The following is a 144,179-nucleotide window of genomic DNA, read 5'->3' as shown; positions in this document are numbered from 1 at the left end:
GTAGAGATTCCAGTAAAGCGTATCTGGGACGTGATTTCAGGAAACGTGGATGCATCCCACAGACAAAGGTTGAGCAAAAAGGCATCTATCTACCTATCTCTATCTATCTATCTATTTTCTATCTATCTATCTGCTTGGTTATACATACATATATATTTACACTTATATAGTTATAATATAAATATAAATATATATTTATGCAAACTTTACAAGTAGGCAAGTTAGCACTATACATTACTTAGGGATACCTGTGTATATAGTAAGAATATAAAGCAAAGCAAGGGAATGATGCATATGAAGTTCAGAATAGTATTTATCTCTGACATTGGGTGCAGAGGAGATATCCTTGAGGAGGAGGTTCTGAACTCTATTAGTGAAATTCACTTTCTTAAGCTGGGTAGTGTTAAAAATGTGTGCATATTATTACTCTTTATGCTTTCCTAAACAATGCCTTAAAGAAGTAAACAAGGAAGAAAAATACACTACAGACACATGTCAATGTCAAGAAAATAGAGAACAGCCTATCAATAAAAACAGAGTAATATGTCTAATATTACCAAAAGATTACTGAAAGAAGCCAAACCTTGGCATGAGTGATTGAAGAAAAAAAAGACAGAATATGCTATTAAATAAGGACAAATAACTATAGATAAAATAAACATGAAAATATAACAAGAACTTATAAAAATTATGTGCTAATAAATTTGAAAAATTGTAGCAATATAAAACGTCAAAATTGACACTGGAAGAAATTTTTAAAGATTTGAGTACATAAATAACCATTAAAAAAATCAAAGTAGTAAAAAAATATCCAGCTCATCCACAATTATAAGCCCCAGACCCAGAAAGTTTCTAGTCGAGTTTTACTAAATTTCTCAAGTTGTTCCAGAAAACAGAAACACAATCGTTTGGCTTTTGAAATGAGATTATTATAAACTGACTTCAAAACTGGATTAGTAGGACAGTGTGGAAAAGGTAAATTATGGGCTTATAAATTTGTGAACATAGGTATAAAGCTGCTGATTAAAACATTAAGTAGCCAAATCCAAGGAAGTTTTAAAAATAATACACTGTAATCAAGTGGGGATTGTCACTGGAATACAAAAAGAATTTAATCTCAGCAAATCTATAATCTGCTCATCAGTCATTTGCATCAAAATTTAAAATTGCTTTAAGTCAAAAGATAAAGAGCCGCAGTAAGGGAAGATGTTTGTAATGTACATAGTAGACAAAGGATTCTTATTCAGACTATTATAAAGATTCTAAGGAAAAAAGTTAAAATAGAAAAACAGTAAATAATATGTACCAACAAACCATAAAATAGCATTTGTGAGTGGTTAATTAACATATAAAAAAATTCAGCCTCACTTGTAATCAGGGAAATGCAAATTAAAACAACAACGAACTAATATTTTCCAGTCATTACATTGACAATTTTAGAATTCTGACAATATCAAGGGTGGGTGAAGATATAGAGAAAACAGTATTGTCATGTATGGTGGTATACGTGACATTTGTCATTTGTGAAGTATACATTTGTGAAGCCACTTTGCAGATCAATTTGGCAGTTTATGGTAAAATTGAAACTATTTGTACCATATGACCAGCGATTTTACTTGTAGGTTTATTCGCTAGAAAGCCATTCACATCTGTGTGCAAGGCAATATGTAGAAAGATGTACACTGCAGCCCTGGTTGTAATAGGAAAAAAACTGGACACATCAACTAGGGATGATGATAATTAAAATGTGTTGAATTCAGGCACAATTTATTCATCAATTAAGATAGATTGCATTGATTTCTATATATTAATATGACTGGAACTCAAAACATGATATTGAATAACAAAGCAATTAGTCAAACGATAGTAGGTATATTACCAGTATGATAAAATAAGTCACAAGCATAAAACTCGTAAATGGACTGGAAGAGTACACTTTTAACTCATGATCATGAACTTTGCTGGCAGGGGAGACTGGGAGATGGGATAGAGATGGTGGTCAAATGGTCTTTAATTTTATTTATAATTATTTAATATTTCCTCCTCCTTTTTTCCGTCTTTCTTTTCTTTTCTTTTTCTTTTTTTTTTTTGCTCTACTTGGGCCTCTTACTGTTGTGGCCTCTCCCGTTGCGGAGCACAGGCTCCGGACGCGCAGGCTCAGCGGCCGTGGCTCACGGGCCCAGCCGCTCCGCGGCATGTGGGATCTTCCCAGACCAGGGCACAAACCCGTGTACCCTGCATCGGCAGGCGGACTCAACCACGGCGCCACCAGGGAAGCCCCCGTCTTTCTTTTCTTTCTTCAGCTCAACTTCCCTTCTTCCCTCTCTCCCTTGGTCCTGCTTTCCTTTCCTTCCTTCTTCTAATATAGGCTAATATTACTTGTATAATTTTTTCAAAGAACATATATAAAAAATTTCTTACAGTAAATGTAACCAAATATTAGCAGCTTTTAATTCTAGGTTGTGGGAATACGGGTGTTAGTTATATTATTCTTTGTACTCTTTGGTCTTTTAAATGTTATTTTTCAAAATAAAAATAGAATGAAATAAAGCCTAGATTTCACTGTTAGAGGATATTTTTGGTGAACTACTTTAATTTCTAGAATGAGTCTGCTTTCAGCTATCACCGCTAATTAGGAAAGTGTTTTATTGTGATTATCTATAATTTTTCAATCGTATCATAAGAACACTGGATTACTCAGCATGAGATTCAGTTATTACAAAAGAAAAGAAAACTAGACAAGAAAATATCTAGTTTGACATGGAAAGTTTCACTTTTTTTCTGAATACCAAAAATGAGTTCATATTCTCAGGGATAGAAGGAATAAATCCAGAATCCTTAAAAGGAATCTTTAACTTGCCTTGAAATAAATGTGTATACATCAGTTCCTTCACAAAAATTAATATCCCCAGAACCGACAACCTTTCCCACGGTCATGGATAACCCTGGTTATAGTCAAAGCCTGGAAGATTTCCTTGTGGCCTGTATCAGAAAACAATTCCACCAGGATAATTAATATCTTGAGGTAACAGTGACAACGTCATTTTCTTTTAAAGAAAGACAGCTGCTCTCGTATAGAGTTTTTTGCCTGTTACTGAAAAGAATATTCACGATGTGATGTGACTTGACAGGTGTCCAGTATTAGAACTGGTTTTATTTTTCCTAAGAGACATAAAATGCCCATCTGACTCTGATTTCCAAAATGCCTTGGCACTGTTTATTCCAGTGATTGTTGAAAAAAAAAAAAAAAACTGCTTCCACTGGAGAGTTGTAGTGGTATCCCTGTCATAAAAGGAAAAGTACTGGTGAGATTCTGAACACCTGAAGGCCAGGTGAATCAGATAAAATGTTTAAGATCTGGTTGTGCAACAGCTTGATTAACACTTAGAGGACTGAGTTTGGATCTAGAAGACCATCTATGTTGAGATTCTGGCAGTGCCACTTCATCACCTTCGAGCTTCTTTTATCTCATTTGTAGAGCATGGATAATGATAAGCTCTATCATGCTTGTGGCTCATGTGAAGATTAATGAAGTAATGAATGTAAAGTGCTAATTGTTATTATGGGGTGTTACTTGGCTCAATAGCTCAAAGGTATTCTGTCTTCTTCTAGTGCTAATATCTGTTCTTTTCATTTGAAATGTATAACATTTTCCCTTGTGTGATTTCTCATCTATACTATAACAATTTGCTGTACTATTAACTTTTCCTTTCTTAAATCTTTTGGGGAAAATTAAATATAAATAAAATTTTTATTTTTATTTATTAATAGCTAAATCTTCCTGTCTTGGATCTCCTGTGAACAAGAGTGAATATGGGCAAACTAAGTAGTTCAATTTATCATGAATATATGTGCTCCTTTCCCAACAGATGTAGAGTTTTTTGGAGGAAAGATTCATATCTTTCATGTCTTGCAGTTTCCCACAGTGCACATAGTAGTGGTTTGAAAAATTACAAATTTTGACATTCAGCAAACCACAAATTCTATTTAATTGCTTTAGTGAAAAATCATATTTGTCTTAAATCTAGTACTTCCCTGTATAATACCTCATAAAAAAGTATGATCTCTTTGTAAATATTTCTACCAGGCATTACTTTACTATTTTTTTCTTCTAGGTTTTTTTTTTTTCCATCAGGAGAAAAAAATTTATATCAGCTTTATTCCAATATAATTTGCACATCAGAAAATTCACCCATTTAAAGTGTGAAGTTCAATAGTTTTTAGTATAGTCACAGAATTAGGCACTCAGCACTACAATCAAATTTAGAACATTTTCTTTACAATAAGAAACTCCATACCCATTAACAGTCTCTTTCTATCACCTTCCTTCTCCCCTTCACTTATCTACTTTCTTTTTTCTTGTATTTCTTTTTTTTGTAATTTTTAATTTGAAGTATAGTTAATTTACAATGTTTTGTTAATTTCAAATGTACAGCAAAATGATTCAGTTATACATACATACATATATATATATATATATATATTCTTTTTCAGATTCTTTTCCATTACAGGGTATTACAAGATATTGAATACAGTTCCCTGTGCCACACAGTAGGTCCTTGTTGTTTACCTATTTTATATATAGTAGTGTGTATTTGTTCTAGGGTTTAAACTTGTTATCTTTATCCCCAACGAAGTCTTGCACTATTCTGGTCACAAGTTTCAGAACATTATACTACAGGTAAAAAGTACAGTAAAAATAAATGTTATAGTTATGTTATACTGTTTCCCTGCATTTGAGGTTGAGAAGCAGTGTCAAAAATCTAAACAACTTCTTTTATTGCTCAGTTTAAGTGGTATTGTTTAAACACTTAACTGTATAAATACGTGGCTGATATTACTGCAAACACCAGTCAGAGCTAATATAGATATTATTTTGAGACACTCCTCACTTGAATAATGTTCTTTATCTAGCTACATTTCACTCCATATTAGTAGAAAATGAATTATGAAGAAACTTGGGGTCAAATATACAACTCTATTTTAGCTTTAAAAAGGTGAAAATGTAACTTGTATATGACCCAATTTAATAGCTGAAAAAAGTAGTTTTATATTGGATATGAGCCCTAGAAATCTTCAGTATGCTTCTATCTTTATTTTTTAAATTTAAAAATAATTATTTATTTATTTATTTTATTTTTGGTTGCAGTGGGTCTTCATTGCTGCAGGCGGGCTTTCTCTAGTTGCGGTGAGCTGGGTTACTCTTCATTACGATGCAGTGGCTTCTCTTGTTGAGGAGCCCGCCCTCTAGGCACGGAGGCTTCAGTAGTGGCACGTCGGCCTCAGTAGTTATGGCACGTGGGCTCAGTAGTTGTGGCTCATGGGCTCTAGAGTGCAGGCTCAGTAGTTATGGTGCATGGGCTTAGCTACTCTGCAGCATGTGGGATGCTTCCTGGACCAGGGCTCAAACCTGTGTCCCCTGCATTGGCAGGCAGATTCTTAACCACTGCACCACCAGAGAAGCCCTATATTTTTAAATCAAATGTAAACCATTAGGATTTGCCAAGATCAAAAATTTAAGATACCTGTAAGGCCCTGGACATTTTGGACATTTTTCTCACCCTATCTGAGTCATGCTAGTTCACATGTCCAAGTTTGAAAGGACTTTGAATTACTGATTTTTTCCCACTCTCTTTCAGACTTTAGTTTGGTCCAAATTAGCTTGGGATCTAACTTGGTGCAGTTGAAAAATAGGCTTAAGAATAAACTCTACAGTGGTAAAAAATATTTTTCACATTCAATAATATTTTAAGCATCTGGAATTTCAAGTCTAAGGTTTGACTTTATTTGAATTTTGAGTTTAGACACTCAAATTTTGACATGAACTTATGTACAGTTTTGATTTTTTCATTGAAAATCCATAATTAAAAAGGAAAGAGAACTCATAATAAATGTTAAAAAGAAATTTTCAATAGAAAAAAATTGACCTAAATTTTCCATTAGAAATGCTTCCTAAGAGAGTTTGAGAGTGAAGAGAATATTACCCTTAAATAATAAGACATGATAGGTGATTTCAACACATATTTAAAGTGTATATGAAGAGCTTTCATTTTGATAAATGGTTTGACTTGATAGCAAGACCTCTTATTCCAAAGTTGAAAATCAAGGTGTGGCAATGGATGTGTCATTGAATACTGTCTGGACAGTAAAAACTATTAATCTCTTATTAATACAATTTCACTGCAAAGAACTTTTAAATTTTTATTGTTTAAGAGAAAGCAGGGTACTTCAGTTAAACCATTGGGAATGTTATTCCTGCTATGATTGTTTTTATTTTTTAAAATTATTTTAAAAGTTTTATAGTTTTCTAAAATAACAGAAATTTACTGTAAAAAACCCCAAATGATTCAGAATGAAATAAAGAACAAAAATTTGAGTTCCCTCACCTCTCATTAGTTTTCTAGGAGAGGCTTTATTAATTTACTGGCATGAGTTCTCACAGTTGTTGAATGCAGTTAACGCATAGTATAAAAATATGTGAAAATATGATCTTTCTCTGGTGGACTAGGAGAGGACAGACAGAATAATTAGATCTTCTCTGTCCAGGCTAACTGTGTCTCTGTTTGAATTAAATTTGCTGAAATTATTTGAAGAAGGTTTCCCTAATCAGTTTTGCCCTCCACCTTATTCCACCAAGTTTTAGTATCTCCTCTAGTGTAGAGAGGCAATTCTGAAATAATTTTCTGGATGATGCATATTACAGACACCTTGGGAAGAGAAATTTTTGATTGATTCAAGCTTTACTATACTTACAATTTCTACTTGAAGGACTAAGTAAATTCACATATGGACCAATAAATTCTTACTGGGATGTTCATGATTCCAAAATGAATTATATAATAAGTATAAATGTTCACTGTTATTTATCTCTAGAGAAGGAAACTCAAGCTGCCTAGAAAGCAGTGAGAACAGCTTAACCAAATTAGTTGTTGGGCAAAAATCAACATGAAATTTCCAAAGAAAAATAGTTAACGACCTCTCTCACTGCCAAATTTGTGAGCAGATGGGCAGAACCTAGCATGTGCCTCTGGAAAGACATTCAAAACTCTTCTAAAAGGTTTATAAATCTTAGAAAATGCTGCTTCTATTCATAGTAAGTCGCCTCACTCTAATAGTCTTTGAGTTTCTAGTTCCTAGGCTGGCCACTAATTAGACACAATTATACCATATAACCCTGCCTGCCCAAAGTAATCCACAAATAACCTGATCTGCAGGCTCGCAGCCCATGGCACTTCCTTCCCAGACTTCTTGCTTGCACTATGAATCTTTTTGTTTTGCCCTACTACTTCACCCTATCTTTTCTATTATTTTAGGTGTTCTTATTCCTATTCTCTGCCCTGCTTTCCCCCGATATTCCTATTGTTCTCCAGTATCTGTAGTCTTCTGATTCCCATTGCTTTTGTTTATTCAATTTGTTCTACTGTATCTATGCATTCCTCAATTCACCACCACTCCATTAGTATTTGTCACTTGGACTGTGGTTTCTCCTGGGTTTAGCCAGTTTCCCACCTGCAACTCTGTATCTACTTTGTTTTATCATGGCTATCCTTGCCCTATATGTTCCGCTCTTTTAATCTTGCTGACAGCCATTCATAATACCATCATCCATGGTCTATGGTCCCTGTGTCCCAATATAAAAAATGTCTGTATACATACACATACATGAATAGTTGAACTTTTATAAACACATATGTATTTTTCATAAATTCATAAATGTTCTTAATGCAGTCGGTCTTTTCTTTGTTTCCCCTTGGTTCCTTCTCTTTCCTTCCCTCTTCCGCCCATTAGACTTATTAAACTTTTGCCCACCATGTGCAGAGTAGCCATATTAACAAGCTGGTTCTATCTGTGCTTAACAATTACATGCATGCATACATATAATATACACACACATGCATACAGAAACCAGAAGTTGCATGGGATTTTCTGATCCAGACTTAGATGTTACACAGCATCACTTCTTTTGTACTCTATTGGTTGAAATAGTCATAAGTCCATCTATGTAGATCTCACCTCCTGATGGAAGAAATGTCAACAACCTTTGGAGCCATGTTTTAAACAACCACTGTTTGTACTCTGGCCACAAATTATTTTCATTCCTTCCACACACAAAATAATTCATCCCCTCTCAAGATCAATCCCTCTTTCCCCTGCTCATGTTTCATCCTATTATAACATCTAGTTCAGACTTGTTGATATCCAGAATCTCATTGTCTAAAGTAGCTCTAGAGAGAAGAGTTTCTTGAGATATAATTCCTTGGGTTCAGCTCTGTGAATACCATTCTTCTTGATCTGAAGATCTGTAACCTAAAGAAACAAGCTGTCTGCTCCCACACACCGATATAAAATGGTGGAATAGACTTTGGATAACTGCCAGACACTCCCATGCAAAAAGGGGAAACAAGGCATAGCAGTCATTGATCTATATATCTGAAATATGGCTGGGCAGTATTGCTGGTTTTCAAATTAGGGATCAATAGCGTTTCCTGGGACTAATTCTCCGTCGATCTGGAGTTGTCCTCAGAATCTTGGTTTTATACTGTGATTAATCCTTCCTTTCTCTAAGAAATGGCCCAAGATACAGCTGTAGTTTTCTCAGTCAAAGGCTTCCCTTCGTTTGGTACTGTTGATGTCCATTTCAGTCCAAGTTGATACACTTCATTTAAAAACCCTATAAGCGGGCTTCCCTGGTGGCACAGTGGTTTAGAGCATGCCTGCCGATGCAGGGGACACGGGTTCTGTTCCCCGGTCCAGGAAGATCCCACATGCCGCGGAGCAGCTGGGCCCGTGAGCCATGGCTGCTGAGCCTGCGCATCCGGAGCCTGTGCTCCGCAACGGGAGAGGACGCAACACTGAGAGGCCCGCGTATCGCAAAAAGAAAAACCTATAAGCTTCTTGTGTATCAATTTAAAATCTACTCCATTAGATAAAAGTGACACTCACAAATCTCTTCCGGGTAAGCCCTTAACTACCTTAGGCTCCCGACAAGGCTGCTATGAGATAACACTCTTATCATTCATTCTTTGAAGCCTTATTGTTTAACAGAGGGGATCACAAAGCATATATTAAGAGACTTAAAAGGTCTTTTGTTGTTGGAAAATGCCTCTGAGGCACCATCTGAAATAATTCTGAAGATTTAAAAATTATAGCTACACATTAGCTTTGTATTTACCATGAGACCACATTTTTGCTGATTTGACATGTATCCTAAGACTTTTCAGTTTGAGAATCTTCTACAGGAAGAGACTGGAAATAGTTTTATTTTGAAGCCCCTCAAGCCTTGGTTCTTTTATATTTTCTCTACATAATCTTGGAAATGGAAAATTTTCTTCTTTGGCTTATCTTGCTTTATCCATGCCATATAATATACGGCTAAAAGAAAACAGTGAGCATTTTCTTGCATTCTACCTGAAGATCTCCTTAGCCAGATCCATTATTTTATGAGGTACATTTCTATTTCCTTGTTACTGCAAGCAATAGTTTTGCTAAACTTTCCCACTACAGAACAAGGATCTCCTTTCCTACAGCTTTCAATAATGTTTTTCTCAATTACCTTTAAGCTCTCACTGACAATTTCTTCAAGGGCCATTGGACTTTTGACGGTGGTTTCCTCAAGGCCCTTCTAGCTTTTACTCACCATCTGGTTTGCAGGCCCAAAGTTAATGCACATGTTTTAGGGTTCGTTGTGGTTTTCAGCAGTATCCCACTTCCAGGTAACAAATTCTGTTTTAGTTGCTACTGCTGTATAACAAATTACCCCACAGATTTAGCAGCTTAAAAGAGTCCTTTTTGTCTTGCTTACAGTTTTGTGGCTCAGTAATTCAGAAGGGGCTTAGAGGGGCAGTTCTTGCTTGGGGTCTCTCATGCAGTTGTTGCCAGATATCAGCTGGGGATACAGTTGTCTGAAAGCCCAGTTGGGCCGGATGTCCAAGATGCCTCAGTTGTATGGCTAGCGATTGATGTCACTTGTTCACTGGTAGCTCAGCTGAGGCTTTTGACGTGCCTTTCCAGCATGATGGAAATAGACTGCTATAATGGCGTTTGGCATCTTCCGGAGAGTAGCCCTTTCAAGAGGGCTGGAAAGAAGCTCTATACCCTTTTCTCACTTGAAGGTCACATCACTTACACCTTATTCTATTGGCTGAAGCAATCATAAGCCTTTCTGGTTTCAAGGGGATGGAACATAGAGCCCACCTTTCGACAAGAGAAGTGTCGAGCAATGTGGGGACCGTGTGTTACATCTACCATACTAGGGTAAACATATCAACAAATAAACTTGACAGTCTGTTTATTTACTAATTTGATAGCAGAGTAAACTGCTCATCTGAACAATGTCCTACATGCCAGGATGATGAAATTATTTCTGCCCCTAATCCAAATGTGGTCAGTATAGCAGTCCATCTTTTCTTCTAACCACAGGACTACTGAAAAAAACTGGCTGCAAAATATTAGACTCAGCATCTTGGCAAAAGAAAACAGGGCTCTCAACAAGGCATATCTGGTGACAAAAACAATTTTCAGAACTTTATCTTTTGATTTAGACATGTGGTTTACCCAATCTTTTTTTTCTTAGTTTATTGAATAACTGCAAGGGGCACACCTAGACTCTGCCAGTTTTTCTTATGTGGTGATGATGGGGTTTCAGGCAGCTCCTGCAGGATAACGTCTTGGCTTGGCTAGTAAGTAAGTTATATATGTGTTTTACAGAGATAAACAGCTAAATCAGAAGAATGCAGATTTGAGTTTTCCTTTCTGGGAAAACGACTGGGGTCCACCATAAACAGCTATCTATGAAGCATATCAAGACTGTCATTAAATCCCAGAGGTGATGCTTGAGAAGTTTACAGGGGAACTAGTGGCTTTCAACCTGAATGGGAAAGGTTTATGCAACGTTGCAATGATACTGTACTTTCTCATTATGGTGGTTGGCATCACAGTTGCTTAGATTGGCATAGTGCCTTCATATACAGGTTAGAATTGCAGAACATGCAGAGTATCAAGTTATTAAGTTAATGTGATATCAGAAAGGAATTCGAAGTGCTGAAAATTATTTCACATAAGATAAAGATAAAAAGAAATCAGAGTCCCCTCATCATTAATCTTCTCATACTCTTATCTCCATTCAGGTTGGTCTTGTTCTCTCCTGGTGGTCTGGTAACTTCTCCCTCCTCTGCCTGCTGGCTCTCCTCCCAATCTCTTTATTGAAATACTGAATCTTCTAGTTCTTCCCCACATTGTTAAACTTTACAAAAGGTTACAGAGAGCGCTCCTTTCGCCTTCTCGACTCAGGACTGAAATATGAATTTCCTCTGATTACACTCCCTTCCTCAAACCCATCAGGCGGGGAGACTGTACGTTATCCCTCTCCCCCAGTCCTGAGGTTAGAAGATCGAGCCAGATTTCTCCTAGCTCTCTTACTTGACCTTTGTATGATATTGGCATGAATATTTAATTCCTCCTTTTTGAAACTCTCAGTTCTCTTGACTCCCAATGCATTATTCTCTTTTATTATACCCTTTCCCCGAGATTTTCTGTGTTGGTTCCTGCCCTTTGCCCTGCCCTCTTGAAGGGATTGGTATTCTCCTGAGTTTTTCCTTGTCTAAAACTATGTCCATAATCTTCAGCTTTCTATATCTCTTCACCTCTTGCTTCCCCAGTACACTTACTCCTTTCCTGCAGTCTTTATTCTAGTTAATGGTGTATCTATCCACTTGACTACAAAACTGAAAGTCTCTGGGTCAACCTTCTCCTCAATGTTCGGTTAGTGACCACATATAGCAGATGCTACCTCTAAAATATTTTCTTGATTAAACTTCCATCATTCAATAACTACCATTGTTTTAGTTCAGACAGCATCTTCTCTAATTTGATTTTAGGATTCCCTTACTTGATTTCACTCACTGCAGACTCTTTTACCACCAATCCATTCTCCAAACTGAAACCATAATGATTTTTCTGCTACATAGGTAGAACTGTTATTTTCTGTTTTTAAAAGTCCCTGCCAGTTCTCTGTCTTCTGCAGGATTTAATCCATTAAGCCTATCTTTCCAGTTTTGTATTCTGCTTTTTCTTCCTAGCTTAATAGACAGCTTTCCAGTTCTTTAATTTTTTTTGACAAAAGAACTATTTTTTAATTGAAATATGGTTGATATACAATATTATATAAGTTACAGGTGTACAACACAGTGATTCACAATTTTTAAAGGTTATACTCCATTTATAGTTATTGTAAAATATTGACTATATTCTCTGTGTTGTATAGTATAACCTTAGAGCTTATTTTATGCATAGTAGTTTGTACCTCTTAATCTCCTACCCCTATATTGCTCTCTCTCCTCCCCTCTCCCCACTGGTAACCATCACCTCACTCTCTATATACATGAGTCTGCTTCTTTGTGTTATATTAACTAGCTTGTATTTTTTTAGGTTCCACATATAAGTGATATCATATAGTATCTGCTTTTCTGTCTGACTTATTTCACTTAGCATAATGCCCTCCTAGTCCATCCATGTTGCTGCAAATGGCAACATTTCATTCTTTTTTATGGCTGAGTAATATTCCATTGTATATGTATACCACATCTCCTTTATCCATTCATCTGTTGATGAACACTTTGGTTCCTTCCATGTCTTGGCAATTGTAAATAATGCTTCTATGAACATTGGGGTGCATGTATCTTTTTGAATTAGTGTTTTGTTTTTGTATTTCTTGGATATATACCCAGGAATGGAATTGTTGGGTCATATGGTAGTTCTATTTTGAGTTTTTTGAGAAACCTCCATACCGTTTTCCACAGTGGCTGCACCAATTTACATTGCCACCAACAGTGCACAAGTGTTCCTTTTTCTCCATATCCTCGCCAATATTTGTTTTTTGGGGCCTTTTTGATGATAGCCATTCTGACAGGTGTAAGGTGTGACAGGTATCTCATTGTGGTTTTAATTTGCATTTCCCTGATGATTAGTGATGTTGAGCATCTTTTCATGTGTCTGTTGACCATCTGCATTTCCTCTTTGAAAAAGTGTCTAGTCCGTTCTGCCCATTTTTAAATTGGGTTGTTTTTTTGCTGTTGAGTTGTATGAGCTGTTTATATATTTTAGATATTAACACCTTATTGGTCATATTGTTTGCAAATATTTTCTTTAAATAGTTCTTTAAAACAGTTCTTTAAAATAGAACATGACAAGTTCTTTCAAACTTCTTGTATACAGACTGTATGTTCCTAATGTCTAAAATGTTTTCCATCTTCCTTCCTCTGAGAAACAATCCTTTTCAAGACATGGTTCAAACATTATCTCTTTTATTGAGTTTTTTCTACTATAGTACCTAGGGAATAGAATGGAATAAACAATATTTATTGAGTGTTAGGTATTCACCAAAGCATTTTGCCAAGTATTTAAAAATTGTTATTTCACTGAATCCTCTCAATAACTCACGCGTAATTACTGTTACCCCTTTGTAGATGAATAAACTAGGCATTAGAAGGAATGGATAACTTCATTAAAACATGCATTTACTGAGGGCAGGGATTGTGTCCATTTAGTTCTGTGGCCTTCAGCACTGGCCAAAAATAGTAAGCGTTGAGTAAGTATTCACTGAAGGAAGAAGAATGGAAGGCTATTCCATAGAACATGAACTACAAAGAGGCAAAATATCTGTAATAGAAGTTCTTAGAATAATGGGGGTTGTTGTAACATGGTATAGGAAATGGGAGGAGAGACCGAGGAGAGGAAATGTCTTTTTCTAAAAGGAAATTTAATATTTGAGCTCAAGGCAGTAGCACTTTAATGTTGATGTTCATGGGGATATATAGACACAAGGATTAGAAAAGGATTGCTCTATGCCTACAATAATTTGTGGAATGTGCCATCTGATAATGTACCACATGAGAACCAGATAACAATGACTACAATAAGACACTCAACCACTTATATTTTTCCAAGCCAACATTATTTCTTAGTATGTTAAAAAACAAAATTATACGATTTTGGTTTTTGCTTCTTTAGTTTATCTTATCACATTATTCACAATTCAGTCAAGCTCTTCAAAGCCTAATACGTAGGAATATTTATTCTGCTGTATTTCTGGAAATAGTTTAAAAATCCTTTAAAGCTTTTCTTTTTTGATTAGGTATTTATTAAAGTTGACTTAACTAATATTTGAGATTTATGTAACTTTGCTTTGGATTAAATTGTAACATTTAAAAAGTTCCAAGTGGATCAACATTTTAAAAGAATTAGAACATGCAAGTATTAAATCATAAGTGAACATTGAAAGGAAAAAAAAAGAAGTGCAAAGTAAACATGAAACTTGAAGGCAAACCAGTAGTATTTGTCATGTAAGACTTATTCCATATTTTTTTATAGAATACCTCAAAATAGGTCAAAAACTCTTGGAATTTTAGATTGGGATTTTGAGAATATTCTAGTCCAAACCTCTGATTGTAAAGTAAACAAATGAGGTACAGAAGGGTAAGTGACTTATTATAGTCAAGGACAAAGCAGAATTAGAGCCAGTGACTATCACCCAACATATTTCTAAGTCCTTGATTTCTCTTTATTTTCACCGTTGTCTATCAAATAAAGAAACTATCAATGGAGGAGTGAAACCATCTAGCAGATGACATCAGAGTGTTGGCAGCTAGTGTGGTTTGTTAAGGAAGGAGGGATTCACTTAAACTGTGTCTCCATCACCTTCCCTAGAATGGGCCCCTTGAGGTCTAACATTGCAGAGTTAGAAGCATAAAACGTGATAAATACCCTGAAAATATAATTTGAGCCTCTAACATGAGGAGTTACAAGAAACATAACTTAGAAAGAGGCAATTAGGAAGGATGTGCTTATCTTAGGTTTTCCCAGATTATATATAACCTTGCATTTTAGTATAAAACTGCCAAAGCCAGTAACAATTTGGTTTATTTTGTGGGGGAGGGAAGAGTGGACATTCAGACACATCAATTAAGGAAGAAATTCTTGCTTAAGAATTATCTTTATGGCTCATAATTGTAAACTGTTCTATATTCTCTATTTATTAAATAAAAATGATTATTCATGGACTATTCGGTCCTTTTCATGCTCCAGTCTTAAGTTTTACTCCAAAGGGTAGAAGGATCTGCTTTAACTCAGAAGGTTTTTGAAGATTTCCAGAACCGGGGTCCTTGCATTTCTCCCACTAGTACTTATCCAAAGCTGAGGTATCCGGCTCAGGGCTTTTTGAGAGAAAGCCCTTTGATTGTCCTGCATTTGGCCAGCTTCCAGCTTTGCTGCATGATGATTAAGTGTGCTTTTACCCAAAAAAGTTCAGAAAAGCTTAAATTATTCTTGAAAAACAGAAAGTCTTATCAGACTTTATACACAATTTAAAGCCCAGATAATGACCAGCTTTTCCTACCTCTAGACAGACACTGCTACAGAGACTAATCACCAACTGCAAGGAAGAGATACAGATCTAAAGCACAGAAGTACAACACACAGGGCTGATGCCTTCACCAGGTGCCATGGTACTTCTTTATCTAGTGACATCTCCTGTCCTCTCCTCCGACCTTTCCAAATAGGCAGATATTTATTTGATTTTTTATTAAGCCAAATCTGGGACCTTATACTTTCCTTATGCAGGAAAGTTAGCTGTGGTGCATTTGATTTTGCTCTCCACTTTGCTCAAACCCGTACAAGGACTCTGATAAACACCAGGAAAGATTAGTACAGTGATAGAATTAAATAAAGTTCAGGTACAAAGTAGAGGATTAGGGAAAAAGAGACTCAATTTAGGAGACGATGAAACTTGGTTCCTACATTTCTTTGAAGTACAAAGTACATATTGTTTTATGGAGTAAATTATAAGTCACTGTCGACTGCACTGCTTATAATAAAAAGCCCCATATTTTAGTTATTTTTTACAGTAGAGAACTAAAAACCACTTTCTGATATTCCTCCAGTCTGACAAATCAGATCATTTCCCTGCAGCTTTCTTTACTTTCTTACACCCAACTTGGTTCAACCTTCTTTTTTTTTCAATTTGTAGGACTGACATTCTGGACCCCAGCTGAGAAGAGAACTTTCCACAGCTCTGAATGGGCACTCAGTTTCTTGGCTTCCACTAAACTACTCAGTCAGTTGCAAGTAGACAAAACACCTTGGCAGCCCCAGGCTTGATTTTGCTTGGAACCTGCTTGATCAATGCTGGCTGAACCTGAGCTGCCCTCGTGGTTTACTCTTGGAGTTGGTAGCTGAACCTCAATTGACTCATCCACTGTTATATACCGATCCTTTATCCTCCCTCAGTATTGTCCCAGAGTCAGTAAGATTCATTTGGTTATTCATTTACTGGCCTAATATGCACCAGCTGCTAAGAGATATAAAACGAATGCGATGGATGTGGTCCTGCTCTTTGGAACTGAAGGTCTGTTTGGGAGTACAGATAACTAAACAGGCAATTACACAGCTCTGTGTGCTGGGAAAAAGGAAGAACAATGTGTTATGTAGTCACCGAGGGAGGATGCTTAATCCGACTACGAAGCTCACGGGAGGCTTTCCAGAAAAGGTAGTGTGTAATGTGAGAGCTATAGGATGAGTTGGAGTTAGTCAAGAGAAACCTGGAGACAATGCTTCGGGCAGAGAAACCAGCCTGAGTCAAAATCTCGAGAAGAGAGGGCATGATGTATCTCAGGAAAAGAAAGTAATTCAACATCAGTGGATCATAGAATGTGTGTGTTTTGTAGGAGGTGGAGGAGCTGGGAGACAGGGTGGGAAAGAGTTAAGTAGAGGCTGAAGGGGACTTTGTAAAGCAAGAGAAGGTTCCCTCAGGGGTGCTGAGAAACCCCTGGAAGAGCAACGTAAATGTATTTGTGCTGTTAGAAAGGTCATGCTGACTAAAGGAAGGCAAGTGCACTAGTAAGGAGGCTGCCGTGCTAGCCCAGGCAAGAGGATGCAGAGACCTGTCTTAGTTCAGTAGTGACGAGGGTGCAGAGAAGTGAGCGGATAGGAGGGAGGTGTAGGAGGCAGAGTTGATGCGCTTGGTGCCTGATGAGACATAGGGAATGACGGAGTGGAAGAAAGCAAGCATAATACCTTGGTTTCTGGGTTGAACAACTGGGTGAATTACGATGCCTTTTTCTGAGCTAGAAAAGGAGAAGTGTTTGGTTCTCCTAGTGCCCGATGATCAGCCGTAATTTCTTAACCATTCTGTCTTCTCTCTCTTCTCACTCCAACTGGTCTTGCCTTTTCCCCATTTCCCTATTTTCCTTCAGGCTGTGGCCAACCTCACCTTAAATAGCTCCTGGCTTTGTTCCACCTTAGAGGTGCTTTGTTTCCTCATATGGAAAACCTGGCCTCACAAAGTTCACGCATTTATACCTACTTTCTTCTCTGTCAGAAATGTCCCCTGCCCTTTATTTTTCAGGCTAACTTTGCCAATCTATTGAAGCCCAGATCAGCTATGACTTCCTCAGTGAAGTCATTCCCAGCTCCAAAATGCATACTGTGTGGGTCCACCCCTGTTCTACGTCCTTTGGTTCACATCTCCGTAATAGGATGTCCTACCCATTGCATTGTCTGTCTCTTTTGTCTTCACCTTCTCACCATCCCATCACCTCACAGAGGATTATTTTTAGCTTCTTGAAGGCAGCTAATTATATCTGTCATTCATATTTCTATTATCACCATCAAAAAGGGACTTGTAAATATTAGATGTTCAAGAAGAGTTTAATGATGAAATATGAATGAACTGTCTATATGCTTTTCCTTACAAATTTTTTCCAGGTTCATTTTCTTCAAAATTTTTTTCTCATTTAATCCCACTCATTAGCCAATTTGCCAATACATCCTTGAGTCTTCTTGTAATAATTGTTTTTTTATGTGAATAAATAAGACAACTTCACGGAACTTTTGAGTTTGTTATGAAACACTGAGTTCCCTAAGAATAGAGTCATGTTGTGTTTGTACAATGGAGAACACACTAATTGTGACATCTCAGACAAATTCCTTAAACCTTTCTAAGTCTTGGTTTCCTCAAATATTAAATGGTAATAATCTATATCACATTCATTTGTTGCAAGAATTAATTGAGCAAATGCATTTAGAACACTTAGCACAGTACCTGGAGCAGTAAAATTGTTCAGTAAATGCCATCTCTTCTGAATCTCTGCTCTCTCTGTAATTGTTTAAACTTTGTATATTTTTATAACTTCTGATTTTTAAAAAATTTTATTCTAACAGACTGGCAATTGTGCATGTGTATATATATGTGTGTGTGTGCTGCATGCATTTGACAGATGTTGATAGATCCACTTTTAAAGAAAGCAGTGCATATTTAATACATTGGTCAAGAGAGCTCTCATGTTGTGTACATTTGCCTTTAGCAATAACCTTGTGAAATCTCCTGTTTCGCGGCTAATTTGTCATCTACTTTTTGCTTACGTATATTTTTTCTTTCTCCAGTGGGAACCATATCTTTTATTTTTTGGACCTGTAGAGTGCCAAGTACTATGTTTTGTGCTTATTAGGCATTTAGTAAATATCTGAACAACTCTAGCCTTGCCCCCTTGACCTGGAAATATGGGAGAAGCTGTTCAATCTCTCTAGTTGTGTCTACAAAGAGCCATGAGCCTCTGGAGGGAGAGAGAACGAGGTCAAGAATGATTATTTCCCATCAGCACAGAAAGCTCTGAGAATCCTCTTGGCTGTTTTTCTGAAGCAGGAGGGAGTTATTTTCCCTCTTCAGTATTCTGTGTCAGAACCCAAAGTGAATTCTTGAGGAGCTATGAGGAAGATGGAAGCTGATCCAAAGTGCCTATATTAACTTCCATGGCTGCAAGATTCAGATATCAAGTGTCTGGGTTCAGAAATCATGATGTTTTAGAGGCATTGTGTTGTGCTCCTTAGTCTTGCCATCCACAGCCTCCTATGGGTATCAAGTTTTAAAAATTAAATCACATACCCTTCCTTCCTCCCTCCCCCCCTTCCCTTCTTCCCTTCCTCCCTTCCTTCCTTCCTTCCTTCCTTCCTTCCTCCCTTCTTTCCTTCCTTCTCTTCTTTTTCCTCTTTAGAAACGTTTTTACAAAATATACATGCTTATTACAAAAAATTCAAGCAAGTATATTTTATTTTTTAGATTGCGTTCCTGATTTTCATTAGGATTACTCTTTTAGCACAAGCATGTGCGGTCGTATTTTTGTGGTCCATGTGTGTCATATAATTGATAGCACTTCTAACAGACAAGGTGCTTCAGGCTAGTTTCAGAGACTTTTCCAAGCCACAGGGTTACCTGTACTGGATCTGCAAGGTACCCTGATGAGATCCTCATGGTAAGGTTTTGTTATCTCAAGGTCTTCCCCTTTCTTCATTGAAAGAAATTTACCTAGATGTGAGATGTTAATGTTAATAAAATTATTAAAGGATTAACTTAGGGACATTAAGCTATTAACCCCTGAGTTATACATTTTACTAGTACAGCCCCAGTGTCATTAGGAAATCGAGGAAATGAACCTCAGAAAAAGTCTGTCACAGAGCTTTGCTTATAGTATATGCTTACTAAACATTTGATGAATGAATAAGTAAATGGTTAGATGAATTGGCACCAACCTATATAGGTTGGTTGTATCTCCTAGGTTGTCTGTCAGTTTACTCCGAGGTTCCCTACATATTTTTCTCAGTGATTCCTCTGGTTTCTTTAGCTTTAGCTTTGAAAGTTAGATTAGAATGTATGTACTTCTGGGGAAAGTTATGGTAATCGTCACATTTTACCAATATAATTATTATATTTCAGAGCATCTAAAGAGCAATAGAGTTAAATCCTATGGTACCTGTAGTCAGGGAAGCATAGTTTGAAAATCATTAACTGTAAACACCAGTATTTTAAGATCTTTTTATTTTCTGCTAAAAAAATGGCATATGTGAAAGAGATATTTTTAAATGACTGACACATTTCACAGATTAAAAAATGAGTTTTGGGATTTTCCTTAAGTTTTGCATAGAAAATCAGTGGTATATGAAAGCTAGAAACTCAGGAATTTATTTCTTCATCTTGTGCTTAACCATTTGGAGTCAGGCCGTCTCCAGACTATATTTTCTTTTTAATGGCAATAAAGTGAATGAACTCAAAAGAACAGTCTAGCATCCTGCTGAGATTGATATGAAAAAGGACAGGGAAAGAAAAGATTCCTCATTAATGGATTTATATTCTAGTGATAGGACTAAGGGGTGGAAAGGTCATTTTGGAAAGTAAAGTGAAACATAGAGCATGCAGAAAAATTATCTCGTTATCTGACTTAGAGACATGAGGCTGCACGTTATCCTCTGTTCGTTTATTTTTTCTCCTAGTTTTCCTTTTATTTTTAGATAAATGTGAGTCAGACAGATGAGACAAGAGTAATTTTTAGAAACTCTCTTGCTTTGCAAGCTTTTGGGAGCAGAGTTTTTCTTGTTTTATATGGTCTGATTGGAAGTGCTATTTGACTGTAAAGGAAGAACAAGGCATTCAATCAGAATTTGGGGATAAGTGGGCAAAACAATGAAAATATTAAAAGTTGAGTGTATGAGGCCATAATCAGACAAAATTTAAAACTTAATTTGAAGATTGAAATTCTTTCTAGATTACCAGGAAAGGAAAGACATTTTACCTCTGAAAGGACTTTTTAGTTCAACAAGGAGAGTGGGATTAGAAGGTAACTATTTATTTTATTTTATTTTATTTTTATTTTTTTGCGGTACGCGGGCCTCTCACTGCTGTGGCCTCTCCCGTTGCGGAGCACAGGCTCCGGACGCACAGGCTCAGTGGCCATGGCTCACGAGCCCAGCTGCTCCGCGGCATGTGGGATCTTCCCGGACCGGGGCATGAACCCGTGTCCCCTGCATCGGCAGGCGGACTTTCAACCACTGTGCCACCAGGGAAGGCCTAGAAGGTAACTATTTAGATGACCCTATGCTTGGTGACAGGTCACTTATATATAAACACCTTCATTTAATTTTCAACAATTTCTTGGCCAGGGATGTGTTATTTTTTTTAAATGTAGATGAGAAATTTTAGACCCTGAGAGTAAATGTGTCATCCACAATCTCAGCTGCAGAGTGGCAGAGGCCAAGATTCAAACACAGTTTTCTTTGGCTCCAACCCTCTGCTCTTACTCCTACCCAGAAGCTCTCCTTCTATCTTCTAACACTGGGGATAGAGATGAGTAAAGCACCTTGTGTCCCAGAGACCCTACCACCAGACACACACAAATGTATCTGTGTATATGTATATACGTCTCTGGTGAGATATAGCTTGTGACTCAATAATACTCAAGACACAGTCTCAGCCCAAAGAAGGGGATGATCAACTCTGCTGAAGCTGGAATGGAGCAGGTCAGCTAAGATTTTATGGAAAAGGAGAAAAAGCCAGTTGAGCCATGTCTCCCATGTTGACAAGGCACAGTAGGTCATCTGAGATGGAACGGAAAATCTGCACAAAATGACTTGAAACAAAAACATAGAAGATGTGTTTGTAGGATTGCCAGATGAAATTCAGGGCATCCGGTTAGAGTCTCAGATAAACAACCAAGAGTGTTTTAGTATAAGTATATCCTATACAATATTTGGAACATACTTATACTAACACATTCTTGGTTGTTTATCTGAAACTCCAATTTGACTGGGCATTCTGTAAGTTTGTTTGCTAAATCTGGCCATGCTACGCATTTGAGTCTCGTTGGAGACTAGTGTGTAAAGCTGGGAGCACCGGGAGGGGTGCCGAGAGGGTTAGGCTAAGGATCCAGTCTTTGCTATACAGGGGATAAACAGGATTTAAAACAGGATTACCCTACAAATGAGTATCTGTTTATCCTGTGACTGGGTTAATTTATGCCACTTAGTTAAAAACAACAAGCAACTGAACAAAGAATTGTCTCTAATGAAAAGGACATTTCTGCTCAAAGAGTCATATAATAAAATGGCTTCCAACAAACTTTCAAATAAATTATTAGTTTCTGATGATTCTTTTCTGCAAAAATGAAAAGAGAAAAGGAGGCACGGTTTGGGTTAGAGAGGAGAAAATTAAATAAAACCAGATATATTTATATCACATATATAGTACATATGTGTTCCCTGTTTAATTTGTAAGTGGGGAAAAAAATGCAGATGGAATCGTATTATCCCCGTGCAAATCCCATCTAAACTAAACCAAAGATATTGAGCTCTGACTCAGCAGCATGGAATTCTTCCTGGAGTCACAGAAGAAGGCATATCCCGTGAAGACAATCAGGAATCACCCAGTAGATGGCAGGTGGCGTGTTTACATTCATTTAAAAACTTAAGGGTAATAGATCATTAAAAAAGCTATTTCGTTACAGTATTTCTGTTTAACAATGTTCTATGTATCTATGACATTGGAGATATAGCATGTCTCCTACATTGGGGTTGTTGGCTGAAAGGAGGCATCTAAACATTTCAGTATAACGTTTAGAAAATTAAATTGCTTGTGAGAGCAATGACTGCATACCAATTTAGACTTCTCTCTCCCTCCTCATTAAATATGTGACTGTGTCTTTTATTTACTTGTCTCTTCACTCCAGAAAGGATTTAAGGCGGCTCATAAATATGGGCAAGACCCATCACTCCTACACATGTGGCTGCTCAAGCATTTTGATGATGGTACACTTTAAAGTTAAACACCAAGACTTCTTTCTGTATGATTAGTGTGTGTCTGCTTCTGGGGTAGGTTATGGTAATCATTATGTTTTACCAACAGCATGATTTTTGTTATTTCACAGTGTCTACTGAACAATAACATAAATCCTAAGGGAACCATAGTCAAGCAAGTGTATTTTGAAAGCTGTTAGACAGAAAAATTCTATTTGACTTGGAGATTTTGCTTTGGTTTCATTTTTATTTAATAAGGGATTTCACTGTCCTTTGCTTAATCCTGTCCTCACTTTAGTTGAAGTTGAAGAAAGACAAAAATCTAACTCTGGTAAACACAATCTGAGTTTCATCATCAACACTTTTGTATAAAGACCAGATAAATAACCCAAAGGAGGTATAGGTCATAATAAATGACTTCGATTCATTGTGTTTCCCTGGATTATTTTTACTTTGCTAGGCATACTATTCTTGCTTAAAATAAAGTGCTATTGGTTATCAAGGATGTGACTTGATAAAGAGTAAGGCCAATTTTTAATCATGGCCTATTTGAGATCTTGCCTTACCTGGGAAAGGATTTAAACTTCAGCAAGAATGGATTAGGGCAGGGGTCCCATGAAACTGGTCCCTGGTGCCAAAAAGGTTGTGGACCGCTGGATTAGGGGCTAGAATTTAACATGTTGGAAGGCCATACCTTCCAGATACTGTTTTCGATGTTTTGGCAGGTATCTTGTCAAATATGCTGGGGTTTTACTGCATCTGACGATGGCAACCTCAGGCTCCAAATGAGCTTGACAAGCTGAACAAATTGGCTGAGTCTCACAGAATGAATTTTGATAGGAACAAACAATAAATACACATCCCTGTACCTGGGTTCAGAAAACCAACTGGGAAAATAGTTTGTATTGAAAATGCTGGGAAAAAAATGGCCTAGGGCTTTTAGGTAACAGTGAGTTCAATACAGGTCAACAGAGTGGCGAGGCTGTCATAAGTCTAATAGGGTTTAGGTCAATTTTGGAGCAAACTTTCCAGGCTAAGGAAGATGTGATAACCCCACTCAACATTCCACAGTGGTCAAAACTTCTTTTCAAATCCTGAGTTCATATCTAGGCACCCCACTTTAAGAAAGTATGCTTTCAGAAACAAAAGATGTGCTTGGTGAGAGGATATAAAATCATGTCAAAGGAAGAAAAACTACAGGGGCACAAGATGTTTTATCTGGAAGAAAGGAGAGTTTTATTATTGAAGAGGAAAAGGTTTATTCTCTCTGCTGTCATATGTATACAAAGACCAATCTATAGAAGCTTCCATATAAGAATGGACTTGTTTATATTTAATCCTGTTTAGATAGAATGGGCTGCTTTAGGAGGCCAGCACCTCTCACCTGTTGGAGAGGCTGGAGAGGTGATTTTCACATTGGATTTATATCTAGATCTTTGTGGTCCTGTCCGAATCTGGTATTCTACTATTCTAAGCATGTTTAGAATATTTAAATGTTTTTCTGGTATGAATATCTTCCAAAGCAATCAAGTATTTCAGAAAATTTAGTGATATTGCAAAAGAGAAAACAATGACACTGAACTAGCATTTGTCATCACATAGACAAAGTAGCTGGTTGATTGATTAGAAAATTAAATTTTGATGCGTAGGTATCTAAGAGACATGGCATGTTTTCTGGTTATTGGGCCATCTTGCCTACAGACATGCCATTTAAATATAATTCTCAATATAAACAGGCAAAATGAATGACAACAAATACACATAAAACCCTGATCAAAACAGTTTGAAATTACATTAGCTGTAAAATTCCATTATAATCAGAAATTTTGTGTTGGTCGCTTTTATGTATCATTGTCTCTTTTCAGTCTTTTAATGTACAATGAAAAATCTCCAGATAACAAATGCTTGTCAAGCCCCAGCCAATAGCTCCCTTGTTTCCAAGAATATTTGATATTTTAAGATACCCATATGACAAAATAAGTTAGTCCCTTGGAGTTTGTCTTCATAAGCTTCATAAAATCAATTCTATGATCCTTTTTTTGTTTTCCTATCAACACCCCCTCTACTTCATTTTTGCTAGCCACCAGCTGGCTGTTTTTCCCACCACAAAAGGACTCTAAACGGCAAGATAATTAAACAAAAAGAGATTTGCTCCAAAAGTTCCACGGAGCCAACTATGTCAGCGATGGAAAGAACTAGTACATTTTGTTCTGAATATAAAAAAAAATCCTACATCTGGCAATTTGCCTACTTAAGCCCCAAATATTCTTGACTCCAGAATTCTAAGTGAAGAAGCTCACCTTTTCTTCTTTAATTTATTTCTAAAACTATAAGGTAAAAATTTGCATCAGCTTTATAATATCCCTTGTGATGTCAAATCACATTAAAATGTACGAAGTAGACTGTTAAATTATAGTACAATAGTGTATATATTAGTCAGCTAAATTAGAAGGCTAGATGATGTTGAAATTCTCATAACCAGCAGTCCAAATCATGATAAAAGTTTTGGTATATTCCTTAGTTAAAAACTCCTGGTGTTATGTAATCATCCCAAAGTTAAGGGGTCAGGTTTGGATGACTGTGGAAGGGACACAATCCTTGAAAGTGAACAAAGAAGTGGGTATAGCCCATATTGCTATAGACAGCCATCTTGTAGCCATGAAGGAAGCCATCCAAGGATGAGGCAAGCAAAGTCAGAGGGGTTTAGGAGAGGAGCACTGAGTCCAGAGAACCACAAAGAAATGGAGCAAAAGCTCAGATCACATCTTTCATGAAATTTGTTCTCACTTGAAATATTGGAGATGTGAGTCAATAATAAATTATCTTTTAGATTAAAAAAGATCTTGGTGTTCAATTCCATTAGTATCTCACTTTCTTTCCTTTCCTGATATTTCAATATTAGTACAAGGTACTCTTAGTTCAAGGATTTAGAAATCAGTTACAAAAACTCAAAGCAGATTTGTCCAGCCAGGGTTGTCTCAAGTTTTCAGGAAATAAACATTTAGGCAGAAAAGCAGGTGGTATGCTGTCTGCACAGGCTTATTTTTCAATAAATACAAGCCAGTTCAATTCACTGCTTTCCAGGTAAAATACCTCATAAGAGATAAATGTCTGAGGGTACTCTGTACTAACATTTTGCCTTAATGTATAAATTCTCAGAGGTATGGAAAATGCATGAGGGTTAGAAAATCATACTGAAAAAACTTTAGATCTTTAGCTCTCCAGGAGACTAAATGAGAGGCCACCTTGTTATCCTGTGTTCTAACAAACCCCTACCATATTAAGAGCTCACTTGAAAGCATTTCAGTGTATACTGTGTCATGTAAGCAAAGGGCAAATTTGTACAGTCAAAGCATGCATTTTTGAAAAACAAAGCACTGCTCAAATATGAGGACTCGTAGTTACATATCATTTTAATAGAGCTACATACTAAACACCATAACTTGTAATTCATGAAAGAGCTTAGGGCCCATATGGTAAACAGGATTAAATTCTATCCTAATAACTTTCTCGGAAAAGCTAGTGGAAAATTAGCTGCATCCCACCAGGCAATAAATATATCACACTAAACAAAATTTAAACTAGAGAACAATCAACCCCTTTTCTTTGTTCTTTCAAAGGAAAAGCGGATTAGACCTCTGAAGAAAAGATCAAGAGCATTTTATGGGAAATTCAGGGAAAAAAAAAAAACTATTTGGACCGAAATCAAAATGTTATGAATAGTACTTTCTAAGTAATGACACATATCAGCAGCATTTGTAACCATAAGAACAATGTGATAAATTTTAATCACTTGGGACTCCAGCTCTGTGGGAAGTGCTCACTACACAGACATCATTTATAGGTTTCCAGTTATGACCTACGTCTAAAAGACATTTTAATGATAACCGGAGAAAGTAGATAGATTGTCTTCCTAGAGTGTTGAAGTTCCTGCTTGCTGTCATCCTCAGCTCTATTAAAGGGTAGAGGCTTACAAAGGTACTCTTCAGTCTAGCAATCAGGATGCAAGACCAAAGGGATGGAACTATCTACGATAAAATATGCCAGAAACATACACTCCTCAGGATTTCCTGTGGGAGTCTGACCAAAATAAAGCAATATTAATAAATATAAATTCTGGAACACTATTATCAACAGAAACAGAGTCTTGAAATGTACCCTTGAAATTCTTCTAGTTTCCTCAGGCAGGTCAACTATTTTAACGTTATTGTGCAAAATGTTAGACCTCCCTACAGGGACAATTGCTTTAAATTATATTAAAGACTCCAAGATTCTAATACACATGCTAAAGGAAGGAGTTTAATTTGTTGGATGCTCTAAATCTTTGAGCTCACTCAGGATCTCTCACTCAGGGTCCTTTAGCCTCTTGGCCTTGAAAATATTTGGGAACAAAAAAAAAAATGTAGTTTCAAAGCATCTCAACAACAAAAAATACGCAATTGGTGAATTTGCTTTTTATCCTTTCCCGTCTTTACTGCATATTTGGAGAGAAAGGAAGCTTAAGTGATGCAAGTGGAATAAGAGAAAGAGAAAAGAAACAACCAAGGAAAAGGTTTGTGTTCTTAAACCCTAAAGAATCATCACCCTCAGTCAGATTTCATCCCAGTAATTTGAAAAACATCCCTTCGAATGTAGCTCAAAGCCAAGCAAGATTTTTTGGTCCAAGTTTTCTCATGAGGCAAGACCTTTAGAGTCTTGAGTCTTCAGCCTCTCTGGGCTTCCATACCATCCTGAGCAAGTGAATCAATTCTCACAGTCAGGGAGACACTGCTTTTAACTATTCTCCCTTCAGAACATTTGGTCACCAGCAACATGGGGGAGTGAAATGACTGCTCGCATTTCTCCTTGCATTCTGGTTTCAAAGTACTTTTATTTTACCCCCCAGAATAATTTTCCTTAGTAGAGTTAAGGAGGCCAATATACATATAACATCCCACTCAAATCTAGCAAGTTTATAACCAACTGGAGTAAAATCTTTTGTTTTACAAGGTTATTTGCCCAGAAGAGCTAATTACAAATGTGCTTGACTTCTCCAGCTTTCAACAAAATCAGTAGCTACTAAAATCAGAGAGCGCTGAGAATAGAAGATGGGGCAGTAATTACTCATCTTGCCTTAAAGAGTAAATAAATACACATAAATCTGAAGAGACTTCTGTGTCCTAGTTGATAAAATTCTAAAGTTTGTTTCAAAAAATCACTTCATTAGGGCTTCCCTGGTGGCGCAGTGGTTGAGAGTCCGCCTGCTGATACAGGGGACACGGGTTCGTGCCCCAGTCTGGGAAGATCCCGCATGCCGCGGAGCAGATGAGGCCCGTGAGCCATGGCCGCTGAGCCTGCGCGTCCGGAGCCTGTGCTCCGCAACGGGAGAGGCCACAACAGTGAGAGGCCTGCGTACCGCAAAAAAAAAAAAAAAAAAAGATAATTACCAAATGGAGTCACCAAACATGTCACTGGAGGCCATATTTTAGACATCCAGGGACTCTCAATATTACTATCTTTTTAAATTGTTTACATATTAAAATGTAAGACCTGGTGTTAAGCTGACAAAATAAAGTACTCAGAATCAAAGTTTGTTAGTGGACACATGGAAGCAGCAGGATTCATGTTATTTGTTACTTGTTACTTCTAAGGATGAGGCTAGAGGGCAGCTGCTCTCGAGAAAACAGACCTTTCTCAACTAGACTGAGCTGCAAGCGCCAATGATGACCTGACCCCAAATGAAAGGGCTAAAGTTAATCTAAGATGTTTACGTCATAGAAGTTTCCAGTTTTGAATGACCTTAACAATCTAGACACTTCCCTCCTCCTCCCATCCTACCTATGAATGGTTCAATGACCCACCTAGTCTTTCAACCCAGGTCTCCAGATTGGTTTATTATGATTATTTTTTGGCTGCTAGAAACCCACAACTATGGTTGATTTTTGTTGTTGTTATTCCTTTCCTTTTGTATTTTTTTCTTTTACTTTTAAATTTTCTAAGGCAGACTCTTTATTTTCATGAAAGTCATGTCAGGGGAAATGTTTTTGCTAAATGCTTTGTATTTTCTCTCAATCTACTCTTTCAGGAATGCTTATCTTATGAGAAAAGACTGTGTCAGGAATGGAGTGTCTGTAGAGCTGTTGAAAATGCTGAATGATTACAATACCGCAGAAGTATGATATCCAACACCAACTTCTTGGTTAGGTTAACTGATTATGCTTTCTGTGATTAATAAACTATCCTACAGATTAGCAATGAGAACGAGTTATTTAACCATAGTTATGGCTTGGCATAGATATGATAGGCTATCTACTCAAGGAGCCTTTTGAACTGTAGAATATGTTTAGTATTTTGATTTCAGATGAAACACCATAGTTGCAACCCTTTCTCTGTTCCCTATTTTATGACTGTGGATGAAGTTTAGACAAAGGAGCGTTTCAATTATATGTTTAATTCCAAGACTCTGTGAACCAGGCAAATTCCAGAGCATGACAAATTGGGCTATTTCATTTCACAAGACCTTTCTTGCAGATCCTGGAGTTAAGGCTAACAAAGATATAATGATAACAATCAGCTAACATACAGGATAAGAGGAAATGAATAGAAGGAAGAAGTTACATTATAGTTGATGGATAAATGATATCTCATAAATGGCAGAGATTTGTATCCGATTCTTAGGACTAGCATTTTTATCAATCGTTTTTTGACTTTTTCATTCACAGGGATGTTTATTTGTTGAATAGTCAATCTAAACCGCACTGTACTTTTGAACTTCCCATTTTAATGGGAAGGTTTTGTCAGAGAGAAATCTGAATTCACACAGATTTGAGAAGTGATGTAAGATACTACATACTGTGTTTTACAGCCTTTGAAGCTCACACCTTCCCCGCATATAACACACACATCAGTCCAACACTCACAAAGTTCAGCTGGGATGAACAGCTCCACTGAGACTGAAATTATTCAACCAATGTCCTTGCCCCTGCCTCACTGAAAACCTCCACCAATACGCCCCTTTGAAGACCTCTGTGTTCAGGGGAGAGATGTGACCACATCAAGGGTCAGGAATCAGTCTAGTCTGATTATCTGTATAGTATCTATATATTATGATCTGGGAACTGGACTTAAAGTCCTTTTAAGCCCATTGGGACACAACGATCAGGTTTTATAATGTACATTCCTAATTGAGGGGCATCTTTGCTTTAGTTTTCTTTATATTGCAGCCAAATGAAAGCATCATCTGACTTGGTTAAGGTTCTGTGTATCAGAGATCCTCATGTGAAATGAAATTTCTGTTATTAAAAAACAGAAAGCGGAGAGGACTGGGGTTGGCTGTGTGAATACAGCCTGAAGGGGACTAGTGCATCACAGCTAGCCGGGAGGGAGTCGGCGGAAAAAGTCTGGACCTGCCTAAGAAGCAAGAGACCATTGTTTCAGGGTGCGCGAGGAGAGGGTATTCAGAGCACTGCCTAAATGAGCTCCAGAGACGGGTGTGAGCCGCAGCTATCAGCACGGACCCCAGAGACGGGCATGAGATGTTAAGGCCACTGCTGCAGCCACCAAGAAGCCTGTGTGCGAGCACAGGTCACTCTCCACACCCCCCCTCCCGGGAGCCTGTGCAGCCCGCCACTGCCAGGGTCCCGTGATCCAGGGACAACTTCCCCGGGAGAACGCACGGTGCGCCTCAGGCTGGTGCAACGTCACGCCAGCCTCTGCCGCCACAGGCTCGCCCCGCATCCGTACCCCTCCCTCCCCGCGGCCTGAGTGAGCCAGAGCCCCCGAAGCAGCTGCTCGTTTAACCCCGTTCTGTCTGAGCGAAGAACAGACGCCCTCCGGCGACCTACACGCAGAGGCGGGGCCAAATCCAAAGCTGAACCCCAGGAGCTGTGCGAACAAAGAAGAGAAAGGGAAATCTCTCCCAGCAGCCTCATGAGCAGCAGATTAAATCTCCACAATCAACTTGTACCCTGCAGCTGTGGAATACCTGAATAGGCAACAAATCATCCCAAATTGAGGAGGTGGACTTTGGAGGAACGATATACATATATATTTTTTCCTTTTTCTCATTTTGTCAGTGTGTATGTATATGCTTCTTTGTGTGATGTTGTCTCTATAGCTTTGCTTTTACCATTTGTCCTAGGGTTCTATTTTTTTTTTAGTATAGTTTTTAGCACTTGTTATAATTGGTGGATTAGTTTTTTGGTTTGGTTGCTCTCTTCTTTCTTTCTTTTTTTATTACTTTTTAATTTTCTTTATTTTTAATAATTTTTTTTATTTTTACTTTAATAAACTTTATTTTTTTTAAGCTTTTCTTTCTGTTTTTCTCCCTTTTCTTCTGAGCCGTGTGGCTGACAGGGTCTTGGTGTTCTGGCCAGGGGTCAGGCCCAAGCCTCTGAGGTGGGAGAGCCAAGTTCAGGACACTGGTCCACAAGAGACCTCCCAGCTCCACATAATATCAAACGGCAAAAATCTCCCAGAGATCTCCCTCAATGCAAAGACCCAACTCCACTCAACAACCACCAAGCTACACTGCTGGACACCCTATACCAAACAACTAGCAAGTCAGGAACATAACTCCACCCATTAGCAGAGAGGCTGCCTAAAATCATAAGATCACAGATATCCCAAAACACACCACCAGACACAGTCCTGCCCACCAGAAAGACAAGATCCAGCCTTATCCACCAGAACAGAGGCACCAGTCCCCTCCACCAGGAAGCCTACACAACCCACTGAATAAGCCTTGGTCTCTGGGGGCAGACACCAAAAACAACGGGAAATATGAACCTGCAGCCTGCAAAAAGGAGACCCCAAACACAGTAAGTAAAGTAAAATGAGAAGACAGAGAAATACACAGCAGATGAAGGAGCAAGTTAAAAACCCATCAGACCAAACAAATGAAGAGGAAATAGGCAGTCTACCTGAAAAAGAATTCAGAGTAATGATAGTAAAAATGATGCAAAATCTTGGAAATACAATGGAGAAAATACAAGAAACATTTTACAAGGACCTGGAAGAACTAAAGAGCAAACAAACAATGATGAACAACACAATAAATAAAATTAAAAATTCTCTAGAAGGAATCAATAGCAGAATAACTGAGGCAGAAGAACGGATAAGTGACCTGGAAGATAAATAGTGGAAATAAATACCACAGAGCAGAATAAAGGAAAAAGAATGAAAAGAATTGAGGACAGTCTCAGAGACCTCTGGGACAACATTAAACACACCAACATTCGAATTTTAGGGGTTCCAGAAGAAGAAGAGAAAAAGAAAGATACTGGGCTTCCCTGGTGGCGCAGTGGTTGGGAGTCCGCCTGCCGATGCAGGGGACACGGGTTCATGCCCCTGTCCGGGAAGATCCCACATGCCGCGGAGCGGCTGGGCCTGTGAGCCATGGCCACTGAGCCTGCGCGTCTGGAGCCTGTGCTCCGCAACGGGAGAGGCCACAACAGTGAGAGGCCCATGTACTGCAAAAAAAAAAAAAAAAAAAAAAAGAAAGGTACCTAGAAAATATTTGAAGAGATTGTAGTTGAAAACTTCCCTAATATGGGAAAGGAAATAGTTAATCAAGTCCAGGAAGTGCAGAGTCCCATACAGGATAAATCCAAGGAGAAACAGGCCAAGACACATATTAATCAAACTATCAAAAATTAAATACAAAGAAAAAATATTAAAAGCAACAATTAACATAAAAGGGAATCCCCATAAGGTTAACTGCTGATCTTTCAGCAGAAACTCTGCAAGCCAGAAGGGAGTGGCAAGACATATTTAAAGTGATGAAAGGAAAGAACCTACAACCAAGATTACTCTACCCAGCAAGGATCTCATTCAGATTCGATGGAGAAATTAAAACCTTTAAAGACAAGCAAAAGCTAAGAGAATTCAGCACCACCAAACCAGCTTTACAACAAATGCTAAAGGAACTTCTCTAGGCAGGAAACACAAAAGAAGGGAAAAACCTACAATAACAAACACAAAACAATTAAGAAAATGGTAACAGGAACATACATGTCAATAAGTAAATGGATTAAATGCTCCAACGAAAAGACATAGACTGGCTGATGGATACAAAAACAATACCTGTATATATGCTGTTTACAAGAGACCCACTTCAGACCTAGGGACATACACAGACTGAAAGTGAGGGGATGGAAAAAGATATTCCATGCAAATGGAAATCAAAAGAAAGCTGGAGTAGCAATTCTCATATCAGACAAAATAGAATTTAAAATAAAGACTATTACAAGAGACAAAGAAGGACACTACATAATGATCAAGGGATCAATCCAAGAAGAAGATAAAATAATTGTAAATATTTATGCACCCAACACAGGAGCACCTCAATACATAAGGCAAATGCTAACAGCCATAAAAGTGGAAATTGACAGTAACACAATCATAGTAGGGGACTTTAACACCCCACTTTCACCAATGGACGGATCATCCAAAATGAAAATAAATAAGGAAAAACAAGCTTTAAATGACACATTAAACAAAATGGACTTAATTGATATCTATAGGACATTCCATCCAAAAACAACAGAATACACTTTCTTCTTAAGTGCTCATGGAACATTCTCCAGGATAGATCATATCTTGGGTCACAAATCAAGCCTTGCTAAATTTAAGAAAACTGAAATTGTAGCAAGTATCTTTTCCAAACACAACGCTATGAGACTAGATATCAACTACAGGAAAAAAACTGTAAACAATACACTACTTAATAACCAAGAGACCACTGAAGAAATCAAAGAGGAAATCAAAAAATACCTAGAAACAAATGACAATGAAAACACGACGACCCAAAACCTATGGGATGCAGCAAAAGCAGTTCTAATAGGGAAGTTTATAGCAATACAATCCTACCTCAAGAAACAAGAAACATCTCAAATAAACAAACTAACCTTACACCTAAAGCAATTAGAGAAAGAAGAGCAAACCCCCCCCAGGTTAGCAGAAGGAAAGAAATCATAAAGATCAGATCAGAAATAAATGGAAAAGAAATGAAGGAATAAGTAGCAAAGATCAATAAAACTAAAAGCTGGTTCTTTGAGAACATAAACAAAATTGACAAACCATTAGCCAGACTCATCAAGAAAAAAAGGGAGAAGACTCAAATCAATAGAATTAGAAATGAAAAAGGAGAAGTAACAACTGACACTGCAGAAATACAAAGGATCATGAGAGATTACTACAAGCAACTATATGCCAATAAAATGGACAACCTGGAAGAAATGGACACATTCTTAGAAAAGCACAACCATCTGAGACTAATCCAGAAAGAAATAGAAAATATAAACAGACCAATCACAAGCACTGAAATTGAGACTGTGATTTAAAATCTTCCAACAGACAAAAGTCCAGGACCAGATGGCTTCACAGGTGAATTCTATCAAACATTTAGAGAGGAGCTATCACCCTTCCTTCTCAAACTCTTCCAAAACATAGCAGGGGGAGGAACACTCCCAAACTCATTCTATGAGGCCACCATCACCCTGATACCAAAACCAGACAAAGATGTCATAAAGAAAGAAAATTACAGGCCAATATCACTGATGAACATAGATGCAAAAATCCTCAAGAAAATACTAGTAAACAGAATCAAACAGCACATTAAAAGGATCATACATCATGATCAAGTGAGGCTTATCCCAGGAATGCAAGGATTCTTCAATGTACTCAAATCAATCAATGTGATACACCATATTAACAAACCAAAGAATAAAAACCATATGATCATCTCAATAGATGCAGGAAAAGCTTTTGACAAAATTCCACACCCATTTATGAAAATAACCCTCCAGAAAGTAGGCATACATGTAACTTACCTCAACATAACAAAGGCAATATATGACAAACCTACAGCCAACATCTTTCTCAATGGTGAAAAACAGAAACCATTTCCACTAAGATCAGGAACAAGACAAGGTTTCCCACTCTCACCATTATTATTCAATATAGTTTTGGAAGTTTTAGCCACAGCAATCAGAGAAGAAAAAGAAATAAAAGGAATCCAAATCAGAAAAGAAGAAGTAAAGCTGTCACTGTTTGCAGATGACATGATACTATACATAGAGAATCCTAAAGATGCTACCAGAAAATTACGAGGTCTAGTCAATGAATTTGGTAAAGTAACAGAATACAAAATTAATGCACAGAAATCTCTTGCATTCCTATACACTAATGATGAAAACTCTGAAAGAGTAATTAAGGATACCCTCACATTTACCATTGCAACAAAAAGAATAAAATACCTAGGGGTAAACCTACCTAAGGAGATGAAAGACCGGTATGCAGGAAACTATAAGACACTGATGAAAGAAATTAAAGATGATACAAACAGATGGAGAGATATACCATGTTCTTTGATTGGAAAAATCAACATTGTGAAAATGACTCTACTACCCAAAGCCATCTACAGATTAAATGCAATCCCTATCAAACTACCCATGGCGTTTTTTACAGAACTAGAAAAAAAAAAGTCACAATTTTTATGGAAACACAAAAGACCCCGAATAGCCAAAACAATCTTGAGAAGGAAAAATGGAGCTGGAGGAATCAGGGTCCCTGATTTCAGACTATACTACAGAGCTACAGTAATCAAGACAGTATGGTACTGGCACAAAAACAGAAATATAGATCAATGGAACATGATAGAAAGCCCAGAGATAAACCCACACACATATGGCCACCATATCTTTGATAAAGGAGGCAAGAATATACAATGGAGAAAGACAGCCTCTTCAATAAGTGGTGCTGGGAAAACTGTACAGCTACAGGTAAAAGAATGAAATTAGAACATTCCCTAACACCATACACAAAAACAAACTCAAAATGGATTAAAGACCTAAATGTAAGGCCAGACAGTATAAAACTCTTAGAGGAAAACATAGGCAGAACACTCTGACATAAATTACAGCAAGATTCTTTTTGACCCACCTCCTACAGAAATGGAAATAAAAACAAAAATAAACAAATGGGACCTAAGAAAACTTAAAAGCTTTTGCACAGCAAAGGAAACCATAAACAATCCAAAAAGACAACCATCAGAATGGGATAAAATATTTGCTAATGAAGCAACTGACAAAGGATTAATCTCCAAAGTATACAAGTAGCTCATGCAGCTCAATATCAAAAAACAAACAACCCAATCCAAAAATGGGCAGAAGACCTAAATAGACATTTATCCAAAGAAGATATACAGATAGCCAACAAACACATGAAAGAATGCTCAACATCACGAATCATTAGAGAAATGCAAATCAAAACTACAATGAGGTATCACCTCACACTGGTCAGAATGGCCATCGTCAAAAAATTACAAGCAATAAATGCTGGAGAGGGTGTGGAGAACCCTCCTACACTGTTGGTAGGAATGTAAATTGATACAGCCACTATGGAGAACAGTATGGATGTTCCTCAAAAAACTAAAAATAGAACTACCATATGACCCAGCAATCCCACTGCTGGGCATATACCCTGAGAAAATTATAATTCAAAAATAGTCATGTACCACAATGTTCATTGCAGCTGTATTTACAATAGCCAGGCCATGGAAGCAACCTAAGTGTCCATCGACAGATGAATCTATAAAGAAGGATGTGACACATATATACGATGGAATATTACTCAGCCATAAAAAGAAACGAAATTGAGGTATTTGTAGTGAGGTGGATGGACCTAGAATCTGCCATACAGAGTGAAGTAAGTCAGAAAGAGAAAAACAAATACAGTATGCTAACACATATATATGGAATCTAAAAAATAAAATAAAATAAAAAGTTTATGAAGAACCAGGTGCAGGAATAAAGACACAGACATAGAGAATAGACTTGAGGGCACCAGGAGGAGGAAGGGTAAGCTGAGATGAAATGTGAGAGTGGCGTAGACATATATACACTACCAAATGTAAAATAGATAGCTAGTGAGAAGCAGCCGCATAGCGCATGGACATCAGCTCGGTGCTTTCTATCCACCTAGAGGGGTGGGATAGGGAGGGTGGGAGGGAGACGCAAGAGGGAGGAGATATGGGGATATATGTATATGTATAGCTGATTCACTTTGTTATAAAGCAGAAAGTAACACACCATTGTAAAGCAATTATACTCCAATAACAATGTTTTTTTTTAAAAAAAAACAACAGAAAGCAACCAATAAAATTTCTATCCCCAAATTCCCTTTCCTTCAATTCGTTCAGTCTGTCCAAAACAAAGCATGGCTTACGTGAGGTCAACAGGATTCTGTTTTGGAAATAACATCTTTGGTTTTCTAACGTAAAGATATCTTACTGTTTAAGCTGCTATTCTGTTTGTTGACAGTCACCAAGGTCAGTTTTAAAAGAACATAGTACAATGTGTAAGATCTTCCTTATTGTCAGAGTGGAAAGATTGCTATATTCAAAGCAGACAACTTCATTTTCAAGTAAGTCAGTTTCAGCCCTCCATTATTAATGACTGGAATTTAAAAACAACAACAAACCACTCAGATATTTTTCCAAGACTACAATCTGATTCCTTCCCGTTTCGCCAAACCTCCCACTAGACAAGTAGGAAAGATAAACAAAGCAACAGACCCCTGGGTTGTACACACTGACAAGATTGCAGGCCCTAGGATTAGACTGTTTCATCCCCATATCCAATGTCTCCCAGAAGGACATCTAGTAGGAGGAAAGAGGAAGCATGAGGTTAGGAGCTTAGAAAGATTGGGCAGATAGTCAAAGCACTGGATAGATGAGGCAGCCTGTAACTCATTAGCCAAGCATCTCCCAGGGGCCCCTGCAAACATCCTACAGCCGGCAAAGGAAGCAGAAATCTTCTGACCGTCGAGGCTGGCGTTATGCCTACACCGTCTCCAGGTCAGGGCGTTGCTTGCTCAAGGTGTGTTGGGGAGAGTCCAGGACATGCTCCAAGTATAAAAGCCTTAAATCAACGTTTGCTGAACTGCAGACATGGTAAAAAATATCATGGCCACGACTGCTTTCACGCAAGAGGCAGAGTGACAATGGTAAGAGAAAAAGAGCATTGTGACATGTCAAATGCCATTGGAAATTGATCAGATGAGTGAGTGACTGCTTAGCAGGCATAGGGTACCAGAGGCATGCTGCTTCAGAACACTACAAAGAAAAACCCTTTGTTTTTGGTGAGGAATTTACTGAAAAATCCTAAGGATTTTCTGCTTATATTTACTCCCAGGGTAAATATTCGAAGGATAAATATCATTCTGTTAGTGAAAGATGGATTGTCTTGACGTTGCTCCTTCCGTCCATTAAGTAATCATTTACTAATCTATGGCTGTATTTGTTAAGAAATAGCACACTGAGCTTCTGAGAGTTCACTGGACACATCTGAGCCCTAGACTCTCTCACATCAGCAGGATAACAGAGGGTTTGCTCTGGAAGGAGCTTCCAGATCATCTCACTCAGTGGCCCCCAATCTCAGCAGATATAATACCTCTTTAACTTACAAATATTTTCTACAATCCTCTTGACTAGCTGAAATAAAATTCATAGGTAGATTGTCTACCTGTACACATCATTTAAAACCCTTAATAAATGCCCTAACTATAATAAGAAGGAGGAAGAAAAGAAAAAAACATTTGTAATAAATGAATGTGCCTTTCAAAATGTGACAACTTAGGTGCAACTACACTAGAAGATACTATGAAGTAACCTGAGGTTTTCCCCTACTTAGAATGAATGAGTTTGGATTTAAATGAAGACAATGCGACTTCCCTGGTGGCGCAGTGGTTAAGAATCCACCTGCCAATGCAGGGAACACGGGTTCGAGCCCTGGTGCGGGAAGATCCCACATGCCACGGAGCAACTAAGCCCGTGCGCCACAACTACTGAGCCTGAGCTCTAAAGCCCACGAGCCACAACTACTGAAGACCGCACCTGTAGAGCCCGTGCTCTGCAACAAGAGAAGCCACCGCAATGAGAAGCCCGTGCACCGCAATGAAGAGTAGCATCCGCTCACCACCACTAGAGAAAGCCCGCACACAGCAACAAAGACCCAACGCAGCCAAAAATAAATAAATTTATGAAAAAAATAAATGAAGACAATATTCAAGTGCATATTGTCAATACCTTCTTTTATATTGGCATTTTGAAATATGAGCTAAATAATTATATTCTTACAAATACTTAGATTTACCATGAAGGTGACAATTTTATTGGTAATCCAAATACCATAAGAGTGTTACATCTAGGGAAAGCAACTACATTAATATTTAATTAACATACTTTAAATTTTCAAACAAAACAGAATTGGCTTTTAGGCTCAGATAATAATAAATAAGTTATTCCCCCTATGCCTGGGGGACATTTGAAAACTGTGTGAACATTTTCTGGTGGGACCGTTCCATGTGTTGCAGAACATCAGGCATTTTTGGCTAAGTCCATTAGATGCTAATATCACCCCCCTTTCCCAAATCTTTAGTTGCTCCTTCATAATTTTCCAAATATTTCTGCACCTAGGTGTTGAGAACTATTTTTCTATTCTAGTCTTCTCAATCTACAGATTTAAAAATTGAGGCCCTGGTAGGTTAAATCCTTTGTTCAGTATTACACAATTAGTTTGTGCCAGAATGGGGACAAATCATGCTCATGGATTGACTGCTCCTTAATCTAATTATTTTCGAAGTTTCTATGACATGTCTATAATGGCTTTAACCCTTATGTCCAGGCTCCATCCTACTTCTTTCTTATATCCTGTAGTCTTGCCCTTGGGCCCAACCTGTATATTCACTATTTTCAAAATACATTGTCCATTTGCCAATTTGCTATAGTCTTTCACATTTCCCATGCTCAAAGTGTCCTCTCTGATCATCTTTCTTCAAATATACTCTATTCCAGGAAGAATTTCCTCACATCCAAACCTGAATGGTCTCTCCCTCTAGTTACATTTTATGGAAGTCCTTGTCCAGCCCTTGTCCTAATCACTCATTGACTTGCACCATTTTAAGAGTGTATCTACCTAGTAAACAACCCAATGGCAGAGCCTACGGCTCATACTGCTTTGTGTTCTGCCTACCATTTATCACAGCACTGTAATGCAGAGTAGGTGCTTAGAATCAGTTCTCAATTTTTATTGTTATTCACTGCAGTGCACACAATCTTCAACCAAAGGGATACTTGCCATTCAAGCTAACTTATCTTGTTCATCCCTGAATGAGGCAAAGCACAACTTCAAGTAACGTGGTCGTGCTGGAGAACATCTGGGAAAGAACAACAGAGACATCAGTCTGGCTTGCAGTGATCAGGAAATGGAGTGGTTCGTTCCTAGCAACGGCCCATTTTGTATTTTGGAGGCAGAGATATAAACAATGGCAGGCTCTGTTAAAAGCAGCTGCAGTCACAAATCTCCCAACAAGCTTCATATGTGCAAACTACAGGAAGGATTTCTGGTACCATATTGGGCTTCTCAGTCACACACGGGGCTGGAGCAATCACTGTCAGTCGTGTCATCTTTGAATACAACGCAGAACAACGCGTTCATATCCCACTTGCCATGTGAGTGAAGGTGGAAGAGAAATGGGGTAGGGTCACTGACACCAGCTGGTCATTTGTTAGACTGTTTATTAACCCTCTGCAAAATCGCAACAGAGATTTCATCCTTGAACAGAAAAAAAAAATTTTTAAGTGTAAGTAGAAAATAGCCCTCAAATTAAATCTGCACCAATTTTATAGATTATGTCTAACTTCAGGTTTTATTTTTTGCAAGTGTCTGCTGATTCATTGTCAGGTTGTTTGGGTTATCGCCTTCTCATCTGAACGTTTTATTGTGAAAGTGCAAGATGTGAGATCTAACATGATGTATTAGGCATAAAAGTAATCAGGGAAAAATGTAGTTAAGCCCATGTATGCTTTGGAAATGTGCATAAATATTTACAAATTATAGAGTTAAATCCAACTTTTTTTGGTAAATGAAATATATCCCAAATTTTTGTAAATGAGAAAATCAAACTCTGGAAAGCAGTAGGACAGCAAAGCAAAAACACTGGCAAATTGATTCACAACCCCAGCGAAGCCAGTGCATGTCAATTTCTCTTGCTCTAACACCTTTATAGATTTATGTGTTTGAAATGTATTTTTTTACACTCATACATAATTTTGGTAAGGATTTTGATGATTAGCTGTGCATCTGGACAGAGACCATCTAAAGTCAATGCTTTCTTAAATGTTAACGACACTATCCATCATATTTCTGTCTTGGGTTGTGTTTCATGGTTCATCAGACCAAATTTCCAAAAAGTGTAATTTTTGATCTATTTTCTTTCTCTTTCTAGATTCTGCCTTAATATATAGAAACGAAAAAGGATGTTGTCTGTATGTTGGCAGTGTGGGCAGTGACCGACCTGGCATAAGTGACCCTCTCTGTGCTAGCGCAGTGATCGTAACACTTTCATTTTTCACTGCTTTGTGTGGTTTGGTTAAATAGCAAATTCTATTTGGAAGAGACACTTTTAGCTTATATTCTTCTGTATTTTAAATAATTATCTGTGGCTATTAACATAAGCTTTAGTTAGTGTTTTACATTAACTGACCAATCATCTAAAACACTAGAGAAAATGACACAGAGGATGGGTAAGCTCAGGTTGCAGAGGTAGGAAGAAGAAGCATTATTTCAGGAGTACAGACCATGATCTACATCAGTAATAAAAAAAGATTATTTTGTGTTATTCATAATTAGAAGGTAAATGTTAACCATGATTGGTAATGGTGTTGTTTTCCATTTTTATCAGTGAACACACAGTAATTATTTTGGGGGGGTTCATTTTCACTCATAAGTTTCAGTTAGCTGCAGAGATACACAATTAACATTCAATGACAGTCCCTCGCAGTAATAAGAAACCACCATGCCTATCTTGTCATGCAGAGTTGCCTGTAAAGGGCAGGGAGGCATGCAGTGGTTTCCTTAACGAATGATTAAGAAAACTTTTCAAAGGTAGGTATAAATTGTTAGATGACTTTGATTGAATCAGCTGGCTCCATAGAAATGGGCAGACATTATGTGTAATTTTTTTTAAAAAAGCAAAATGAATTCTTTTTTGACCTGAAATAACTAGTCATTTTAGTCAAGACAGGCAAACCGTATGTATATTTAGATAGACTCATAGAAGTGGGAGGGTGGATACTGAAGGAGCACATGCAGAGATCGGTGGAGGTGGATTCTTGTGGATCTGGGGCTGCATGATGTGTCTCGTGGCAATTAGACCCATACTCCTGGGCTTATTTTCAAGAGTGACATGTTCATATTCCAGAAAAAAAGTATCTTATAAGAATATTATGTGGGATGAAAAAGAAAAAAGAGTGTCAGTTCTCACTTATTTACCAATAATGTTAGCCAGAGCAAAAGAATTTATTTCCTACTCCTTTGACCTAGGCTATCAATATCAATCTTCAAAAATGATTTTTATGGGTAGAACATATATTAAGAAGGCTTAATGATAATTTCTTTTGTATTCATAAACATTTCCCTGAGTCAGTCTCTGAGACCATCTAATGCCTGAATCCCAGGTTCAGAGTCCTTACAGGGCTCTGAGCATGTGACCCATAACTGAAGGTTAAAGGTATTTCCCAGGCTTTGCTCCACCTGAAATACCAATGTGCAAAGTATCTGTATTGCTAGATTCAGACTCCTCATTAGGATGGAGAAGTCTACTTATCTTCTTTATTCCGACCGACCTTTCAGCTTCATGTCTAACACACCTGCTACTCCTGCTGCTCCACAAACTGAACTCATCTCTTCTCCCACATACACTTCTTTTTTTTATTAATTTATTTTAGTTTTATTTATTTTTGGCTGCATTGGGTCTTCATTGCTGTGCGCAGGCTTTCTCTAGTTGTGGCGAGCGGGGGCTACTTTTTGTTGTGGCGCGTGGGGTTCTCATTGCGGTGGCTTCTCTTGTTGTGGAGCACGGGCTCTAGGCACGTGGGCTTCAGTAGCTGTGGCACGCGGGCTCAGTAGTTGTGGCTCACGGGCTCTAGAGCACAGGCTCAGTATTTGCTCCCCCATACACTTTGATGCCTCCTGTTTACTACAGCTCTTCCACTTAAAATTCTGCCCACCCTTTGAGACTTATCTCAAATGTCACCTCTTTTGGGAAGAGTTCCCTCATCCTTCTAATTAAATTCATCTTATTCTCTTTGATATCTTTATGTTTCATACACTCAATAAGAGTACAGACATTTAAGGGAGGGGAGAAGGGGAAAATAATAAAGTTTTTATCATGTAATCAAGCTTTTTAATAGTAGTTAAAATGACTTCTATCACTTCTTGTACTGTATTAATAATACATATTTACTGAAAATGAAAAGAACAGTAATTCTACTAATAATTTAGTATATATCCTTCCATTACTTTCATCCATGTGAATGACTATATATGTGTAGATATATAACATTTTTTACTCAAATGAGATCACATGATAAAACTTTTTAAACTGCTTATTTTATCATAAATGGTTCCACATTTTTAATCAAATGTTTTCAATGGCTACACAATATTTTATTGAAAGGAGATATCAAAGTCTATTTAACTAATATGTTATTATGGGACATTTCCATTTTTTGCTGTTTTAAATATCCTTAGAGCAAAAGAATTTTTACACATTCCTTCAAACATATTTATTAGGTGCTTATTTTATCTTGGGCATTTTGTGATATATTTTTTCTGAAAAAAATTAATAAAGTTTAAAAAATCTAGATCAAATTGTATGAATACATTAAAGAATTGATTCCCTAATACTTTCTTTATATTAGGATATATACTTATTTTTATACCTTTTGCCAACAGGTCGGTGAATACCAGTTTGCATTTATTTGATTTCCAATAGATTTTACATTTAAAAATGTGTTTTAGCCATTTTATTTTTTCTTCTTTTGTGAATTAAGTTACTACCTATTGTACATTTAAAATATCAGGTGTTCATCTCTTTTTTATTAATTTGGAAAGCTTCTTTATATATTAAACAGATTAAGAATTTGTCTATCACTACACTGAAAATATTTCCCTAATTTTTTCTTTCTTTAAATAAAATAATTACATTTGGTTTTTGTTTCTTTAAACAGACTTAAGAAAAACTTTTACGAAGTCATATCTTTCAGTTTTTTCTTTATGCTTTTTGCCTTTGATGTCATGTTTAGAAAATTCTTCTATACCCTCAAAGCTCTATAAGTCACTACTTTCAAAAAGTTTGTATGGTTGTGTTGAGTTTGTATTCTGTCAGCCTAACTAATTTGCCAGTACATTAAACAGAGTTCCATTCCCTGAATAGTTCCAAGTTTGGCTGGGCCAGAAGAGACATTTTGTGTGAGATTTGGAAGGCGGAAGTAAAGCAGGATTATATGCCTTTTACTCTCAGGAGGTTGGTGCAGGGTCACCAGGCACTGCTGCAGCTCAAGCATGTGGTCATATATCTGCTAGCTCATCTGGTTCTTCCCACCAGATCCTTCTTCACTTTTTCCAGCTCCTGGACCAGGTGCATATTTACATCTATTGGTAAGAGCCCCACTCCTGCAAGACACCCTGCAACACTGAGACTTGTAGTTGAGTTAAACTTGAAAAGCAATTACAGGAGAATATCTTTAAAATAAAGTCTATAATCAGTAACATGGGATATCATTTTATTTATTCAAGTCTTCTTGACATATTATTTTCTTAATATAGATTCTTCATATTTAAAAAATTAATACAAGTAATTTACATTTTTTCTTGGTGCCGCTTAGTGGGATCTATCTCTCTCAGTCTCTCCATATATTTAACTGTTAGTTCTAATAATTTTTCAAACCATGTTATTAGCTTCTCTGATAAGGGTGTGCATGCAAATAACAATACTTTATATTTTATTTTACAATGTTTGAAAATATCTTTATTTCCCCTACCTTAATGATAATTTAAAATATACAAACAATGTTAATCTGTTTAACTTTTTTGCAATGAATTTTTACTTAATTAGCTAGCATGGATAAACAAGCGCTTGGTCTGCTTTCAGGTAAAGTTATGTAACTGATGCCAACCAGTGTTTTTCTAGGACACTGGACAAATTAGTCGTTATAATTAAAGACAAATGTAATTACTTAGGTAGTATTTAGATTTTCTGATCATTTGCATTTAAGTTGTATGATGAAATCCATATCATGAAACAGATATCACAAAACAGTGATGGAAGAGGAATATGCATAAATGAAATCTCTAGCTGGCTTTCTTCCAGGAGAGTGAAGAACCTGGTGCTCTGGTCCATGAGGGTCTTGGGAGCCAAGTTTTCACACAGGAGAAGGTGAGGTTGTTCTAGTCTCTCCATGAGAGTGAGAGACAGAGGGGAAATTGATTTAGTGTTTCTGGATCCAGCCTCATATGTGTATGAGTGTGTCTGGTGTGTGCAGTGTGTGTGCTGACAGTGGACAGGGGCTAGTCTCAAGTTAATTGCAAAATAATAGATCATATTACATTTCTCTCCTTCCCCTTCCTTTTGCTCTTTCCATGTCACACTGCAGTCAGTGTAGGAGCAGCTTGGGTGGTAATGAGGCTGTCACTGCCCACAGTACAAACTGCTGCAGGGAGACCTAGCTAGCCTATAACCCTTGTTTAAATCTCCCCACTGTGGGATTTGATGCTAAGCCTTCTAATGGACAAGTAATAAACTCTCCTAGGAAGAGACCTTTTTCCTGCCACCACTACAGCCTGAAAAGTGGTTTTCATTTCATCCTCCAAAAATGACAACCTCTACATTCAAAGCCACAGCTCACTGGGCTAGGCCTTTTTTGTAAAAAAGATGGAAGTTTTTCATTGAAACATTTTTTATTACCTCCAAAGACATCGACCTGTGCCAAGTCACAGTCTCAATCTTTCCACTCTCAGCTTCCGATGATCTGGAGAGGAGAAGGGTCTGATTTCTTTGCATTTACTGCCCAAATGACTTAATGATAATTAAATTCCCTTAAGTACTTTGCCTGTACTCATTGGCTTGAAGAAAAAAATATGGGTAGAATTTTGTTTAAATGAGAGGTTTCAAAACAGACTGGAAAATTAAGCAAGAAAATTCTTCTGTGGGCTTATTTCATGTAAATTGTGAATGGCTTTGTCCTGAAGCATAATTACAAACTGGAAAAAGATTTTTTGGAGTTAACCAAGAGTTTGGTTGCAGGAGTCTGTCCATATTCATATGGCATACAATTCAGTTCTAACAACACCAACTTTAGATTTACAATTTTTCATCTGTTTTCTTTTCACTTTCAGGAATTTTATAGGAGCCCTCGGCTTCTTCTTATCATAAAAGAAAAGAATAGAAAAAGTGACAAAAAGGGTGCTGCTAGCCAGTAGGAATGCTTGACTGACAAATGTTGACACTCAGACCTTAGGGAGAGTTCAATGTGAGGCATGTTAGGAACCAGGGCTTTCTCAGTGCCACGAAATTTGACAGTGTGGATTTCTGCCCACATGGGGACTGTTAAGTATAGGAATAAGAAATGAGATTAGCATTTTCCTCCATAACCATAGCACAAAAATATCCTGGAGTTTTGACTTTTGATAGATCATAGAAATCAGTTCATTGTTATGGCTGTTTTGGTTGTAATAGGCATACTTGATTAAACTCTCCTGCTCTCTCAGTCAAGCTGAGGACGGGAATCACATCCCACGTGGAAAGCGCTGAATACCATGGGTAGATGAGAAGCTAGTGTGCACACCCACCATCATGCCTGCTCAAACTCACATATCTTCAAGAAGCATCTGTCAAGAAAGATTTCAGGAATAACTTGAATAGTGACCCTCAAGCAAGGGAGTCAGGGGCCCCAACCTAAAAGCAAGAAACATTGAAGAGTCCCTTAAACTGCATTTCCTGTGCTTTTATACCAGGGAAGTAGAATCCTTTAGAGAAGACAAAAATTGATACTTTATTTTCTTGCAGAGCAAGGATATAAGCTAATCAGACCTATTAAATTAGAATGGAAAACCCTAGTGTTCTTGCGAATGCTGGTGGGAAAGCATCAGTGATACCTCTTATTTCTTTGTGTTCTTCCTTCTTCTCTTACTTATCATTTGGATATTTCATAATACCTAATATATAACACCCAAACCATTCAATGTCTGTTGATTAAGTCATAACATACATATGCAGACAAATTAAACAAAACAGTCCAATAGAAGTACTGAATGTTTGGAGTAAAACTGAATTTTCAGCACAGTTTTCACAATCAGAAAATATTTTTCCCTTAAGAATAGTCACATAAATAACAAAATAAATTCATTATTTTTAACTTTAAACTGATGAATACTTTCATTAAAAATGGAACAATTATTGTTTTTCCTTTTCCATTTTGGTTTATCACAGGATATTGAATATAGTTTCCTGTGCTATACAGTAGGACCTTGTTGTTCATCCATTCTATATACAATAGTTTGCATCTGCTAATCCCAAACTCCCAATCCTTCCCTCCCCCTTGGCAACCACAAGCCTGTCCTCTATGTCTATGAGTCTGCTTCTGTTTCATAAATAAGTTCATTTGTGTCATAGTTTAGATTCCACATGTAAGTGATATCATATGGTATTTGTCTTTCTCTTTCTGACTGACTTCACTTAGTATGATAATCTCTAGGTTCATCCATGTTGCTACAAATGACATTATTTCATTCTCTTTTGTGACTGAGTAGTAGTATTCCATTGTATATGTACCACATTTTCTTTATCCATTCATCTGTCAAGGGACATTTAAGTTGTTTCCATGTCTTAGCTATTGTGAATAGTGCTACAATGAACATAGGGGTGCATGTATATTTTCAAATTACAGTTTTGTCTGGATATATGCCCAGGGGTGGGATTGCTAGCTCATATGGCAACTCTATTTTTAGTCTTTCAAGGAACCCCCATACTGTTTTCCATAGTGGCTGAAAAATGGAATAATTCTTCTTAATCTTCATATGAAGCCATTTTCACTCAAGGTAGAATACCTGTAGTCATGTTGATGAAGCAGAATTTATCTTTTCAGTGACATTTGGGCAGAGGTGTAAATACTATGCATGGTTATTATATCAGAAAAAATTCTAGAATACTTTTGGTTCATTTACAGTAAAGCATAAGAAAGTCAGTTTCCTTGGAAAGAAAGAATGCAAACACTAACAATTACCAAACACCGTTGTGAAGAACAGAATCAAAAGCAAGTTTTCTGGAAAAGGGGAAAAAGGGAGGAAGCTGGGTATTAGATAATGCAAAGGAAGATAACGTTAACCAGATGCAGGATGCGTTCACATTCTGAGTTTCATGGGAGACAGTAAAGAAAGGTTTAAGCAGGGGAAATGAGGTGGTAAAAGAGGAGGAGAAAGGAAGCTGCTGAGAAGTGTATCCACTGAAAAACACAGTTCAGTCAAATTAGTGACATTTGCAAAATAATATAAAATCTAAAGTCACTTCCAAGTGGGTGAAAAATAATTCAAGCAACCGAGGACCAGGAGACTAGATACCCAGTTGACACAGAGCCTAAAGTATTATGTAAAAAGAAAAAGAACACTGGTGTACTTATTCCCATTATTTTGCTTGTTTAGGGATGAGGATTAGAAAAACTAGAAATATGAAAATTGGTTAAAACTATGTACTATTTATTAACCAAAAAGAAATTCTATTCTTATTACACTTGATATCCTTAGAACTTAAGAAAGTAATATAATATATTAAAGATCTGGGTTAACAAGCATTAGTATACATTCAGATTGTTTATGGTCTTACTAAGTGTTGTTCATCCTAACATCTAGCAGAGGGGTTGTTACCAGATCCAACATAGTCTATTAGGTAACCACAGTAAATTTAATTTTTTTGATTGCTTGAGAGAAAGTTACAGAGATAAAGTGATTACTATATTATTGATTATATTACATGTTTGGAGAGAAAGTGAAAACATTTCTTGGAATTATGAAGGTGAAGAAACAAATAGCTTTAACTGAAAGCATTTAAATTAATAAAAGTTATGACTTAATTTAACAGAAACTTCAAAGTATAAAAATTTAAGGTGAGTCATTGCTTTACAAAAGGGTTTTTCTCGTAATGAAAAGTTTGATTATAGAACTTCTTAAAGTAGCCAGATTTCTTCTGGAGTATTTAAAGTGGCATTCAATTTTTAGAAGTTAACTTACTAATTATCAATAAAGTATAGCTGAAATTAAGGGAAAAAACAGTAAGAAAACAGATCATGTGTTGTGTGCCAGGTATTCAGGAACTGTCACATATATTATTTTATTTAATCTTCTTAATATACCTGTGACCTAGGCATTATTGGCATATTTCACAGATGAGAAATTGCAAATCAGTGATCTTAACTAACTTAAGCCCACCAAAACTAGTAAGTGGCTGAGTTGTGATTCAGACACAAGTCTTGCTGGCTCTGTTAGGTTACATTCATTAGACTATAATCTGTTGTCTACAACTACAATGGACAGGTTCACAAAAGAGTCAACAAAATCTCCTATAATGAAAGTACACCTGGTAATCTCTCTTTAATGTGTATTCCTTAAAAGCTCCAAAATTTAGAGGAGAGTCAAAAATAGTGAAGTGACATGAAATTTAACTGGCTTAAGTAATAATGAGCAGGGCCTTCCCTGGTGGTGCTGTGGTTAAGAATACGCCTGCCAATGCAGGGGACACGATCCCTAGGGGTTCGATCCCTAGTCTGGGAAGATCCCACATACCGCAGAGCAACTAAGCCCATGCGCCACAATTACTGAGCCCACGTGCCACAACTACTGAAGACTGTGAGCCTACAGCCTGTGCTCTGCAACAAAAAGAAACCACCACAATGAGAAGTCCATGCACAGCAACTAAGACCCAAAGCAGCCAAAAATAAATAAATAAATAATTTTTAAAAAAAACCCAACACAACAAAACCAAAAAGTAATAAGGAGCAAAACAAGACGTAGATTAGTATATATATATATTTTTTTTTTTTTTTTTTGCGGTACGCGGGCCTCTCACTGCTGCGGCCTCTCCCGCTGCGGAGCACAGGCTCCGGACGCGCAGACTCAGCGGCAACGGCTCACGAGCCCAGCCGCTCCGCAGCATGTGGGATTCTCCCGGACCGGGGCACGAACCCGTATCCCCTGCATCAGCAGGCAGACTCTCAACCACTGCGCCACCAGGGAAGCCGTAGATTAGTATCTTAATATGAAGAATGTATCCAAGTTGAAAAGAGCTTAAAACACAAGAGCTATAATTTTGGTGGTTAGTAAGCTAAAGAAAAAGAATCATTTAATTAAAACATATATTTCATCATGTCATATGGCTGTATGACTAATTCAATTACTTTAGCTGTCTTTATATATGATGCTTATTGGCTCAGTGTAAGTGATAAATCATAATGGCTGTTCAAATGAATGGATTTGCCATGCTGAAATCTAGATTTCATTAATTTAAACAGGCTGGAAACAAAAGTACTTGTGATATAAGAAATAATCAGAATAGATGGCCCAGATAAAATTCCCTCTCTCATGTAGAAGTTATTTCTCTCAATAATGTCAATTTATTTGTTCATGTAATGATTGAAAACCTGCCATACATGTGCATTCTTCTAGGTGCTGCCAATATCACACAACAATATAAAGTTCCTGTCCTAATGGAACTTATGCTCTAGGCAGAAGACAGACAATGAAAAGTAAATAGAGAGATAAAATATTTAATGTCAGGGAGTGCTATAAAGTTCTATGAAGACAAGGTAGAGAAAAGGGGATGGTGACTGATGAGAGATTATTTTAGAGAGTGTGGCCAGAGAAGTTCTCTTTCAGGTAAAAACTGAGGAGAGATTTAACAAAGGACAAACTTCATTAGAATATTCCTTGTAAAACCAAGATTTGTTATTAATTTGCAAGTATAAGACTATGATTCAGTAATATATGAATGTCAGATTAAAGACATGGGAGATACCTGTAATGTGATTGATCTTCTTAGCCTCTGACAAGAGTAATTTTTTTTTAATTGTGGTAAAAAATGATAAAATTTACCATTTTAACCATTTTTAGTGTATAGTTCAGGTGCATTAAGTTTGGTCATATTGCTGTTCAGCAGAACTCCAGAACTTTTTCATCTTGCAAAACTGAAACTCTATGCCCATTAAACACTAATTCCCTCTCCGCCATCCCTCGAGCTCTTGGCAACCACCTTTGTACTTTCTATTTCTGATTTTGACTACTTTAGACATTTCATGTGAGTGGGATCATACAGTACTTCCCTTTCTGTAACTGGCTTATTTCACTTAGCTTAATGTCCATGAGGTTCATCCATCTTGTATAGCATATGACAGGATTTCCTTCTTTTTTAAGGCTGCATAGTATTCCATTGTATGTATATACCATATTTTCTTTATCCATTTATTTGTCAATTGACATTTGGGTTGCTTCCACCTCGTGGCTATTGTGACCAATGCTGCAATAAACTTAGGTGTGCAAATATCTCTTTGAGATCCTGCTTTGAAGTCTTTTGGATATATAATCAGAAGTGGGATTGCTGAATCACATGGTAATTCTATTTTTAATTTTTCGAAGAACGTCCATACTGTTTTTTCATACAGTATGACGTATTAAGTGATGATGGCACCATTTACATTCCCACCATGGTGCACAAGGGTGCCAATTTCTCCACATCCTTGCCAACACTTTTATTGACAATAAGTTTTGTTATTATTATTATTTTCATAGTAGCCATCCTAACTACTAAGTTGTGAGGTTATATCTCATGTTGGTTTTGATTTACGTTCCTCTAATGACTAGATGGTGAGCATCTTTTTATATGTTCTTTGACAATTTATATATTATCTTTGGAGAAATGTCAGTTCAAATCCTTTGCACATTTTTTTAGTCAGGTTAGTTGACTTTTTGTTGTTGAGTTGTAGAAGTTCTTTATATATTCTGGATATTAATCCCTTATCAGATATATGATTTATAAATATTTTCTTCTACTCCATAGGTTGCATTTTCACTCTGTTGATGGTTGTCCTTTGATGCATAGAAGTTTATAAATTTGATGCCCATTTGTCTATTTTGCTTCTCTTGCCTGTGATTGTAGTGTCACATCTGAGAAATCATTCCCAAATCCAGTCCAATGCCATGAAGTTTTCCTCTATATTTTTTTCTGAGAACTTTAGTTTTGAATCTTACATTTAGGTCTTTAATCCGTTCTAAGTTAGTTGTTTTATAAAAGTTAAGATAAGAATTCAACTTCGTTTTTTGCATGTAGTTATCCAGTTTTCCCAACTTTATCTATTGAAGAGACTGTCCTTTTCTCATTTTGGGTTTTTGGCATTCTTTTTTAAACATAAATAAATTTATTTATTTATTTATTTTTGGCTGTGCTGTACCTTCGTTGCTGTGCGTGGGCTTTCTCTAGTTGTGGCGAGCAGGGGCTATTCTTTGTTGCAGTGTGCGGTCTTCTCATTGCAGTGGCTTCTCTTGTTGTGGAGCATGGGTTCTAGGCACACGGGCTTCAGTAGTTGTGGCTTGTGGGCTCTAGAGCACAGGCTCAGTAGTTATGGTGCACGGGTTTAGTTGCCCCATGGCATGTGTGATCTTCTGGTACCAGTGTCCCCTGCATTGGCAGACAGATTCTCAACCACTGCGCCACCAAGGAAGTCCAGGTTTTTGGCACTCTTATCAAAGATCATTTGACCATGTATGGGAGAGTTTGTTTCTGGGCTCTCTGTTCCATTACATTGGTACTGGTTTGTGTTTATGATTGTACCGCACTTTTGGTTACTGTAGTTTTGCAATATGTTTTGAGATCAGGAAGTGTGACTCTTCCAACTTTGTTCTTCTTTTTCAAAATTGTTTTGGCTATTTGGTGTCTCTTGAGATTCCATACCAATTTTGGGATGGATGTTTGCATTTTTGTAAAGAATTGGTGTTGATCTTTTCATTGAGATTTTATTTGATCTGTAGATAGCTTTGGATAGTACTGGCACCTTAAGGATATTAAGTCTTTCAATCCATGAAGTTGAGATGCATTTCCATTTATTTGTGTCTTTTAAAATTTCCTTCAGCAAAGTTTTGTAGTTTCTAGTGTACAATACTTTCAGTTCCTTGGTTAAGTTTATTCCTAAGTATCTTATTCTGTTTGTAGCTATTGCAAATGGAATTGTTTTCCTAACTTTTTTCGGCAGAAGTGTTCATTGTTAGTATATAGAAATAGAGCTGAATTTTGTATGTTGACTTTGTGTCCTGAAACTCTGTTGAATTTATTTCTAAAAGAATTTTTGTGGAATCTTTAGGATTTTTATACATATGAGATCATGTCATTTGCAAAGATATTTTTGTTTCTTTTCCAATTTGGATTATGGTTTTTTTGTTTTTTTTTTTGCCTAATTGTTCTGGCTAGGACTTCCAATACTGTCTTGAATAGAAGTAATGAGAGCAGGCAAACTTGTTTTTTCCCCGATCTTAAAAGAAAACTTTTAGTCTTTCACCATTGAGTATGTTGTTAGCTGTGGGCTTTTAATATATGGCTTTATTAAGTTGAGGTACATTCCTTTTATTTCTAATTTGTTGAGTGTTTTTTTTTACCATGAAAATGTGTTAAGTATTATAAAATGACTGTTCTACATCAGTTGTTATAATCATGTGTTTTTTTGTCCTTCATTCTGTTAACATGGAGTATTACATCAATAGATTTTCATATGTTGACCCATTCTTGCATTACAGAAATATAACCCACTTGGTCAAGGTGTGTTTAATCCTTTTAAAGTACTACTGATTTCTGTTTGCTAGTGTTTCGTTGAGGATTTTTGCATCAATATTCATTGGAGATATTGGTCTATAGTTTTTTTTTTTCTCTTGTAGCATCCTTGTCTGGCATTGGTATCAGGGTAATGCTGGCCTCATAGAATGAGTTTGGAAGTGCTCCCTCCTATTCAATATTTTGGAAGAGTTTAAGGAGTTTTGGTGTTAACTCTTCTTTAAATGTTTGGTAGAATTCTCCAGTGAAGCCGTCTGGTCCCAGGCTTTTCTCTGTTGGTAAGTTTTGGATTACTGATTCAATCTCCTTACTAATTATTGGTTTGTTCAAGAGTAATTTTTAAAATACACTTTAGGGAGATATAATTAATGTGCAATAAAATGTAGCCAAAGTTCAGTGAATTTCCCAACGCTAGTGTTCTAACAGTTCGGTATTGTATTTTTGAAAACTTTTCTCTATATTAAGAGCATCTTATAACATAAGACAGTCAGAGTCTTAAGAGTCAATCAGCAGAATGAATATAACCTCATGATGTAAACCACAAAATAAGTTAGGCCATTAAATTATGTCCACGAAATAGAGAGTTTACCTTAGAAATTGAAAAATAACTATAATGCTTTCCAACTTTTGTAAAGAGCTAAGAACTGAAAGAACCCTGATAAGCTCTTAATTTAATTAAATAAGTTCAAATTTGACAACTATTTGTCAATTATTCGCTATGTCTGAGGCATGATGTTAGGTGTTGGCAGGATGAAAGTACAAGAGACTCTGTTTTGAAGAAATTTAAATAGAAAGTGAGAGACAAGAAAATGGTCAACTATAATTCAAGGGAGAATATTCACTAAAGAGGAAATAGTGAGCAATGGTGTAGAAGAGGACTGACTGACTCGCGTGCGCTCACGCGCGTGTGTGTGTGTGTGTAAATGTAAGGAGATGTGGATTATTCTCCCTGTGACATCCTTTTAAGGGCACTATAATTGATGGACTGCAAAATGGTTGAGTGCTTGGTTGGTAGCAACCCTGGGGAGGTAATTCTGCTGCCAGGTTATAAAGACCAGGTTATAAATATCGTGCCCACAGCACACGATTTTAGAATAGTACAGAAGACGAGCTGCCGTAGAAGATAAGTGGAGTGCCCAAACATGGGCAGTTTTGCTTGATACTGCTGAATTCTTCTACTTATGAGGTCCTTCTTTTTCAAAGCTGTACATTTAAGACTCCTTAGTACTGAATCCCATTGAAAAGCAGAGGATCAGATGAGGAGGAAAAGAAAGAGACAAAACAATTGACAAAACGAGGGGTTTATTTATTTCTCATTGTAGTCATCGGTGGGATCATTGTAAATGCTGAATGCTGAGAAGGTGCACACACCCTAGTGTTTGTGAATGTAACTGAAGACTCCAGTACATTGTGGGCTGGATTCTCTGAGCAGGCTGACCAATTCGCAGAGAAGCATTAAGAACCTTTTATTTCCTTTCTTTAAGGGAGGAATCTGCTACTCTGCAACAGGGCACTTATTATTTGTGTGACTGTTACTAAATTTAAAGGATATTTTATACTTTCCATTATTTTGTCCTCTCAGTAATATTCAATGCTATTGAACGCTTTCTCTTTCCAACAAACTCTCCTCCTTTGGCTTCCATGATAACACACTTTCCTGGTTTTCTTCCTCTCTGGATGTTTCTTCTTAGTTTTCTGTATCAGAGCATCTTCGTCTCTCCATCTCTGAAATGTTATTTCACATCAGGTAACTATTTTTGGCTCTTTTTTCTTATGCCATGTGTTCCTCCTCATAGGTCTCATCTACTTCCATAGCTTTAACACATTCTTTCTAATTCATCCATCCATCCTTCCATCCATCCCTCCAACCAGTCCCTAATCCATAAACTGACTTATGTATTTGACATCTTCACTTGGATATCCACAGATGCCTCAGATGAACATGGCTAAAAGTGATCTCATTATTTCTACTCCCCAATTCCAAACCTGTTTCTCATCTTTTGCTTTTTCATTCAATAAATAATACATTGTTCACCAATCCAAAACAGCATTTTCAGCAGTATTCTTCACACATCCCTCTTCCAAACTCCCAACATTTGACCAAACATCAAATCTTGGTACCTCTATGTCCTTGGTACCTCTCAAATCTGCCCACTTTCCTGAATCCCCACTGCTTCTACCCTAAATAAAGCCATGAGCCTCTCTCCTGTGACTTACTGCAAGAACCTTCTAAGCTCCTTGCCTCAGGCTCTGCCCCACCCACCCATCTATTCACCAGATGGTGATCTTTCTAAAATGCAAATCTGATCATGCCTCTTCTGCTCGCCACTGTTCTCAAGACAAAAACTAGGCTCTATAACATGGTGTATAAGACCCTTTACTAACTGAGTCCTGTTCACCTCTCCATCCTTGTTTCTCACCCCATTATCTTCACATCTGCTCTTTATGTCTCAGCCTTCTACACTCCTCCCTGTGTTTCTAAAACAGTTCCTTTAAGCATTAATTCGGTGAAGTGTTCCTTGAATACCCTTCCCCTCAGTTTAGGTTGAGCCCTCCTCCTACATGCTTCCATGGTACAGAGCAGTTCCCTCTCCCTGGCATCGTACTGTATTGAAATTGTGTTCTTGCTTGCCTGTGTCTCTCACTGAAATCTAAGCTTCAAGAAGGCAGAAACCCTGTTTTATCCACAATTTTCCCCTAGTACTTATCTTATAGTAGGTGCTCAATATAAATTTATTCATTCAATGAATAAATTGCAATGTATTCTAGAAACATTAAAGAAAATGTTCTGTCCAAAAAGCCATGGCTATCAGGTGCACACACCCACACAGCCACACACACACACACACACACACACAATTTCTTGCCTAATTCTTCCTTAAATCTCCTTCAAGATTTTCTTATGGTCCCTGTCCTCTATTCTCAGAACTGATCCCAGGCTAGACCAGAGCGTGTATTGGTTTTCTAAGGGGTAGAACTCTAGTTCTCTTAGTGCTTTCACATACTGATAGAATCCCCAAACCTCTTTAAAACTCCATCTCTTTCCCTACTACTTTATCACAGTTTTACCTCCCATTTATTCTTTCTCTGACTTATTTGTGAAATAAGGGAAGATTGATTGGGGATTTCTGCTTCTCATACATTGTTTTCAGAATAATTTCACTTGCCTTCCCTCTTTCCAAAGCATATTCATAAAGGTAACAGATCACACAAATCACTACATAGCAGTAATTTTATAATTCAGAATTACTATTTGACTACTAAGCCAGGAGGCTGAGTTTTTTTGCTTTTTTAAATTTATGAGGTTAGTAGAGCTTTTAGCCACTTGCCCTGTCTATTACATTTTGTGCCACTTTATAATAATAAACCGCCTCAGCTTGTGTGAGAGTCCTAGACTCATGTTTAGATTTGTAAGGTAATAAGTTCAAGGAAAACTTAGCTGAGGTCTTAATATTCAAACCACTTTGCCCCAGTGTTTATTCTCTATACTAAACATGTCTATAATATTATACATTTTATACTTTTACATTTTTACAAGGTTTTGATGACAAGAAATGCCACATCCGTACATCTGAAAGGGGCAGTTACTTCCTCACATGTAGGATAAGTAGACTTTTTATGACATCGTCATGTATTTAATTAGTTTCGGTACATCAGAATTCATTCTCCTTAATTGAACATGTAAATATTTGGAGACTGTGGGTTGAATAGTGATTCTAATTCTAATATTTTCGTGATAAAAACATTTCCAACAGAAATAAAAGGATGTCAAGTTCAGTTTATAAGCTAGGTAAATATTAACTGTTAGGAGTTCTATAATGGTTCCAAGTATTAGAAAGAGCAATATTGTGTACTGCATATTTATTTCAAATTTATAGTTCTCCACCTTGGCATTGGCTTTCTTTCCCTTACATCATTCTTGTGTAACTTAATTAAATATTACTTCAGCGTTTTCTGTTTTTATAAACAAAACATCTTAGCTCATCGGCAAGAATATGGTTCCTTTCCTTTGCATGTACAATCTGGACTAAAAGGGAGCAAATCTCACCTGGATTTATTGTCATAAAGAGTCCCCATAATGGTAGTCTCCAGCTAATATTAGTTTGTCAGGGCACTGTCTCCCAGCTTCTCAGTACTAGACCCTTCAAGTTCTTCTGTGCCAGCTTCTTGTCATCTGCCATGACATTAGTTTCTGGAAGATTCCTTCATTGCTATATTGAACCGTTCTGCAGAGATAACCATTGCTGCTACCAACACTTAAACACAGGGTGGCAGGGCTTCCCTGGTGGCGCAGTGGTTGAGAGTCCGCCTGCTGATGCAGGGGACATGAGTTCGTGCCCCAGTCCGGGAAGATCCCACATGCCGTGGAGCGGCTAGGCCCATGAGCCATGGCCGCTGAGGCTGCGTGTCCGGAGCCTGTGCTCCGCAACGGGAGAGGCCACAACAATGAGAGGCCTGCATACCACACACACACAAAAAAACAGGGTGGCAAGGGGAGAAGTGGCTCTTATTTATAGTATTTTATAATTCATTTTCTCATATTTCCACTTCTAGTATGATTAAGTGAGATCCTACTAGACCCAGTATCTTCACAGATAACAATTGTAAACTCTGAATAAAGTACATTCAGCAACAGGAAAAACCACCTGAAATCACTGAAGAGTGAACAAAAGCAAGAAGATTCTGGAAGGGAGTTGACACTAGGAAGGAAGGAACAACATAGGGTGAGTTGCCCACTTAATATGACTCTTAGCTTGAAGGCAGACCAAAGTTAGTGTTGTACTGGGTGGCTAAAACTTCAATAAATACATCAAACTAAAAAGCTTCTGCCTAGCGAAAAAACAAAAACAAAAATAATAAACAGAGTGAAAAGGAAACCTATAGACTGGCAGAAAATATTTGCAAACCATATATCTGATAAGATGTTAATTTCTAAAATGTTTAAGGAACTCCTATGACTCAATAGTAAAAAAACAAACCAACCAACCAGACTTGATTAAAAAATGGACAGAGGACTTAAGTTCTCTAAAAAAGATAAATGGACAAAATTATATGAAAAAGTGTTCAACATCACTAATATCAGGGAAATGCAAATCAAAACTACATTGAGATACTACCTCCCACCACTTAAGATGGTTGTTATCAAGAAAACAAAAGACAAGTGTTGGTGAGGATACATATAAATAGGAATGACTGTATGCTGTTAGTGGGAATGACAAATGTGTAACCACTATGGAAAACAGTATAGTAATTCTTAAAAAAATTAAAAATAGAATTGTCATATGTTCCAGCAATCCCACTTCTGGGTATTTATCCAAAAGGATTAAAATCAGGGTCTTGAAGAAATGTTAGTACTTCTGTGTTTACTGCAGCATTGTTCACAATAGCCAAGACATGGAAACAACCTAAAGTCCATAGAGTAGTGAACTGATAAAAAAATGTGGTATATGCATACAATGGAATGTTATTCAGCCTTAAAAAAAGAAAGAAATCCTGCAATATGAATGAGTCTTTACTACATTATGCTAAATGAATATCAGTCACAAAAGGACAAATACTGCATAATTCCACTTATATAACATATCTAAAATAGTCATACTTATAGAGGCAGAGAGTAGAGTGGTGGTTGCCAGGGACTGGGTTGGGGGGAGACAGGGAATTGCTTTTCAGTGGGTATAAAGTTTCAGTTATACAAGATGAATAAGTTCTAGAGCTCTCCTGTGCAACGTTGTGCTTAGAACAATACCGTAATGTACACTTAAAATTTTATTAAGAGGTAGAGCTCATGTTAATTGTTCTTAACACACACACACACACACACACACACACACACACACACACACATCCAATAGAAAATCCACAGTGTTTTCTGCCTTAAGAATCAGAGGCTGACATTCAGGACAACCACAGCTACTGGAGTGAGGAGGGAGTCCTGGAAAGCCAGAGAGATCTGCATATAAATTCTGCATATAAATTCTGCATATAAATTCTTCCCAGATCTCTGACTGACCCCCGTGTCATGCATGCTGGAGACAAGCTGAAAAGTGCTCAAAAAAACAATAGAAGAACTGAACTGGGTTTTGAGCTGTCATTTGCAGTTTGGGCTCAACCAAGTTAACTCCTTGCTAAAATAAACAGAAAACAAAAATCCTTTTTAGAAGATTATAACAGAATCTAGGGTCTCCACAATATAACATTAACTATGCCCAGGATAAAATCCAAAATTATTCAACATTCACAAAACTAGGAAAATGTGACCCATTCTCAAGAGAAAAGATAATCAATAAACTCTTAGATGATCCAGATGTTGCAATTTGTTAGCAAGATTTTAAATCAGTTATTTTAATTATGTTCAGGGACATAAAGAAAAAACATGTTCACAATTAGTGAAAAGATAAGAATCTTCAGTGAATAATTAGAAAATATTAAAAAGAATAACATGGAAATTGTAGAACTGAATATACAATATATGAAAGAAAAAAAGTCAGCAAATGAACTTAACAGTAGAATAGAAATGACAGAAGAAAGATTTGGTAAGTTAGATGATAGAAATTATATAATATAAAGAACAGAGAAAAAAACTGAATGAATAGAATCTCAGGAACTGGTGAAACAATATCAAAAGGTCTGGCATATGCATAATTGGAATGACAGAAGACTATAGAGAAAGAATAGGTGCCAAAAATGATTAAAAATTTCCCAAATTTACACAGTTAAAGAAGCTCAGCAAAATGCACAAAGGATAAATAAGAAGTAAACCATCCCTGGACACATCATATGATGCTAAAAACTAAAGATAAGCAGAAAATATAGAAATACTCAGAGAAAAATGACATACATCATACAGGAGAACAATGATTCAAATGACTGTGTCTTATCAGAAACTGAAGGACAATTCAGAAGAAAGTGGGTAAACATCTTTAAGTTGTGGAAAGAAAAATGAATAACCTCAGAATACCAAATCCAGTAAAAATATTCTCCATGAATGAAAGCAAAGTAAAGATATTTTCAGATGGAAAAATAAACTAAGGTTAAAATTTTTTGTTGCTCAGGGGACTTGGACTACATGGAACACTTGTACTTAAACAGTAAAAGTAAGATGATGCTATAACCTCTATTGGTACTTTACCAAAAGATAATGATCACGGAAGTAAATTTTAAAAGAAAATAATTTACCCTATTTTAAAGTTCCAGACTTGTTTCAGGGTAAAGGTCGACTAAATATAGCCTGTGGGCCAATTCTTGTCTGCAGCTTGTTTTTGTAAGTAAAGTTTTATTGTAACATTGCCATGCCTATTTGTTCATGTATTGTCTATAGTTGCTTTCTCACTTCGATAGCAGAGTTGATCAGTTATGATAGAGACCATCTTGCCAGCAAAATTTAAAATATTTAATATTTAGACCTTTCATGAAAAAAATTTTCTGACCCCTGTTCTAGAGTCCTTGACCAAGCTGGCTTCCTGGTTTGTCTTCACACCAGTGTGGACCACGAGGTATCGCCATACTTCTGAGACTAGGCCAAATGATACTGGGGCCTGGAGAGAAGAGCAAGTTTTATTCTTACTCCAAACTTAGGTCTACCTGCCACATACTTCTATCATGCACTTGTACTGACCTATTCTTAGGATGACGTAAGCAAGAATTTCCTTTCCTTTGAGGGGAAACTCATCCCTTACCCTGGAACATGCATGGTCCTACAGACCTGAAGGAATAGTCACATAATGATTCTACAATAGAGTACTTCCTATAGTCTGGTTTATTTGAACTTGAATGTACTGATTTATCAACCTTCAGCCAAGATGAGGCTGCTCAACTTCAGCTTAGTCCCATTTCAGTGTGTCCTCATCAAAGATTCAAAAATTCTTGGAGTTGAGGCTCACTTGGGGTTAACCTGTTACACATACAAAAAATGTACATTTATACTCACAAAGGCATACCTGTTTATCTTCACATTACAGAAACACATCCATTAACTTGTTCACATATGAAATTACATGAGTTACTTAACTTTACCTGCAAAGGGAGCCATGGGGTGGTTCCCAAGTAGCTTCTGACATGTAGCTGATCCCTTGGTAAGGCTCTTGGGCTTCTCAGGACAAACAAGTTATTCTCCCATGCCCAGCCAGGGCTGCAATCTGTATTGCTCTGATTATATTTGTCATTATGCAATATTGAACATTCCTCTGAGGAGAGTCTGGTGACCATTTTCACTGCTCAGCCACACGTGCTGCCACAAACATGGAATGTGGGTATTTATTCTGTATACTTCTCCTTTGTTATACACCTGATATGGATACATGGGTCTTGTTACAGCTGCATGGTATAACTCAGCCCCCAAATAACTCTGTATATCTTAAAGGAGAAGGAAATAGTATTTCACACATTCCTTGAATTCCTTCATGAAAAAGACTCCTCATAAGTCTATTCCAACTTAGCAGGACCACCTTCACCCATTTATCTTTAGATATCCTTAGAAATCAGGATATCTTAGGAACATTCATTAGGAACAATTAATTTTTTTTTTTTTTTTTTTGCGGTACGCGGGCTTCTCACTGTTGTGGCCTCTCCCGTTGCAGAGCACAGGCTCCGGACGCGCAGGCTCAGCGGCCATGGCTCACGGGCCCAGCCGCTCCGCGGCATGCGGGATCTTCCCGGACCGGGGCACGAACCCGTGTCCCCTGCATCGGCAGGCGGACTCTCAACCACTGCTCCACCAGGGAAGCCCAGGAACAATTAATTTTTTTTTAGGAGTAAATAACTGTATTAACCATCTTTCACAGTTCATGGCACAGTCTCGTCCTCAGTCCGTGTGGTTTTCTATGTTTTTTTTTTATTTTTCCTTTTACCACAGACCATCACTTTGTGTATGATATATATGTGTATGTATTCTTATAAAATATACATTGTTTTTGTGTGTATGAGTTTAATTTGACAATGGTATTGTGCTATAGAACTTGTCCATTTGTTTTGAAAGCAGTCAATACAATGTTTTAAAGATGTATCCATGTCATGAATACATTTAGTGGCATTATTTTTAATTGTTGCATAACAATATACATTATGAATGTATCTACCATATTTACTTCCAATTTTCTTAGTTATGAACACTTAGTATGGCCCTGAACAGCACCATGATAAATATTCTTGCTTAATTTTTTTAGTTGTATGCCTGAAAGTGGGATTCTTGGGTCATCAGATCAACAGAAATTGCTCTCCAGGTAGGCTTTCACCAGCAGTGCATGCAATTTCCCATTTTAAAGTTTCTAAATTTTACCATCTATTGACATAGAGTGGTATCTCATTATTATTTTGATTTATTTTTCTCCAATATCTAGCGAGGCTAAGAAGCTCTATATGTGGAATGTTTATGTTTTCACTTCTGTGAATTGCCAATTTATATTATTTGTCTATTTTTCTTTTGCATTTCTTGCCTTTTCCTTTGCCTTTGTAGGAGTTCCTTGTAGTCTGGATACTAATCTCTTGTTCCAGATATTTGCAAATGTTTTCTATTAATCTATAATTTACTAATCATTCACATATTAAAACTTTGTATGTAGTGTCTTTTGTTGAACTGAAAAACATAATTACAATGAATTTGATAAATAGCTTTTTTTTCAACTTAGAGTTTATGTTGTTGGAGTCTTATTTAAGAAGTTCTTTCACATACGAAGTTTACAGAGATATTCATTTTTTTAAGCATTATAGATTCATCTTCCACACTTAGGTATTTAATCTATCTTGAATTCATATTTGCAATATGGTGTAATGTTAAAATCCAGCTTTTCTTTAGCTTGAAAAAGCAAGATAATTTCCTAACCCTTCAACTGTGCAATCTATTTTCCTCACTGATTTTAAGTATAATTTTTAATATATAGTGTCCATAAATATATGAGCCTATTGGTGAGTATTCTGTTCTGTTCTACTGATCTGATCTATTTATCTATTCCTGTACAGATATCTTATTGTTTTTATTGTTACAGCTTTCTAATGTATCTTAACATCTCACAGGTTGATTTCTCCCCATTTCCTATTCTTGCTCAAGCTGACTCAGCCCTTCTTGGGTAGTTATTCTTACATAAATATTAGTATATATGTTAGGTTCTTCAAAATATTCATCTCAACATTTGATTGGTATTGTAAAGAATTTTTAGATTAATTTTGGGGCAAAGTCATTATCTTTATTGGTTCAAGTCATGCCATCCATGAACATAGTTATTTTTTCTTTGTTTATTGAGGCCTTTTTCTATGTCCTAAAATTGAACAGTAAAAATTCTCCATGAAATTCTTGTGCATTCTTTTTAGATTCATTCTTAAATCCTTTTTGTTTGCCCTTGTTACCATTTTGTGTCAACTTGATCAAATTGGAGCTATGATTTATTTAACAGTAGAGAAATCAAATAATTTGTGTCTTTCAAGGAATTTGTCCATTTTCTTTAAACTGCCAGACCAATGGGCATAATTTTGCTTGTAATAATCTGAAGATAGGGAGATTATCCTGGATTATACCTGTGAATCTAATACAATTACAAGGGTCTTTATAAAGGACACAAAGGCAGGAGCATCCATAGAAGAGATGTGACTACAGGAGCAGAGGTTGAAGGAATGCAATGGCTGGCTTTGAAGATGGAAGAGAACCATGAGCAGAGGAATGTGGGCAGTCCCCAGAAGCTGGAAAAGACAAAGAACTGAGTCTTCTCTAGAGCCCACAGTAGGAATAAAGTCCTGCCAACACCTTAACTTTTGCTCTGTTAGAATTCTGACCTCCAGAACTGTCAGATAATGAATGTGCATTTATGTTTGTGATTTATGATATTATCTAACTTTGTGGTAATTTTTTACAGAAGCACTATGAAACTAATACTTATGGGTGATGTTATTGGTTTTTTAGCAAGGTGTAATTTTTATTGTCTCTTTCTGAATTACCAAAAACATCTATTTTATAATATAGTCTTGAGAATTAAGGGAAGTAATGAATAGAAAAGAACACAATCCAACTCCTGCTACAAAGTAAATGTTCTGTAAATATTGATCCTCTTTGCTCTTTTCATATATTAGGAAGTACAACATCATTATGGAGTTCTAACCAGGTTGAATGATGTAACTGGGCAATTCTTTACAAAGATAAGCCTCGTAGCAACCACAGAGGATAAGCAACGAGATGCTTCTACAATGATCTGGGAAGCAGATCTAGTTCACTCCTGAACTAGAGTGATGACAATGGGAATAGAAAGGAGAAGTCCAAGAGATATTTCAGAGAAGTCAGTGAAATATTGAATGTGGAAAACAAAAGAGAGGCAAGAGCAAAAGATAACCCTTAGAAAATATGTCTGTGCCAGGGTTAAATTCAAAAGCACCCTTCAAACCTTTAGGATCTAGGGAGATTAGCATCTGCGTTAGTAAAACCCATTGTCACTGGCCCATTGTCATGTTCATGTCTGATTCTGAGCTAATGTGCAAAGTCTGTGTTGCTGGTGCTCTTAACAATCTTCCTCTAAGTTGCTCCATTCTTTTCTGATAAACTCTTGACCTGACCGTGTCAATGCATATTGGATATGGTCTAGGAGAGTATTTTCCAAGCTGTAGTTCATGACCCATTAGATATCATGAAATCAAGTTGGTGATATGAAAGCAGTAATTTAAAGATGTAATAGAACTGAATAGAAGAATAGAAAAAATATGTATGTGTAGGTCATGTAGAGTAATAGTAAGAAATATTTTCTGTGTGTGTTTGTGTGTGTAAGTGGATTGCAATGTAAAATTAATTTTTTGTGGATCACTGTCAGAAATGCTTGAAAAATCTTGTATAAGAGGCATCAACCTATCCATACCTTTTTTACACAAGGGAGGTCAGACTCCACGGCAATGTGGAGATCAAAATTCCTTTCATCCTTCACTGCCAGAGATTGATCTCAGGCTAAAAGAAGAGTAATAACCACTTAAATTTTCTATTAATTGACTTTTATAACACATATCCACAAAGACTACATGTTTATGAGGTATGCCCTTAGATAACCTATCATTCACTTTGTAAATAACAACCATTTATTTAATACCCATTGGAGACATGTACACTACCATGGATAATATCGTTGATCATCTTTGATGGTGTCTTAAACCTTTTCATGTACATCTTTAAATTACTCTAATTCCCATATGAACTAGTTCTATCACCATCCAAACTTCAGACACAGTTTAATGAAGGGCATTCTAGACTTCATTTATAATGAGCTTTAATAAAGGCTCCAGTAGCCAAAAAATCACATGGATTTTGATAAGGCTTTTAATTTATCAAGGATGGAAAATGTCTTTATGTTATTAACCACAAATAGGCATTTGGAGGTACAAAATATACTAAACTTCAGAGTGCCTAAAATCTTTTCATGAATCTTTGGTTCCCCCCTTCGAAAAGATGGAAAGTTATTTGAAATCAACATCTTATGATTCTAATTATAATCACTTGAGGAATTAATGACAGTATAAAGATTTCTTTTATAAATTGAGACAAAATAATGTAGTAAAGTTAAAGTGAAGTGAATACCTGATAAAATACTAGTCAAATAAGAATTGGAACACTTTAGGGACCTTCACAAACCAAATGATTGATGAAGTGTTAAATTCAGTTTTTAAAGCAGCAAGATAAATCTTAATGAGATAAAATAAGACTAATTTAAAAATTAGTCACTACTTATTCAAACAAACTGTAAACAATCTTGACAGTAAAACAATGCTGGGTAATCCCCGATCAACTTTTATTTATTTTACATTTACATTCCCCAATATGATGTAGGAGATAATTTGTTGCTTTATAAATTATGTTTTCCTTATACCTAGGGAGAATTTTCCTATGAAAGACATTGGATTCTTGGTCATACACATTGTGGTATTTTCTCATTTCATAAGATTTAGTGTAACTGGTCTCTAACTTTTCAGTTTGTAACAGATTTCAAAACAAGTCAACAGACACATTAAGACATTGGTTATTTTGGGCTAGTGTCGAGTAAGTGAATATTCTAGGAGATTCTGGTGCTGTGCCAATGTCATTAAGGCTAAGTTACAGAGTCAGGTTTTTCAAGAAACTTTGATATTTGGCAAGAGGTCCTTTTTTCATATTGTTACCCGTTACTACATTCAAAGGACTTGTCTACAGATAGGTTGATAGAGGGCAGTCAAGTCTTTTGTACTGCATAAATTATATCATTAAGTGTTTGAATATGGATTGACTTGTTCTCAAGACCTAAAAACTAAACACAGCTGAGAGCTAAATCCCATGACAAATGAAAGCTCTGTGCAAAGATCACAGACCGCATATAGCAAATGGAATTTCTAAAAACCACATTATCCTCTAATATACACCTGATAAATGATCATCTACAACTGCAGTTTGAGAGAAAAAAAGAATTTAATGTTGCTGCTTCAGGATAGCAAGAATCAAAGAAAAAATGTAGCATATACATTAGAAGCAGAAAAGATTAATGCATTCAATTTAGTGTTCAATGTAAAAAAATTGGGGGGAGGGTAATAAATGATAAAGCTAGATTAAAGTTAATGCATTAGGCTGTTCGTCCTGAGATTCCTGTTAAAAAAAACTTTTGTATTGTATGAAGTAGCATATTTAATGTTACTTTCAAAGTTAAACCAAACAGCTATGGGTTAAATATGGAAAGATTCAACTGTATTACTCTTAGTATTTTTGCCCCCCCCAAATTTCTTGCAATTGTATTTTAAAAGTAACTTATGATTATTTTGAATAATAATATATAATTATTGAATAATAATAATTTGTATTATATAAATAGTATATTATATAAGATTTATATTTTTGAGTAGTAATTTAAATTAGCCATGCTGATCAAATTTTAAAGAGTTATCATTATAACTAATTTCTACAAAACTGCTATCAAATCAATTAACAATCAATTAGCTGAAGTGGTATTATTACTAAGCAGTCCATTAATCCATAGTTCATTTGATTCTATTTCTTTCTCAGATTTTTTATTGTTTAGTCATGGCTACTATTTCTGATAGAGAAAACATATAATTAATTTGGAATAATAATATAAAGTGATTGAATTGAGATTAAAGGCCAAATGGGCACCCAGAATTTGAATTGTATTTCATACCATTAAACGAGATTCAATCTATATGTGTGCAACTTAGTGCTTTTTTATGCTTTCTCATTTTATATTTACGTTGGTTGATTTGTGCAATAGATATTTACTAATCATTACTGTGTCAGGCTTTGTACAATCCACTACATATACAATAAAGAACAAAGTACAAAGAGGCTTCTTCTCTCTTCCTCTTTTCATCTATTTTTGACATTGTCTTATCTTCCCTTCTGGGGTAGAAGCTCCATAAGAAACACTATGAATCTTTTTTTAGAATCTTTCCATACTGCTTAGTACAGGATATGCAATAGTAGTTGCTCAATAAAATGTAAGTAAAATTACAATTAAAAGTAGCTTTGAAGTCATATAGTCTAATGGCTTATTTCTACAGATGACAAAGCAGTTAGCCAACTTACTACTCAAGATCCATAGTTAGTGCCACAGGCAAGATTAGAATCTAGGTCTCAACTTCAGACCCCATGCTTTTTACAGTGTCATGCTCTTCCACTTCTAAGAAGATGATTATCATAGGATATTCAAAGATAAAATGAAACTAGTGTGTTACATCATAAATAATTTTTTAAACAGATTAAAATATATACATTCCATATAATTAATTAGAAAAGAATATAGTGAGCAGACTATAGTGGTGGTGAGTCAGGAGGAGTAGGATGATGTTGAAGATAATGAACAAGTCTGATTTTGTGTAAAATATCTTCAAAGATGTAGGCAATTTTATTATAAATCTTATAGAGAAGCAATGAAAAATCTAGTACAGAAATTTGAGAAAATCATAGAGAAATAAGAGATGGTTAATGTATGGATTATATGCCTCAGATAGAAATGGAGCAGTTGAGAAGGGAGAGAGGGTTTGAAAATAGACTTTCTCAATTCTATATTTACATTATAGGATTTGAAGTAGAAGTTTAAGGATATTGTAAATTTTTGTTATAAACAGAAATCTTCAGTATATCTAAGTCTATAGAATTTTGATCACTATATGATAAATGTAATTGAGTTTTATTAGAGTAATATTACTTCAAAAGGTGCATATTAATTTTATTAGGGAATAGATTGAATTAGGCTAGGATATAACTATAATATTTAAAATGAAGGATAACAGAGAGTTATACTAAACTTATAAATGTGGGAAGTCAGTATGACAACAATTTGAACTTCTAGTCTCCATAACATTTTCCTCAATTTTATGGTTTTAATCTTCATATCAGCTTAATGAATGCTAAGGAATGAACTGTGTACCCCCCCCAGATTCGTATGTTGAGGTCCTAACCCACATGTGACTGTATATTGAGATAGGGCTTTTAGGAGGTAATTAAGATTGAATGAGGTCATAAGTGTGGGGTCCTAACCCATTAGGATTGGTGGTCTTATAAGAAGAGGATGAGAAATTTCTCTGTCTCTTTCTCTCCCTAATGTGCACACAAAGAAGGGGTCCCATGAGCACACAGCAGGAAGGCAGAAGACTACAAGCCAAGAGGAGAGGACTCAGAAGAAAACTTACCTTCCTGGCATTTTGGACTTCCCAGTCTCCAGAACAATGAGAAATAAATTCTGTTGTTGAAGCCACCCAGCCTATAGCACTTTGTTATGGCAGCCTTAGCAGACAATGAATAAAGTAAGAATGAATAAAGAATAAGACAATAAATAAAGTAAGAATTTTGCTAATAGCTACACTTGGCAGATAATATACCTGATGTGAGGAGTGACATTTTTGAATTAAGCTTATGTGGTTGCAAGTTTGGGACATAAAACCAGGTTGCTTTAAGTCCATTGTTCATTTTCTTGGTTCATCCATAATTAAAGAGTCATTTTGAACTAACCTTTCTTAGATACTTTATTCAGTATTTTAAGTCATAGATTAATCAGTAATGCAGACATCAGTTTAAGTTCTGCCAGAAGTAATCAACATATTATAGAGAATTAGTTGCTGAGGAATGCCGTAGTAGTCAGAAATTATAGGAAACCACAGCTAAGATTTCAGCTGCCCATATCATTGGGGAGTGATTTGAAGATTGCCTAAAACCACACAGAACCTTACATTTGCAATCTGTTGAAGCCAATTGTCAAAGGGACAATGATGGCTCTACCTCCCTTCAGCCTGTCGCACTCCATGCAAATACCTTTTGTTGGCAGGTCTGCACTGCAATCCTGCTGGCAAGGGTGTCTGGAAGATGCACTTCTTGGTTCCAGCTCCAGGAATACACAAGACAGAGGGCAATAGGGAAAGCATGCTTTTTACTCCTGAAGAAAATAAATCCATCTCAGTTAAGAAGCATGCTAATTGTCTTCTCTATGCCTATTTGTCACTGTCGTGGACTGAGGAAAATTCAAAGACAACTAAATCAGAGCCAATGACAATGCCCTCAGGTCCTCACAATCCAGATGACACACAAGAATAACATCTGCTGATAAATGCTATAATGCTATACTGCAATTCTTTACCAGTTATATCATTTATATTATGTAATACCTCCTCAGGAGAAGACTCATTCAGAAAAAGGTCTTCTCAAGAAGAAAAATGACTATAATTTATTAATATCTTTTGAATTCCACTCTGACTAGATTTTCTTGTTCAGTTATTATTTAAACTATCTTCAAGAACATCTTTTATGAAAGTGTCTTCAGTATTAGTGTAAGCATTATGAATACATTTAAACATAGTCATAACATTTTATTATCTAAAATAGCTATTAGTATAACTCAATAAAAATTAGTCTAGATCAAAGACTAAAATTATAGCTCACTTTAATCTTCAGACATTATCACTGAATTTATATATGACTTGGTTCCAATTTACATTTGGTAGAACAACTACAGTTTTCAAAATTCTCTTTTGACAACATCACAGGATTCATAAAAATGTCTAACTACTTTTTTATCCTGCAGAAATCTTTACAATAATATCTGTAAGAGTTATATTTTAATATAATTATCCCATTATTATAATAAATCAAATTTAAAAATACCTTTTACAACTTCCCACAAAGTGTGATTTTCTCATCTTTCTTTCACTAGAAAAAAAAGCATGAAAAGAAGCATATCATTAAGTTATATTATTTATGCAACTGAATATTATCACTTCGCTGTACAAAATGAAAACTAAAGTTTTCTAGTTGCAATTATTGCTAAAATTAATTTTAAGATCACAATGCCTTTCCTTAGAATCTTATCTAACACTAGCTGTTCTCTTCAATATGTGTATATACTTTGGAGATTCTTAAATGATTCTATCTCAGAATAATAAACTGAGGATTATATTTCACAATGCAGAGCTCAGTAGATCCCCCTTCCCCAATGTAGATCAGGGTCTTTGATGACAATTTTAAATTGAGGGTCTTGCAAATGTTATCTCTTTCTCTCTTCCACTAATACATTGTCTGTCAACATATAGCTTATAAAAGCCTTAAGAATAAGTTCTCTGTATTCAAAATTATTGTATTAATTAAATTAATTCTAGACCTTAAATAGACCTAGAAGTTTCCCGAGGTTAGTAGGTACTCTACATGTTTATTGCTGCTGCTAATAAAAACATCAAAGTGGTTTTCTGCAACTTGCTTCAGTGTCATATTGCTCTGATACACTCTTAGGAAAATGATCAAACCTGCTTAACATATACTTTTAGAAATACCTTTGATCATGTCATCAACAATGACAAAGAATTTGTAATAATGGTAATAAAAGTAATATACAAACATTTACTGAGTGCATACTATAATTCTAGTAATGAGCTTAGGTTCTTTACATCTATTATTTGAAATGAACCACAATCTTGCTAGGGTGGTATTGTGAGCTCCACTTTACAAACTGAAACTACTATTTGAAAAAGTGGAAAAAGAAAATGTTACAGAATGTAAAATTACATTTCACAGAAATACAATTCTCATATTTTAAGGAGACTCATAGTGTCAATTACAAAACTAGTATCTCCTAAAATCTTATTTTCCAGCAAAACAATAAAATCCAGAAAGGATCTTTTGTTTTCTTTCAGTTCTTTGTTTCCGAAAGAGTGACAGGGAGAAATGGCCGGAGGACTGTCGCTGATCTCTTTTCCAATTTGCTTCTTTCTCAAAATGTATTCTTTTGTAGCCAGCCCAAGTGATTAGGCAACCACTTCCACCACTGTCACTGTAGGCTTTCCTGAATATTCCTTCCAGACATTCCTCAGTTAAATTGCATCAACGACCTTCACTTTATTCTGAGAAAATATCAACAGATGCAGCTGAACTCTGATGCTTAAAATTATGAATTATGAAATAAACTCAGAGAAGAACTAGAAAATTAACAGTGGTTTGGCCACGATGACATAATGGTGACAGAGGGCTCAACTTGAGCACTTTAGAAGGATCATTTTCCTAGACATTTGAAAAACAAAATACTTCCCTCTAATTTTTAAGCTGGGAAATAATTTCCAGCTAGTTTATCAGAGCCACTTATCATCCAATTAACGACCAAGTTAATTCTGTTCTCCTTACAGAAACAATTATTTCAGAAAGATATTAAAGATAATTCCTATTATTCAAATAAAAAACCCCACAAATTATGATCTTTCCCCAAACCTTTATCCCATGGCTCTAGTGAATGGCACCATGGTCCCTCCAAGTTGTGCAAACAAGAAAACTTGTCATCATTGTTTATGACATGTTCCTCTCCTTCACCACCTCTGCCCTGCATCCACTCATCAGCAAATCCTATGGATTTTATCTCTGAAACTTTTACCAAATCCATGTAGCTTTTTCCATTTCCCCTCAACCCTAGTCTAAAACTACCATTGTTTCTCATCTGGGCTACTTCTAGAAACTTCTCAGGGACTTATCTATACTTACTGTTATATCATACTCAAATCACCACTGCTCTAGAAGTGATCTTTACAATGTAAAAGACACAGTCACATGTACTCCTTTCTCACCAGTTGGTTTCCCATAGCTCTAAAATGTTGATTCTTGACAGGGCCCTTCATAGAATATTTTGGAAATATGGATGGAAATATTTTATTTCTAGTCCATGGCAGACTGCATTTCCAAGCAATGACACTATCCTTAATTCCATATACTTTTCCTACAACATGATTTTGGCACTTATCCCATCAAGAAGTGCAAAAATTTTCCTTCTCTTTCAATCTAAGTGGCTTGGTGACCACAGAGTAAGTGATGTTATGAGACTTCAAAAGTTAGTTCATAAAAGGTGATACAGCATCCACTTAGCTCTCTTGGAATGCTCTTGGTACCTAGCTACCACGTTTTGAGGAAGCCACAGCCACATAGAGAGGTCACTTGCCCATGTTCTGCTCAATAGTTCCAGCTGAAGTCTCACCTTTCAGTCAAACTCAAGCACTAGATGTGTGTAAACGAACTTTCAGATTATTCAAGTCCCCAGCTACTGAGTCACTCTTAGCTCTCAAGTCTTTCTAATTGAGATCTCAGACATTGTGGCTCTGAGATATGCTGTCACTGCTTTGCTCTTTCTGCATTCTTAATACCCAGAATTTGTGAGTGTAATAAAGTGGTTATTTTACACTCCCAAATTTGGGGTTGTTTGTTATGCAGCAGTAGTAACTGAGGCACTGCTTGAATTTATATGTTGAATTCCACATAATTTTATTATAAATTGTTTTTCTTTTATATTACTGTAAGGGCATTATTGATTTTTTAAAAATTATGTGTCTAGGTAGCTGTATTAGTCAGGGCTCTCCAGAGAAACAGAACCAATAGGATGTATTTATATCGATACCTGTATCTTTCTGTCTAGATTTATTTTAAGGAATTGGCTTATGTCACCATGGGGGTTGGAAGACCACAATCTGCAGGGCAGACCCAGGGAAGAGTTGATGTTTAGTCTCGAGTCCAATGGCAGTTTAGAGGCAGAAATCCTCCCTCTGCTGGGGACCTCACTTTTTTGTCTTAAGGCTTTCAACTGACTGGATGAGACCACCCACACCATGGAGGGTGCTCTGCTTTACTCAAAATCTACTGATTTAAATGTTAGTCACATCTAAAAAGGAATAAAAACCGTGCAAGCTGGAGAGTGTCAGGAGAATCTCCACTTCTCTCTCATTTTCTCTCTTGGCCCTGCCCTGAGGCCAGCCCCAGGTGTGGAACTGTACAGTCATGGCAGCTGTAGCAGCAGGCATGTGAATCCCCAATGTAAAATCCTTCTCTGGATAAAAGAAACTGAGAAAATAAGTCCCTATTCTGATTCTAAAATTTACATGGAAAGGAAAAAGAGCTAGAATTGCCCAAACCATTTTGAAAAAGAAGAAAAAACTGAGAGAACTCAGAATTCTTGATTTTAAAATGTACTGTTAATCAAGAGTAAGCAAGGCAGTGTGGTATTTGTGAAAGGATACATATTTTTTACTGTGTGTAAGCTAAAAATAAATGGTAAAAAAGACAAAATGGTTATACGACAGCAATTTTATATGATGCAATCTAATATACCGAATATTGATTTAGCCAAATATTGTGACATCACTAGATTGGAAGACTAGCAGGAAGAGATACGTCTGTGTTGTAGGTGGTGAAGCTAAAGAGTTAAATCCTGATGTTGAATTGCAGATAGTCAATAGATAATTTCCCATATTAAAATATTAGGAAACATCATTTTAAAGTATGTTATTTGGAAATACTGAGACATACAACAGAAGAAATAGTGGAGAATTGAAAGTGGTTGTTTCTGTGCAGTGGGATTCTGGGGTAGGGAGACAGGCAAGAATCGTTGTTTGATAATATATTACATGTATGATTTAGGGCATAGTTATATGTAATTGTTCTCTACTATACAATATGAAATAAGTAGGATTTAAAAGGGTAGAAACCATTCTGGACTAGGGAAAGATTGAGTGCAGAGACCAGCTCTATCTAAACAGGAGTTCTTCACCTGGAGGTAACGGTGGGTCTAGTGGGTTCAGGGGACAGCAAAGGAAATGAGCTGTTTCCAGCAGGGGACTGTGTTAGGAACAGTAGGACAAGTAGTTGTGCTGACGCTGAATGCCAGGCTGGGAGCTTTGGACTTAGAAGTCTGGAGGTTTTGAGCCCAGATGAGAAGTAGTTGCCTCTACCTGTGTGACCTGGGACAAATTGCTTATCTTCCTGGATCTCAGTTTCATCACTGTAAAAAATAAGTAAATTATCTTTAAGGGTCACTTCAGATTCTATGATAAAACTAAGGTTCCAGGATGGTTAATCTGTGGAAGTGAGAAAGGGGGAGACACAAGCAGGCTGTCCAAATTGGAGGCATTACAGTTACTTGTTTTAGAGGCCCAGGAGAAAAAACAAGGTATTTATTTTGTGCAAGAAATGAAAGATAGCAGTAATGTATAAGACAAAGTTTCTCAAACTCTTTGGTCTCAGGACCGTTAAAAAAATTCTTTTTTAATTATTAAGGATCTCAAAGAACTTTTGTTTATTTGGGTTATATTGATCAATATTTACTGTATTAGAATAAAGCACAAATGTATACAATCCCAAACAATTTTGCATTCCATTTCAGAGGGCCCCAGGGCTCCCTTGTGGGCCATCCATAGATTACAGGTTGAAAACCTCTAGTATATGAGTTTGAGGTTAGAATAAATGTGCAAGGCAAATCTGATTTTGCTAGAAAATTTTGGATTGGTTCTAGAAAACAAACTACCCAACATTGGTTTTATGTTGCTGAGCCAAAATAGTCTTTGGTCTAAATCATATTGCTGGACTAGATGACCTTTAAAATCCCTTCAAACCTAAGATTACATTATTCTGTGATTCATCCTTATTGGCTAGTTAGACTGTTCTGATTTCATTGCTTTGTTGCACCACCCTTACTTCACTAGGGTTATATCCAACTGGCCTCATGTTTATTCCCCAGAAACTGTAGTCATAAATTTATCTTCCAGTTTCCTTTGCTTAACTTGGAAAATGTCTAGTGAATTAAAATGTCTATTTCCAGAGAATAAAAAGCAATGGCAAGTAGCTTATTTATTATACACATACATACTTCTAATGACAAGGAACAAGAGAGGAAGTGTTTTTTGGCCCAAGCATTGCATTTTTACAATTCAGAATCATTTTTAGCTAGTAAATTCCATTATTCTTTCCTACATCATTTTTCCAATAGAAGAAGAGTTCCATTAAAAAAGAAGAAAACATCTTTATCCAAGCATGTATACCAAAGGAACAAGGTCTTCTCTGCTTGGGAAAGGCTACAGTACCGTAAATCAGCATGCACAGATATTTTCAAAAATTCCAAGAGCAAACTGTGACCTTGAACATATCATGTATTTTCCAGGACTTCAGAAAAACTTTGGAGGCAGAGAGCTCACCAAACTTCAAATCTGTGGTTAAGTAACTTGAAACAGCCAGCTGATCGTTAGGAAATGCGGCCCTAAATAAGGATTCTCCAAATACAGAAATGTTTCCAGAGAAAAAGTGCAGACTTTATTTTAAAATTTCAAGTTTATTATAGAGACAGAACCCAAATCTCTGAAGAGGCTAAGAGGCAGAGTTGTAGGCTTGCTGGGAAGAAAATTAAATTCATATAAATGAATAACAAACCTGATTCTCTGCCTCAATTTTATCAAAGTGAGATTTGGCTTAGCTTCAAGATTAAGTCAACTAATTGGTGTGCTATTATGTTTCCAACTGCCTTTCTGCCTTGTCCTCCTTCCTACCTAGCTTGAAATTCCCGCCATGTGATAGTCCTGGTGAAATATCCCTTTGCCACCTAGACGGGAATGCTAGCCCTCTCCCATCAGTGCAGTGCAGGTCAGAGCGTTAGTGAGTGATGCCTTGTTTCTGAGAGTAACACAGATACTCCAATGTTAGTAAGAAGAGAGAGTCACTGACCTGTATCCCTGAATCTCCCCTTCCACACATACCCCACCCCCTTCCCACAAAAAGCAAGCCTGAATGTTCCCAGGGACAGGAACAGGCCTAGGAGCATCCAGCACAGAGCCATCATCAATACCTGAGCAGTGGGGATGCCCAGGACAAATATCACCTGCCTTATATTCTCTCTATCACCACTGCAAGTGTGTAGGGGTGAGGGAGCCCAAGAATTAGTCTTTTTCCCCAAGGTAGGGAGCCCTGGGATGGTACAGGAGAGAAGGAGATGTTTTTCTCTCTGACCCGGTATCCGTGCTTTCTTCCTGAAGGGTGTTGCCAGGCCCCACTCCTAAGCAACGGCTGAATCGACAGGGATGAATACAGCATATTAAAAGCAAAAGAAACGATGTACTCAAAAGTGCAAGCAGGGTAGCTAGGAGTACCTTTCTCAGCCTGATTAGCATTAATTAGCTCATCCTCTCAAATTAGGGACAATTCCTTCTCCCTCACCAAATAAATCTTCTGTGAAATCAAATAGACCAAATGTTGCGAGAAGGTGTATCAAGGGGAACTCATGGATTGCTTGTAAAGTAGAATAATCATTTTGGACAATTTGGCCCTATCACGTGAGATGAAACATGCAAACAACCAGCAAATCTATTCTAGAGGAAGTGTAGCAGGAGTGCTCCAAGGGCCACGGGCAAGAATGTTCAGAGCAGGTCTGTTCAGACACCTAAAAAACAGGAAACAACCCAAATGTCGGCAGGAATACATATAAACACGCTCTGGTCTAATCATACAAAAGCCTAATATATAGCAGGAAATGTCAATCTCTATTCCACAGAACCACATGGATGAACCTTAGAAACATACTGGTAACTGATAAAAAGGCAAGTTCCAGAACACTGTACAGTGGGCTTTGCCTATCTGCAGGTTTTGCATCCACAGATTCAACCAATCCTGGGTGGTAATTTTGGTTGAATCAGCAGATGCCAAACCCGCAGCTATGGAGGGCTGACTGTATACAGTATGATATCACTTTTATAAAACCCAGAAACTAAACAATATGTTGGTTAAGCATCCAGACATATGTGAAAGAATTATTTTAAAAAGCAAGGAAATGAAAAACAGATAATGTTGGATGGGGGGCTTGGGGAGGCAGAAGTGTAAGACTAGTAAAAAGCATCAGAGTAGAGGCCAGTTATCAGTAATGTTGCAATTCTTGGATTGCAGTTGCTTTATAAATTAGAAGGAGATAAAGGAGAAAGAATTGAAGAGTTATCTTCTTTCATTTTTTCCTGCCCCTAATCAAGGAAAAATCAGTAAAAAGCTGAGAGTCCCAGAGAGAGACCAATGGTTGGAGAAGTTGTGCTCGTGTCTCTCTTGAACCTCTTTCTGTCTTCAACACAATGCTTTCCTCACAGGAAGTGTCCACAGTAAAGCTCACTATCAACTCCAAACTCTCATCCAACAGCACATGGGAGGCTTTTTGGCTCCCATAAGCTGCCCCCAGAGAATCCACTCATTCTGTGTGCTTGTCGACTGTGTCATAGCTCAGCTTGAGTCTCCACAAGATAAGCTCTTCAAGGCAGAACATTTCCAGCTGTTGTGGTCAGACAGCAGCAGGTTCTTATCTGAGGACAGCAGGGCCATGTGGCACACCGCAGCCAGGGCAGTGTCGGAGAAGCATGTGGTCTCTGTACACAGTAGCAAGGTCCAATGGACAGCAATTAGCACCAGGAGAATGAAGATGAACGGGACATATACATAACCTTCATAAAAATGTCACAGGGAAAAAGACTAACAAAGCATATGGATCCGTGCCGGGTGTCTCGCAGGGATGGCCTTTTATATTACACGAGTCCAAGTGATGGCTTTTAAAAAGAGATGTTTTTTCACTCCCATGTCTTTCTGACCAGCCCTACCAAAAGAAGTAAAGAAATAGGCTGTCTATGTGATGTTGGATGAAACAATCTTGACATTCTGTGGCTTTCTCTACTCCGAGTTTCTGCACCAGCATTCTCATCTTCATATGTTGGTAGCTAATTAGGTAGACAGCCTCCTCTGGTACTATTTTCCCTTTTATTTTTAGTGATGCTGTTCTGAACTTGTGGGTATTTCAGATATGTCCTCATCCATTTTCAAAAGGCCAATACTTAAAAGTTCGTTGTTCTTAGCAAAGAAACAAGCCCTCACCAGCTGATATAAGCAGAAAAAAATTATTTAAAAGAATTTTGTGTCACTTGCAAGATCACAGAGATGGCTGCAGAATCAGTCCCAAGAAACAGGCAGGCTGAGCAAAACTAACAAGAAGACTGAGCAAAACTGTAGCCAAAATCCAGGCACAGTGATGGTCCAGAGGTCAGTACTGACACTGCTGGTGACCACAATATCATGGGGTGCTGGACACACTGGCTTTACTGTTGCTGCTGCCCTACATGCCCCATCCTGGGAAAGTGAGTGTGGGGCTGCTAACATTACAACTAGGAAGAAAAGTCATTTTGATTTTATCTATTTGAGACATCAACTTCTGATTCAAAATCTGGAGCACCTAAAATGTGCCTCGTGCCACTCGGGGTGTCTGGGATATATCACTGAAAGAACAAACAAATGCCTCCATCCTCTTAGAAATTATATTCAAGCAGGGGAGAGTGGGGTATCTTGAGACAGACCATAAACAATAAAGTAAAGGATCATGTAAATTGATGTTAGGTGATAAAGTGCTTTAGGAAAACAAGTGTAGATTAAGGGGGATAAAAAGTGTGGGCTGGGTGGGTGCTTGTAGGTGACAATTTTAAATGGAGTATTTTGGGAGTCCTCATAAAAGAGTGACATTCCAGCGAAGATTGCAGGAGCAGAGGGTTGAGAGATCTTGTGGCCACTGTAGAAAATACAGTCTGGCATGTGGACCATGAATTTCAGAGGGCACAGTGAAATGATTTGTGGAACTGGAGCAGTGGGAGAGGGAGACAGTCCAGAGGGTTACGGGGAATAAAAGCAGAAGAAAAAAGGTTAACTGTGAGCCCAGGTGAGAGATAAAAACAGGAATAAAGGGTTAAATGAGAGTATTTCCTGGGTGAATTCAAGACAGAGAATGTGCATTAGGGGATTGGAGGGTGAGTACCTGCAGCTCCTTATCAATAGAGGTAAGGAAATTTGGGGTAGCTGGGTCATAGTCTCAGGTTGTAGATCCTTTCCTGAAAATGATGGTAGAAGATTTGGGTGGAGAAGTGGTCACAGATTCAGTGCACTTATTGGAGGAGACAGAGCCTTATATTAGATGTTTGGACTTTGCCTTGATATCTGTTAATGGAATGCTATAAACTGAATGTTTGTGTCCATCCAATATTTGTATTTTGAATCCTAATGCCCAATGTGATGGTGTTTGGAGGTGAGGCTTTGGGGAGTGACTAGGTCATGAGGGTGGAGCTCTCATGAATGGGGTTAGTGCCCTTATAAAAGAGGCCTCAGAGAGATGGCCATCTATGAACAAGGAAGCAGGGTCTCATCAGACACCAAATATGCTGGCACCAAGATCTGGCATTTCCCAGCATCCAGCACTATGAGAAATAAATTTTTGTTTTTTATAATCCACCCAGTTTATATCATAACAGTAGTTTATAGCTTATATTATAACAATAGTATTTTGTTATAGCAGCCTAAATGGACTAGGGCAGGAGTAGAGATTTTTGAGAAGCTGATGGTTACTCCCAGTGTGTGGGCCCTCTCTTGACTCTTGATGATGGGATAGAAAGTCTAGGTGATTTTTGTGGAGTTATCTGATTGGCCACACTTAGGTCGGGTGCCTAGCCCTATCCACAAAGGAGCCTGGAAAATAAAATATCTGACCCATATGATGGGAGGAAAAGTGTCAGTTCCACCTTATAATATAAACCCAGTTAATAATTGTAGAAAGAAACAAGGGGATAAAAACTCACCATTTGGCAATCACCACAGTAATAATTGTTGCAGGAAGATGCACTGATTGACCACTGGAAAACTTGAGGAGAAACAGGATATTTACATACACTCAAAGTGTCTCTCCCAAGATATTTATCAATTGAAAAAGGGAAAATAGTAACTACAGTGGAGAATCCCAGCAGACATCACTTAAGCAAGTGTTCAAAGGTTGATATCACCAGTAGTAGGACATATCGAAAACATATATGCCCTGTTTCCAAGATTCATTGAGGACAAAATATTATTTCTGCAGTATTCTTGCCAAAAACTGCATAACTTCAATCTAATTGTTGGAAAACATCGGACAAACCACAAAATAACTGACCAGTACTCATCAAAATTGTCAGGGTCATGAAAAAAATGTAAAGAATGGGGAACTGTCATAGCTTGCAGGAGACTAAGGAGACATAACTAAATGCAATGTGATGTCCAGAATAAGATCTTGAAACAAACAAAAAATGACAATAGAAGAAAAACTGATGAAGTTAGAATAAAGTTTGTAGGTTAGTTTGGTAGTATTGTACCAATGTTCATTTTCTTGCATTGATAATAGTACTATAGTTATGTAAGTTGCTAACATAAGGAGAAGGTGAATTATCTGTACTATTCTTGCAACATTTTTTTTTTTTGCAGTACATGGGCCTCTCACTGTTGTGGCCTCTCCCGTTGCAGAGCACAGGCTCCGGACGCGCAGGCTCAGAGGCCATGGCTCACGGACCTAGCCGCTCCGCGGCATGTGGGTAGGTCATAGACTTTTACTTATTTTAGGGGGCAAATAAGGCAAGGCAGGAGGCTTATGCAGAAGATCATATGGTTTAAATATAAAGTTCTTAACCTTAAAAGTCATTGCCATTATCCTTATCCTTTCCTCCCCCTCCACAATCTCCTGCTGGAAAAGTTTAACTGCTTACATCCTCTTCCTGGATTCCCATCCCCATCATGTTTCTTCTCTTCCCCAGTCTAATGTTTGTTATTGGTGGGGTTTTTTCCTTTCTAGCTAGCTTATTGAAATCTCCCATATAATTTTCTTTAAAATCACTTTATTTCATGCATAAATTTTACTGGCAATATGCTGAAAGCTAATTTCCCGTATCAAAGATGTCTCATCAGATTAGCCAAGCAAAAATAGTCCTCCCCACTAGGATATGAGTTTGTTACTCTTCTCTAGGCAGAGTCCTGCTGCTGGTCCTTAAACTGATAATCATTCTTCACTTTTCTTGATCCCTACACTGTATTTATTCACACTTATTTTCCTAACCATGTAGGTCCTGGTGCACTGCCCACATTAATACTGTATCTTTTTTTCATTGAGATATAATTGACATATAACTTTATATTAGTTTCAAGTGTTGTTCTACACTTTATCTTTTAATTTAAGAATAGAGGAAGCACAGGGTCATACAGCAGCTCAAAACAACAGAACTGGTTTACTGCTCTTTTGTGTCATTTTTCTCTGAGGACTAATTTACTTCTGGAAGAACTTGTCATCCTCTTATAATTTATTGCCAAACCAATATTTTCATGCACGTTCATTTATTTTTTACCTTGCTACACAACCATTACATTTGTAGTTGCCTGATGGGCATTATTATTTGGAAGTCTGGTTATTACAACAATTTTATTATATCTAAAACCCAATTAATATATTCTGTCTATCCATGTCACTGGACCACAATGTTGATTATGTCATGCTAACTGCAGAGGATGAACAGATAGTGGCAAGTGCATTGAATGCCCATTAAGACTGATGAATGGCATAGGAGAGAGAATAAACTCTCAAAAGTTTTAGAAGGCCTATCATATTGATGAAGTTTTAACGGGTCCAATGATCTGGGCTATCCTGAAACAACCTTTCTAAGGACACGGTGTTATTTATTGCAGCCCTCTTTATTAAGAAAGAAGCTCAATCACTTTGCTGTATGCCTGAAACTAGCACAATATTGTAAATCAACTATACTCCAATAAAATTAAAACAACCAAAAAAGAAAGAAGCTCAATGCTTTGTGGGCCTTTGGATTCTAAAGCAATATATACTACTCTTGGGAATAATGCTCTGCCTCACCTATTAGATGGTTCAGAAGGCTCCCAGTTTTGAGTGGTACCCAGAATAATAGAAAATTTTATACCAGATCCATACTCAATGAGAGATGCCTGGCACTTGGGCCATTTGCCTCAAGAGCTTAGAGTGCTAGAGGTATCCATGGTGGTTAAGTGTGCAAGGTAGAATCTCTATTAAGCTCTACCAGAAAAGTCACAATTCAGACTTCCAGAATTCTAGAGCAAAGTCATGGCTGCTTTAGCAGAGAACTAAGTATCTGATATTATAAAATAATTTCTCGTGTGCTCTTGTACTCTGTTAGACACTGAGAGTCTGACTTTGGAACTTCAGTGACAATGATCCAGGGAAGAGTTGGTTGAAACCCTAGATGTAGCACAATCACTTGAGATACCAGATTTCTGGTAGTATATCTGCTACATCAGATCCCTTTCATTCTGGAGGAAGAAGTGAGGTACCCCAGTCAGAACTGACACTTATAGTAGATATGGGTTTACTGTATGTATAACCCGTGTCTCAGCTAGTACCACCATCTGAGGAATTCCAAAATACCAATCCATTGTTATGGTATCCCATATAACAGTGACTCAGACGAAGGTACACATTTTATGACACGAGACAAGTGGCTCCAGACTATAAACTTTATTGCTTAGAAGCAGCTCAGCTGATGCACCAGCAAGGTGGATAGCCATAGTCTGGGATGTGGTATATTTGCTTATCCGATACGTGATATTTGGTGTTGAGTTGTCAGAAAAATTGGGTCCAGGAACCAAAGACAGGTAGTACAGAACCCTCTCACCATTAGTGACTGTATTTTGGAATTTGAGTTTCCTATTCGTGCTCTGCCAGATCAAAAGTCTCAGTTCCCAATGAGGAAACACTTACACCAGAAGACATAGTAAAGATTCCTCTGAACTTATAGCTCCAACTACCACTTGGTCATTTTGGGTTTTTCATGTCAGCACAGGAAGGAATAACTTAAAGTAATTGACTTTAATTTTCCTGAAGATCCAGAGTTGCTGCTACATTATGGGAACTTAGGGAAGTCTGTCTAGGCTACAGGGTATTTGAGGATGTCTTTTGGTGACTCTGTGCTTAGTGATAATGGTAAATGGATACATAGCAACCACAGCTTGAAAAGGGAAAGGCATTAAGAGCTCGGAGTCTTTGGGAGAGACGGTGTAGGTCACCACACTAGACAAGCAACCTAGACAAGCTGAGGCACAGGCAAAGGATGAGAGAATTCTAGAATGGGTAGTAGAGGAGTGAGATGGTAAGTATCAATTTCACTCTCAGCACCAATTGTAGCAGCAGGAAACGCAACTTATTGCACTAAGCCTCTTAGTATTGAGTCTTTATAAATATTGCAAGTGGTCATGACCTAGAAAGGAACTCTGATGAACTTGACTTAATGGAATTAATTAATGCGGGACACAAGAAGATCTAAAAGGTGCAAAGTTGCAAAGACTACATCAGACACTTCTTGAGTACTGCTTCATACCTTCTCTGCAGATTTCTACCAGCTTTGCTCAGGTGCTTCTTAACAACACTTGTGCCAAATATCCCTCACTACCTGCCCCAGGACACCTCTGATACTGCAACATGGGATTGCATGACCCACTTGGCCTTCATGGATGCACAAACCAGGACTGCAAAGGAGTGAGCCTACCATTGACTAATAAGGTAAATGGAGCCAATTAATAAACATTTCTCTTGTTTTGTCCCCTGGTTTTTCAATCTGAGACATATTCCATGAAGTGCTTGAGAATTCTTGACAGGATGGCACACTGGCCCCCACAGTAATGGCCAGTTCAATATGTACCTTTGGATTAGCTTTCCCTTCCTCCTGGTCTCACTCCCCATGTCCTCCTTCTTTTCTCCCTGAGATCAACTACCTGCATGCAAGACTTTGTCATTTTTTAGAAATGTAGCCCAAATAATTTAGAGAAGAGATCAAAGCTGATGAATGAAGTTGATCAAAATTTTATTTCACTTTACCCCAAAGAGATTGTAAGTAAGAAATTTTGTAGGCCTGGCTATCATGCATTTCTTATGTGAACCCCTAGATATGAAGCTAGAAACGTTCAGCTGCCAGAAAGAGATAGGGTCATTATTAGCTTCCAGTTTACTAAGAATACACTGAAGTTCTAGTGGTCCACCTCAACCCAGTTTACTCCTCAGAGAACCCTCAAGAAATTGTTTTTGTAGTTGCATTACATAAGAAATTATATCTATAGCCAAAACTAAATTCTATGCTCACTTTATCAACATTATAAAACCATTTCTCCTGTGTTTGACGAGCATAATATCAATAAATCAATCTTAGTGTTTTAACATTAAAACCTTGTCTCTTTTTTTGTTGGGTCTGAAAGTGATAGCACATCATCTATAATGTACTCTGAACCAAGAATGCCCTCTTATAAAAGTCCTCAGTTTGTTTTTCCTCTGTAGAACAATATCCCTATAAACCGTAGAGAATCCATTGTTAAAACATGAAATCTGTCTTTGATAATTTTAGCTATACTAAGTAATAAAGTAACTTTGGTTCAAATGTAAGAGAAACCTCTCTACCCTCCTTTTATTTCTGTCTGTCTTGTTAAAGAAAGGTCTAAGAATTAATTTAGGAATTCATCAACTTTAAATAATGAAGGAGATGAGTGTTTAGGTACCTATAATTTCCAAATCTGTCTTGAATATGTCAGCATTCGATAAGAAGAAAGAATGATGAAGTTATTAATAATTCTGCTTTACTCTTACCCAAATTGTTTTAAGCCAAGGCAATATATCTGGATTTAAATGATGTTGGTCTAAGAGAAAGATAGCGCCTCAAGAATAATTGGAATATCCAGTGGAAAAATCTTTTTTTTTTTGTCCAGTGGAAAAATCTTGACTCTATAATCTCTCTACACCACACTTGAGCCTGCCCTTCAAAAAAAAAAAAAAAACGCTATCAAAGATCTCTCCTCACATTCCCATTCTTTCCCCCGGTCCCACCTAGAAAAGATGTGAAGAAATTGCTTCACTTAAAAATTCAGTCTAGCCTAAATGTGATGAAGTCTGTTGTTATTTTTGTTTCGTCACAAAAATGTAAGTCAAATTTTCACTTGGAAATGAAACTAATAATTTAAAACGGTAGACCAATATGAATTAGTCTGAAAGATTTTTAGATGAAAAGGAAAGAACTTTTGAAAGTATAGGAGGATGAGAAACAGAAAATTACATCATTTATATGAAAGAAAAATGGTTTCTCTCTTATATGATTAATGTAAAAATTAAATGTGAAATTTGAATCCTAAGTCAACTGAGTAAGCCACCACATCTAGGCCAACTATATTTCTAGATAAAAAATCAAGATAATGATTTTTATATCAATTCTATGTGTGAGAGGTAGTCCAAAAGGGATTGATATTCCTAGAATATATTGATAGTTTACAGAGATTATAAAGAGCAATTTATATCCAAACTATCCCCAATAAATCTACACCATATGGTCAATGCATCTAAAAAAGAAAATTTAGACACCACTTGTAAATTTTTAAAACACACAAAAACCAGAAATTAAAATAATGAGCATATAAGACTAAATATTTGTTAACATCTTGCCATATTTAATAGTTTTGTGAACATTATTCCCACACATATGCTGTACTTTTACTGCACACTTATTCAGTCATAAAAAATACATATTTTTTATTTTTAAAGTGTTATGCAACTGACATCATACTGTATGTATTCTTTCTATAACTTCTTTCCTTTCAGTATTATGTTCTGGAGATTTTTTCATATTGAACGCTAGTTTTGATGGCTGAGAAGTTTCCATTGCATGTCTTTTTTAGTTTAGTTTAGCTTGTTTGTTTTTTATTTTAACAATCAGTGTTGGAATGAACATCCCAGTACATGTGTCTTTATGCACGTGTGCTAGAACAGCTGGGTTACAGGGTATACAACTTTAATTTTATTAGCTGTAGAGAGGCAGTGCCTCATACAGTAGGTATGTTGTTTGTGTGAGTTCAAGTCTTGACTCTGTCGTTTACTCTGTGTGTACCCTTACCATATTTGACTCTGTTTCTTGATCTCTAAAATCATGATAGTAGTAGTAACTGCCTATGACAGACTGCCTGTTGTACTCCAATATCCATTATCCCCTTTGTCCATAGAAGAGTTTCAGGTGTCCAGATAAAGGCTACATTTCTTAGCATTCTTCCAGCTAGATGTGGACATGTGACTACATTCTAGTTAATGGGATGTGAGTGAAAGTGATGTACACTCCTGCGTGTGTTTGTGTGCCTTTCCCCACTTCCTGCTATCTCGAAATGGTGAGAGACAAAGAATGGTATGTGTGTGTGTGTGTGTGAGAAAGAGAGAGAGAGAGAGGCCTTATTCCTAGAGATGGAATCTCCATCTTGAAATCTTGAACCTGGCAGAGTTGTCCTGTTAGCCATCTGCTGCTGGACTGTTATAAGGAGGATACATAGATGTCTTTTTTAACCACTGGGTTTTTATTAGTCACTTTTTTACAGCAGTCCAGTTCAGGCTCTAAAAATACCTCATTTGTGGCATTGTCATAGTAACTACAACAGTGCTAAGGACAGTGCTCAATGAGTACATCAATTATTTTGTTATCTTTCCAACAATTGCCGAATTGCTCTCTAAGGTGTTTCACTAATTTATAAACTTACCAGCAGTGCATAAGTCTTCACATATCATTGCATTTTTTATATTTCTGCAATTTGATGGATGTAAATTACTTTTTATTAATTCATATTTTCTTATTAAGATTTTTAAAAATGAAGAACAACAAACGTTTAGAAAAGTGCACAAATCATCAGTATATAGCTTAATGAGCATTTATAAAGTGAGAATACATGTATTATCAGAATCAAGAATATCAGACCTCCTCTTTCCTCCTCTCAGTTACTACCGCCATCCTCCTTAAAGGTAAACACTATCCTAAATTTTAATCACATAAATGTTATGGGCAAAATTGTAACCCCCGCAAAGAGTAATTAGGTTAAAAAGAGGTCATCGGGGTAGGCCCTAATCCAACATGACTGGTGTTCTTATAAGGAGAGGAGATTAGGACACAGATGGGTACAAAGGGAAGACAATGTGAAAATACAAGGAGAAGATGGTCTTCTACAAACCAAAAGAGAAAGGTCTCAAAGGAAACCAACCCTGCCAATTTTGAATTTCTAGCCTCCAGCACTGTGAGAAAATAAATGTCTGTTGTTTTAGATATCCAGTTCGCAGTGCTTCGTTATGGCAGCCCGCAAAAAAACTAGTACAGTAGATTAGTTTCATTCAGAATGATTTAGTAACAGAATCACTATCGGATTCAGAATCTTTTGTGTTAGATCTGTTCACTAAAGATATTTTCTTGAGATTTACTGCATTGTTGAACATGGTGGTAGTTTGTCCATCTTGCTGGTCTATGGCATTCCATTATGTGTGTGTAAAAATGTATTGCTCCATTTATGTTCATAAGCATTTGAGTCATTTCCAGTGTTTGGCTGCTATAAAGAGTGTTGCTTTGGGGCTTCCCTGGTGGCGCAGTGGTTGAGAGTCCGCCTGCCTTTGCAGGGGACATGGGTTCGTGCCCCGGTCCGGGAAGATCCCACATGCCGCGGAGCGGCTGGGCCCATGAGCCATAGCCGCTGAGGCTGCGCGTCCAGAGCCTGTGCTCCGCAACGGGAGAGGCCACAACAGTGAGAGGCCCGCGTACCACACACACAAAAAAAGTGTTGCTTTGAAGATTCTTGTACAACTTGTTCATATTGGTGAGCACATGTTCGTTTTTCTAGGGTATTGATCTAGGAATGGAATTGTTGCATCATGGTAAGTGCATTTGTTCAATTCTAGTAGATTCAGCCAAAAACTTTTCTAAATTAGCTTCACCAATCTACACTCTCAACAGCAGTACATTCCAGTTGCTCCCCATTCTTTTGGCACGAGGTATTTTCTGTATTTTTTATTTTGGTTACTCTGATGTGTAATCATTTCATTGTGAATTTAATATGTATTTCCTTAACTACTAATGAGATTGAGCACTTGCTTTATGGACTAGCATATGGCCAATTTTATACTTGAAAAGAATGTGTATTCCATGTTTGTGCAGTGTCCTCTATTATTTCAAGTCAGTTAAACTGGTTACTCATGCTGCTGAAATCTTCCATATCCCCATCAATCTTTGTAATAAAATGTCCCAATGATTGTGGATTTGTCAATTTCTTCTCTACATTCTGTCAGTTATTGATTTACGTATTTTGAACCTTTATGAATTGTTATATATGCCTAGTAGATTGGATCTTTTATCATTTTGAAATATTCCTCTTTATCTCTAATAGTGATTTTTGCAGTAAAGCCTACTTCTTCTAATATTAGTACAGTTATATAAATTTTATTTTGGCTAATATTTGCATATGTATCTTTTTTCATTCTTTTTAGAAAAAATTTACTTTCAACATTTCTACAGTCTTACATTTAAGATGCATCTTTTGTGTGTCATAAATGCCTGACTTAAAAAACATACAGGGACTTCCCTGATGGCACAGTGGTTAAGAAACCGCCTGCCAGTGCAGGGGACATGGGTTCGAGCCCTGGTCTGAGAAGATCCCACATGCCGCGGAGCAACTGAGCCCGTGCACCACAACTGCTGAGCCTGTGCTCTAGAGCCCGCATGCCACAACTACTGAGCCCACATGCCACAACTGTTGAAGCCCGTGCGCCTAGAGCCTGTGTTCCACAACAAGAGAAGCCATTGCAATGAGAAGCCTGTGCACTGCAAGGAAGAGTAGCCCCCACTCGCTGCTACTAGAGAAAGCCTGCGCGCAGCAACGGAGACCCAACGCAGCCATAAATAAATAAATAAATAACAAAAAACCACATCCAATTCTACAAACTTCGTCTTTTAATCACAGTGTTCAGACTACTTACATTTAATCAAATAGCTGTTATATTTGGGTTTAAATCTACCATCTTATTATTTATTTTCTACATGTTTTTCTTTTGCCCTTTCTTGTTTTCTTTTAGATTAATCAAGTATTTTTTATTATTCCATACTTACCCTCTATTACTTTGTTATTCATTATTATACTATTCTTTAGCTGATTAGCCTAAAGACTAAAACATGAATCTTGATTTGTTACATTTTAATACAAACTGTTACTTTTACCACTTCCCCAGTAATGCATATATTCTTTTCCTATCTTTCATTGTTATGTATTTTACATCTTCAAATGTTTAAATCACACAATGTATTAGACAATATTTTAGACATTCACTCAGATGTATTCAAATAATTATCCTTTTTTTGTTCTTTATTTTTTCCAGCTTTTCTATGCAGGTTTTCTACCTAAAGAACTTAATAAAATTTTTATTATATATATATATATATTTTTATTGTGGGTCTGCAGGTGACTAACCCTCAGTTTTTGTATCTCTGAATATATACTTATTTTACCTTAAATTTTGATGGATATTTTTGCTGTGTATACAATTCTAGATTAGCAGGTAGTTTATTCCAGTATTTAAAAACTATTACTTTCTTCTAGTTTCTAATGTTTGTGTTGCATATTTAGCCATTAGTCTGTTTCTTGCTTTTTTGAGGGTAACATTTTCTCTCTCGATGCATCTGATATTTTCTCTGTATTTGTATTTGTATGTTTGAATCTTTGGTGTGTCAGTAGTTTTACTGTGATGTGTATCTGTGTGGACTTGCTTTGTATTTATCTCTTTTGTGGTTCATAAAATTTATTGAGTCTGTAGCTTGATATTTTCTACACATTTATGGAAATTCTTAGTCATATTCTTCAAATATTGTTTTGTCCCACTTTATCTCTTCTCTCCTTTTACACATATTATATATTTATTACATGCTAGACTTTTTATCATGTCCAGTATGTTTCTTGTAATATATTCTATACTTTTCCTCTTTTTTTGTCACTGTGTTTCATTCAAGTTGTTACCTGCCAACCTATCTTCCAGTGCACTAATTCTCTCGTTAACAGTGCCCAGCCTTCTGTTAAACCAATCCACTGAGTTCTTAATTTGGGTTTTTATATTTTTCCAAGCTAGAATTTTTATTTGATTCTTTGCTCTGGACTCTAGTTCTCTGCTGAAAGTCTCTATCTTGTCCTGTACTTTTTTTTTTGATCATATTAACCGTAATTATTTTTAATTCTGTGTCTGATAACTCTAATATTTGGATCTCCTATGGATTTGTTTTTATTTTACCAAATTTTTTCCTTTTTGTTCTAAGTAATTTGATTCTGTTTCTGGTGTGACTGGTTGTTTTAAATGGATGTTGTCATTGTATATGAAAATGTTTAAAGATAATTTGACACTCATGATAATATTACTTTCCTACAGAGAGTACTAAATTTTGCTTCTGGTAGACAGACAATTAGAATAGAAGGAGGTCATCCTAATCTATTTTAGGTTGAACTAATTCCAGATATTTTTCACTAATAGTCTATTTCCAGTTTCCTTAGCCCAAAGCGTAGCCTTTCTGGAGTTTCAGCTGAATGTCTGGGGCATTTTACCATGATCTTCTATGGTAAGCCCTGTATTTCAGTTTTTGTCTCCCCAGCCTTTGTGACTGTTGGAAAATCTGAAGTTTCTTAATCTCTTAGATACCATTTTTGTTTGGCTTTTGGCATCTTGGCTGAAAGTTACAGATTGGCAAATATTGACAAATATTTCAACGGGGCAGGCAACGGTGAATATTGAGCTTACTTCTCTGTTATTCCTTTCTCTTTGGAATTTTGGCTTCTCAAGTCCTAATTATTTTGATTGCTCTCTGAAGTCTTAAAACAGATTTTTAAATTTTTTCAGACTTTTTTTGTTGTTTTATATTAAAAGATTTAGTCTTATGCAAGTTAGGCAGCTATAGCCAGATGCACACGCCCTCTGACTGTTATTTTAATTTGCATATCCATTTATTATAGTGGGCTTGGGGATGTCTTTATATATTTACTGATCATTGTGTTTTCTTCTCTGTGAATCCTTTGTCCACTTTTTATTAGGTTGTTTTTTCGTTGCTAACACATGAAGAACTCCAGATACTATTTGGGGGAAAGGAGGCTATAATATGTCTGCAAATATCTTCCTCTAGCCTGTGACTTGTCTCAATTTTTTTTATGTTACCTTTTGTCACACAGAAATTTTCAGTGCTAATAGATAAATTTCAAACATTTTTTCCTTTATAGTTTGTGGGTTTTGTGTCTGGTTTAATAAATTTTTCTGAGTCCTGATGTTATAAAGATATCCTCTTAGGATTTCTCCTAAAAGTTTTTCAGTTTTATTTTCATATTGAGACCTTTAATTTACCAGGTAGTTACTTTTTCTGTGTTGTATTATGTAGGAATAGCCACATGTTCTAGCACCATGTATCAAATGCCAACCACTTCCCAACTCTCTGGTAATGTCACTGTCAGTGTTTTTTGTAAGATTAATTTTAGTATTTTTAATGTATTAATGTCATTAATTTCTTTTTTATGTTCACATAACTACTTAAGGACAGTAATCACATCTTATGGCTCTTTGACTCTCCCAAACTTTTTAACTTTTATAAAAATTAAGTACAATGAAACATTGTTAATAGATATATTGATCTAAACTGATTCATGCTATATGTTGATAAACAACATAGCACCTTCTACTTAGCACAAAATGTACACCGATGATTTCTGTTGGATATTGCAACATGTGCAACAAAATATTTACTTGTGGTGACTCTAAAGTAGAGCTCTAGAAAAATATTATTACTAGCTGAGATTTATTGGTTGCTGATTATGTGCTTGGAAATGTTCTAAAAACTATGTTAACTCTATAACTTTATATATTTAACTCATTTCTAAGAAAACTGTGACTTAGGAACTACTATTATCAGCATTTTTCAAATGAGAAAACTGAAGCACACTGTAGCAAATTTTTACTCAAGTTTATAAAGATAGGCAATGCAGAATCATTTTATTTAATCCACTTCATTTTAACTTGAAAAATAAATGAAATATTGCTATTGTATAACTTTCAGGTAAACAATAAATTGTGAAAATATTTCTAAATAAATATATATTTTTTTCTGTGATATATGTCCACATTTATATTTCATTTTATGAATACAGTTATAATCATCAATAATAATTTATTGGAAAAGTACCAATTTGTGGCATTGTACAAGGTGTTAAAATTAACTGTAATTTTCTTGAATCTACCTAAAATGTTTGGTATGTTTGACTTTCACTGCTCTTTACTTGATAATGGCTGCATTTCAAGGGATAATGCACTTTATGTGCTGCTCCGGTGGTTAAAAACACATTTCACGTAAATGGAATAAAGAATATTTAATGAACTAAGCTCTATGCATGTGAAAGCCAACAGCAATATTAGAAATGGTGTTTATTTTATAGCTCAGAAACTGTATTTTAAATGCTAGTATATGTTTATATGACAGTTCTATTAAATATAAAAGAGTCCCATTACAAGGGAAGCCCTTTACATAGACTTTTTATGTGGTCTAAATAGCATACCCAGCCCTGCAACTCCTCATGTGAGACATTTTTAGAACCTTATTTATGTTAAAGCCATAACAAACTAGCAACTAGAAAACTATATTGGGCACAAACGGCTAATAAAAAGAGATTGTTGAAAATACTTCTTAATAGCAACTTAGGAAGAATCCTGATGAAACAAGGTCAAGGCTCAGTGTCTCTGGAAGCCTGCCACCCCAGTAATCACAGACCACAGGTACTCCCCCTTTTCCATCTTCATTGCTTTCTTGGCTGGAAATTAAACAGCCAATGAACTTTAAGATTGGTATTTGCCCTACTTTTCATCCGAGTGCCTACTGAGCCAGAGGTGTTCTGGAAAAAATCCTAGGATCATTCTCCCTCCCTGTGCTGATTATTTACTAGATGATTCCTCTGAGAAGTAGGGCAGATACTCCAAAACTGGTCAAAGGGGGAAGAATGCCAGCCTGTGTGCACACATGAATCTGCATATGTGTGCAAATGTGTGCCCGTGTTTTATATATGTAAGGCCCGGACACTTGAAATCTGGATCACTTCTCAGCTGAACTGCTGTGTTTAGACAAGCTAGCTAAAATGAACAGGTCAAACCCTTTATTTATAGAGTAAAAACTATTTGATCTGGGGTAGATATCAGCTCTACAGTCAAACATGTGGGCCAAAGTCATTTTTATTGCTACTTTGTGCAGAATTCTGAAATGGTTCCTGTGGTCATCCATGTGAGCAAAGGAAAAGTTCCCACAGAAAAGTGGGCCAATCAAGTGTGAAATGCTGCTTGGATCACTAAAAAGCCAGTATGTGTTTATATAATTGAAAGTGTAAAGCAATGGAAGGAGAATGACTTTAATTTCTGAACTGCAGGAATCTCCTCATGAATTTTGCTCACCCAGGCCCTGGAGGTACACTGCTAGTGCTGTAGCTGAGGCAGGCACCAAACCAACGCTCTCTCTATGAAATATAGAGAGATGCTGTACTCTGGAATATAGTTTGAAAACTACTCACCTATTGTAGTTATCTATGCCATAGGATGAATTGTTCAAAAACCATCAATTTTTGGAGTCGGCTGCCTCCTTCAAGGTCAGTGACATTTGTCTCTCACCCAGTGAGGAAATTTGCTCCCCAACACCCCTGATGGAGGGCCTCCAGTCTGTTTCTGAACTCACAGTGTTGGGACGCTCAAGACCTCAAAATCTGTTCAGATTTACTTGTAAGGAAATTTTTCTACAAGACATTTCCCAACCCATGCGTACTTAATTTATGTAATCATGTCACTTAAATGAAAATGGCCACCCAAGAACAGCTGGCTTATCTTAAAAGTTTCCCACTGCCATTCTTGGAATTTCCCTTTGTGATAGGGAAAAATTATACATATATATATATTGAATATATATATATAGCTCTATATATCTCACATATATAAAAATGTATTTTTAGCCTGTGTCATCCTGCTTAGCTTTTGAGCCTTTGTTGTGCTGAGTGGAGGAATGTGCCTTAAAGAGAATATCTTGAAGTTATTCTAGGGCCCTAAATAAAGTATGTTTGGACTTGGAATATGAGTCAAGTTAAAGAAATTAAAGTGCTTTCTGATTTTCTTATTCTCCACTCACATTTTCATTCTCTTTTAATCAAGTTGATTCTTCCTATTTGCAGACTGTTCTCCTTGATAGGGCTCTTCTAATAATACAGCTTCTGGATATGGTATAACAAGATATTGATATATGAATAACATCAATTTGTATGTGTCCAGTTTTTTCTAAATTTTATTTCTGATTAAGTGTACTAGCACCATAACTTTGGAGGGAAATACTAGGACTTTTGAAGGTTTTAAGATATCTGATTCTACTGGAATATTTAAAACAACTTTGAAAACAAAAAATAAAGTTAGAGGACTAACACTATATGTTATTAAGACTTATTATAAAGTTATAGAAATTAAAACAGTGTGGCATTGGTAATAAGACAGAGAAATAAAAGAGTAAAATAAAATAGTTTACAAAATGACCTACACATAATAGACAACTGATTTTCAACACAAGTTTAAAGGTAATTCAATGGTAAAAAAAATAGTCTTTTCAACAAAAGTGCTTAGAAATTGGATATCCATATGAAAAAAATGGATGAATAAACAAAAATTTGATTCATACATCACATTATATGCACAGGTTAACTCAAAAATAGGTTACAAACCAAATGTAAGATGTAAGACTATACATCTTCTAGAAGAAAACATAGGAGAAAACCTTTATGATCTTGGGTTAGGTAAAGATTTCTTAGATGCAACACCAAAAGCATAAATCATAAAAGAACAAATTAATAAATGAACTTAATAAAAATTGTTCTTTGAAAACCCAAGACTAGGAGAAAATCTTTGCCAAGTACCACTCTGACAAAAAACTAGTATCTCGCACATGTAAAAAACTCTCATAACTCAACAATATGTAAACAAATAATCCATTTTTTAAAAAAGTGGGCAACAGTTTTGAACAGACACTTCATCTAAGAAGATATAAGAATGGCAAATAAGCACAAGAAAAGATGTTCAATATTATTAGAGAAATGCAAATTAAAGCTACAATGCAATAGGGCAGAGGTTCTTTGCAGAAAGTCACTGTGGCTTCCTGTTTCAGTACTCCTTCTATGGAAACTAGCTAGCCTGTCACTTAGGGCCAGCCCTCTGACACTTCCTCATAGATCCCACAGACCACCTCCAGGAGCCCACTGCCTGCCGTGGTGGCCAGTTCCCCCTTGCAGGTTTACCAGAATGACTGCCAGGACTCAGAGGTCACCATCAACTGTCAGATCAAGCAGGAGCTCTACATCTCCTATATCTACCTGTCCATGCACCTCTTACTACTTTGACTGTGATGATGTGGCTTTAAAGAACTTTGCCAAATGTTTCCTTCACCAATCTCATAAGGAGAGAGAACATGCTGGAAACTGATGAAGCTACAAGAAACAAGTAGATACCCAAAACTCCCATCAGGATATCAAGAAACCAAACTGAGACCACTGGGAGAGTGAGTTGAGCGCAATGGAGTGTATGTTACACTTGAAAAATAAGTGTGAGTCAGTCAGTACTGGAACTGCACAGACTGGCATTGACAAAAACAGACCTACTTGTGTGATTTCATTGAGACATATGACCTGAATGAGCAGGTGAAATTCATTAAAGAACTGGGTGACCACTATAATCAACTTGCATAAGATGGGGGCCCTGGAACCTGGCACTACAGAGCCTGTCTTTGACAAGCACACCCTGGAAGACAGCGACCCTGAGGGCTAAGCCTTAAGTTGGCTTCTCCATAGCCATGGGGTGACCTCTTTGGTCACCAAGGCAGTGCATGCATTTGGGTTTACCTTTACCTTTTCTATAAGTTGCACCAAAACACCAACTTAAGTTCTTTCATTTGTAGTATTCTTTCAAATAAAATAATTAGGTACAGCACCCCCCCAAAAAAAAACTACAACAAAATAACACTGCATTGCATACTTATTAAATGGCTAAAATTTTCAAAGCTGACCATACTAAGTGTTGATGAGGAAGTGGAACTCTTACTGGTAGAGATGTAAAATGGTAAAACAGCTTTGGAAAATAGGCAATTTCTTAAAATGTTAAACATACACCTATCATCTGGCCTAGCACTTCCACTAGATCCTACCTAAGAGAAATGAAAGCACACATCCATATAGAGACTTGTACACAAATGCTCATAGGAACTTTATTTATAATAGCCAAAAAGTGAAAAGAATTCAAATTTCCAGTAATAGGTATGCATAAGCTAAGTGATGTGGTTCACCCATTCAATGGAATGCTACTCAATAATAAAAATGGATGAAATATTTATCCATGTTACAGCAGGAAAGAGTTTCAGAATAATTATGCTGAGTGAAGGAAGTCAGAAAAAAAATCCTGTATGATTCCATTTTTATAAACTGAAAAATGCAAACTAATGTATCCTGACAGCAAACAGATCAGAGGTTGCCGGGAGAAAGAAGGTTAGGAGGTCCTGAAGGAAGGGATTATGAAGAAGTGCAAGAAAACTTCTGAGAGTGATAAATATGTTCATTACCTTGCAGGGGTGGTTCAAATTCTATACTTTAAATATGTGCAGTTTATGTACGTCAACTATGCCTCAATAAAGCTATTTTAAAAATCTCTGAATGGCATAAACTTAGCACAGGTTTATCTCTAAATAAATCTTTTGTTATTTTTCTTTTTTTATCTGTTTTCTTTTTATTAAATTAATTTTTATTGGAGTACAGTTGATTTACAATGTTGTGTTAGTTTCTGCTGTACAGCAAAGTGAATCAGTTATACTTATATCCACTCCTTTTAAGATTCGTTTCCCGTATAGGTCATTACAGAGTATTGAGTAGAGTTCCTAGCTATACAGTAGGTTCTTTTTCTTTTTTTTTTAACTTTTTATGTTCTATTGGAGTATAGTTGATTAACAATGTTGTGTTAATTTCAGGTGTACTGCAAAGTGATTCAGTTATATATATATATATATACATGTATCTATTCTTTTCCAAATTTTTTTCCCATTTAGGCTGTTACATAATATTGAGCAACATTCCCATGTTATACAGTAGATCCTTGTTGGTTATTAGTTCACATATAAATACATCTTTTAAATGAGGCTTTAAAAGGTTAGCCTAGCACAGGGTGAGAACACTGTAAGTAGCAGTGACTCTGCTTCCCTTGTTTTCCTGGGCTCTTGCCCTCATCCCTTTGGGCATCTTGCTGCTCTCTAGCTGCTAGGTCCAAGGTCATGCAGGGTTGCTACTGCTATTGGCTTGCTCTTTCACTGCTCATCTTTTTCCTCTCTAACATATATTTCTCAGACTTAGATTCTCATAAGATTCTTTAAGAAAAGACATGTGTAAAACTGGTAAACACCCCTCTTTCATTTTCTCCTTTAAAAAAAAAACCACATCAGCTCCTAAAGCAAATAACATTGTTTTTTTTTTTTTGTCTTTTGGTTATGTTTTGGGGTTTTTTTGGGGTGTGGTGGTGGGAATAAAAGTATTAACTTTAGCTTTCTGTTTGACATTTTAGAAGTGAGATAATTAGCGAAGTAAGCCTTCTTTCTAATGAAAATTGGTGTGAGCAGATAGATTTTATTAATTTAGTCAAGAAAATTGGAAAGTGAGAGCTGGCCCATGGAGCCCAGCTGGTTCTTGACTAAATTTCAGCCCACAGTCAAACAGCCCCAAGTGACAAGGGTGTTTGCTGCACTAGGTTCATGGGCTTTAAGGACCCAAAATGCCAAGTCCACAAGATGAAGGTACTTCTCCATGGAAATCGGCCCTGCTTCTCTGTTTCTGTGTTAATGACTGTACATCTCTTCCTTCATAGGGCCCCTTTCTTTATCTCTTTCTGTGTGACTGTGTGTGGTCTCTTTTGTGTCTATTTCTCTTCCCTCTTCTTTGACTCTATTAACTATATCATGAAGTTAAACTTTGTTTTTATTATTTTATTTATTGAATGGAATGTTTGAATCTTCTTCCTTAGAAGCAGATGGATGGCATATTTTTACTCCTCTCCAAAAACCACTCCAATTACAATGCAACTAATAAAATCTAGGTTTTTTTTGCTTTTTAGTTATATGTACTTCAATTTGCTTTTTTCTGTGCTAGTGGCTCTGCTCTCCCCCATCTTTCCTTGACAGCAATAATGCTGTTGTAAAGTCATAATTTGGTGAATTATTGTAGTTTATAGACTTATTTGTAGGTGGTGTCACGTGCATTACAATACAGTTGACAGCATATGTATTTGCTATTTTTCCCTTTAAATTTTTTTTGCCTATTTTGATTGCTAATAAATATTTTATCAGTAAAATAAAACTAATTATATGCATTTTTTAAACTTGCTTATTTAACAAAATTATTATAATCTTCAAAACTGACTTGAAAAAATAAATTTTGATTATGAAATAAGTAGGGGTCAATAAGAAACATCAGTTTTCTTATATTGCTTTGGCCAGTTTTCTCATCTTTGGATGAGCGGGTGATTGTGACCACATCATTTGCACTGAGAGGACACCAAAGGCTAGTTTTAGATATTCAGTTTCATACAATAGAAGACCCCTGAACTTCTAAGAAAGTTTACTTCATGAACTATGGCTAATCATCTATGAGTCTGGTATTCTACCAAATAAAACATGAAGCCATGGATAATGGACCTTATCAACAATTAAAGTGCAGTGTGAAATAGAGAGTGAGGCAAATGAGAGAAAGATTACAAGAGTTTTGAAAACATTAAGCAAAAATATTCTAAATTGATTTAGTCAATTCTGTAAGGAAATTAGGAAAAAAAGACTGCTTGAAATCCTGAGCCTCTGATTCTATATTATTTTAATCGTAGAAAATAAACAGTACAAGACAGGGGAATTTCCTTTGAAATACAAGTTGGAGAGAGCTTCTTTTGCAGTTCCTTTATTGTATCATCATCTCTTTCCAATTCTGCTCTTACTTCATGACTTCCTGATAAAAAGCAGTTATAAAATTTCCAGAATTACCTCCACCTGCAGCAACAAGATTTAAAAATGGGAGTATTTACAGAAGGAGAGTTCAGCCACATTCACACTGACCTCTGGGGATATAAAACAGCCTCTAGTAACAAAGAGAGGCAAGGCTTCTTCAACAATAGACAACCATTTAGAGGGAGCTCTCACCTGTATCCCTCTCTAACCCATGTGTTTCCTGTCCCTGTGAAAAAACAAGGCTGTTTGAGCAATGAATACTCCTCTATGAATAGACCAAGTGGCTGATAGAGTTCACACCAGATTTGGAACAAGAAATGGCCACCAGTGGTATGAGGAGGAATCACAAGAGCAGCTCAAGTTAGAGCAGATGTTGGCCTTGGTTGTTTCCATATTGCAGTGAACACTCACTGTGCAGTGAGAAGTAGCCAGCAGGCGAGGCACACTTTACCTGCAGTAGCTGTACAATCTCCCAGTGAGACTGTAATTCCTCACACTTGCCTGGGAAGAGGACCTAGAGCCTGGAGCCTTCCCTAAGATTCTTAAAAGACAACCTCTAGGCAGCAAGTGTGCATCTTCTCTTTTGCTGCCAAAAGTCAGCACTAGGCGGAGGAGGCCAGGACAGAGGCATTCAGGTCTTGGACTCTTGAGTAGAGACTCAGCCAGAATCCTTTACTGTGTAGTCTTGTTTGCCTTTATAAGGTCAAGCAAACAGCTTCCACTCCTGCTACTGCCATCCAAGCTGCCCCCTTGATGCTGGGGCAGCTTTCCATAATATATATTTCCTGAATATATTTATGCATGTCTTTGCATATAAGTAACTTGAAAGTTTTAAGGAAAATGGACCAGTAATTGAACTAAATAATTTCAATTTCCATGAACAAACAGTCTTAGACTTAGTTTTATAATTAGTTTAATATAGGTCATGTGGATTAATCATGCTCATGATGACTTTTATTTTTTATGACTAAAATGTACAATTGCCAATAAAGCTGATAAGTTCAGAGAATTAAATTTTCCTGTGGTTTAATGTTCTTTTCCTTCTTCTGTGACTAGACTTGGTATCTAATATATATCAGAATGTTATTTTCTAATATAAAGCACAAGAATGTCTAGAGTGTTGAATATCATTATTCAAATAATGTTTAAAAAATTGCTGTGGCTTCCATCTTTCCCAGGAAACAGACTCTGAGACAGAAATTTGTGTGCAAGTGATTAATTGATGAGCACTCTCGGGAGAAACACCTGTGAGTGTTGAGAAACACTGGGAAGAGAGGAGGAGTTGAACTATGATTCTGTTGTAACGGAGGCCTCAGCAGACCCTCTAGAGCGGAGATGACCCTTCAGAGTTGTCCTGAATCAGTTTGGACACCTATCTTGACTACCTTGGATGTGGGCTACTCCTAGGGAACAGGTGTTACCTTGGGTGAGGCAACTTCCTTGTACAAAGGGCAGTATTCACTAGAGATTATCATATTAAGTGAAGTAAGTCAGACAGAGAAAGACAAGTATCATATGATATCACTTATATGTGGAATCTAAAAAATGATACAAATGAACTTATTTACAAAACAGAAAAAGACTTACAGACTTTAAAAACAAATTTATTGTTACCAAAGGGGAAAGGTGAGGGGGTAGGGATAAATTAGGAGGTTGGGATTAACATACACACACTATTATATATAAAATAGATAATCAACAAGGACCTATTGTATAGCACAGGGAACTCTACTCAATACCCTGTAATAACCTATATAGGAAAAGAATCTGAAAAATAATCTATATATGTATATGTATAACTGAACCACTTTGCTGTACATGTGAAACTAGTGCAGCATTGTAAATCAATTATACTCCAATATAAAATTAAAAAACAAAATAGATAAACAAGGATATACTGTATATTCAATATCGTATAATAACCTATAAAAGCTTCTTTTCGGATTTGCTGTACACCTGAAACTAACACAACATTGTAAACATTTAATACTTCAATTTAAGAAATAGTTTAAGAAAGGTGAATTAATAAAAAAATTATCATAAAAAAGGGCAATGTCCAGAGAGGAACTCACTAAGAACCTTCAGCAGTCAACACCTCAGCATCTGGAAGGATGAGTGCCTCAGCCATTGAGGGGTATCTGGACTGACAGACCATAACATTCACTATACCTCCCGCAGACACCATGTTGAAGACACCCTAAGACAGATTTAGATCCCAGCCTCACCCTATGTAAGGAAAACATTTGTTTGAACACACTGATATATTCTATATCAAACCACAGTATATTATCTTGTTGAGTCTTAAATACTGGAAAACTTTCTGGTTAGGTTGTACCTATAATGAAAACATAAGTATTTTGGAGTATACATGTGATACAGTGTTTTTCTATGTCAGAAGGCAGTTTTAGTTTATTTTTCAATCTTACAACTATCTTTTGGAAGTCTAATTTTGATTCTGTGTTGTATGAATTACAATTATTGTGAACATTCTCTTATTATTCTAGCATTGTACATAGTTGCCTATTTTCCAGGCAACTTGAGATATCTTGTGTGAGAAAAGATTTTATTTTCAATCTGAAGTGTCACATTGTTATAAAAAAATGAGTCTTGAATCGTTGAAGAGCAGTCTAGTTTTATTTGTATTATTAATTCAACAAGTCAGGATTCTGAACGTGAACGTTTCAATTTTTGTAAAATTAAATTACAATAGTGTCGGAAAAGTTAAAATTAAAGGAAAGGCTATGTCATTTTGAATGATATTTGTTTAAGACAACTTATATTAGAAGTCAGTTAGTATATAAAACAGTGCAAACAAGATCAGCATAAAACAGAGGCATAATGTTGATTTTGTGGAACATCAGACAGAAATCGTGAAGCACGATCATTAAAAGAAGTTACATCAGAATGATAGTATATGTGGCATATACAATTATAGAAACAAGTGTACTTAAAAGTTACTATATTTGGTGCAGGATCCAGGTGATGAACATAAATCAATCTGTGTTACAGAAAAAGAAAATTTTACTACTAATTAACAGCAATCAGTGAAGAAATAAAGCCAAAGGGAGTTTTGAATACATATAGACAAGTGAGGAGAACATTTCAGGTGAAGAAATTAGCAGTAGAACCTGGGAAATAGAATCCATCTAGAAAAATTAGTCATGACTGAAGATAAATTATGATTAATATATTCACCACCATAGGAATATTAATATATTAGTGTTTTCTGGTGTTCACCAGACCTTGCTTTTTTTGCCTACTTTATTTTCTTAAAATATATCTTTTTTTTTCTCCAGAGAGCTTGCTATTACTGATCTTTGAAAAAACTCATGGGAAGTGGTTTTCTCCTTTCTTAGGGTTGCATTTAAATCATCCTGAGATTTTTCTAATTGGACGCATGTTTGGCTTCTGAACAAAGAACAGGATAACCCGTCACCTGAGGCTATAACAATGATTCATTTGCACTAAGATGATTAAGGAATGCTTATATTTTAGCTAAAAGTCAAGAATCCAATATTGAATATCAATGATTTTTCATAAATCTGAAAGATACTTTACCCACAATTTTCCCCATCAACAACAAGTAAAGGTTTGGAACACTGGAATTGCCTTGCAAAATTAGTTTTGGGGGTTGGGAGAATATCCATGAGAGAGATCAAATGTATGCATCATGGGCTTTTTATTGACTGTCAGTGTTCTTTCAGTGACCCAATGAGACTCACTGCATAAAATCAGGCTATACCATAAGAGATAACAATGAAGAAAGAGCATCATCACTAAAGAAACTTACCTCCCAAAAGCCCTTACCCACAATTTCTCTAGGCTGAACATTCAGTCCAGGTGAACCGATATGCCCAGGGTTTCCCAGCACATCTGGTTTCCCACATCAGCATCCCCATGACTGACTTCTGATTTTAGCGATATCTGCACTGCACAGTTCCAGGTGACTTCAGGCTCACCTCAGCTAACACTGTCCTATCCAGGGTACATGCTCTCTACTTATGGGCTTCCTGCACTCAAGTGCAACATAGGGGTTGGAGGGGTAGTTTTAATGCCCAGAGGCAATCCTCAACTGAGGAGGGATAGGAACTGTTGGGTAAATGCCCCATCTTCCTCCAGTTCTTCACAGGGGACAATTCTGGGATGCATTCTGAACATTTCCCAGTCAGTCCCAGAGGAACTAAGCCCATTGCCCAAAACAGCAACCTTAATCATACACCTTTAGGTCGAATATTCCTCCTTTCCAGCCTCATGTCCCTCTTTTTCACTACTCCCAGGGACCAGATTCCAAATAAACTAACAGCAGCCAAGTTCTTGTCTCTGCTTTCCTTTTGGGGGAACCCTGATTCATATACTTCTGATTATTATTATTGTCATCATTATGTTATTTATCTCATGTCAAAAATGAGTCATCTCAAAATCCTTCCTGCTTAAATTTGACAAATATTAAGTTTTTATGTGTACTTTTGTCTACTTTGTTCTACTGACAAATTTATGTATTGTTTGGAATTGTGTTTGTTTTATAATACATATTAAAGCATATTTTCCTTCCATTTTTCCTCCTTGTAGAGATATTTGTGGTTCTTAGTAATTTATTTTTCATGAGAATTCTAAATTAATTTTATCCATGGGCTTCCCTGGTGGCGCAGTGGTTGAGAGTCTGCCTGCCGATGCAGGGGACACGGGTTCGTGCCCCAATCCGGGAAGATCCCACATGCCGCGGAGTGGCTAGGCCCGTGAGCCATGGCCGCTGAGCCTGCGCGTCCGGAGCCTGTGCTCCGCAACGGGAGAGGCCACAACAGTGAGAGGCCCGCGTACCGCAAAAAAAAAAAAAAAAAAAAAATTTTATCCAATTCCAAGATAACTCACATTGTGATTGCAGTAAATGATTTCAGAATTTGCATTAAATTTACATATTAATTTGGAAAGAATTGCATTTTTAATATTATGTTGTTTCATTCAGAAATGAAATATATTTTCTCAAGAGTCTCAGTTCATTTGGGATGCTATAACAAAATACTACAGACTGAGTGACAACAGAAATTCATTTCTCACAGTTCTAGAGTTTGGGAAGTCCAAGATCAAGACACCAGCAGATTCAGTGTCTAGTGAGGGCCTTCTTCCTGGTTCATGGACCATCTTCTCTCTGTAACTTCACATGGTTACTGGTGGGTCAAAAGGCTAGGAAGTTCTCTGGGGTCTCTTTTAGAAGGACACTAATCCCATTCATGAGGACTCTACCCTCATGACCTAATCACCTCCCAAAAGTCTCCTCTACTAATACCATCATATTGCAGGTTAGATTTCAACACATGAATTTTGTGGAAACACAAATATTCAGACAATAGCACCGAGTGTTCAGGTATCACTATTATATAATTTTCTTTAAATTCCTTACCTTTCTTACATAATATATTCCTAGGTATTATTTTTTCATTTGGGTTGTTATTATTAATTGATATTTGTTTTTCAATTTGGATTTTTAACTGGTTGCTAATATAGAGAAAGTCTGTTTTGTAAGTCTTTTTTTTCTTTTATCTGGCTACTTTACTAAATTTCTTATACAGTCTTCTATGTACTCTGAGCATATAACCCTATCATATGTATGTATAGGTAACTTTGCCTTCTCTTCTTTAATATTGATTATTTCTATTTATTTTCTCATTGCATTTGTTAGAGCCTCTCAAATGATATTGAATTATAGTAGTAATAGCAGGTATCACTTACATAGCTTTTATTTTTAGTAGAAATTATCTCAGTTTTCAATTATTTTCTACACTGGAGTTTTGGTAGCAAGCTTTTTATTATATTTAAGTAGTTATCTTCTATTTCCATTTTATGTAGAGTTTTTATTACGAGGTTTAACACAATTCCAGGAATTGAGGGAGTGAGGTGGGGAGAATTCCTCATGGCTGTACACAGAGGGGAAGGAGGCAGTAAAATGGGAGAGTTTGGTGGAAATAAAATTACTTAGCAAGGTTGCAGATGACGAGTGTTACATATGAAGTTTACGTGTGGAAAGAGACTGGCCTGAGGAAGAGGTAGACTCTCTCGCTGGCCAAGCTGAAAGGAGGGAAGGCAAGGTGCTTGAAGACCCAGAGAATCTCTGACTTGAAGAAAAGAGATGTTTTCTTTCCTTGTAAACTACCTTGTCTCCTTTTAAGAAAAATTTGGGTATAAACTAACATGGGCAGACAAACAGGGCTATTTTAGGTTTGAGACTGGTGGGTATGAATGACGCTGTATGACTCAGTACAGTGATCACAGACTGGCAGACAGGGAAGCTCGAAGGAATAAAGAAAAAGGGCAGATTAGCGAGAGTGCATACAAAGGGGCTGATGGGAGTAAAGATGCTATGGTGAAAGAGGGTGATGTCAAGATGCTACATGAAGCTGGGTGTCAGTGACTTAGCAGGGTGATGGTGAGTGAAATTAAAATCAGAGGACTCCAAGGCAAGAGTTTTTAAAAAGCTGTTAACATGGAGGTTGAAGTAAATCTAAGTTGATGGTAGAGACTTCAAAAAGAAAGAACGAAAATAAACTAGGTGCTGAGTCACTGAGGAAACTAAGATGACAGAGATGAGTGTGGGCACAGGTATTAATACTAGATGATAAACTTAAGTAAATATTAATTGTGGTCTTCGCTAAGGCAGTGGGGAGTTACTCGTGGGTTAGAATGAGAATCCAACAGGCTAATAAATGGACAGGTAGATAGTAGGGAATTGCAGAGCAAGAGAGGAACAAGTGTTCAAGAGGAGCCTGCAGGTGGGCAAGGCAAGTGAGGATAAGAAGTAAAGGAAGGAGACAAGTTCGAGTTAGTTTGAAGTCACATGTTAATTGTATCAGAGAGTTTAATGATTATGCTGTATGTTATCAGTGGAGGCCTGAGTAGTCCCTCCAGTCCCAAAGATTTAAATAAAACTATGTGGTGTGTGGCTTCTAAAACTTTGTTTTACAGTAGGCATAGGGGTTTAAAGATTCTTCTACTGGCTCAGTGGTTAAGAATCCGCCTGCCAATGCAGCGGACAAGGGTTTGAGCCCTGGTCTGGGAAGATCCCACGTGCTGCAGAGCAACTAAGCTCATGCACCACAACAACTAAGCCTGCGTTCTAGAGCCCGTGAGCCACAACTACTGAGTCAGCGTGACACAACTACAGAAGCCCGTGCACCTACCCGTGCTCTGCAACAAGAGAAGCCACCGCAATGAGAAGCACTCCCATCGCAACTAGTCCCTGTTCACCGCAACTAGAGAAAGTCTGCGTGCAGCAACAAAGACCCAACGTAGCCAAAAAAATAAATTAATTAATTAAATTAAAAATAAAAAGAAATTTAAAGATTCTTTTACTGGTCTTGTGTGTGTGTGTATGTGTGTGCATATGTCTAGGTGTGTTAGGGTTGCCAGATTTAGCAAATTAAATACAGACTACCCAGCTAAATTTAAATTTCAGAAAACAAAGAATAATTTTTTAGTATATGTATGTCCCATGCAATTGAGCGTATTTCACTGGCCATATTTGTACTAATTTTTTGTTATTTATCTGAAATTCAAATGTAACCGCTGTGGTTCTGTGTACATATGTAGGCAGGTATCAGGGATATGAGCTGAGATGTCCTTTCAAAATTAATATCTTAAAAGAACAGCTCAGAATAAGTCATGAGAAATCTTATCGCTGTATGTTTTCCTAATCATTATAAATTTAACAGGCAATGGAATTTACATACATGGAATTTGTTTCCGATTTTTTAAAAAAGGTTTCCAAGGTTCAAGCATAAACAGAGGAATTTGTTCTTTAATAATAGCTTCTATAGTTAAACTTTTCATGTACTTCCTCACACCAACCCCTCTCAAAGACCAACTAAAGAATTTTCTTTCAAAGGAAAATGTCATATTAGGATTTTGAGAAATTTATGACTTTTTAATATTTAGAAACTCACATTGGAATTCTTGCACTGTTCAATGACTATATTGCTGTTATCAACCTATAAAATTCAAATATAATTGAAGAACTACACACATGATTTCCTCATGTGAATGGAAAGGTTATATTTGCAATTCAACCCATTCATTAAAATTATAGTCAAATTTTCATGAGATTAAAAAAGTTCTGTATATATAATGGAATTATTTACTTAGATTCTACTTTTTAAAAAATTGAAGGTGCCAAAAATTATGTGAATTGGGACAAAACAGAAGCCTGGAGTTTGTTTTCTAACCATGGCTTATGGTCCCTTCACTTGATACTCAACATCTCTACTCAGAGAAGAATGTGGTTCTGATGAGCACATGGACTGGAGTATCGTCTGGGGCTAGTTTTTAGCACTCCAAACATGTGAGTGGCTGAAGTTAAATCCAGAAGTCCTTAGAAGTGTGTTTTGTGTGTTTACATAGCAGTTCTCAGTGGCATCCATCTTCCTTACACCGGATGGTCCAACCCACTGAAGTAGCATCTCTGTGATGTTAGATTTAATAGTCTTTACTGGAGATTGTCTCTGCTTCAAGGTCCTGCCTGGTGTCTGCAAGCCCTCTTTGCCTCGCAGATGAGCCACTTGGTATCTATATGCCATCACCTCCACTCCTCTTTACTCCCTCTTCCCTGTGGGTTGAGAGCTGTGTCCTGAATCCAGATGGCAGGCAGGGGAACTGCAGGCACTCGAACTTGGTACTCTGTGATTTGGAAACAAAGCACCTAGAAGCTTATGTATCTTCAACATTTACCATGTGAATCCATGGTTCTTTATGGTTTCACATCCATTGTGAAATGACACAAAACCTCCCACGGTAAATTATATTATTCACAGATTACAGATAAGGGGACTGAGATCAAAATGGAAAAGACAAAGAAACTAACATTTACTGAGCATTTGCTTTGTGCCTAGCACTGTGTCAGGCATTTTACAAACATCGTCTCATTTAATTCTCACCACAAACCTAAGAATTATGTGTTGTAAGAGGCAGGAGTTACAACATATATTTTACAGATGAAGAAATGTGCTCAGAAGAGTTAAGAAACTTGTCCAAGAACATATAGCTAACAAGTGGTGGAAGAAGAATTCAAATGAAGCCTTATAATTCTAAAGCTCATGCTTGTCCCATTTCACAATGGTTCTCCACGGAAGTCAGTTAGCTTGTCTAAGTTTACTCACCTAGGAAATGGGGGATATAGGATTCAAACTTACGTAGGTCTGACTCCAAAGCCCATAAAAAATAGCATTTAAAACAAACTTATGGTTACCAAAGGGGAAAGGGGGGTAGGGAGGAATAAATTAGAAATTTGGATTAACAGCTACACATATATACATATAACTGAATCTCTTTGCAGTATACCTGAAACATTGTAAATCAACTATACTTAAATAAATAAATAGCATTTAATGGGGCTGATTAGACCATTCAAAAAATGTTGCTGTCTGTAGTAAATCCAAAAAAGAGCACTACAGCTCTTGTCATTAGTAAGTTCTAAAAATGTGTGTGTGTGTGTGTGTGGTTTTGGGAATACACTGAGCACATTGCCTTAAAAAAGATGTTAAGAGGTCTACCACTAACTTCCTCCTTCCCCAAGCATCAGTGCTTAAAGTCCATTGAGTGAACCTTGGTGTTTGAATATAACTACTTTATTCGCACAGCAATGGGCTTAGGCTGATGCCATCCCTCTAATGAGTCATGCAGCTCAAGCACAGGCTTAAGATCCTAATGGATTTCTTAAGCAACAGAACTCAGTGTCCAGAGATAGTACCAGATATGCTTCTTAAAGGATGGAGTATAGGTAGGTGGGAGTCATTTCATGGGAGTAAAAGATTGGAAGAAACTTGGCTTCTAGTTTTAGCTTTGAGACTAATAGACTGTGGGATCTTGGGCAGACTGCTTAACCTGTCTGGGCCTTTAGTTTCTTTATGTAGATGGGGGCTGGGTGGGCCATGTCTTTATGTTCACCTATATTTAGCATTCATTATATTATGACTTAGTGATATTTTCTGCATTTTGCTTTCACCTGTTAAGAAGCAAAATCATCTGCAGTGGCTCTGCAGTTATGATGGGATTTCTTTAGAAAGCAGAGTCAGGGAAGTCATAGGGACAATGGTATGGCAGACAGGATTGACCTTTGAGTCAATCCCGTATCTTCTCCTGGCCTCAAGTACCCAGCAACAGCAGATGTCTTGCCTGCTTTTAGCATATCTCCCAGATCTGCTCCTTTGCAGGCAGCTTTACATTGACAGACTTTCCTAGTGGGCCCTTGCTTGCTTCATATACTCCCTCCAGACCAGTCTGTTCTGGGCCTCATCCTGGGTCTCACACAGAGGTAATATTCACAGTGATTCTAGCCCTAGGGGAAAACTATTTGGGTTTTAATCTTGGCCTGATCATCTCTCAGCTGTGTGGTATCTGGAAGATTACTTCACATTTCTGTGCTCCAGTTTTCTTACCTGTAAAACAGGGGAGATGATGGTGCTTACCTCACTAGCATGTCATGTGCATTAAATGTGTTGAAAAGTGTAGAAAAATTCAGCAGAATGCCTGACATATAGTAAATGAAAAATGTATATTATATAACAAATAGGATTAGAAGCTTCTGGGTGACTGATATAACATGTTAATTAGAACTAATGTACTCATGGATGGCTATGACTATACATTTTTCCTATCCCTAAAAATGAATGTGCATTTTCCCACTTTTGTATATTAATGAAATGAATGGCTTCATGGGGATTACTGGCATTATGGCTTACTATTAAGGCAGATATATTGGGTGAATATATCCTTTCAGCGATCCTCAGATCACACCCCATAAGCTCCCTTTGAATCATGGGACTGGCTCTGAGTATACAGTTGACAGTACTGGGCAGAAGGCTGCCCACGCTTGCCAGCACTCCTGACAAGAGTGATCAAGAGTTATTACAAGAACCACCAGACATACATTTCTTACCACTCCTTTGAAAAGTTGTTAGAGTGGCACTAGATGTGTTTACACACACACACATACACACTAAATACTAGAGTCCTCTCTAGGGTACTAAAAGAACTATGAAAGCATCATAGGGCATTAAGACTCCCTCTTGCTAGAGAACCAGAATCACAACTAACTGATGAACAATCACTGACAGGAAGACACTGAAACTCACCGAAAAAGATACCCCACATCCAAAGACAAAGGAGAAGCCACAATGAGATTGTAGGAGGGGCGCAATCACAATAAAATCAAATCCCATAACCACTGGGTGGCTGAATCACAAACTGGAGAACAATTATACCACAGAAGTCCACCCACTGGAGTGAAGGTTCTGAGCCCCATGTCAGGCTTCCCAATCTGGGGGTCCAGCAACGGGAGGAGGAATTCCCAGAGAATCAGACTTTGAAGGTTAGCGTGATTTGATTGCAGGACTTTGACAGGACTGGGGGAAGCAGACTTCACTTTTGGAGGGCACACACAAAGTCGTGTGGGCATCAGGACGCAGGGGGAAGAAGGGGTGACCCCATAGGAGACAGGACCAGACCTACCTGCTAGTGCTGGAGGGTCTCCTGTAGACGTGGGGGGTGGCTGTGGCTCACCAATGGGACAAGGACACTGGCAGCAGAATTTCTGGGAAGTACTTCTTGGCACAAGTCCTCCCAGAGTCCACCATTAGCCCCACTAAAGAGCCTGTAGCCCCCAGTGCTGGGTTACCTCAGGTCAAACAACCAACAGGGAGAGAACTCAGCCCCACCCATCAACAGACAAGCAGATTAAAGTTTGACTGAGCTCTGCCCACCAGAGCAACACCCAGCTCTACCCACCACCAGTCCCTCCTATCAGGAAGCATGCACAAGCCACTTAGATAGCCTCATCCACCAGAGGGCAGACAGCAGAAGCAAGAAGAACTACAAGCCTGTGGAACGAAAACCACATTCACAGAAAGATAGACAAAATAAAAAGGCAGAGGACTATGTACCAGATGAAGGAACAAGATAAAACCCCAGAAAAACACCTAAATGAAATGGAGATAGGCAACCTTCCAGAAAAAGAATTCAGAATAATGATAGTGAAGATGATCCAGGACCTCGGAAAAAGAATGGAGGCAAAGATCGAAAAGATGCAAGAAATGTTTAACAAAGGTATAGAAGAATCAAAGAACAAACAAACAGAGGTGAACAATACAATAACTGAAATGAAAAATACACTAGACGGCATCAATAGCAGAATAACTGAAGCAGAACGAATAAGTGACCTGGAAGGCAGAATGGTGGAATTCACGGCTGTGGAACAGAATGAAAAGAAATGAAGACAGCCTAAGAGAACTCTAGGAAAACATTAAATGCACCAACATTTGTATTATAGGGGTCCCAGAAGGAGAAGAGAGAGAGAAGGGACCCGAGAAAATATTTGAAGAGATTATAGTTGAAAACTTCCTTAACATGGGAAAGGAAAGAGCCACCCAAGTCAAGGAAGTGCAGAGAGTCCCAGGCAGGACAAACCCAAGGAGGAACACTCTGAGACACATAGTAATCAACCTGACAAGAATAAAAGACAAATAAAAATTATTAAAAGGCACAAGGGAAAAATGACAAATAATATACAAGGGAACTCCAATAAGATTAAGAGCTGATTTCTCAGCAGAAACTCTATAAGCCAGAAGGGAGTGGCACGATATATTGAAAGTAATGAAAGGGAAACACCTACAATGAAGATTACTCTACCCAGCAAGGATTTCATTCAGGTTCAATGGAGAAATTAAAAGCTTTACAGACAAGCAGAAGCTAAGAGGATTCAGCACCACCAAACCAGCTCTACAACAAATGCTAAAGGAACTTCTCTAAGTGGGAAACACAAAGAAGAAAAGGACATACAAAAACAAACCCAAAACAATTAAGAAAATGGTAATAGGAACATACATATTGATAATAACCTTAAATGTAAATGGATTAAATGCTACAACCAAAAGACACAGGCTCGCTGAATGGATACAAAAACAAGATCTATATAAATACTGTCTACAAGAGATGCACATCAGACCTAGGGACACATTCAGACAGAAAGTGAAGGGATGGAAAAAGATATTCCATGAAAATGGGAATCAAAATAAAGCTGGAGTAGTAATACTCATATCAGATAAAATAGACTTTAAAATAAAGAATGTTACAAGAGACAAGGAAGGATACTACAAAATGATTAAGGGATCAATCTAAGAAGAAGATATAACAATTATAAATAAATATGCACCCAACATAGGAGCACCTCAATCCATAAGCCAAATGCTAACAGCTATAAAAGAGGAAATCGATAGTAACACAAAAATAGTGGGGGACTTTAACACCTCACTTACACCAATGGACAGATCATCCAAACAAAAAATTAACAAGAAAACACAAGCTTTAAATGACACAATAGACCAGATAGATTTAATTGATATTTATAGGACATTCCATCCAAAACCAGCAGATTACACTTTCTCTTCAAGTGCACATGGAACATTCTCCAGGATACATCACATCTTGGGTCACAAATCAAGCCTCAGTAAATTTAAGAAAATTGAAATCATATCAGGTACTTTTTCCGACCATGCTATAAGATTAGAAATAAATTACAGGGAAAAAAATGTAAAAAACACAAACACACGGAGGATAATCAATACCCTACTAAATAACCAAGAGATCACTGAAGAAATCAGAGAAGGAAATCAAAAAATACCTAGAGACAAATGACAATGAAAACATGACGATCCAAAACCTAGGAGATCCAGCAAAAGCAGTGCTAAGAGGGAAGTTTATAGCAATATAATCCTGCCTCAAGAAACAAGAAAAATCTCAGATAAAAAATCTAACCATACAAAAGAACTAGAGAAAGAAGAACAAACAAAACCCAAAGTCAGTAGAAGGAAAGAAATCATAAAGATCAGAGCAGAAATAAATGAAATAGAAAGAAAGAAAACAATAGCAAAGATCAATAATGCTAAAAGCTGGTTCTTTGAGAAGATAAACAAAATTGATAAACCATTAGCCAGACTCATCAAGAAGAAGATGGAGAGGACTCAAATCAATAAAATTAGAAATGAAAAAGAAGTTACAACGGACACTGCAGAAATACAAAGCATCATATGAGACTACTACAAGCAACTCTATGCTAATAAAATGGACAACCTGGAAGAAATGGACAGAGTCTTAGAAAGGTATAACCTTCCAAGACTGAACCAGGAAGAAATAGAAAATATGAACAGACAAATCACAAGTAATGAAATTGAAACTGTGATTAAAGATCTTCCAACAAACAGAATTCCAGGATCAGATGGCTTCACAGGTGAATTCTATCAAACATTTAGAGAAGAGCTAACACCTATCCTTCTCCAACTCTTCCAAAAATTGCAGAGGAAGGAACACTCCCAAACTCATTCTACAAGGCCACGATCACCCTGATACCAAAACCAGACAAAAATACTACTACTAAAGGAAAAGTACAGTCCAATATCATTGATGAACATAGATGCAAAAATCCTCAACAAAATACTAGCAAACAGAATCCAACAACACATTAAAAGGATGATACACCATGATCAAGTGGGATTTATCCCAGGGATGCAAGAATTCTTCAATATATGCAAATCAATCAATGTGATACACAATATTAAGAAATTGAAGGATAAAAACCATATGCTCAACTCAGTAGATGCAGAAAAAGCTTTTGAGAAAATTCAACACCTGTTTATGATAAAAACTCTCCAGAAAGTGGGCATAGAGGGAACCTACTTCAACATAATAAAGGCTATATATGGCAAACCCACAGCAAACATCATTCTCAATGGTGAAAAACTGAAAATATTTCCTCTAAGATCAGGAACAAGACAAGGATGTCCACACTCACCACTATTATTCAACATAGTTTTGGAAGTCCTAGCCACAGCAATCAGAGAAGAAAAATAAATAAAAGTAATACATATTGGAAAAGAAGTAAAACTGTCACTCTTTGCAGATGACATGATACCATACATAGAAAATCCTAAAGATGCCACCGGAAAATTACTAGAGCTAATCAATGAATTTGATAAAGTAACAGGATACAAAATTAATGCACAGACATCACTTACATTCCTATACACTAACAATGAAAGATGGGAAAGAGAAATTAAGGAAACAATCCCAGTCATCATTACAACAAAAAGAATAAATACCTAGGAATAAACCTACCTAAGGAGGTAAAAGACCTGTACTCAGAAAACTATGACACTAATGAAAGAAATTAAAGATGATACAAACAGATGGAGAGATATACCATGTTCTTGGATTGGAGGAATCAATATTGTGAAAATGACTATTCTACCCAAAGCAATCTACAGATTCAATGCAATCCCTCTCAAACTACCAATGGCATTTTTCACAGAACTCAAACAAAAAATCTTAAAACTTGTATGGAGACACAAAAGACCCCGAATAGCCAAAGCAGCCTTGAGGAAAAAAAACGGAGCTGGAGGAATCAGACTCCCTGACTTCAGACTATACTATAAAGCTACAGTAATCAAGACAATATGGTACTGGTACAAAAGCAGAAACATAGGTCAATGGAACAAGATAGAAAGCCCAGAGATAAACCCACACACGTATGGTCAACTAATCTATGAAAAAGGAGGCAACGATATATAATGGAGAAAAGACAGTCTCTTCAATTAGTGGTGCTGGGAAAACTGGACAGCTACATATAAAAGAATGAAATTAAAACACTCCCTAACATCATACACAAAAATAAACTCAAAGTGGATTAAAGACCTAAATGTAAAACCAGACAATATAAAACTCTTAGAGGATAATATAGGAAGAACACTCTGACATAAATCACAGCAAGATCTTTTTTGACCCACCTCCTAGAGTAATGGAAATAAAAACAAAAATAAACAAATGGGACCTAATGAAACTTAAAAGTTTTTGCACAGCAAAGGAAACTATAAACAAGATAAAAAGACAACCCTCAGAATGGGGGAAAATATTTGCAAACAAATCAATGGGCAAAGGATTAATCTCCAAAATATATAAACAGCTCATGCAGCTCAATATTAAAAAAACAAACAACCCAATCAAAAATTGGGCAGAAGACCTAAATAGACATTTCTCAAAAGAAGACATGCAGATGGCCAAGAGGCACATGAAAACCTGCTCAACATCACTAATTATTAGAGAAATGCAAAACTACAATAAGGTATCATCTCACACTGTTTAGAATGGGCATCATCAGAAGATCTACAAACAACAAAAAATGCTGGAGAGGGTGTGGAGAAAAGGGAACCCTCTTGCACTGTTGGTGGGAATGTAAATTGATACAGCCACTATGGAGAACAGTATGGAGGTTCCGTAGAAAACTAAAAATAGAATTACCATATGACCCAGCAATTCCACTACTGGGCATATACCCAGAGGAAAACATAATTCATAAAGAGACATGCACCACAATGTTCATTGCAGCACTATTTACAATAACCAGGCCGTGGAAGCAACCTGAATGCCCATCGACAGACCAATGGACAAAGAAGATGTGGTACATATACACAATGGAATATTACTCAGCCATAAAAAAGGAATGAAATTGGGTCATTTGTAGAGACATGGATGGACCTAGAGACTGTCATACAGAGTAAAGTAAGTCAGAAAGAGAATAACAAATAACGTATGCGTATTATCGCATATATGTGGAATCTATAAAAATGGTACAGATGAACCGGTTTGCAAGGCAGAAATAGAGACACAGATGTAGAGATCAAATGTATGGACACCAAGGGGTAAAGTGGGGGTTGGTGGTGGTGGTGGTGGGATGAATTGGGAGATTGGGATTGACATGTATACACTAATATGTATAAAATTGATAACTAATAAGAATCTGCTGTATAAAAAAAAGATTAAAAAAAAGAAAGCATCATAGAGCATTTATAATGCAAGTATTGCCCTCTACATCAATCTTCAATATTTCTGTTAAACACTGCACTGCATTTTATGTTTCTATTGACTTGACATTGAGGGTAAAAGAGTGAATTGGTGTAATTTTTTGTTTTGTAATAATATTGTGCATATCAGAAGTTTATTATGTAACTATTGAAAGGAACCACTATCCAAATGTGAGCAGAAAAACCTGGATTTTTTTCAACTGTCATACATTTCCTTATTAATGAAATTTTCGGACAGTGTTTTTTCTGGTTATGGTCAGAAAACCACAAAGAATGCAAAGAAGGAAAGAAACTGAACAGAAAAACAGATCAAATGGAATTAACTTTTTACCAATGTCCTGCTTTGCTCCCTCTATTGGGTTTGATATTTGGAAATTTGTAAAAGGTTTGGCATTATGTGTATGAGTATTTTTCCACATGACGCACGCATTTTTATTGAGTCCATTTGGCATCTTTAAACATCACCATGCAGTGAGTGCCAAGTGCCAGTATGATTAAACACAGGAATCTGAATGGTTTGGTTGAATAGCTATTGGGGCTTTTCATTATAAAACCTGACCTTGTCAAGGATTGGTTTCAAAAGAAACCATGTAATTTATTGATTAGGATTTTTTTTAATAAAAAGTTACAGTAAATATTTTGAAAAGCAAACTAGGGAGAAGGCATTTGAAACATTTCTGTATGGACCAGAATAAGATTTAGCACTTAGAGCAGAGTTTAAAGCCAAATATCCAACTGAAGTTACCAAGAGCAGCTTCAATGTGTAGTGGGTTTGGACTAATAATGAGAGATACTTTGTATTGCTTTCCTTATAAGATCGGTAATTTTTTGTATTCTACTCTTACCAAAGGCCAAGTGTCCTGGCTGATATTGTTTTATGAATTGAATGAATGACTAGAATAACCTTTATGAACCTCCAGTGAGCTACTAACCATGCACATAGCCACATCTCTCCTGCTATAGGAAAAATCTCACATTATTTACACATATATGCAAGGTATTTCTCCATTCTATTTTTGGACCTTTTTTTTTTTTGCATCCTTTATTTACTTACAGTAATCTTCTCTTTCATTCAAGGAACATTTCAATAACTGCAGGGAAAAAAAGCACAAGGTAAGATATCTGTATTTGAAATATCAACTTCAAAGAGCACGGGGGAGAAAACAGTATGTTTCCTGTTTCTTTTCTAAAACAAAAGAAGTAAGAAATTCTTTTGTGGTTTTTTTTTTGTGTTTTGCAAATCACATTGTCCTCAACTTTTAAAATAATAATCTTCCTTGACAGCCATTTAATAATTGTGAGTGATCTATGACTTTATTATAAAGTACTCATCTCATCTAATGATCTATTTCCTTTACCCCAGGGACCAAGTACAAAGCTAAGGAATTATCTTGGTGATACTTTTAATAACTTCCTGTGGGATTGCAAACCTCAACTGCAGCCAGCTCTGCAAAGGAGTTAATCATGTAATTTCACAGATTAGACACCACAGGGTTACTAATGAGAAACTTCAGTTTCGTGATAAACTTTTTTTTTCCAGGAATATTTTGAGAGGCCCGTAACCTTTGGCTGACACCCAGCAAGGCTATTAGTTTAACCATGGGATGCACTACCAAATGCGCAAGAGTCAGCAGAACTTCTTTTCTGGAAAGCTGATTATAAGAATAGTTTTGTTAAGACACTCCAGAAACAAATGGAATGGGCAGAAAAAAAAAAGGAGGAAGGAGAAAGAGAAGCATAAAAAAACTTATCAACTTCTGTTGGCTGGCATAACTTCAGCTTCTAGTGTCTTTTCCACAATATGCTCAAGATGGAAACCACAGTTCACATTTAAATGTCATGCTGCCCTCTGTTCCATAAACATGTATCATCCATCACTAAATATTTAGATCTGAATTGTTGGAGCTGAGTTCTGTGCCAGGGGTAGGGGGATTAATTCCTTTCAAGGTCCTCACATGATGGATTTTACACTGGAGTAAACATCCGAGAAGAGCTCACACTAAAACCATAAAATATATAAAGTTTAAAGTTTAATTAAGTCAACATTATTTAGAGTGGTTGTCATATTTTATGGCAAACTTTTCATGTTTATTTTGTATGACTCCTAATAAATAAGCCCCTCCTGATCAGACAAAAAACACAGTTAGATTAAAGTCAAGGGCTCCAAACCTAGGACTGGAAAAAGAGTATTCCTAAATTGGGGATAATACAACCGTTTCCCATTATACTTTTATTTCAAAAACTAACCTCTTAGCTAAACACTGAGTCAGTATCCTGTATAGACAGAATATTTGAAAATCCTTTAAGGCTTTATCAATTGGACTGTGGGGGGACAATAAACTCACATAGAAAGGAGCACAGGCTAGCAAATAATGAAGAAGAACCCATGTAATGAAACAACTTTCATTCGATGTTTTCATCGTATAATAATATATAGACAGCAAAAGAAGAAAAATAACTAATTCAAAGTAAGCTCATATTAGCTTGTTAACTTCTTAAAAATAATTTTTCTTAAAAGGTAAATTTTCGAAAGGAAACTAACCCGTCCTCCATAAATCAGTACTCTAGAGCACTAGATTTTCTCCCTTAGTATTAAATAAGGAAATTGATAATCATACACTCTTTCATGTTTGATGGATATGGTATTTAAGGATAAAGAGAAAGTGAAGGACAGAGACCAGCTAAAGCGAATTCCGTACTGCAAAGAGTTGAAGTACTGTTGCCACTCTGTACAGACTTTGTCTTTTTTTTTTTTGCGGTTCGCGGGCCTCTCACTGTTGTGGCCTCTCCCGTTGCGGAGCACATGCTCCGGATGCGCAGGCGCAGTGGCTATGGCTCACGGGCCCAGCCGCTCCGCGGCATGTGGGATCTTCCCGGACCGGGGCACGAACCCGCGTCTCGGCAGGCGGACTCTCAACCACTGCGCCACCAGGGAAGCCCCAGACTTTCTCTTTTTAAAGTAAAATCTCCCTCAGTACAACAGTGAGAGCCCTATTTCTTCCCGTAGAGGAAAAAAAAAAAAAAAAATCTCTGTCCAAAGAAGTAGTTAAGCTTGTAAGGAGAATTTTAGAGTTGGAATAAACCTTCAGCACTTGTTCAAACGTGATGTTTTCTGAGAAGAAGACCAAAGCTGAGAGAAGTGAATCTTCCCAGTTCACACCGCTAACTGGTGGCAAAGTAGGTTTAGAATGTGTATCTTCCATTGCCCATCTTACTGCTTTCCTATTCAGAATACTGTTTTAATAATGTAGATATCTGCAGAGAAAGTTCAAGATAGGCATAACTGATGGTCCTTCAGAAGATGGAGATTGTAATAATAACTTCGATGGTTCTTGGGCTGCATATTTTCAGAAACTAGGTGATTTGATGCAACATACTAATCACTGTAAAATGTAGCTACAGTGAAAGTAAGAGATACTATTTGTCAATTGCATCCTGCATTTACACAGTAAACACCCATCAATGGTATCAGATATCACTGGCTTCACGTCCATATTTTAGAAGCTACATATTGAGGGCAAAGTGTCTTTCCAAAATACCAAATTACTGAGAAGGTTGAGGATAATTTTTCCCTAAACTGGGGCTCACATTTATTTTTTTTTGATAAGTCCATATATATATATATATATATATATATGTGTGTGTGTATATATATATATATATATATATATATATATATATATACATACATATATATAAAAGAACCTAGATAGAATTCTTTCCTGGAATAAAAATATATATCTATCAAATGAAAAAAATACATGCTATTGATATAGCTCATTATCACTTGGACTAGAGTTTGAGGTTTCAGTGAACTGAAAAAAATGTTTTAACTTATTGAAATCTGGCAAGAAAAACACAAAATTCATCTCATTCTTTTCTGCTGAGAAAATGTCTCTTTACATTGCCATGCTTAGCATATTTTCTAAAGTCCGTACATCATTCTTATTTGAATTTTTGGTTCTAGATCACTTTCTCTCCATATTTCTACAGAGTTCTCTTTGTCATAAACAATGAAAGGATTGTATTGATACATATGAATATATCATAGTTTGCTAAATGCCTCCTCTGGAGATTACATGTTTTATGAAATAAACGCAATTAAAAGGAAAAGAAATGAAGGTACAAATTATCCTTTTGCACTGAAAGAGAACTTCTGATTAAGATTGTGATTACAGAACACAAAAACATTATGCCAAATACAGTTGATTTTGTGGGAACTTGGATGCAAGTAATAACTGTAATCAAATTGTTCACTGTTTCAACATCTAATAGATCTATTAAAAGATCTATTTAAAATTCACCAAAGCAAAAAAGGTGAAGCATAACTCCCACTCACCTGCTGGATGCTATGGTGTTTACCTCATATAAAAATTATTTCACTGGATAATTCTGAAGTTTAAAGTTCTTTATTAAATTGCATATTTGAAAATCATGTTTAAATTTTTCTACTGACTTTGAGTAATACACAAGTACAAACTTACACCTACATATATCTAGACTGAGGAAATTATTACTACGTATTACTTTCTTAATTAAAGAAATCAACTCATATAAAGTAAATCTGTATATACTTAATATTTTCAATACATAAATGAGTAAACTGTCTACAGAGATATTTTAAAAACTATGAAAAAAAATGCCATCCACAAAATTCTGCTTTCTTTTCCATTGCGTTGCTTGCCAAGAAACCTTTCCTTGATTCAACCTAATCTCATCCTACTAGACTTTCAGGAGTGTGGTTTCTGATGCTCAGAAACTGGTGACCCAGCAGGCACACTGTAGTGTAAGTCAGCTTCATTAATGCACTCTCAGGGTAAGTACATGGGCAGCTAGTATTTCCAAACTATCTATTTTGTCTAAACATTTTCATCAGTAACTCCAAAAAATGAAATTAAAAAAAATCAGACTGCAGTCAGAGATATGAATAGGAGAAATAAAATTTCAAATTTTAGTAGCAAGTGTGACATTATAATATGATTGGCTTGATTTAATTATAAAACCTCCAAATAAAGCTATATTGGTCTTTAGGAGACACCCCCATTCCACTTCAGAACTGGCTGCCCACTAACAAGAAGAGAAGTAATGTCACTAGAACGTCTAATCATTAAATACATAAAATTCACAAAGGCACATGAAAAATGAAGATAAACTGTGGAGCGTTTGTACACAGAATTTACTCCATAGTTATTTATTGAATGTTTAATTTTAATCAACAATTTACCAGATATAATCATCCTTATCCCAACACTAAGAACTGTTAGGTACCTACCAAAGCTTGGTGAACTAGACACTTCTCTCTTGTTCTCCAACAACCCTGAGTGGGAGGTTTGTTGTCGTTATTTCACAGAAGAGGAAACAAATGCCCAGAGTGAGTAAGCAACTTTCTTACGGTCACACAGTATGTAGCAAATCTGTGATATGAACTCAATAGTCAAACTTGTTCCATCACATTATGCTGTAAACTCTAAAAATATAATATAAAATATGGTTTAAAAAAAATACTGGACTGGTTTCAATTGCATCTCCCTTTCCCCTTCTTTTAGAAACCAAACTAAGCTTTAAACCACTCTAAAACCAATCATCTGAGCATAAACATTCAAAAAGGAGGTGAAATGGCGAAAGTATCGCTATGAGGATTTTAAAGGGTGAGGTGTGGTAGATTGCAAAATGGCCACAGATTCTTCCCATCCTAGTACGCATGTCCCTTGCAAAGTGACGTTGCATCTATTTCCATCAGGAAGTCAAGTCTATTTCTCCACCCTGTGAATCTGGTCTTGGACATGTGACTTGCTTTAAGCCAATGGAGATAGGAAATGTGACACAAGCAGAGTTTACTTCCACCAGGGCATGAGGAAATCCAGTCTAGCTAGCAGGAGAGGCCACATGGGGGAGGACCCAGGTGTCCTGACCAGCAGCCTGCTGACTGGTGGCCTATGAGTGAAGCCCACTGGCCCAGCCAAGGTGCCAACGGACTGCAGTGAGCCTAGGTGAGGTCAGCAGGAGAGCTCCCCAGCTGCCGGCCCTCTCCCTGACCCACAGAATCCTGAGAGAGTAAATATTTGTTTTTATAAACCACAAAGGCTCATGGTCACTTAACATATCAAATGCTACAATGTTAATTTTTTTTAAAATACATGGAATTCCTAGTCCTTTCCCCCAGAGGTGGCAATGAGCTTACATTGAGCTATGTGATTTTTTTTCTCATGTCCAATCTTACATTTTTTGTTCAAGTAATGCTTTTAGTAGATGGCTTGGTTGCTATGAAATATTTTTTTCTTTGAAGAAAGCTAACTGAATTCTTTAGGCATGAAACCCAAGATCCCGGCTTCATTAGCATCCTGCTTCTGGAACTGACAGGCTTGGCTCAGATACTGTTTTCACAAGGGTCTCTACAGCTAACAGAATGGAGCATAGACACAGGGGCCACATTCTGACGTTTGAGAGCCCTGGCCCCTTTGCTTTTGTGGGCTGCTTCCTCCAAGAGAAGGATTGATAATTATAGTTTATGACTGTATTGGTATAAAGATGAATATATTATATTGCATCTTAAAATGTTTCTTCAATTTAAAGGTTCACTTTTTTTTCTTCTGATTTTAACAGAAATTAAAACACTTTCAAAGGCCCTTAAAAGTATTGTGGGCCCCGGGCACTGTCCTTATCGTGCTTAATGTATGTCAGCCTAGACAGACATTATAAAGGATAAAATTATTTACTCTTTTCTAGTTCTTCAGAACTACTATTTGATAACCAGGTTGAGAAGACATGTGTGCATGTGTTTGTGTGTGTGAGTGTGTGTGTGTGTGTATGTGTGAGTGTGTGTGAACATATGGGCTCCTTTTATGGCTAAAGTAGATAAGTCACCTCTCCACCTTCTCCCCCAGCCACATCTCAAGCTAAGGGGTCCCTGCCCAGAGACAACTACACAGGGATTGCCGAGGACATAACCGTTCATATCCTACAATGACCAAAAGAAAAAAAAAGAAAACCAACACTAGGGAATCTTTAATATAAACATTAATAGTTTCCCACATCTTTGTTTAGAGAATAGCCTGAGGATTTCTAAACTTTTAGATCTTGTTCATTCCAGAAGAACTGTTTCACTTACGGCCGCATAAATCTTTGGCCTTTAAAAGTTCCAGGATTAAGACTCTTTGGAAACTAGAGACACAGAGAACTCACAGGTGATTGTATAGCACAAATCTGATTCTAGCTATTCAGGAGACATAATATTTGCTAAGATAATTTGAGTCCAGCTCTGACATCAGTTATAGAGAATAGAGATTTGAAATAGAATAGAATGAAATAGAATAGAATGAAACATGGAAAGGAGCATTTGGTAGTAATTCTAGTATTATTGTTTTTTAAATAGGTTGCATTTTTTTCTAATTACAAAGGAAAGATAAATTCAATGTAGAAAATTCAAAGAATTTTTTTAAATTAAAAATGAACACCATGAAAAGAGGTATTCAGGACTACCAGGTTGGATGTGACTTGAGAGAACTTAGGGTTTTATATATTTTTTCTTGACCTCCAAACATATTTCACTGGTATTTCATTTTTTAAAGATTTATTTCATTTTGAACCTAGTAATGTAAAATGTTCCATCCACTAACATCTTCCAAAGTGAAAAACGTAAATATTTTAAATAAAGTTAAAATGAGAGCTCCAGGAGCCCATAACTTAAATGTCCAGCCAAGGTTTAGAGCTCCACATCCTCTCGTATTTACACAGCATTTCACATCACCTTGTCTTTGCTCAGTCCCAAGCCTCCTTGGGGCTGCATTAACGCAGCTCAATCTGCAAAGCGGAGAGGTTGGAAGTACAGCAGAGTGCAGGGCCCACTTCTGACCATTTTTCCTCCCTCCATCTGGAGTCCCGGGAAGAAGAACTCAGGAAAGTTCCATATAAATACAAGGACAGGACAGACCTAATTTTATACATTGTGCTATCATCCCTAGAAGCTACAAAAATGTCCCAGAAATTAAAATATATTTATATCCAAATTTTATTCTCAAGGCGCTCCTTCCCACTTGGGAGTAACTCAAAACCCCAACTTTGGGTTTAGAATGTAGGACTGAACTTTGCTGCGCAGGTAGGCAGGCAGGCAGGCATGTGTTCTCCAGAAGGAGAGATTCTCCCGGCTGCTTAGGCAATGCTTTCCAACTGCGGCAACATGGTAGACCCAAACTCACAATAGGAAGAATAGCATCACCTCCAGGCTCACAGTCCCTGCTCAGGAATCTCACTCATCACATGGTCTTCACATCTTCGGAGTTCTCATAAATAGGCCACCCCTCTCATCAAAGGCATCCTCGGGGCTTTCCTGGTGGCGCAGTGGTTGAGAGTCCGCCTGCCGATGCAGGGGACACGGGTTCGTGCCCCGGTCCGGGAGGATCCCACATGCTGCGGAGCGGCTGGGCCCGTGAGCCGTGGCCGCTGAGCCTGCGCGTCCAGAGCCTGTGCTCCGCAACGGGAGAGGCCACAAGAGTGAGAGGCCCGCGTACCGCAAAAAAAAAAAAAAAAAGAGGCATCCTTATTGTTCCAGGCAGGTGTAGATGATTTGGCGATTAGACAAGGTGATGCAGCAAAGAAGGAGTGGCTTCTGACTGTGGTCCTCTTGTTCAGGATAAAGCTGTGAACTTGCCTCTGAGCCCAGCGATGTATCTCAGTGGTGTTTTCCCCTGACTAACCCACCTCAATCCGGTCAGTCCCTAACTCCCCGCCCCCTCAGCACTTTTCATTCCATTGGAACTGATTTACCAGACTTACTTGTTATGGGTTTATTTGTCATTTCCAGATCATTTCTACAAATGCATTATAAACTCTAAGGCACTCTGTCTGATGACCTTCTCCGCCCCCACCACGTAACTTCCCCATATATACACTGGTCGTTCCACATAGGTCTCTAAATTCATGTTGGTCATCAGCACATGGATGCCCCGTGGGAATCTCCAATTCAACGTCCAGAGCAGAACTCACCATTTCTTCTACTCCTGAGGCCCTGACTTTCCTCCTCTAGTTACCAACCTAGGGAACAGCATTCAATCCAGACTTCTGCCAGTCATCCTGACTCCTCCGCACTGCAGAATTCATTGAAATTCTTATTCCCGTAATAATTCGGGACTATTTACCCTTCTTGCTCCTCATACTGCTAATATGGAGGAAATCATCCTTTTTGGTCTGGATTACCGCCACAGCCTCTCAACTACTTTCCCTGTTCCTAGTCTTGATTTACCCAACCATACTACACATTGTTGCTAGGTTATTTTTCTAAAACTGAAATCTGATTATGCAACAGTCTTGCTTAAAACAACTCAATGATTCTTTGTTTACCTATGGCTATAATTTACAAACAAGCAACTCCAAGAGAAGCATGATGCATCTTCTTGATGATTAATTGATTTTCAGGTTAAAAATTCAAAGTATATTAAAATTAGTATATTTTAAAGGAGGTTATAAAATTCACATTTGTTTTTAAATATGGAAACGAGGAATTTTAACTTGAGCAACAACAAATTTAGGTAGGCTACATATCTCTGGAGGATAAATACTTGCTTGCTTTTGCTGTTAGTTGTAATTTGCCAAGAAAGAGAGAGAGAGACAGAGACAGAGACAGAGTGAGTTAGTTTAACGGATAAAATTTAAATTCCTTAGTAGGGCCCAGAGAGCTTATTCTGATCTGGCCCTCTTTATTTCTTCAGCCTCACCATGTGCCTCTTTTGACCACATCTAAGCACCCTGCCTAACTCCTACTCATTTTTATATCTCAGGCACGGCTCCATCAGGAAATCTTCCTTTTTCTCTCCCTTCCCAGTCTGGGTTTATACTCCCTTGCTCTCTGATCTCCCAGCATCCTAAGTGTACATAACTTCCACCACACTGCTTTTCCTTTGCTGTATTTTCATGTGAGTCCTCCATCTGACTGTAAGCATCCTAAGGGTAGGGGTCATGTAACTCTGAAAGTCCTGTGCCTAACAGAAACCTGAGCACATAGCAGTTGCTCAGCGAATACTTGAGATTAGTTGAATAATTATTGTCCACAAAGCAAAGCACAGGAAATCAGTAAGTATTTAATTTAACAAATGATAACTAGGAAATAGACATTTCTCCTCAATTATTTTCCTTTTCCTTTGAACATTCATAATTTCTACCTTTGAGTTCATAAACTCCTATCCTATCTTCTAATCACAATTTCCTACTTTCCTGTTTGGTGGGCCGGGGAGGTTGCTGAGGGCAGTCAGAATGCAGATTTGTAACTAGAAATTGATCCTTCTCTGTCCCAGCTGGGACTTCTTTGTAACTTGGCAGCCTTTTAAATTGCTGTTTTCTCTCAGTGGATGTTCAAATATTGCCCACTGCTGTCAATTCCATTGTCATTTCAGTATCTGATCTCACTTCCTAATTCACAAACTAACCTTAAACTTCTGTCTTCCATTTAAAACACTGGAAAATTCATCTTTATCTTCTTTATCCTTTTCTCTTCTCTCCCTCTCTTAGAGAAAAAGTAACCCCTTCCCTTCAAGAGCCCCCTGCCCCAACCTGGGCTCTAGGTCCAAATAATTTTATAACAGTCAAATACCATAAATGCTTTTCATTATGTAGTCTATGTGGTCATCCTGTGACATTTGACATCATTTCTGATCTCTTTTAGTTGGAAACTCTTTTCCCTTCGTTTTTTTTGTTTTTGTTTTTGTTTTTGTGGTACGCGGGCATCTCACTGTGTGGTCTCTCCTGTTGCGGAGCACAGGCTCTGGACGCGCAGGCTCAATGGCCATGGCTCACGGGCCCAGCCGCTCCATGGCATGTGGGATCTTCCCTGACCAGGACACGAACCCATGTCCCCGGCATTGGCAGGCGGACCCTCAACCACTGCGCCACCAGGGAAGCCCTTTCCCTTAGTTTTGAGTGGTTGATTCTCTTCTACCTTCTACCCTTGACTACTTTCCAGGCTCTTTCTCCTTCATGTATCTCCACTGTCAGTGTTTTCTAGGGTTCCTTCCTCTGTTCTTCTCCCATTAAGCACATTCTATCAACAATCCTTCTGTTTTGGATGTAAGTGCCACCAACATATTCATCATGTTGGTCAGATCTGTACACTCTGAAGTACAGCTCCCAAGGCATCTAAACCTAGAAGTTTCATGGAGATTTCAAACTCAACAAGGAAGAACTGTCTTTATATCTTCTCCCCTCCTCTAACCCTGTAAGTTGCTCTTCTCCCTATGCTCCCTGTCCCGGTTCATTGGTGGCACCATCAAGTTGCCCAAGTTAGAAACCTGGGAGTCAGCTCATGATGTCCCTCTCTTTAATGGCAACTGGTTGATGAATGGCTCTTGACAATTCTTCCTCCAAACTTTAACTCAGTTTATCCCATCCTCTCGAATCCAGCTGCTGTCATCAATCAATGCTCTCATTTTGGTCTTCATCATCTCCCACTTGGTGTGTTACAACGGGCTCTAACAGCTCCCCTCTTGTGCCTCACCTTCTCTCAACCCACATCTCTCATGGCTGCCAGAGTTGGTTCTCTGAGCCAGCCCAGACATTACTTCCTGGAGAACCACAGACACCCTCACCTCCTCCCCAGGTGAAGAAGGCTGCCTTCTTGTGTGTACACCTAAGGCCTTGCACAGCATCAAGTCCTGCTATAGTTCTTATACTCTATTGCATTCATTCATCTTGTTTCCCTCCCTTTTTCTCTCTTCCACCAAATTTTGAGTTCTTTGATCCCAGGAGCTCTGTCTTCTTCAGTAGCTCAATAAATACTGTCTTTCCAGTTCAATAAATATTTATAGGATAAAATGTTTATTGAATAAATTCTTCTAATTCCTTACCCTTTCCCACTTCATGTTATTGTTATTGGTTTTTGTTGAGAGGTACTACAGTACAGCGTTTAACGGTGCAGGTTTTGAACTAAGATTCCCTGAGTTCAAATCCCAGCTTTACCACCAAGAAACTGCACTAACTGTGCAAGCAATTTCACTTTTCTGTGCCCAGATTCCTGATCTAAAAATGGAGATAATAATTTCCAGGATAGTATGAGGACTAAATGAATTAATATGTGAGAGACTAGATTCTAGACTATTGCCTGACACACATTGAGCCCTTAATAGACGTTAGTCTTACTATTGTCATATTTTTCTTTCTCTTTTCTTTTCCTTCCTTTACTGCCTCCCTCCCTTTCTTTCTTTCTTTCTTCCTTCCTTCCTTCCATTTTTATTCTTTTTGTTTATTTGGGATCCAATTTTCTCATTTTCTCCTCTATTTGTTTCATATTTACTAACAACTCATAATGTTCCAGACACAGAGAAGGCCTTGCTCTGGGGAGTCACACAAACAAATACCTCCTCTCAAAGGTCATGTTGATGTGACATTTTGAGATGGAGTAAACAGTTGCATTGTGGCAGTGATCATGCTCTGGAATTTGGCTGCAACACAGCCCTCTATAGCATGGGAGGCAGAATAAAGATCTCTAGAATCCCATCCAAGGTGGGTACAGCTTTTCTAGGATATCTTATGTTATGACTTTGAACATGGCACTACTGTGGGCTTCAGGATAGTTTCTTCATGGTCAGTATCATCTGACAGAGAGACCCATTTCAGAACCTTCTCTGAGCTAGTCTTTCCTGCCGGAGAAAAGAGGACTTCAGACTGGATTTTGGTAGCATATGATTTTAACCCTCAAAGTTAGATTTCTCTGGAAATTTGACTGCTACCCCCCTTCCAATATTTCAAAAAGGATAAAAATGAGAACCACTGGCTCTTATGCAAATGTTTGATTGCTTATGGCCAATGTTATAATACAGGTATTCAAAATGGTCTGTCAGTGTGTGTCTGAGTTCACTCTCGCTCATGAATTTCTAAGGAAAAGTGCAGGTAAGAGTGTGTGTGTGTGTGTGTGTGTGTGTGTGTGTGTGTGTTTGCTGTAGGGAGAAACCACAAGGGCAATTTGAAAATCTGCTTAGCTTTCTAACTCGAATTTAGAGAAGGAGAAAAATCAAATGTTTATCTGCAAGCAAACACTTAAGTAAATGTGGGCAAAGGATTTTATTTTCTGTTTTTACTATTGATTTTTGCCACAGGCTGAGAATTGGATTTGGTCATGAAGAGGCCCTGACACATTGAATAATGTAGCATAATTCCTTGCACACAGTTATGTACTTGGTAACTATTTGAGGGATGATTAAATGAGAAAATAAATTCATGAATATGGATGAAGTGTGATGTAATATAGAGTTGCCTAGATACATTTTTCTGGAGGAATATACTTGTGAGTGCATCAGGCAAGAGAATTAGAATAAGAGAAAGTAAAAAAGATAAAAGACTATGATAAGAAAAAACCTTTGAAGAAAAAAGCAAAGAGTGGTTATAAATATAGAAATTTTAGTTCTGTTACTATTGGCCTAGTGACACTTGAAAACCATTACTCTCTGGTGGTGATGGAGACAAGGAATACCTTACAAATGGAAGCATGTTAGGAACTTAACATAATTCTAAACTTGAAATACATACTTATTCATACTTGAGGACATATGGACAGATCCTGATTTCAGGGCAGAAGTAGAAGATTTCAGGCAATTTACACAGAGCTAGAGCTAGAAATTTGAAGTGCTGAGCTCATCCTTTTGTCCTCCCACTTTAGTGTATTTGGGAACAACCTGCCAATCCCAACTGTACCCCTTAGTTTGACTACAGTGTTCTGAGATATCAAACACATGATCACCCATAACCTTACCTTCTACTGGTATTTGAGTAGGAGTATCCAACGGCAATTTTTTGTGTATCTCAACTGCCACACCAAGTCACGGACTACCAGGGTCCTTTTTTACCAGTGGGAATAGAATTATTAATGCTTTTAGATCTAATCACGTTATAGAACCACTTCAAGAAAACCTAGAACCAACCCAGAAAACTCATCCTTGAGATTCTGGTCCTCTAGAATCACTTCTCATACCAAAATTTGTATCAGTCATCTTTCAACCAGAGACACAGAACTACACGGACATTATACTATACCATTATCACATCACACTACACCATTACCTCCTGGCACATGTGACTCCATTATCACATCACATCATCATCACACCAAACCATCATCAAACTACACCCTAACCACACTAAACCATCCTCAAAGCAAACTGTATTCACAGCACAGCATCATCTCCCCACATCAGCATCACAGTATATCAACTTGACCAGCCCAGCGTCATCATCATCATGATCACTTTTGCTACTAAATTAATGTGAAAGAACATTAGATCATGTGCTTACCTAAAACAGCAAAATTCTGGATGAAAACTCAAAATCAATATTTATCTATATGGGGCTTCCCTGGTGGCACAGTGGTTGAGAGTCCGCCTGCCGATTCAGGGGATATGTGTTCGTGCCCCGGTCCGGGAAGATCCCACATGCCGCGGAGCGGCTAAGCCCGTGAGCCGTGGCCGCTGAGCCTGCGCGTCCGGAGCCTGTGCTCTGCAACGGTAGAGGACGCAACAGCGAGAGGCCCGCATACCGCAAAAAAAAAGAAAAACAATTATCTATATGATCACCATTCCCACACTACTCTTTTCATTCGAATTAGTCCTACCATCATGAACTGAACTACTACAGCCTCTCAAGTTCTCATACATATATTATCTAATTTAATCCTTGCAACAATCCTTCCTAGGTATTTATTATTACTCATATATAGTAGATGAGGAAACTGTGGCTTACATAGTGGGTAAATTGCAGATTCAAAATTCTAATTAACGTCTGCTTGTTTCTAAGTTCTGTGCTTTTTACCTTACACTATGTTGTTAAATTTGCAAATACACATCACTTTTTTTTTAACCAATAAATGGCTTTTATATGTCTGTGACCTATTTACACAAATAGAAAAATTCACATCAGATAAACTCATCTCTGCATCTAAATTATGTGAAATAAAGCCAAAAGTACTGGTTCTAGTGAACAAAAACTTTAAGATGTTTTTCAAAATACTAGAATAGTTAGATGACACAGTTCCTTATTTGTTTCTTGTTTGATGCACTTTTACATAAGACATAGTACCACATAATAATTGTATCTTGATAAAGTAAATTCATTTCTCTCAACATTCATATATCAACACAGTACCTGTAAATAAGTGGCATAGAGTCCACTGGCAATTCAGAGAACACTATGCACAGCACATGATAATGATACGAGGAAAATGGCAAATGACAGCATATTTCTATTTAACTTTCAGTAGAAAAGTAATGGAAAGAAAAGTTAAACTAGATAGTTCACCATGGAAAAAGAATTTTAAATGAGGGTAAGTAAAGTGCAATGAAATAATATGGAAAATAACTATAAACCTTTAAAACAACTAATAATAAATAAATGTTATCTGGAATAAACTGACAGTTTTTAATGAGCCATACGTAATTTATTTGTATCCTGATGAGACTGTAATTTTCTCCAAAGCTTATATCCAAATATTTTTTTCTTCATGACGAAGATAAAGTAGCACACATACTAAAAATCATTTGAAATATGCTATAATTTAATCCAAAAAGATAGTGAAGGCCCATGTCCATTTTGGGGGAAGTTGTATTTTATTGCATAACATGGTTTACAACAAAAAGTTGGCCATGGAATAACAGTTTATTCCATAAGCAGCCAATATATTTGCTAAAATGTTAGTTCTTTTAGTCCTAATCATATTGCAATCTTTTGGGACTATTTCAATAACAATAATTTCAACAATTAATAATATCTAATGAAAAAAACCTCATGAAGCTGCACAGTTATGTTCTATAGAAACTTTATGGGGTATGTGTTCTACAATCTGATGTTTGACATGCAAAAGGGTTCACTCTCCTGTTATGCTATTAAATAATTCATGGGTGGTATTTGAAAACTCTGGCCAAAGGAGATACTATCTAAGTTTCAAATACAAATCTTGCTTAATGCAAAGAAAAAGAAAATCATAAAAGATAAGAAGACAGTTTAACTTCTACAATATACATTTCAACAGAATGGGCCCATTTGTGTATACCTGAGCTGTTAATAGATGAGCTAAATTCCCATTAAAATTCATTACCTCTCTAAAATGATTTGTGATATTTTATTTTCATACATTATTCTTTGGTCATTTATTCCTAAAAGATAATCCAATCCATGAAATCTGGAATCTTTAGGTAAATGGTATTTCTCTAGTTTTTTTCTTGAAAGAATGTTAGTGTGTTAGTAACATGAATGCCATTATTTCATTAAACAAGTGCTTGTGCAAGATACTTTTTCAGACTTTTAAACTTCAAAGATCAATCAAACATAGACCCTGGCATCAAGTTTTACCATATTGTAGAAAAGATAGATATGCAAATAAATAAACATAGCATAGTCTGATCAGTGCTAAAATTGAGTAAGAGTGATAAACTCCTGAGGGAGAATGGATATGAAGAGTTCTCTATGGAGAACTTCCTCGAACTTCCCAGTAATGTAGGTGTTCCTCAGATTAGAGGAAATAGGTATTCCCAGGCAGAGAAAAGAGCTTCTGCTAGAAGCCAAGGAAGGAAACAATATGGCATCCTTTTATCCCCCTTGCAAAAGGTTTAGTCCATAAAGAGCATTGTATTTCCTAGTTAGTCACAAGCAAATGATACAATCATTTCTGAATAAGATGTGTCTCCATCAATAGAATATCAGGGGACCCATTGATTAGGATGTCAGTAATGCTCTGGTCAAGTGGCATCCATATGACACAACTCCAGAAACCAACTCTAGTAGATTCTTCAGAAAACTTTATCTGAAGGAGGTAGAACTTTCAGAACAGATACTGGTGGAGAGATTCATGGACATCTCAGTTAAATTCCTGGCTTCCAATTGTGGGATGGTATAACTTAGTTTTGACTAGTTAACTAGGAAGGTATTGGTTTGGAATGGAATAATGTGGAAGATTGAATGTGAAGTGCTAGAATGCTCTTTCTCTTCCTCATCATGATTAACATTACCATCACCACCATAGTCATTGTCGTCGTCATCATCATCATCATTGTCATCATATTACAGCATGTTCATTCCACACCACCATCACAATCCATTCACACCATCTGGAGTGGCTCATGCTATAGAATCAATTCCTTGAATAGCTGCAGAAGAAGTGACGAGAATGGAATGCCAGACAATCACTGGGTGGGATTCTGTCCCAAATGCTTGCCTCCATTAGGACTTGTCTCAGATGTAGGTCTCTTTCTCTTTCTATTTTTCCTTCATTCTTACTAGTGACTTTTGAAAACCTCTCTTCACTTTCTGTCTTTATTTTTTCTTTCTTTTTCTTTTCTTTAGTTTTCTATGCCTAAAAAAAGAAGCAAGATTAAAGGAGCATTACTCTGATTATAGTGTCAATTTGATGACATCAATTGATTCAACTGACCAAAGAGCATTCGATTAATGGCTAGAGGAGCCATTAATAATCCTTTAGTACATTTCCTTATTTCACAAATTAGGCCACTAGATTCCCAAGAGCAACTGTACTTTCTCAGTCTTTCTCCATCCAGCCAGTCATCAAATCCTGTTTATCTGCTGATTTTCTTTTCTTTATTTCTCACTTCAATATAATCCTAAAGAAGCAGGACCTGCCGCCAGCTGGAATGAATTCTTCGTTTTTGCTGAACTCATATAATACCCATTTTTGCTTTATGACAACCTTTACTTTAATGTATCTTAGAGTCTGGTTAGTCATTTATAAGCTTGATCTTCTCTGTTAGCTGGCTAGAAGACTTGTCTTTATAGTCTCCAACCCTGTCCATAGTTAATGCACTGCCTGCCATTCCACAGCACTTTATTTCATGTCTATTTATGATGCTAAGCACATAAATAAATAAATGACAATACTATGTGGGAAATTCAAAAATCAAGATATCTTTGAAATAAAGAGAGAGCCCAGAGGAAAGGGAGTGATTAGTTTGTGTTGAGGAATCTCAAGGAAGACTTCCTGGAAGAGGTGATATCAAAGTTGAGTTTTACCAGATGACACTAGACACCCTAGGGAAATAGTGGATAAGATGAAACAGCACAGGCTATACAAAGGCATGAAAACCCATAGTATGCTTGGCAAAATATAATTTACTTGGAGCGTAAAGTTTTGTGTGAAGAAGAATGGTAAAAAATGAGTATGTCAGTTAGGTTACCATTCTGCAACAACAATAGAGAGCTCAAATTAACCAAATAAATGCGAGTTCATTTTTCTCATGTAAGTTTGGAAGTTTTGTTCTAGTATATCAACTATGTCAGGGCCAATTCTAATGCCCTTTTCCTCAGGGTCACAGGATGGCTGCTGTAACACTAGGCATATTGTCTTTGCTAAGACCAGGAAACTGAAGGAAGAGGGGAAAGTGGAAAGCATTAGTGTATCTGTTCCTTTGCCCTAAGAAGAACAAAATCCTTTTCAGAAATTCCTTCACTAATTCTGCTTGCAACTGTCTGGAAAGCACTGCGTCACATGGTAGCCTAGGACACATGGCAACCCAAAGGGAGGTTGGGAAAGTGACAGCTTAGCTTTTTGCGTTCTTCTGCAGAGCACTCAGGGCGAAGAGCAGTTGAGAATGAATATTAGATTAGCTAACAGCTGCGTCCGCTACAATGAGCTTTGAAAGAGAAACTAACTCTATAACATGAAGTTTTGGGTTTTTTTAATGACAGGTTGACAAGCTTTAATTTTTCCTTGTGTAAAATAAATTCCAGTGAACAGTTTTGAGAGGTGTGATCAAAGTTGTATATTAGAATAAACAGTTGCTTAATGGCTTGACAGAAGACACACATAAGTTGTTCCTCATAAATGAGAAAGTAGTTTGAAAGAAAGTTCATATTAGCAAACCATTGTGCAAACTTTGGTGTCTCTGAATCTTTTTTTTTTTTTTGTGGTACGCAGGCCTCTCACTGTTGTGGCCTCTCCCATTGCGGAGCACGTGCTCCGGACGCGCAGGCTCAGTGGCCATGGCTCACGGGCCCAGCCGCTTTGTGGCATGCGGGATCTTCCCGGACCGGGGCACGAACCCGTGTCCCCTGCATCGGCAGGCGGACTCTCAACCACTGCGCCACCAGGGAAGCCCCCATGGTGTCTCTGAATCTTGACACACAAAGTGTGAGTAATATCATATTTAAGTATGAAGGATATAATCTCATCTACATGTGCTCAGACACACACATAATATATGTGTACTTCCCATGCAATTTACATGGATAGAGCCCCAAATTAATTTAGTTCGTCATGATGACTGGATCACCATGCTCCTCTGTTTTTTCTAAATAGTTAATTTGATCAGTTTCCAAGTGGGCAGAGACCTCATTTTTCTGATGGATGACTCCATTTTTATCCAATTCCTTTGGAAGAACCTTTGATTATTATACTGATTTGCAAATTAATTCTGAGAAATTAAGAATCAAAACCTTCTCAGTTCCCTGATTCAAGATAGTAGAAGTCAGTCATTGTTATGTTCCATTATTGGGTTTTAATTGAATAGGAATATCCATAACAATCACATAGGAGCAGCCTGAAATCCCATGACCAGTGTGGAAATTGGTAAGAACAAAATGATTCCGGTATAATACCTGAAAAAAAGGACTTTTCCAAGAACATTCACATTTTTTTAAAAATAGCCATTTCTCAGACTTAATCTCTGAAATGAAAGTACTCATTCCACTTTCTAAACTGTGGAAGAGCCCAGATGAGTTTAAATAGCAGCGCCAAAAAACACGACACTTATTGAGTTTATAGGAACAGAAACAGGAAGAAAAGAAGATAGTTAAACATAATTGCTTCAATATAAAATGAGAGAAACAGAGGTGAAGAATCTCTTAGAGAGTCAGGAGAATGCCAAAAAGAGAAAGCTGATGAACGGGAGGAATGGGGCAAAGTAGTTGGTGATGTCTCGGCAGGCTTTTCCCGCAGTAGCCTTGGGGTGGGAGTTCCTTCCTGCCATCTCCACAGACAGACTCTTTCTGCACCAAGGGTATGAGCAGAATGTGAAGCAAACTGCCAAACTGTACAATGGGTCAAGAGGGAGCTGGACTGATTTTTGGAAACAAAGAGAAAATGCACAGCTGCTCCCAGGACTTTTAAGACGAGGATGAGGAGTTATTGTGCAAATGAACTGGCATTTCCTGGGCAAGTCTGCACTGAGTTGCTGTCTTTTCCAAGTCCCACATGTTTTACCATTTTTGGTTAAAATTTCAAGTCTACATAAACCTCGTGTCTTCCTTCACCTTCTATACCTAGCAATCAGTGAGACCAATATATCCATATTATTGAAATCTCCACTGCATTTCTTAACTTGGTTTTCTGTCCTCCTGTCTCTGGTCAATCCTTGTAGGATTCTGAATTATAGTCTGGAACTGTGGAAAGGAAAAGAAATTTACTTTTATTGATAACATCTATCTATACTTACATTTATATCTACATTTTATTCTCAAAGCAACAACAAGCCTATGAGGTAGATATCATCATTTGTGTCTAAGCAATGATGAAATGGGGTGCAGAGAGGTTAAGTGTCCTAAGCAAAGCTGGCGGCAAGTCTGCCCAAGAATAGAAATCCTGCTTAGGAGCCAAGCTTGAGCTGGGGAGGCATGGCTGAGAACTGTCACTGCTTTACAGTTCTGTAATCAGGCAGGTTCTGGTTATAGATCTCAGTAACTTAGAAAGGGTACATGGGACTCCGGCAAGCCAATGATAGTTATTCAGCTCTCAACATGTGTGCAGGACACAATTATCAATAGCTGGGGGAAGAATCAAAAGTAAAAAGAGAATAGAGCCCCTTCCACCTAACAGCTTAAAATATGAATAATATATAAATATGTTTCAATTATGAAAGACCAAAGATGATGTATTAATTATTTGCAATAATATTAAAGCAGAGCCTGTGCCCATAGGTCCTGAGGAAGGAACACCTTAACAGAGCATCAAGCTCTGTTAAGTGCGTCAGATTGTTATGGCTTTTTGGAGAATTGACCCCTCTATCACGATGTGATGCCCCTCTTTATCCCTGATAACTTTCCTTGATCTGAAGTATGCTCTGTCTGAAATTATTATAGCTTTTCCTGCTTTCTTTTGATTAGCGTTAGGATGGTATATATCCCTCCATACTTCACCATCTTGGAAATACCTTTGATCAGAAATAGGTCTGGGACCACCACAGAGTGTCTATTTTTTTCTTTAGAGATTTTTTCTAGATCATTTCCAAAATCATCTTGGCAGTTTGGACTTCCAGACTTGGACATTCACTCATTAATTCATTCTATGAATATTTATGATACCTCTCTTTTGTCCCATACATGCCAAGTACTAGACCCTGGTGATATAATAGTAAACAGGATAGATGTTCCCCTTAGGATTATTTTTCAAAAAGACTAGAATGTAGATAATCTTCTTTCCATTTTCAATTTTATCATTACAAGATATTTAATTTTCAATAAATTACCTAATCTGGGCCTCAGCATCTGTAAATGAAAAAAAAAAAAGCTATGGATTGGATTACTTCTTTCAGCTTTAATATTCTGTGATTATATACTTCTTTCATCTTTTCCACACTTTAGGAGAAAACAAAAATAAAAACAAAAACAAAAGAAATCAGAACATCTGCTGCCTAACTTAGGAATGCCCGTAAAGAGAATTCTCTCATTCCAAAATGTAATTGAGAATCCTGAAAAGAAACTTGACTCAGTCCAAAGAAAAAAGTCAGACAGAGAGACAAAGAATTCAATCCAGATTTTAAAATGAACAGCAATAAACAGTTCTAAAGCTAAAAAAGAAGGAATGGGCCCATGAGTCAATCTGCTAACCACCTATGTGTTGAAAAAGTCATAGGTATAGAGCTTCTAAGACCTTTCCCAAAGCCGTGCCACAGAAGTGATTCCCATAAAGAAATGGTGTAATATTGGTTTATGAAGAGTACAGAGACATGAACATAAATGTACTTTGAAAAAAATATTTTCAAAATTAGAAATTAGGGTAAAAAGATTAAGCATGTGCTTCTCCACTGCACCCCAGTGGCGGGCATACAGCAAAAGCTGCAATACTGCTCACTTTCTGGATAAGCATTTCTTATTCTATATTGTTTTCTCTTACACATGCCAATGCCTACTTCAGATCATATGGTCCCTTAGCCACAATTATCACTTATTCCAAGACAAGTTCCTTGTGAATTTGAAGAGTAAAGTTTAATCTTCAGTTGTTTCAAATGTTCACTCTATTTTCCTTATCCTTCATGTCAGAAAAGCAAAAAGATTATGACAAATGAATTCTTACATGTATTTCTCTGGGAGATGCTTCTTATCTTTTCAAAATGTAAGGACTGAAGCCAAGTACAAATAGGGAAATTTTCTATAATGCCATCTAGGAGCCTCATATATCTATCTCAAGTAGAATAAAATAACCCCCCTGTCATGTATCCAAACACTTGAAGGGAAAATTTTGTGTTATCAGATATGACACAAGTATATTTCTCAGCAAAATCTATCTCATATTCTTGTGGAAAGATAATATATTGAATTTGTTCTACCTTTTCCCTATCTTTTCTTATCACTTAAGCAGATAGCTAGCTCAAGTGTTGGCCTGTGACAAGTACAAGATAGAAACGCTTTCTGGTTTGTATTTCCAAAAGCCCAAGAGCATCAGAAAACCTCACTGGACTTGCAGAAGAGGGAGCATGGAGGAAGGAGAGGGTTGCAGTAGAGGGGGTAGTGGTTAGGGACATGTTAGGAGGTAGGGTTCCAGCATGGGGTTATCAGCCTTAGCCAAGATCCCTTGCCTCAAGAATAGCACAGCAGCCGACCCCAGCCATCTCCATGAGAACATGGCCTAGGAGAATGCACCTATAGCTCAGATGTTCTGCTTACCTATGGTCAGAGGTAAGTGAAAACAATCTAAGGCTCTCTAAAGAAATCCTTTCTTTATTTTTAAATTTAATTTTATTTATTTTTTTAAACAGCAGGTTCTTATTAGTCATCCATTTTATACTCATCAGTGTATATATGTCAATCTCAATCTCCCAATTCATCACACCACCACCACCACCACCCTGTCAATTTCCCCCCTTGGTGTCCATACATTTGTTCTCTACATCTATGTCTCTATTTCTGCCCTGCAAACCCATTCATCTGTACCATTTTTCTAGGCTCCACATATATGCGTTAATATATGATATTTGTTTTTCTCTTTCTGACTTACTTCATTCTGTATGACAGTCTCTAGATTAATCCACGTCTCTACAAATGAGCCAATTTCATTCCTTTTTATGGCTGAGTAATATTCCATTGTATATACGTACCACACCTTCTTTATCCATTTGTCTGTCGACGGGCTTTAGGTTGCTTCCATGACCTGTCTATTGTAAATAGTGCTGCAATGAATATTGGGGTGCATATGTCTTTTTGAATTATGGTTTTCTCTGGGTATATGCCCAGTAGTGGGATTGCTGGGTCATATGGTAATTCTATTTTTAGTTTCCTAAGGAACCGCCATACTGTTCTCCATAGTGGCTGTATCAATTTACATTCCCACCAACAGTGCAAGAGGGTTCCCTTTTCTCCACACCCTCTCCAGCATTTGTCTGTAGATTTTCTGATGATGCCCATTCTGACCCATGTGAGGTGATACTTCATTGTAGTTTTGAAATGCCTTTCTCTAATAATTAGTGATGTTGAGCAGCTTTTCATGTGCCTCTTGGCCATCTGTATGTCTTCTTTGGAGAAATGCCTATTTAGGTCTTCTGCTTATTTTTTGATTGGTTTTTTTTTTTTTTGCAGTATGTGGGCCTCTCACTGTTGTGGCCTCTCCCATTGCGGAGCACATGCTCCGGACACGCAGGCTCAGTGGCCATGGCTCACGGGCCTAGCCACTCCGCGGCATGTGGGATCTTCCCAGACGGGGGCACGAACCCATGTCCCCTGCATCGGCAGGCGGACTGTCAACCACTGCGCCACCAGGGAAGCGTGCATGAGCTGTTTATATATTTTGGAGATTAATCCTTTGTTCATTGATTTGTTTGCAAATATTTTTTCCCATTCTGAGGGTTGTCTTTTCATCTTGTTTGTAGTTTCCTTTGCTTTGCAAAAGCTTTTAAGTTTCATTACATCTCATTTGTTTATTTTTCTTTTTATTTCCAGTACTCTGGAGGTGGATCAAAATGATCTTGCTGTGATTTATGTCAAAGAGTGTTCTTACGTTTCTCTCTAAGAGTTTTATAGTGTTTGGTCTTACATATAGGTCTCTAATCCATTTGAGTTTATTTTTGTGTATGATGTTAGGGAGTGTTCTAATTTCATTCTTCTACATGTAGCTGTCCAGTTTTCCCAGCACCACTTATTGAAGAGGCTGTCTTTTCTCCATAGTATATCCTTGCCTCGTTTATCATAGATTAGTTGACCATAGGTGCATGGGTTTATCTCTGGGCTTTCTATCCTCTTCCATTGATCTATATTTCTGTTTTTGTGCCAGTACCATATTGTCTTGATTACTGTAGCTTTATAGTATAGTCTGAAGTCAGGGAGTCTGATTCCTCCAGCTCCATTTTTGTCCCTCAAGACTACTTTGACTATCTGGGGTCCTTTGTGTCTCCATAGAAGTTTTAAGATTTTTTTGTTTGAGTTCTGTGAAAAATGTCATTGGTAGTTTGAGAGGGATTGCATTGAATCTGTGGATTGCTTTGGGTAGAATAGTCATTTTCACAATATTGATTCTTCCAACAATCCAAGAACATAGATGCTTGATATGATTTCCGTTTTCTTAAATTTACTAAGGCTTGATTTGTGACCCAAGATGTGATCTATCCTGGAGAATGTTCCATGTGCACTTGAGAAGAAAGTGTAATCTGCTGGTTTTGGATGGAATGCCCTATAAATATCAATTAAATCTATCTGGTCTATTGTGTCATTTAAAGCTTGTGTTTTCTTGTTAATTTTTTGTTTGGATGATCTGTCCATTGGTGTAAGTGAGGTGTTAATTCCCCCACTATTATTGTGTTAATGTCGATTACCTCTTTTATAGCTGTTAGCAGTTGCCTTATGTATTAAGGTGATCCTATGTTGGGTGCATATATATTTATAATTGTTATATCTTCTACTTGGATTGATCCCTTGATCATTATGTAGTGTCCTTCCTTGTCTCTTGTAACATTCTTTATTTTAAAGTATAATTTGTCTGATATGAGTATTGCTACTTCAGCTTTCTTTTGATTTCCATTTGCATGGAATATCTTTTTCCGGCCCTTCACTTTCAGTCTGAAGGTATCCCTAGGTCTGAAGTGGGTGTCTTGTAGACAGCATATATATGGGTCTCGTTTATTTTTTTGTTTCTTTGTTTGTTTTTATTTTTTTTAAATGTTGGGGATAGGCGTTTATTAATTTATTTATTTTTGCTGTGTTGGGTCTTCATTTCTGTGAGAGGGCTTTCTCTAGTTGTGGCAAGTGGGGGCCACTCTTCATCGCTGTGAGCAGGCCTCTCACTATCACAGCCTCTCTTGTTGCGGAGCACAGGCTCCAGACGTGCAGGCTCAGTAGTTGTGGCTCACGGGCCTAGCTGCTCCGTGGCATGTGGGATCCTCCTAGACCAGGGCTCGAACCCGTGTCCCCTGCATTGGCAGGCAGATTCTCAACCTCTGCGCCACCAGGGAAGCCCCTGGGTCTTGTTTTTGTATCCATTCAGCAAGCCTGTGTCTTTTGGTTGGAGCATTTAATCCATTCACGTTTAAGATAATTATCGATATGTATGTTCCTATGGCCATTTTCTTAATTGTTTTGGGTTTGTGTTTGTAAGTCCTTTTCTTCTCTTGTGTTTCCCACTTAGAGAAATTCCTTTAGCATTTGTTGTAGATCTGGTTTGGTGCTGCTGAATTCTTTTAGCTTTTGCGTGTCTGTAAAACTTTTGATTTCTCCATTGAATCTGAGTGAGATCCTTGCTGGGTAGAGTAATCTTGGTTGTAGGTTCTTCCCTTTCATCACTTTATATCATGCCACTCCCTTCTGGCTTGTAGAGTTTCTGCTGAGAAATCAGCTGTTAACCTTATGGGAGTTCCCTTGTATATTATTTGCCCTTTTTCCCTGGCTGCTTTCAATAATTTTTCTTTGTCTTTTATTTTTGCCAGTTTGATTACTATGTGTCTCGGCATGTTTCTCCTTTGGTTTATCCTGTATGGGACTCTCTGGACTTGGGTGGCTATTTCCTTTCCCATGTTAGGGAATTTTTTGACTATAATCTCTTCAAATATTTCCTCGGGTCCTTTCTCTCTGTCTTCTCTTCTGGGACCCCTATAATGCAAATGTTGTTGCATTTAATGTTGTCCCAGAGGTCTATTAGGCTGTCTTCATTTCTTTTCATTCTTTTTTCTTTATTCTGTTCCACAGCAGTGAGTGAATTCCACCATTCTGTCTTCCAGGTCACTTATCCGTTCTTCTGCCTCAGTTATTCTGCTATTGATTCTTTCTAGTGTAGTTTTCATTTCAGTTATTGTGTTGTTCATCTCTGTTTGTTTGTTCTTTAATTATTCTAGATCTTTGTTAAACATTTCTTGCACCTTCTCGATCTTTGCCTCCATTCTTTTTCCGAAGTCCTGGATCATCTTCACTATCATTATTCTGAATTCTTTTTCTGGAAGTTTGCCTATCTCCTCTTCATTTAGTTGTTTTTCCTGGGTTTTATCTTGTTCCTTCTTCTGGTACATAGCCCTCTGCCTTTTCATCTTGTCTATTTTTCTGTGAATGTGGTTTTTGTCCCACCGGCTTCAGGATTGTAGTTTTTCTTGCTTCTGCTGTCTGCCCTCTCTAAGGAAATCCTTTATTTTTTAATTTAAAGGAGGTGAGAATCTGGTATTCATAAAGACACAGAGGTGAGAGCAAGGGAGTCTTGATGGAGATGACAAAGTACCTCCAAACTCATTGGAGAGGAGAACGAGGGATGCTGAGCAAAGAGGTTAACGTGAAAGGAAAGAGCTAGTCATTAATTGGGTTGAAAAGACTAGAAATTACCTGAGTGGTTTAGCAAAGACTGAGATAATAAAAACTTCCTATTCAGGGACTACACCTGTTGCATTTGGGTGCTTGGAGATGGTTCCAAGGAGGAGATAACCATGATGATTTGGGTGTGCACTGAGGAGGGCCTTGAGCATGGCAAACAGAGTGGGGGTCTACAGACAGGATTATCAGCCTGCACTGATGTTGGTAAAAGAGAAAACATGTTTTAAAATAGCTCAACACCAGGAGTCTGGTGCCCGGGGTAGTCTTGGTGCCATGGAGGTAATAGAACATTTGGAAGAGATGGGCAGGAGAGATGTTGAGAAGAGGTGGAAGGAGGGTACAACTGTAATGGAAAATGAAGATGAAGAAGTAGCTCTACTAATTATCCTACAAACAAAACAGTTACTATATTTTTATAATCAGAATATTCAGTGTCTTAATAATCATTTAAACCTTATCTTACTGATGGGAAACTAAGACCCAGGAAGAGTATAGTTCCTTTGTCCAAGACTGTTCAGCAGGCCATTGGAGAATGGGCACAAGAGTCCAATGTCCTGAGTCTGCATAAAGACCCTCACATACTGCAGCTCTATAGCTCTTGGCTCCATCCCAGTGCCCCATTATGCCTTTCCTCACTCTCTTTATTGGTAACGTTCATTCATTCATAAGAAACTTTATCCAAAGACTTTCTGTCTTTCACAGTACCAAATTTGGCATTGTATTTCTCTGGTGCATCAAAGAAAGGCTAGCTCTAGGAAGTTTCTTCTAAACCATGTAACTATTTCAAAAAAATTCCTTGAGCGTCTACTTTGTGCTAGACAATGCTTTGGTACAGCAGTAAGCAGGATAGTCCCAACTTGAATGGAGGTTGCGTTCTGGTGGGAAGAGGCAGACAGGAAACAATAAACAAAATATGTCAGGTGGCAGTAAGCACTGTGACAAATAGAAGAGGGTCAATGGAGAAAGAGTAAATAGTTGGGTGATCAGGGACAGCCACTCTAATAAAGTGACATATGAAAGAAACTTAAATGGAGGGAGAGAGCCTTGTGCAGATATCTGGGAGAAGAACGT

Source organism: Delphinapterus leucas, chromosome 12 (assembly GCF_059928025.1).
Source record: "Delphinapterus leucas isolate spDelLeu-1000000601 "Yukka" chromosome 12, BTC_Dleu_Yukka2, whole genome shotgun sequence".
Lineage (NCBI taxonomy): Eukaryota > Metazoa > Chordata > Mammalia > Artiodactyla > Monodontidae > Delphinapterus > Delphinapterus leucas.
The sequence above is the reverse complement of the archived record's forward strand: the minus strand, read 5'-3'. Positions refer to the sequence as shown.